Source organism: Pan troglodytes, chromosome 1 (assembly GCF_028858775.2).
Source record: "Pan troglodytes isolate AG18354 chromosome 1, NHGRI_mPanTro3-v2.0_pri, whole genome shotgun sequence".
Lineage (NCBI taxonomy): Eukaryota > Metazoa > Chordata > Mammalia > Primates > Hominidae > Pan > Pan troglodytes.
Genome location: NC_072398.2, coordinates 99619376 through 99735508, shown reverse-complemented (window position 1 = coordinate 99735508; position 116133 = coordinate 99619376). Strand labels below are relative to the sequence as shown.

The 116133-nt window shown below is 43.1% G+C and overlaps 1 long non-coding RNA gene, 3 other non-coding genes and 2 pseudogenes across 4 annotated transcripts; 2 read left to right on the top strand and 4 right to left on the bottom strand.

The window, feature by feature from the left end:
• Window positions 1-19653: 19653 nt before the first annotated feature.
• LOC457256 (neuroblastoma breakpoint family member 3-like) lies at window positions 19654-35929 on the bottom strand (annotated as a pseudogene).
• A 109-nt stretch (window positions 35930-36038) lies between these two features.
• On the top strand, window positions 36039-45022 carry LOC101058025 (profilin-1-like; annotated as a pseudogene).
• Window positions 45023-48642: 3620 nt separating this feature from the next.
• On the bottom strand, window positions 48643-76965 carry LOC134808797 (uncharacterized). The gene is made up of 4 exons (XR_010152576.1): window positions 75288-76965; window positions 59916-60187; window positions 55216-55314; window positions 48643-50689 (listed from the first exon to the last, which is right to left on the bottom strand). It is a non-coding gene; the product is annotated as an uncharacterized LOC134808797 (long non-coding RNA).
• A 5875-nt stretch (window positions 76966-82840) lies between these two features.
• On the bottom strand, window positions 82841-82912 carry TRNAH-GUG (transfer RNA histidin (anticodon GUG)). Its single transcript has one exon. It is a non-coding gene; the product is annotated as a tRNA-His (tRNA).
• A 5711-nt stretch (window positions 82913-88623) lies between these two features.
• Window positions 88624-88695, bottom strand: TRNAE-UUC (transfer RNA glutamic acid (anticodon UUC)). Its single transcript has one exon. It is a non-coding gene; the product is annotated as a tRNA-Glu (tRNA).
• Window positions 88696-113142: 24447 nt separating this feature from the next.
• Window positions 113143-113214, top strand: TRNAQ-CUG (transfer RNA glutamine (anticodon CUG)). The gene has a single exon. It is a non-coding gene; the product is annotated as a tRNA-Gln (tRNA).
• The last annotated feature ends 2919 nt before the right edge of the window (window positions 113215-116133 follow it).

Here is a 116133-nt window from a genome sequence, read left to right as displayed (position 1 = left end):
GCACGGCGTAGGACTGGCAGGCAGCTCCACCTGCGGCCCTGGTGCGAGATCCACTGGGCGAAGCCAGCTGGGCTCCTGAGTCTAGTGGGGACTTGGGAGAACCTTTATGTCTAGCTAAGGGATTATGAATACACCAGTCAGCACTCTGTATCTAGCTCAAGGTTTGTAAATGCACCAATCAGCATCCTGTGTCTAGTTCAGGGTTTGTGGATGCACTCTGTATCTAGCTAATCTGGTGGGGACTTGGAGAATCTTTATGTCTAGCTAAGGGATTGTGAATGCACCAACTGGCACTCTGTATCTAGCTCAAGGTTTGTAAATGCACCAATCAGCACTCTGTGTCTAGCTCAGGGTTTGCAAATACACCAATCGACACTCTGTATCTAGCTTATCTAGTGGGGACGTGGATAACTTTTGTGTCTAGCTCAGGGATTGTAAAGGCACCAGTCAGCACCCTGTCAAAACGAACCAATCAGCTCTCTGTAAAACAGACCAATCGGCTCTCTGTAAAATGGACCAATCAGCAGGATGTGGGTGGGGCCAGATAAGGGACTAAAAGCAGGCTGCCCAGCCAGAAGCGGCAACCAGCTCGGGTCCCCTTCCACGCTGTGGAAAGTTTGTTCTTTTGCTCTTTGCAATAAATCTAGCTGCTGCTCACTCTTTCGGTCCACACTGCCTTTATGAGCTGTGACACTCACTGTGAAGGTCTGCAGCTTCACTTCTGAGCCAGCGAGACCACCAACCCACGAGAAGGAAGAAACCCCGAACACATCCGAACATCAGAAGGAAAAAACTCTGGACACGCCACCTTTAAGAACTGTAATACCCACCGTGAGGGTCCATGGCTTCATTCTTGAAGTCAGTGAGACCAAGAACCCACCAATTCCAGACACATAGTGACTGCAGTCCTTGGGCAAGCCCTGATGCTGCATAGGTCTGGAAGACCCTAGACTTGAAGTGTAAGCCAGTATGACAGCAGCAGGGCAGCAGCTATGGGAATGTCTGTATCACCCCTCCTCACACTCCAGGCAGTGCAACCTGAAGAGAGATTCCTTTTGCTTGGGGGAAAGAAAGGGAAGTAAGCTAGAGGCTTTACCTGGGAATGTAGAGAACAATCCCTGAACTTCCCCAAGTCCACAGGGCTGGGGACCTAGGAATCTATAAGAATTGCAGTGTACCTGGGCTTTGAATGCCCTGTAGTACAAGAATGGCTGCAGTGATCACTGGCTTAGGGAACTCGTCAGCCCACTTTGAATTCCTGGAAGGTCCTCTGAAGGACAGGTACAAACAAGACCTGACTGCAAAGGCTGGAATAAATACCATATTCTCCAATGCCCAGATATTGACCAACATCTACAGTATCAATAACATTTAAGTCAATATGACCTCAACAAATGGACCAAGTAAGGCACCCAGTGACCAACCCTGGAGAGGTGGAGATGTGTAACCTCTCAGGGAATTCAGAATAGCTATTTTGAGAAAGCTCAATGAACTTCAGGGAAACACAGAGAAGCAATTCAGAAATATATCAGAAATTTAACAAGGATACTGAAGTAATAGAAAAAAATCAAACAAATCCTGGAGCTGGAAAATGCATTAGTGGGTCTCAGTAGAACTGATCAAGCAGCAGAAAGAATTAGTGAGCATGAAAACAAGCTATTTGAAAATACAGTCAGAGGAGAAAAAAGAAAAGAAGAATGAGAAGGAACACAGAATGCTTAAGAGATCTAGAAGAGGGCCTCAAAAGAGAAAATCAAAGATTCATTGGCCTTAAAGAGACGGTTGAGAAGGAGCAAAGAGTAGAACCCTTATTCAAAGAAATAATCTTTTTTAAAAAAATACTTTAAGTTCTAGGGTACATGTGCACAACGTGCAGGTTTGTTACATAGGTATACATGTGCCATGTTGGTTTGCTGCACACATCAACTCGTCATTTACATTAGGTATTTCTGCTAACGCTATCCCTCCCCCAGCCCCCCACCCCACAACAGGCCCCAGTGTGTGATGTTCCCCTCCCTGTGTCCATGTGTTCTCATTGGTCAATTCCCACTTAAGAGTGAGAACATGCGGAGTTTGGTTTTCTGCCCTTGTGATATTTTGCTGAGAGTGATGGTTTCCAGCTTCATCCATGTCCCTGGGAAGGACACGAACTCATCCTTTTTATTGCTGCATAGTATTCCTTGGTGTACATGTGCCACATTTTCTTTATCTAGTCTATTACTGATGGACATTTGGGTTGGTTCCAAGTCTTTGCTATTATGAATAGTGCCACAATGAACATAGGTATCCATGTGTCTTTATAGTAGCATGATTTATAATCTTTAGGGTATGTACCCAGTAATGGGATTGCTGGGTCAAATGGTATTTCTAGTTCTAGGCCCTTGAGGAATCACCACACTGTCTTCCACACCGGTTGAACTAATTTATACTCCCACCAACAGTGTAAAAGCGTTCCTATTTCTCCACGTCCTCTCCAGCATCTGTTGTTTCCTGACTTTTTAATGATCGTCACTCTAACTGGCATGAGTGGTATCTCATTGTGGTTTTGATTTGCATTTCTTAAGTGACCAGTGATGATGAGCCTTTTTTCCTATGTCTGTTGGCTGCATAAGTGTCTTCTTTTGAGAAGTGTCTGTTCATATCCTTTGCCCACTTTTTGATGGGGTTGTTTTTTTCTTGTAAATTTGTTTAAGTTCTTTCTAGATTCTGGATATTAGCCCTTTGTCAGATGGATAGATTGCAAAAATTTTCTCCCATTCTGTAGGTTGCCTGTTCACTCTGATGACAGTTTCTTTTGCTGTGCAGAATCTCTTTAGTTTAATTGGATCCCATTTGTCTATTTTGACTTTCGTTGCCATTGCTTTTGGTGTTTTAATCATGAAGTCTTTGCCCATGCCTGTGTCCTGAATGGTGTTGCCTAGGTTTTCTTCTAGGGTTTTTATGGTGTTACATCTTACATTTAAGTCTTTAATCCACCTTCAGTTAATTTTTGTGTAAGGTGTAAGGAAGGTATCCAGTTTCAGCTTTCTACATATGGCTAGCCAGTTTCCCCAGCACCATTCATTCAATAGGGAATCCTTTCCCCATTGCTTGTTTTTGTCAGGTTTGTCAAAGATCAGATGGTTGTAGATGTGTGGTGTTATTTCTGAGGGCTCTGTTCTGTTCCATTGGTTTATATCTCTGTTTTGGTACCAGTACCATGCTGTTTTGGTTACTGTAGCCTTGTAGTATAGTTTGAAGTCAGGTAGCATGATGCCTCCAGCTTTGTTCTTTTGGCTTAGGATTGTCTTGGCTATGGGAGCTCTTTTTTGGCTCCATATGAAGTTTAAAGTATTTTTTTCCAATTCTGTGAAGAAAGTCAGTGGTAGCTTGATGGGGATAGCAATGAATCTATAAATTACCTTGGGTAGTATGGCCATTTTCATGATATTGATTCTTCCTATCCATGAGCATGGAATGTTCTTCCATTTGTTTGTGTCTTCTTTTATTTCATTGAGCAGTGGTTTGTAGTTCTCCTTGAAGAGGTCCTTCACATCCTTTGTAAGTTGGATTCCTAGATATTTTATTCTCTTTGAAGCAATTGTGAATGGGAGTTCACTCATAATTTGGCTCTCTGTTTGTCTGTTCTTGGTGTATAGGAATGCTTGTAATTTTTGCACATTGATTTTGTATCCTGAGATTTTGCTGAAGTTGCTTATCAGCTTAAGGAGATTTTGGGCTGAGATGATGGGGTTTTCTAAATACACAATCATGTCATGTGCAAACAGAGACAATTTGACTTCCTCTTTTCCTAATTGAATACGCTTTATTTCTTTCTCTTGCCTGATTGGCCTGGCCAGAACTTCCAATGCTACATTGAATAGGAGTGGTGAGAGAGGGCATTGTTGTCTTGTGCTGGTTTTCAAAAGGAATGCATCCAGTTTTTGCCCTTTCAGTATGATATTGGCTGTGGGTTTGTCATAAATAGTGCTTATTATTTTCAGATATATTCAATCAATACCTAGTTTATTGAGAGTTTTTAGCATGAAAGGCTGTTGAATTTTGTTGAAGGCATTTTCTGTATCATTTGAGATAATCTCGTGGTTTTTGTCATTGGTTCTGTTTATGTGATGGATTACGTTTATTGATTTGTGTGTGTTGAACCAGCCTTGCATCCCAGGGATGAAGCCAACTTGATCATGGTGGATAAGCTTTTTGATGTGCTGCTGGATTCAGTTTGCCAGTATTTTATTGAGGATTTTCACATCCATGTTCATTAGGGATATTGGCCTAAAATTATCTTTTTTTGTTTTGTCTCTGCCAGGCTTTGGTATCAGGATGATGCTGCCCTCACAAAATGAGTTAGGGAGGATTCCTTCTTTTTCTATTGATTGGAATACTTTCAGAAGGAATGGTTCCAGCTCCTCTTTGTACCTCTGGCAGAATTTGGCTGTGAATCTATCTGGTCCTGGAATGTTTTTGCTTGGTAGGCTATTAATTATTGCCTCAATTACAGAACCTGTTATTGGTCTATTCCAGGATTTGAGTTCTTCCTGGTTTAGTCTTGTGAGGGTGTATGAGTCCAGGAATTTATCCATTTCTTCTAGGTTTTCTAGTTTTTTTGCACAGAGATGTTTATCCTCTGATGGTAGCTTGTATTTCTGTGGGATCAGTGGTGACATCCCCTTTTTCATTTTTTATTGCATCTATTTGATTCTTGTCTCTTTTCTCTTTTATGAGTCTTGCTAGGGGTCTATTTTGTTGATCTTTTCAAAAAACCAGCTCCTGGATTCATTGATTTTTTGAAGGGTTTTTTGTGTCTCTATCTCCTTCAGTTCTGCTCTGATCTTAGTTATTTCTGTTTTCTGCTAGCTTTTGAATGTGTTTGCTCTTGCTTCTCTAGTTCTTTTAATTGTGATGTTAGTGTGCTGATTTTAGATCTTTCCTGCTTTCTCTTGTGGGCATTTAGTGCTATAAATTTCCCTCTACACACTGCTTCAAATGTGTCCCAGAGATTCTGGTATGTTGTGTCTTTGTTCTCATTGGTTCCAAAAAAATCTTTATTTCTCCCTTCATTTCGCTATTTACCCAGTAGTCATTCAGGAGCAGGTTGTTCAGTTTCCATGTAGTTGTGCAGTTTTGAGTGAGTTTCTTAATCCTGAGTTCTAATTTGATTGTGCTGTGGTCTGAGAGACACATTGTTGTGATTTCTATTCTTTTACATTCACTGAGGAGTGTTTTACTTCCAATTATGTGGTCAATTTTAGAATAAGTGTGATGTGGTACTGAGAAGAATTTATATTCTGCTGATTAGGGGTGGAGAGTTCTGTAGATGTCTATTAGGTACACTTGGTCCAGAGCTGAGTTCAAGTCCTGGATATCCTTGTTAAGCTTCTGTCTCATTGATCTGTCTAACATTGTCAGTGGGGTGTTAAAATCTCCCATTATGATTGTGTGGGAGTCTAAGTCTCTTTTTAGGTCTCTAAGAACTTGCTTTATGAATCTGGGTGCTCCTGTATTGGGTGCATATATATTTAGGATAGTTAGCTCTCCTTGTTGAATTGATCCCTTTACCATTATGTAATGGCCTTCTTTGTCTCTTTTGATCTTTGTTTTTTAAAGTCTATTTTATCAGAGACCAGGATTGCAACCCCTGCTTTTCTTTTTGCTTTCCATTTGCTTGGTAGATCTTCCTCCATCCCTTTATTTTGAGGCTATGTGTGTCTTTGCACGTGAGATGGGTCTCCTGAATACAGCACACTGATGGGTCTTGACTCTTTATCCAATTTGCCAGTCTGTGCCTTTTAATTGGGGCATTTAGCCCATTTACATTTCAGGTTAATATTGTTATGGGTGAATTTGATCCTGTCATTATGATGCTAGCTGTTTATTTCACCCATTAGTTGATGCACTTTCTTCCTAGCATTGATGGTCTTTACAATTTGGCATGTTTTTGCAGTGGCTGGTACTGGTTGTTCCTTTCCATGTTTAGTGCTCCCTTCAGGAGCTCTTGTAAGGCAGGCCTGGTGGTGACAAAATCTCTTAGCATTTGCTTGTCTGTAAAGTATCTTATTTTTCCTTCATTTATGAAGCTTCGTTTGGCTGGATATGAAATTCTGGATTGAAAATTCTTTTCTTTAAGAATGTTGAATATTGGCCCCCACTTTCTTCTGGCTTGTACAGTTTCTGCTGAGAGATCCGCTGTTAGTCTGATGAGCTTCCCTTTGTGGGTAACCCTACATTTCTCTCTGGCTGCCCTTAACATTCTTTTTTTTGTTGTTCATTTCAACCTTGGTGAATCTGACAATTATGTGTCTTGGGGTTGCTTTTCTCAGTGAGTATCTTTGTGGTGTTCTCTGTATTTCCTGAATTTGAATGTTGGCCTGCCTTGCTAGGTTTGGGAAGTACTCCTGAATAATATCCTGAAGAGTGTTTTCTAACTTGGTTCCATTCTCCCGATCACTTTCAGGTACACCAATCAAATGTAGATTTGGTCTTTTCATATAGTCCCATATTTCTTGGAGGCTTTGTTCATTTCTTTGCACTCTTTTTCTTGAATCTTGTCTTCTGGCTTTATTTCATTAATTTGATCTTCAATCACTGATATCCTTTATTCTGCTTGATCGAATTGGCTATTGAAACTTGTGTATGCTTCACTAGGTTCTTGTACTGTGGTTTTCAGCTCCTTCAGGTCATTTAAGCTCTTCTCTACACTGTTTATTCTAGTTAGCCATTCATCTAACCTTTTTTCATGTTTTCAGCTTCCTTGCAATGGATTAGAACATGCTCCTTTAGCCCAGAGAAGTTTGTTAATACCGACCTTCTGAAGCCTACTTCTGTCACCTTGTCAAACTCATTCTCCATCCAGTTTTGCTCCCTTGCTGGTGAGGATTTGTGTTCCTTTGGAGGAGAAGAGGTATTCTGATTTTTGGAATTTTCAGCCTTTCTGCTCTGGTTTCTCCCCATCTTTATGGTTTTATCTACTACTTTGGTCTTTGATGTTGGTGACCTATCGATGGGGTTTTGGTGTGGATGTCCTTTTTGTTGATGTTGATGCTATTCCTTTCTATTGCTTAATTTTTCTTCTAACAGGCAGGCCCCTCAGCTGCAGGTCTGTTGGAGTTTGCTGGAGGTCCACTCCAGACCCTGTTTGCCTGGTCGTCACCAGCAGAGGCTGCAGAATAGCAAATATTGCTGCCTGATCCTTCCTCTAGAAGCTTCATCTCAGAGGGACACCCACCTGTGTGGGGTGTCTGTTGGCCCCTACTGGGAGGTGTCTCCCAGTCAGGCTATATGGTGGTCAGGGACTCACTTGAGGAAGCTGTCTGTCTGTTATCAGAGCTCGAATGTCATGCTGGGATAACCACTGCTCTCTTCAGAGCTGTCAGGCAAGGATGTTTACATCTGTAGAAGCTGTCTGCTACCTTTTATTCAGATATGCTTTGCCCCCAGAGGTGGAATCTAAAGAGGCAGTATGCCTTGCTGAGCTGTGGTGGGCTCCGCCCAGTTCAAGCTTCCCTACCACTTTGTTTACACTGTGACCATACAACCACTTACTCAAGCCTCAGCAGTGGCAGAACCCCTCCCCCTGCCATGCTTCAGTGTATCAGGTTGATCTCAGACTTCTGCACTAGCAGTAGGCAAGGCTCCATGGGTGCGGGACCCACCGAGCCAGGCATGGGAGGGAATCTCCTGGTCTGTCAGTTGTGAAGACAGTAGAAAATGTGCAGTATTTGGGCAGAAATGTACTGCTCCTCCAGGTACAGTCACTCACAGTTTCCTTTGGCTAGGAAGAAGAAATCTGCCAATCCCTTGTGCTTCCCAGGTGAGGCAATGCCCCACCCTACTTTGGTTTGTCCTCCATGGGCTGCACCCACTGTCCAACCAGTCCCAATGAGATGAACCTGGTACCTCAGTTGGAAATGCAGAAATCACCCATCTTCAGCGTCACTCTCACTGGAAGCTGTAGACTGGAGCTGTTCCTATTCCACCATCTTTGAAGCAACCATTTTTTTTTTTTTTTTGTATTTTTGGTAGTGACAGGGTTTCACCATATTGCCCAGGCTGCGTTTCAAACTCCTGAGGTCAAGACATTCATTAAAACAAACCTATATTTGTTTTATCTGAGTTCCTTCCTCAGGAAAGGACTCTCAGGCCTCTCAGAAAGCATCATAGACCTGAAACTCAGCTGATCACAGCCTCTAGACAACGAGAAGCCAGAACCCTCACTCATCATGAGTGCTTCCTCACCACTCCCTAGTTCCTCTTTTCCCACACACAGTTACATTTCTTCCCTGCTATATAAGCCCCTAACTTTAGTCAATCAGGGAGATAGATTTGAGACTAACCTCCCATCTCCGCAGCCACAGCACCGATTAAAGCCTTCTTCCTCAGCAATACTCAATGTCTCAATGATTGGCTTTCTGTGTGCTGAGCAGCAGGGCCTATACTGAACCCCTGGGGTTTTGGTAAAAATACATGTACCCTTTCAAAAACCGCAATTAATGGGTTGTGGCATATTGAGAAATTGGAATGGCGTCAACTTGGCCGATTCTGAGAAAACACACTGTGCTTAAGTGTCAGGGCCCTGCCTCCTGACCTTGGCAGTTTATGGTTGATTTTGAGGCACAGCAGGGGTGTGTGGCCTGGTTTGAGTGTTTTATAGAAATGTAAAATATGACTGATTTATTTGTATTTTAAATTCAACAAATCTCCATTTCTGGTGAGGAAATCTTGCCAAAACCAACTAAACAAAGGCATAGACGTATATGAAGAAGAAAATAAAAGACTCCTTGCCTCCCAATCCCACTTGCTTGGTGTCAGCCATTATTTATTACATGGAGGAAGGGGACAAGGCACCCAGGAAGTCCCAAGTCCTGTTCTGACAATCATCTGGCCTCACTGGACAAAGGGAAAAGAGGGAAGGCAAAAAGAATGTAACACTACAGTTTGCAGAAATTTCCCCTTGGTACAGGAAACACTGGTAAACTGAGAGAGTATGTTTTCCAGGAGGGAGGCCTCAAAGGGCTCTTCTGTGGCCCTAAGCCCAAACTGGATTTTGCCTCATTTTCTGAGGTGCAAATGAAATGATAAAAGTTGATCAAAGGAGAGGGCAGAGAGAAAGAAAGAGGACAACTCCTCTCTCGCAGGTCCACCTTCCTTGGTGCTGCTTGAGGGATCAGAAGAAATGCCTTAACATAGGTGCATGAGAACTATGGGTGCTAAATATGAACTTAGTTACCTCCAGTTACAAGCTAGTGTGAGGTTCCATGGTGTAATGATGAGGGCTTTGGACTCTGACTACAGTGATCAGAGTTCAAGTCTCAGTGGGACCTTTCTGTATAATTCCAGTGAGGTTCCTCTCTATTGCTCCCTAAGTGGAATGGGGGAAATTGCCCCAATCGTGGTCATGGACCCTCCAGGCCAGTGGCTATATGCAATTGGAGTCCTGGACCCAGTGACCCAGTAGGTCAGAGGTCTCCTCCACTAAAAAGGCTGCCTTCCCTCAATCCTAGACCCCGAGTTTTCTTTTACTCATGTCATCGGGCCACTGCCCTGTGTCTCTTTGGAAGAAATTACCTACGTGAAAAACTTTACTTTCAGGATTCCCTAATTCCTTCATCCCAAAGGATGGTGAAGTTTTTAATTCCTGATATTGGGTCAAGTTCTAATGCGCACATTGCTTTCTGTTTTCATGGGATCCCTTCCAACCAGCTACCAGTGGATTTCTGTCTTGGGGTCTCTGTGGATTGCAACTAGATGCTGCTCTTGTCTGAACTCCTGACACCTCTCTGCAGGGAATTGCCTCCCTTAGCCTCCTAAATCAGTCAACATTTAGATTTGAGCCTGGAATCCTAGCATCTGTGGAGAACAGAGTTTCCTGATCCCTGGCCAGCTCTCCCTCAGTGAAGGGGGGAGGAGGAGAGCAGCTGTAAGGTGCAAGTCTGGGGCCCTGGGAGACCCCCTTCTTCCTGCCCAGACTCTGCTCCAAGGAGACGTTGCCTTAGGACCAGATCAGATGGAAACTCTTTTGTTCTCTTCTCATCAATAGAAAAATTTAGACAAGAACTCTGGAGGACCTTCCTAGCTTATACAAATGGTGTGGCCAAATCTCTCCAGTTTTGGAAATGTCCAAGTTTACCAAGTGTTTTGAGGGCTCACTTTGGAGCCTCTGAAAAGGAGGGGTGAAGGCCCACAGAAGTACCTGAGGGATGCAGGGGAGAGAGGGGAAAAAGCAGACAGAAGGGAGGAGAGAAGGATGGAGGGGGAGAAAGGGTGTGTGAGGGCCAGGAGCCAGGATTCACCCTGACAGTTCAGTGACTGCTCCCTGCCCCCAAGGTTCCCACTGTGGCACCTTCCAGCAGGTGGTTTCCATCTCTTATTGATATCCTAAGAACTTGGTCCTACGGAACAGTCCCACCCTATTTGTCTGGCATGAGTCCTGGCAAAGTTTCTTTTCATCTTTTGGGGGATCAGATGGGGGTATATAGGTTTGCAAGTGACAAGGAGCTAAGTCAGGACCTTGTGAAGCTGCTCAGAGTTAACTGTCAAGTAGCCTCCTTTCCCCCTTCCCCTGCAGGATAATTGCCTGCAAGACAGGGCCTGGAGGAGGTCAGGGCACCCAAGGCCACAGAAATGCCCTGGGATGAGTCCCAGCAGGAGATGCCTTGGCTGAGCTGACTGTGCACTTCCAGGGCTCACAGGGGTCTGTCCAGGAGACTGAGCAAGGGGACCAGGGAGGTTATGCAGAGGCTTCTGCACAGCAAAGCAGACATTCTTCTTGGAGCCCCCAACCCAAATCAGGTCTTCCACCTCCTCTTCCTAAAGACCCTTTACTTCAGCTATTCTTTTACTAGAACTACAAGTTTATAGGACATAGATTTCAGTGCCCTCATCTGGCCAACTATCTTCAGCTGCCAATGCCCAGGGTAACCTCCCTCCCTACCAAGACCTGACTCAGGACCTTACCTTAAGGAGAAGATGTCCTGTTCTTTCTTTCCCACAAGAACTGCCCTAGCTCAGACCCCATTACTGTCTGGTGACCAGGACAGTCCCCTCACCAGTCTTGCAGGTTGGGGAGGGCAGATTCTCCTCAGCTCCCTGCCCCTGAGAGACCCCAAGAGTCTTGTGTGGCTCCAGCCCACAGAAGGATATCCATGGCCCATATCTCTCAAAACTCTCCCCTCCAACTCTGAATCAACCCTCTACTGCATGCTCCCCTCACAGAACAGACACTTTTTTTGTTGTTTTTTGTTTTTTGTGTTTTTTTTTTGGCCTGTCCTTGTTTTGCCTACCCGCATCCCAGATTGACTTTTCTGTCTTAGAACTAACTTTCCCTCTTTGGACAGTGTTTTTCTGGTACTACACATGAAGATGTCCCACTCTCCCCTGCTCAAGAAGAGAGTGCCTGACCTAAGCTGGGCCCATCAGATCCAGTACTTACCTGGAATAGGAAAAAGACGGGGAGGGTGACCAAAGATTACAAAAATCTCTGAAGCTTATCCACTTGAGAAAGAGTCCCTGAAGATACTGGCCTTTCATTCCTGCTATGTATATCCAATGTGACTGAACTCTGAATAAAATATACAAGTTATAACAATGTAGTAATTGACCCAGCAAACTAGGACATAAACATGTTAGAGGGTAAGGTAGTGAGAGGCATGTTTGGGGGTGGTGGTGATGAGCAAGTATCTGAAGGAGAGATAGTGCCTAAACTTGAAAATCAAAAAGTAATAATATATATTCAGACATAAGGAGATAAATAACTAATAATTGTTTCTATGTGATGAAACTCTGGGAGTATACAAAGGGACTGCTGTTGTACTAAACAAATTTTCTAGTATAAATAACTTTGACAAAGTATCCAAATAAAAAAAATCCTTTCTCATATATGTATGTGTATATATATATATACACACACACACACACACACACACATATATTTGCATTCTTTGCATTTTGAATATAAATTTTTATACAGTCATGTTAATCCCTCTTTTCATTTAAGGATTTGAGTTTGATGTCATGCATACAATGTGATCCCACTGTATGACTACAGAAATGTTGGCAAAGTAAGTTCAGAAGACATGGTAGGAAAATACTTCCCAGTTTTGGCCAGAAGATGGAGAAAAAAAGAATTCTCATAAAATGTTAAAAGTATGACTTGTTATATCTTCTTTTCACAGTAATTTAGACAGAAATTAGCAAAATCAGAAAGGTATACATACTTTGGTCTGACAGTTCCATCTCCAGGTGTCTACGGAGAAATAGACAAGCGATGCATGACAGATACATGTGTCAGTCTGGTCCCTGCAGTTGTATTTGTAATAATACACATTGGAGCAATTTCATGGCCATTGGTTACAGAATGTTTGAAGAATTATCCATTCATATCAAGAAGGATATTTCAAAGATCTAAGCCTGATGGAAATGCTGAAGGCCATGACACTGATAGGAGCTCATGCGTGTTGACCAATTACTACGTGACAGGCATTGGCTCCACGCTCATTTAAATTTTGGACAACCTACGTGTTCTGATTTAGCCTATTGGACAGCAAATTTGACAGAAATGGAGGCACAGAAAATTAATGTGTTTAACTTCAAACTCTGGCAGATTAGGTTTTTCACCCAGAGCCTGTGGCTTCACCATAGTTGTGATTCAGGTTCTGTCATTTTCCACTTCAGGAATTTCCAGTATTCCAAATATGAGAAGCTGAGAAAACAAACAAACCAACTCAAAACCCTAAAAACCAGGATAAGTAAGGGTAGATGTTTGTTGGGTGTGGATTAAAAATGGACTTTTTTTTCCTCAAGCAACAAAGAGGCACCTCGGAAAATAGACAGGAGACAAGAAGAAGAGATTTAAGAGATATTTGGTCCAAGGAAGAGACTCTTCAGATGGAAGGTCATGTCAGCTAGAAACATTAATGTGACTGGATGGGCTCAAACCACTGACTTTTCAGTCAACATCTGACAGCACTAACCTAATGTTTCAGAGACACTGCTTGTTAAAGAGTGAAAGCTGTTGCTCAATTGTGTCATCCATAATTGTCAAATATTGCCATTTAGTAGCATAAGGAAGTATTCTCTGTTGCCAGGCTAGAGTACCCGTAACTCTTCTGTTTTGTTGAACATTCTTCCCCACCACAAACCCTCTTTAGAAGACTGGGGGCTCCTAAAACATTGAGGCTAAGAGTCTTGTCCTTGTGCATGTTTGGGCATTGACCCAGGGCCAAATCAGTGGTAGACTCCTCCACGCATATGCCAGGTCCCCAGGTGACAACTGCAGTCTCTGGATCTGAGGTCATCCACTTTCCCATTCCTAGCTCACCTCGCCCATTGTGAAGCCTGGTTAGTATTGCCAGAGACCCGAGTGGACAGGTGCCCCCACCAAAGACAGAACCTGCCATGTGCCCATCTTGCTGATCCCTCCATCCTTCTAGACAAAGGCTTCATGAGCCAGGGACCTTGGGTTTGCTCACAAGACAGCCCCTCACCTAGTATGCATTAGCTCATTATGTGTATGTATGTGTATATGTATATGTATACGTATATGTATATATGTGTATGTGTGTATGTATATGTCCTCAGGTTGTATTCCTTAAATATATATATGTAATTCCTTAAATATATAATTTTAATATGAAATTTTAAAAAGAATCCTTTAATAAACATTTACAATAACATCAAGAAATATAAACTATATAGCAAAGATGTGAAAGCCAGCCAGGCTCTCAATAGCATCAAGAAATATAAACTACATAGGAAAGACGTGAAAGCCAGCCAGGCTTGGCTTCAAATCCCAACACTTTGGAAGGCTGTGGCAGGAGGGTCACTTGAGCTCAGAAGTTTGAAACTATCCTAGGCAACATAGTGAGAACTCATTTGTATTGAAAATCAGAAAAATTATCCCGGTGTGGTGGTGTGAGCCTGTAGTCCCAGGAACTCAGTGGATGAGGCCCTAGGATGTCATAGGCCTGAGAATTCCATGCTACAGTGAGCTGTGATCGTGCCACTGTACTCCAGCCTGAGTGAGTAAGATCGTGTCTAGAAACAAAAGAAGAAAAAAAAAAGATGTGAAAGCCTATATATTGAAGACTACCAAGTATTGCTGAGAGCAGTTAAAGACATTTGGAATAGAGAATGCTCCTTCTTACATTTCAAAATGTAAAGCAAGAGATTGCTTTTGTTTTGGGGGGACACTTGCTATTTTTTGAGAATATGAAGTTCTTCTTAGGCATTCCTGTAAAAAAGGCCACTTTTTGATAGGATTGTACTGAATCTGTGGATTGCTTTTAGTTGTATTTTTATCTTAACCATGTTACAACTTCCAACCCATGGACACAAGATATCTTTCCATTTATTTAGCTCTTCCTTAATCTCCATGAGCAGTGTTCTGTAGCTGTCTGTGTACAAGTACTGCACCTCCTTGATAAAAATTATTCCCAGGCTTATTATCCTTACAGGTGCTATTACAAATGAAATAATTGTGTCAATTTTCTTCTCAGATTGTTCATGGCTAACACAACTGATTGTTTGCTGAAAGTTTGCTGAATTCACTTACTAACTCTAGTAGTGTGTGTGTGTGTGTGTGTGTGGTCTCTGTGTGCATGTATGTGTGTTTACATTTGTATGTATTATTTGGGATTTTCTATATATAGGATCACACCATCTGCAAATTGAGATCATTTTGTTTTCTGTTCAAAAATATTTTTCTCATGTTTATTTTTGAAAGATAATTTGGCCAAGTGTAGAACTGTAGACTTCAGTTTTTCTTTTTTTAAGTACTTTATTGCAAACTTCTTGTTTGTAAAGTTTCCTATGAGAAATCTTATGCCATCCTTATATTTAGTGCTCTGTATGTAACATGTTCTTTCCCTTTTTATTCCTTTTAAGATTTCCTTTTTATCACTGGTTTTGATGGATTTGATTAAAGTGTTCCTTGGTGAAGTTTTCTTCATGTTTCTTCTTCTTAGAATAATTGTATTTCTGTAATATTTGAAGTTTATAGTTTCCATGGAGCTTCTAAATCTTTCATCGAGTATGTTTTAAATATCTTTGTTTCCCTTCTCCACTACACGCCCTTCAGGGCTTCCATTTATCCTTATACCAAGATGTTTAACGTTTTTATGCTGATGGTCTTTTTATGTGTTCAAGTCATTTGTTACAGTGTGTTTCACTTATGTTAGTTTCAACTTCTATTCCATCTAGTTCAATAATCTTCTCTTCTGCAATGTTTAATCCAGTGCCTTCTTCCATTTCAGACTGTAAATCATAGTTTTTATCTATAGAATTTAATATTTAAAAAATCTTCAACCTCTCCATTTAATTAAAATACAATTATACTAACTGCTCTAATGTCCTTTTCTTCTATTTCCAACGTTTGTCAATTTCAACTAGATTATTAGATTCTTCATTGTGTGTTAAGTTTTCCTGCTTCTTTGGCTGCTTGATATTCTTTTATTTTTGTTTATTTTTTTTGGGGGGGGGGATGGAGTTTCACTCTCATTGCCCAGGCTGGAGTGCAATGGTGTGATCTTGGCTCACAGCAACCTCTGCCTCCCAGGTACACAAGCGATTCTCCTGTCTCAGTCTCCCAAGTAGCTCAGATTACAGGCACGCACCACCATGCCCGGCTAATTTTTTTGATTTATTAGACATGGGGTTTCACCATGCTAGTAAGGCTGGTCGTGAATTCCTGACCTCAGGTGATCCACCTGGCTGCTTGATATTCTAAGATTTGATGCTGCAGCTTTGGTGTCAATGCTCAAAACTGCCCAAAGACACCACTCACTTGACCTCAGTGTCTATGCACACCCAAGCTTTTGCAACAGGACAGGTAGAGAGGGCAGAGATGAGTGTGCTACAACATGCTGGTAGAGGACACCTCAATTTTGCTTGGGGCTTTCCTATGCTTCATAGAAAAATGTGTTTTCCTTAATTTTTCCCATAAGAACCACCCTACTTCATGCCCTGTCTCTCTGTCCAAACACCAGGACAGTCCCCTCACCAGTCTCAACCACCCAATGGATTGACAAATGTCCAAATATGATTCAGTGGAGAAGGCATTCTCTTGTCAACAAATTGTGTAGAAACAACTGGACATGCATATCCCCAAAGGAAAAAAATTCACCTGAACCTCAATACTGACTCAAAAACTAACTCAAAAAGGATTATGCAACTAAATATAAACTAGAAAACTAGAAAAAGTATAGCAGAAAATGTAAGACAAAATCTTCATGACACAGAGTTAGGCAAAGTGTTCTTTGTTATCAATAAACACAAACCATTAAAGAAAACATTGATAACTTCAACTTTATAAAAATTAAAAGTTTTTGCTCAACACGAGACAGTAATAAGAGAACAAATATAAGCTGCAGATTGGGAGAAAAACAGTGGAAATCACAAATATGACAAATGGCATGTGTGATAGTTACTTGTACTTGTCACTGTGACCGAGCACCATGGTACTGGGACATTTGGCCAAACATGATTCTGGTTGTGTTCCAGAGAGTGTTTCGGATACAATTAACATTGGGATGGGCAGACTAAGTGAAGCAGATTGCCCTCCTTAATGGGGGTGGGACTCATACATACATATCAAATGCCAGGAGACAATTAAGAGGCCTAATGGAAAACAAATGCTTTCCTGGGTATCCAGCTTTCCTTCCATCTTCGGAATTTCAGCCTCTATAACCTCAGAAGCAAATTCATATATATATATATATATATATATATATATATATATATATATATATATACACACACACACACACACACACACATATACATTTCATAGTTATGTGGCTAAGATTGTATTTTTAAAAGTTCAGCCATGAGATGATTGGTGAAGCCAGTCAATGAATAAGGGTGTGTTCTATTATATGATTCAGTCTTCTTTGGACACGATTTAAGTTCTGCATTTGAAGTAGGAGGATGGGAGAGAGTAAGTCCACCTAGGATGATAACAGCTGAATTTCTCAACATACACTTCAAAGCCCTAGAGGTTAACTTAGAGAGTCAAAAATTCCACCCATGATCCTGCCCCTACACACTAGGGCTAGGGAACACTGTGGCTCTCAGGTGATTTTATTTAGCCAGGTCTGGGAGCCACACAACAGCAGACGGAGCAGGAAACACTATGCAAATAGAAGCCAGGACAGCAGGGAGGGCCTGTTAATGACAGAACACAGGTAAAACTATCCTCAGAAGCAAGTGTGGAGAAACACAGATGATGCCTGAGACCTGGTGGATTAAAGCACTGGCTACTGGGGAATTGAAAGGAAGGGGCTTCACCATGCAGAGGACCAGAAGTGCCAATCTTGGAAACGCAGAATTCCTGGGAGATGGGGAGGCGTGGACCATGGAAGTATCCTCTGGAGACTCGTGGTGAAGAGAACAAATGAATGAAGTAACTGGCAGAAATTAGAGTTCCTGGTAGAACAAAATACAATCCCACAATGAGAACATACACCATGTATGTCCCCCAAGGAAGACAATGTCTCCTAAAAACTCCAGAAAAATCATTTTGGGCAAGCACCTTATATCCAGTAATGCGATCCATGTTTTAAGACTGTGAGAAAAGATTATTAAACATGCTAAACTCAGTGAGATCCAATTCCCTCAGGAGGACTCTGTTAAGGATGAGTACCACTCAGCAAGTGATGACTGTGACATTCACTTTTGGACAGCTCATGAGCATTAATATATTTAATTGTGGATCTAAACTAAAAACCAAGGTGGGGACAAGATGACAATCACAGAATGTCACTGGTATATGTTTAGGTTCAAATACTATTATGAGAAGTAGCAGGTAAAGGAGGTGGGAAAAAGAAAACACATTATGTAACTGACTGTCATATGGAAATATTTGATGCTGAAAGTTATAATTTAAAACGTATAAACCAAATATTAGAAGTGTGTCTAGTTCAAAGGGGGGAAACTATCAAAAACATTTTTAGTGCAATATTAAACATGAGCTCTACAACCCTTTCTAAATGCCAGAGGCACACACAGGCACACACACACACACACACACACTCACAAAGAATACAAATAATTGGAACCAAGAAAAGTAGTAAATACATTCTGCTACATATGGTAAACATAGCCTACAATGTGGAAGAGATTAGAAAATAAACAGGGAAATGAAAATGTTTTTATTAATTCGCATCAGTACCCATGAAAAACAGTCAGCATAATAAAAGATTATAACACTGAATGTAAAAAACAATCCAGCAGTTCAGAGTGATAGGCAAAAGTTTTTAATTGTATAGATTCAAATTAACTTTGGACAAAAGTTAAAACTCAGGCAGAGAATTTTTTTTTTCAACAACAGACACTAACAAAAACAAAGGCACGGTAAAAATTGAGACAGAAAATTTGCAGTGTAGAGGTATGAATCTAATGATAGACACAGGCATGGATGATTAATAAATGATAAAATGTTTAGAGGATGATCATTAGAATACAGGACATTTATACTTTTAAAAACCACTTTCCCAAATACTTCATTATAAGTAAGGTGTCTCTAAAAGGGACAGATCTCCTAGACCCCTCCTTAACCAAGTAACTAGTCCTGATGTCATGATAATGGTGATGGACAAACTAGACCTTCTCTGCCCGCAGATGGGCTGAGGTTGGAAGCTCACAGCATTGACTCTGCAGTGTTCCTGGCAAAACGTTTAGGCTGAATTTAATCATGAAGACATTTTCAGGCAACTTCAGAATATAGATCATTGAACCAGACAGCTGACCTGTCCTCTACAAACAAGTCCATATCACCACAATCAATGACAACAACAAAAAGATGAGGAAATATTTGGGGTTCAAAATAACTAAAGAAATGTAGCTACATTATCTTTTTACGTTTTTTTGAACCCAAAATGTCTCTTCTCCTTTTTGTTGAGTGATTCGTGGTGACATGGACTGTGTGAAGGAGACAGGTCAGCTGTCCTGCTCAGTGCTCTACATTATGCAGTTGTCTGGTGATTAACCTCCTATGAAACTCAGGCCAAGCACTTTCTGCAAGAACATGGCATTATTCACATTCTGCACCGGCAGATTCCGAGGTGACATGCTGTCTCCTGCCAGTGGCTCCTGACTCCTGTTCTCTACAGGATAGGAATTGAGAGGAGCATGGCTACAGCCTCTCAATGCTGTTTGTCCATCTAGATGTGTCTTCCTAAGTATTGATATCAATTGGAGGCTGAAGGACTGTAGCTTCTGTCACCAAAGGAGCCTAGTGGGTTACAATTGTCAAGAGCAGTCAGTGGTTCTGAAATACAATTCTCAGCCAAGGATCCCTCCTGGGTTACAGATGGATCAGCTAAAACAAACCAACACTGAAGATACAAAGAATGGGGTTAGGTTCACTGAAACTAGGGTAACACCTTTGCATGAGCTAAACACAAAGATGACACTGACCTTGAGCAGGCATAGAAGGTCAGAGACATGCCTGCAAAATGAAATCCCTGCGGAACTTTGTAGCTACCCAGAGATATGTGGTTCAATTTAGAATGTCTGACAGATCACTCCTGGCATGTGCTGCATAGTTATGTGAATGTGTCACACCTAACTTTGGTCCAATGTCTTCAGACTTAGCACAGGTTGCCACTGGCATGGTCTGAGAATAGGAATAGAGCTATGCCCACTGACCCATCCTATGCCTGGGCTTCGAAATGGAACTGTAGTTTCATTCAAACCTACATGTGCCTATAGGTCCTGCCTGCAGCAATGACATCTCTCAGTTTATTAAGGGCTGCTTAGTGTGGGAATATGACTCCCATCTGGAAGACCAGGTGGAGACTTATCACCATCAAAGTAAAAAACCTATTGTCCACTTCAAGGGCCAAGCTGCTGTGCTGTTCCTTAAATGAGTAAAAGGCACTTCTGTAGTGCTGGAATGAGTCAGGCAGTTCAAAGTAAGTTGGAGGAGTCGAATAACATCTATCCAGTGAATCCTGCAAGACTTCAGGCTCTTCCACTTCCATCGGCACCCCGTTGAGCCTGGAAAAGGAGACTAAACTAAAGAAGCAGCCAGGGAAAATCAGACACCACAGAGCCCCAGCTAGATTTCCGGGGTAAAATAAGGAAGTGGTTAAAAAAGAAAAAGGATAGATCCATTAATGAGGTAAAAAATTATTGCCTTTATGTTGGGATAGAACAGGGCCAGGTAGAAAACAATGAAAGAGAAAGACAGAGAGAGAGAGAGACAGACAGAGAGAGAGAGAGGAGAGAAAGTGAGCTCAGTGAGTTGGCCAGGTGACACACTGATAAAGGAGTAAAAGGACATTCTGAGTTAGTGCCCTCATGACACACAGCAAAAGAGTGAGCTCTTCAGTTTTCCATAAAACGTGCTCAAAATTCGATGCAGTCACCATGAAAGTACAGCTTTTGAGGTACAGTCAACCCATGGTACATTAGTAAATGATAAGGGGAGGAAGAAATGAAAACCTAAATGTCTACTACAATGAAAACCAACAGCAATGTCAGTAGGAGTAATTCAGCCTTCGTTGAAAACATGAAATTAAACACACCCTGTTTTCCCTGGATCTGTCATCTCCAGGTGTTAACACAGAATTAAGCATCCACAATTGCTGAAAGTTACCTGGGGCACGGTGGGTTCTGATCTTCTTCCCCTTCTTGGTACTTTTCAATTTCTGAAATAAATTCAGACATGGACAGACACAATAAGCTGATTCCCCTACACACATAACAATCCACTGTCTAATCCTCACACAGGGACCTCAGGCTCCTCAGCATAAGAATAGGACACTGTGGGAGATATATTTCAGGAGGCCTGAAGGCTGCTCATGATAGAGATTCCTTGGTTTTTGTCCCAGAAACTAAGGGTAAAATGTCCCTATTATGGTAGATTGTTATCCCAATATCATTTGTCCCAAGTTCGTGCAAATGGTTATGCCATATTTTTCCGATCAATTTAAAGCAAATGCCCTCAAATGATTTCTAGGAGAAAAACTGCAATAATCAGCCCTGTTTCATCAAATACTCAGGTTGTTCATGGTTGTGAGGATTTTGACTGAAAAAGGAAAACTACAAACCCTTGAGTCAAAATCATAGTTCTCTGAATTTGTCACATCTACCCAGGTCCAATGTCTTAAGAGTAGAATCTGAGTGCCACAGGCATGGCCTGAGATGAGGAAGAGAGCCACGCTCACTGACCCATCCCATGTCTGGCCTTCCAGGTAGAACTAGAGTTTCATTCAACCTATGTGCCTATAGGTCCTCACTGCAGCAATGACATCTCTCAGCTCAGCAACGGCCACTTGGAGCAGGAATATGATCTCTATATGGAAGACTCAGTGGATCCTTATTGCCTTCATAGAAAGATACTCACCATCCACATCAAGAGAAAAGCCAACGTGTTGTTCCTCCAATGAGGAAAAGGAACTTCCATAGGGCTGGCGTGAGTCAGGCAGTTCAAGATAACTGGAAGGAATCAAATAACATCTATCCAGTGAGTCCTGCAAAACTTCAGACTCTACTACCTCCAGCAGCTCTCTGCTGAGCCTGCAAAAGTAGAAAAAGTAAAGAATAAGCCAGGGGAAATCAGACTCCACACAGCCCCAACTAGATGTCATGGGTTGCATAAGGAAGTGGTTAAAAAAGAAGAAGGATAGATCCATTAATGAGGTAACAAATTATTGCCTTCATAGTGGGTCAGAACAGGGCCAAATGGAAAAGAATGAAAGAGAAAGACAGACAGAGAGATAGACACAGAGAAAGAGAGAGAGAGAGCTCAGTGAATTGTCCAGGTGACACACTGATGAGGGAGTAACAGGACACTCTGAGTTAGTGCCCTCAGAACACACAGCGTACAGTGATCATGAAAAGACTGTGCTCAATAATTTTCCATAAAATGTGATCAAGATTCCATGCAGTTGCCATAAGAATACAACATTTGAAGTCTGGTCAACCTACAGTAGGTTAGTAAATGATAAGGGGAGGAAGAAGTGGAAACCTAAACATCTACTGTAATGAAAACCAACAGCAATGTCACTAGGAGTAATTCAACCTTCGTTGAAAACATGAAATCGAACACACTCTTGTTTTCCCTGGACCTGTCATCTCCAGGTGTTAACACAGAATTAAGCATCTATAATTGCTCAAAGTTACCTGGGGCATGATGGGTTTTGGTCTTCTTCTACTTCTTGGTACTTTTCAATTTCTGTAATAAGTTCAGATATGGACAGACACATTAAGCTGATTCCCCTACACACATAACAATCCACTGTCTAATCCTCACACAGGGACCTCAGGCTCCTCAGCATGAGAATAGGACACTGTGAGAGATATTCTTCAGGAGGTCCGAAGGCTGATCATGATAGAGATTCCTTGGTTTTTGTCCCAGAAACTGTGGGTAAAATGTCCCTATTCTGGTAGATTGTTATCCCAATGTCATTTGTCCCAAGTTTGTGCAAATGATTATGCCGTATTTTTCCAATCAATTTAAAGCAAATGCCCCCAACTGGTTTCTAGGAGACAAACTGCACTATTCAGCCCTGTCTCATCAAATATTCAGATTGTTCATGGTTGTGAGGATATTGGACACTGAAATTAGAGTGAAGGAGGAAATCTACAAAATCTACAAAACTGAGACAAAATCAGAGTTGTGTGAATTTGTCACATCTGCCCGAATCCAATGTATTGAGAGTAAGATCAGGGTGCCACAAGCATGGCCTGAGACTACAAAGAGAGCCACGCTCACTGATCCATCCCGTGTCTGGGCTTCCAAGTAGAACTAGAGTTTCATTTAAATCTACATGTGCTTATAGGTCCTCCCTGTGGCAATGATATCTCTCAGCTCAGTAATGGCCACTTGCAGCAGGAATATGACCCTATCCAGAAGACTCAGTGGATCCTTATCACCTTCATAGAAAGGTACTCACCACCCACGTCAAGAGCCAAGCTAACATGCTGTTGCTCCAATGAGTAAAATGCACTTCTGTAGGGCTGGCATGAGTCAGGCAGTTCAAGATAACTAGAAGGAGTCAAATATCTATCCAGTGAGTCCTGCAAGACTTCAGGCTCTTCCCCTTCCAGCAGCTCCCTGCTGAGCCTGGAAGAGTAGAAAAAGTAAAGAATAAGCCAGGGAAAATCAGAAACCTCAGAGCCCCAGCTAGATTTCATGGGTAGCATAAGGAAGTGGTTAACAAAGAAAAAGGATAGATCCATTAATGAGGTAACAAACTATTGCCTTCATGTTGGGACTGAACAGGGCCAAATGGAAAAGGATGAAAGAGAAAGACAGACAGAGAGACAGAGAGAGAGAGAGAGAGAGAGCTCAATGAATTGTCCAGGTGACACACTGATGAGGGAGTAACAGGACACTCTGAGTTAGTGTCCTCAGGACACACAGCATACATTGATCATGAAAAGAATGCGCTCAATAATTTTCCATAAAATGTACTCAACTTTCCATGCAGTCACCATGAGAATACAGCTTTTGAAATATGGTCGATGTACTGTAGGTTCATAAATGATAAGGGGAGGAAGAAATGGAAACCTAAATATCTACTGCAATGAAAACAAACAGCAATGTTAGTAGGAATAATTCAGGCTTGGTTGAAAAGATGTAATCGATATTGTCGGCCCACTCTGTTTTCCCTGAACCAAGAGTCTCCAGGTGTCAACACAGAAGTAGCTGTTCACAATTGTTCAAAGTTACCTAGGGCATGATGGGCCTTGGTCTTCTTCCTCTTCTTGGTCCTTTTTAATTCCTACAATAAATTCAGACAGGGACAGACAAAATAAGCCAATTCACCTACACCCATAACAGTCCACTGTCTAATCCCCACATGAGGACTTCAGGCTCCTCAGCATGAGAACAGGACAATGGGAGAGATATACTTCAGGAGGCCTGAAAGCCGGTCATGATAGAGATTCTTTAGTTGCATCTCAGAACCAAGGGTGAAATGCCACTATTCTGGTAGATCGTTATCCTAAAATCATTTATCCCAAGTTTGTGGAAATAGTTATGCCTTATTGTTCCCATCAATTCAAAGAAAATGCCCCAGATGATTTCTAGGAGGAAAACTGCAGTATTCAGCCCTGTTTCCTCAAATGCCCAGCTCGTTCATGGTTGCAAGATACTGAAACTAGAATGAAGGAGGAAATCTACAAACCCTTGAGTCCAAATAATAGTTCTGTGAATTTTTCACATCTGCCTGGGTCCAATGTGCTGAGAGTGGGCTGAGGTTGTCACAGGCATGGCTGGAGACTAGGAATAGAGCCATGCTCACTGACCCATTTCATGTCTGGGCTTCCAACTGAAACTACAGTCTCATTACAAGCTATATGCACCCATAGGTCCTGCCTGTGGCAATGACATCTCTCGGGTCAGTAAGGGCCACTTGGAACAGGAATATCATCACCCCTATCTGGAAGACCAGGTGGAGGCTTATCACTTTCATAGTAAGGTACTCACTATCCACATCAAGAGCCAAGCCAAGGTGCTGTTCCTCCAATGAGTAAAAGGCACTTATGTAGGGCTGGCATGAGTCAGACAGTTCAAGATAACCGGAAGGAGTTGAATAACATCTATCCAGTGAGTCCCGCAAGACTTCAGGCTCCTTCTTGTCCAGCAGCTCCCTGCTGAGCCTGGAAAAGTGGGAGAAAGTAAAGAATAAGGCAGGGGAAATCAGAAACCACACAACCCCAGCTAGATTTCATGGGTAACATAAGGAAGTGTTTTAAAAGAAAAAGAACAGATCCAGTAATGAGGTAACAAATTATTGCCTTTATGTTGGGATAGACCAGGGTCAGGTATAAACGGATGAAAGAGGAAGAGAGAGAGACACACACACGCACACACATGCACACACACACGCACACAGAGAGACAGAGAGATAGTGAGCTCAGTGAATTGGCCAGGTGACACACTGATGAGGGAATCAAAGGACACTCTGTATTTGTGCTGTCAGGACACACAGCAAACAGTGATCATGAAAAGAGTGGGCTTAATAACTTTGCGCAAAATGTGCTCAAGTTTCCCTGCAGTCACCATGAGAATACAGCTTTTGAGGTATGGTCAACCTTCACTAGGTTAGTAAATGATAAGGTAGGAAGAAATGAAAACCTAAACATTTAATGTAATGAGAACCAAAAGCAATGTTAGTAGGCATAATTCAGACTTGTCTGACAAGATGAAATCATTATTTTCAGCATGTACTCTTTTCCCTGGACTTGGCGTCTCCAGGTGTCAACACCAAATTAACTGTCCACAATTTCTCAGACTCACCTGGGATCTGTTGCCTCTTGGTCCTCCTTTTTCACTTGATCACATCAATGTCCTGCATGCAAATAAATTCAGATGGGGCCTCTTACATTAAGCAGTTCTTCCTTGCACACAGAAACCTTCCTCTGTCCAATCCGAACACAGGGACATCAGTCTTCTCAGTGTGAGAACAGGAGACTTTGAGAGAAATATACCAGGAGGCCTGAGGTTAAGTCTTGAGAGAACTGACTTGGTTCCTTTCTTGAGCTTTGGGCAAAATTCCCCTGTTTTGGAACGTTATCTTCCCAGTATGCTCTGTGCTAGGTTTGTGTACACAAATGAGCAATATTTCTCCCAATAGAGTTTAAGCAAATAGTTCTAACACCTTGTAGGAGAGATACTGCAATATTCAGGCTTCTTTCATCAAATACCCAGGATTTGATAGCTTACGAGATTGTGGACACTGAGATTTGGTGGAGGGGTGCAAAGTACCAGCTCTTGAGTCAAAATGAGACTTGGTTCTACACAGAAGCATCAGCTACTATGGCTTTTGTGGGTGAAAAGTCAGCCATTTATCTAGAAAACATGCCAGCAAGATGATGGACAGATGAGCTAAAACAAGCCAACTTAGAAGACACAGAAAATGGGGATAAATTCAGTGAAACCTGGGTCACATCTTCCACTGAGAGGTAGACAAGGGTGACACTGGCCTTAGGCAGGTAAAGAACTGCACAGACATGCTTTGGGAACAAAACTCATAATGAACTTCGTAGCTGGCAAGAGACATTTAATTCAGATGAGCTGATCTGACAGACAACTCCTGGGCATGTGCTGCATAGCTTGGTGTGAGTTTGCCACACCTGCCTTGAGTTCAATGTCCTGACAGTTGAACCAGCGTGTCATGGGCATGGCCTGAGACTAGGAAGAAAGCCAAGCTCACTGACCCACCCCATGCCTGTGCTTCAGACTCGACTCCAGAGTGATTGAAATCTCATTGATATATAGGTTCAGCCCACAGTGATGGCAACTCTCAGCCCAACCAGGGGCACAAGGCCCAAAGATTATGGGGTCTACCTGGGACATGAACTGGAGCTTTATCACCTTCACAATGGAGTATTCACTGCCTATGACAAGAGCCAAGCCGACTTGCTGTTCCTCTAATGAGTGAAAGGTGCTCCTGTAAGACTGGTACGAGGCTGACTTGTCAGGAGGAATTGAGAGAGTCGAATAACCTTCATCCCAGGACTCCTGAGGGGCTTCCTCCTCTTCAGACTCCTGCAAATTCCTGACGAGGCAGGCAGGACAGGGATGACAGAAGATTTAACCAACAGAGATTAGACAACAAAACCTCCCAGATGTTCTGATGGGAGACAGAATGGAGTGGTCACAGAAACCAAAGGCATTTTTCCTTCAAGAGAAATAAAATTATCCTTCTAAATGCAAGGTAGAGGGTGTCTGCTCTGGGGACAGAGCAAAAATGGGCAGCACGTGCTCAGTACATTTGCCACAGATGAGCCAATGTAGGGCACCAAGACTCTCCCTGTAAACTACCATCATGACTTGCAGCACAGAGAACTAACACTGGGCTTCAACTACTTTGCATAAATTAAATTGAATTTTACATGCAGCATTCAAGTGAACAGAGCTCTTGAGGCAGTGCAGACACAGATCTTGGGTATTAAGGGCCCCATTTTTCCAATATTTTGATATAATACGTTCATTTTTTCAATTTCTTTTCTTGCACAAATACTAGCAAACATACTAACAAAAAATGGGCAGAAAGCATATATACATCTCTCCCTGGATTTAAACACATGGGAGAGAACAGGCAACACCAAGAAATCCCTGTTTGAGGGTCTAGAGTGGACTCCCAGGAAACTCCAACAGACCTGCAGCTGAGGGACCTGACTGTTAGAAGGAAAACTAACAAACAGAAAGGAATAGTATCAACATCAACAAAAAGAACATCCACACCAAAACCCCATCTGTAGGTCAACATCATCAAAGACCAAAGGTAGATAAAATGACAAAGATCTGGAGAAACCAGAGCAGAAAAGCTGAAAATTCTAAAAACCAGAGTGCCACTTCTCCTCCAAAGGATTGCAGCTCCTTGCCAGCAATGGAACAAAGCAGGATGGAGAATGACTTTGACTAGTGACGGAAGTAGGATTCAAAAAGTCAGTAATAACAAACCTCTCTGAGCTAAAGGAGGATGTGCGAATGCATTGCAAGGTAGTTAAAACCTTGAAAAAAAATTAGACAGATGGCTAACTAGAATAAACAGTGTAGAGAAGACCTTAAATGGCCTGATGGAGCTGGTCATCAAACCATAGCAGGAGAACTACGTGATGCATGCACAGGATCGGTAGCCAATTCGATGAAGTGGAAGAAAGGGCATCAGTGATTGAAGATCAAATTAATGAAATGAAATGAGAAGAGAATTTTAGAGAAAAAAGGAGTAAAAAGAAATTAACAAAACCTCCAAGAAATATGGGACTATGTGAAAAGACCAAATCTATGTTTGATTGGTATACCTGAAAGTGACAGGGAGAATGGAACCAAGCTGGAAAACACTTTTCAGGATATTATCCAGGAGAACTTCTCCAACCTAGCAAGGCAGGCCAACATTCAAATTCAGGAAAAACAGAGAAAACCACAAAGATACTCCTCGAGAAAAGCAACTCCAAGACACATAATTGTCAGATTCACCAAAGTTGAAATGAAGGAAAAAATGTTAAGGGCAGCCAGAGAGAAAGGTCGGGTTACCCACAAAGGAAGCCCATCAGACTAACAGCAGATCTCTTGGCAGAAACCCTACATGCTAGAAGAGAGTAAGGGGCCAATATTCAACATTCTTAAAGAAAAGAATTTTCAACCCAGAATTTCATATCCAGCCAAAGGAAGCTTCATAAGTGAAGGAGAAATAAAATCCTTTACAGACAAGCAAATGCTGAGAGATTTTGTCACCACCAGGCCTGCCTTACAAGAGCTCCTGAAGGAAGTACTAAACATGGAAAAGAACAACCAGTACCAGCCACTGCAAAAACATGCCAAATTGTAAAGACCATCAATGCTAGGAAGAAAGTGCATCAACTAACAGGCAAAATAACCAGCTAACATCAAAATGACAGGATCAGATTCACACATAACAATATTAACCTGAAATGTAAATGGGCTAAATGCCCCAATTAAAAAACACAGACTGGCAAATTGGATAAAGAGTCAAGACCCATCAGTGTGCTGTATTCAGGAGACCCATCGCATGTGCAAAGACACACATAGGCTCAAAATAAAAGGATGGAGGAAGATCTACCAAGCAAATAGAAAGCAAAGAAAAGCAGGGGTTGCAATCCTAGTCTCTGATAAAACAGACTTTAAACCAACAAAGATCAAAAGAGACAAAGAAGGCCATTACATAATGGTAGAGGGATCAATTCAACAAGAAGAGCTAACTATCCTAAATACATATGTACCCAATACAGGAGCACCCAGATTCATAAAGCAAGTTCTTAGAGACCTAAAAAGAGACTTAGACTCCCATACAATCATAATGGGAGACTTTAACACCCCACTGTCAATATTAGACAGATCAATGAGACAGAAGCTTAAAAAAGATATCCAGGACTTGAACTCAGCTCTGCACCAAGCAGACCTAATTGACACCTACAGAATTCTCCACCCCACATCAACAGAATATACATTCTTCTCAGCACCACATCACACTTATTCCAAAATTGACCACATAGATGGAAGTAAAGCACTCCTCAGCAAATGTAAAAGACTAGAAATCACAATAAACTGTCTCTCAGACCACAGTGCAATCAAATTAGAACTCAGGATTAAGAAACTCACTCAAAACTGTGCAACTACATGGAAACTGAACTATCTGCTCCTGAATGACTACTGGGTAAATAACGAAATGAAGGTGGAAACAAAGATGTTCTTTGAAACCAATGAGAACAAAGACACAACGTATCAGAATCTCTGGGACACATTTAAAGCAGTGTGTAGAGGGAAATGTATCGCACTAAATACCCATAAGAGAAAGCAGGAAAGATCTAAAATTGACACCCTAACATCACAATTAAAAGAACTAGAGAAGCAAGAGCAAACAAATTCAAAAACTAGCAGAAGACAAGAAATAACTAAGATCAGAGCAGAACTGAAGGTGATAGAGATACAAAAAACCCTTCAAAAAATCAGTGAATCCAGGAGCTTGTTTTGTGAAAAGATCAGCAAGAAATCCCTGTTTAGCTAGTTCACCTGGCTCATCTGATTGCAAGTTCCTATCTTGACAGGACTACAAAATTAAAACCAATACAAGGGCCACAAATAACGCACAACATTGTTAATAAGGACAATTTGTAGTTGGGTGAAAAGAAGAAATAGTTCTATATATCACTTCCCCTTTTTCCCTAAATCTACAATCTCCCGGTGTCACTATTGAATTAACAGCCCACAATTCCACAGCATTACCTGGGAAACACTGGCCCTTTTTCTTCCTCTTCCTCTTCCTCATCATCACTTTCATTTTCTGTAAATAAATTCAGAGAAGCAGGTCACATTAAGCAATTCACACTTCACATATGACCAAATCAGTGTTCAGTCATAGCACAAGGACATAACTATTCTCAGTACAAGAATATGGATTCTGATAGGAATATCCTAGGGTGCCCTAGATTAAGTCTGTTGAGAAGTAGATGACCCTGCTTTCCAGACCCACAGGCCAAAATCTCCCTCTATGGGTAGACCATAATGCCATATTCCCTGCCTGAGTCTATGCAAAGTTAAACAAAATTTTTCCCCAAAAAGTCTCCAAAAATTGCTCAAACAATTTTCCAGGAGTGTTGCTGCAATACTGACTTATATCCCCAGGTAACACGGACATTAAATGTTTAGAGGCATCTATACATGAAACTTGACTGATAGATAAATTTGAACAGCTCTTGCTTTAAAAAGGATCTGTGATTTGGGAGGCTGAGGCAGGTGAATCATTTGAGGTCATGAGTTCAAGACCAGCCTGGCCAATATGGGAAAACCCCATCCCTACTAAAAATACAAAAACTAGCCATATGTGGTGGTGTGCACCTGCGGTCCCAGCTACTCAGGAGGCTGAGGCAGGAGAATCACTTGAATCTGGGAGGCGGAGTTTGCACCAAGCCAAGATGGTGCCACTGCACTCCAGCCTGGGTGACAGAGCAAGACTTCAATGCAAAAAAAAAAAAAAAAAAAAAAAAAAAGAATCTATGATGCTACAAAGAAACATTGGATCAGCCATTGCATTGATGGGGTGGAGAACCAGGGTCCAGCCTTGCTTTATGGAAATATATCAGCAAAGTAAAGAAGAAAGTTTCCTTCCCGATTTCAAGGTGACTGTGCAAAGTAGCTAGGTAAGCTGACTTAAAGGAGATCGAGATTAAAGCTGAGAGCAGTGAAGCCTGGGGAACAATATTTCCAAATACACAGGAAAAGCTGCCAGCTTCCTTTAAAAGGCTTAGAAACTCCATGGACATTGTTTAGGGACAGATGACCTAATCACAGGGGACAAGAGATACTGAGTCAAAGCTAGGAGGCCTGACAGATACTTCCTGTGCACCTCCTGCACTCAGGTGACTATGAGATTGTCACACTTGCTTGGGGTCCAGTAACTTGATACTGCGGACTGGCAGACAAAGGCATGACATGAGATGAGAAGGACACAAAAACTCCCTGATATCTGTGTTTAGAATCCAATCGTAGTTTTTTATTCAAACCAATTTGTGTATATAGAGCCTGTCTTCAGAGTTTATCTTCCTCAGCCTAGAAAGAGGTATGAGACACAAGGAAAATAGAGGCTACCTGGGATAATGTGTACAGCATCCTCTCATTCATCATGAGAGGATGAGTCAATGAGAGCTGGATCGACTTTATCTTCCTCAAATGTGATTTTGGTGTTCCTGTGAGGCTGGTTGGAGTCACAAGGGCCGTGGCTATTTGAACAAGTGACGGCACATTCCTCCAGTGAGTCCTCAGGGACTTCCTTTTCTTCAGCCTTCTGCACCTCCCTGATGAGCCAGGTGGGATCGAGATGACAGAAGATTAAACACAGAGGGATTGGACCCCAGGGAGTCCTAGCTGGTTTTGACAGGAGGCATGAGAGTGGTCCCAGAAAGCAACCAGGAGGTTCCCTTTAAGAGGGAACAGGCAATCCTCTTCTCTCTGCAAGAGAACATGGCCGCCAAAGGAGCCAGAGAGGAAGAGAGCAGCTGGTGTTCATTGCACTGGACAGATAGGAGCTGAGGTGGATGAAGACTCAGCTATCCCTGTATGGTACAGACATGACACTTGGCACACATAGAGAAACACGACAGATGCCACACTCTGTGTCTCAGCTGGGTTGAATTTCACATACTGTGGCCAAAGGAATGCAGGCTTTTGGCCCACTGTAGATGCCAGAGAGGGTGTGCCTTTTAAACCTTTTTCATGTGTTAACACCCATTACTTACTCCTGAGTATTCAGTGTTACCTGGGGGCACATGATTCCTGTACTTTCTCAGCCTCCTCAACTTCAACATCTTTATCCTCATCTTCATCATTTTCTGTAAATACAGAAGTGTTTGTTCAGCTATTTCCCACTTCACACTCTGCAAAACAGTCAGCCCAATGTACACAGAGACATGAACATCTAGGCATGGGTTACCGTTAAACTGAAAGCTCTCATGTTTTGTCTTTAACGTAATGCCCTGGAACGGTTTTCTGATCCATCAGGCAATGCATTTCTGATCTGGAGGGCCACCATCAAGATGTGACCAAATATTGAAAAGACTTTTTACGCCCCATATCACTGGAGGATTGTGCAGCCTCTCTTTGGACTTTGGCAACTGTCTCCCCGATCCCACCACAGATCTGATTCCCAGGCACAGGCTTGGTGTCCTGTCACAGTTCACATTTTGAACCTAATTCTTTCTCTTAGGAGAGGACAAGCTTGTCCCACAGTGCTCTATGAATCAGGAGACTTCACAGGCCCTCCATGTGGCTTCTGCTGTGTGACATTCTCTCCATGGGGAGTGCTCCAGTCTGAAGCACTTCTTACCACCAAAAGCCCCTACATCAAGTGCCTTCTCCAATATGACAAGGCGAGGAGCTTCATCTCATTTTGAAAAGCAGTAGTAAGTGTTCCCACATTTGGATACTTCAGTCCCTTGCAAGAGATAATCTGTCTGCCTTTGCAGATGGTGAGAGACAAACTCAGGAAGGATAAATCACTCACTTACCGACAGTCACTAAGAACATTGCTGAAGAGACAGCATGGGAACCTTCATTCTTAGTCCAGAGCTCTTTTCACTCTAACAAGCACCCTCCAGTCACAGCCTCCTTCCTGTCCTTTAAAACTAGATAGATGCTGCCTCTTGCTCCAAAGATCACCTTCCATCAAGGAAGGAGGGACACTTGCAATACTGTGACCTCCAACCCCATGGGTTTCCCATCTCTGTTCTTACCCAGGAAGTCCTGGTCATGTCATGGCCACATATGTTTAGTGGAAAAAAACACCACCGATACAACTGTCATTGAAAGTATGGAGGTCTGGAGCCTCTCATAAGCCTGGGGTTTTGGGTCATCAGGGCCTACGGCCACCTTACCTGGGCTGAGCTTTTGGACAAGGTGCTGTGCCAGCCTACACCCCTCAGCCAGCTGTTCTTGGAGGTCCTGCCCCTGGGACTTGTCCCGCTCATCCAGAGTGAGGAGGGCCTGGAGATGCTGATTCAATGAGTGGGAGGCATCTCTCCCTTCCTGTAACTTCTCCTGTAACTGGGTCAGCTCTCATTCCTGAGAGTGGACTGGGACTTTATATCACCTAAGGTTAGATAGTAGAGAAAATTTAACAGTGGAACTGGATGAGTGATCAGTTCTAATATTATGACAGATTTCTGAGAGAATGTCCTCAAGGAGACCTCCAAGCAGAAGGTCAACATATGTTTAAAGAAATGTCTGTGGCCAAGAGAAAGAATAAAAAATGGTTTACAGGCTTCCTCTATATCAGAGAGGGCTCCTGTAAGATCCTCGATGATGTTCCATTCATCTTTCTCTTCTGTAAACAAAAGTAGGTGTCTTCCTAATTCAGTTTCAAAACAACATCCTTTCAGTTCCTCACTCTGACCAGGGAAATCTCCATGTGAAAATACACATAGTGTATCTTGCGGCGACTAGATACAAAGCCATGTACAGAAATGAGGCCAGGTGCAGATGGGGAGAATTGAAAAGACAAAAGAAGTAAAGAATGACAGGGTCGAGAAGGCAACATTGATTGAGTGAAAGAATGAGAAGCAGCAGTCAGGAGGTGATTCTCACTTAGGGTAAGTGGGGAGGTGATGGCACACCATTTTGAGTATACTGAATGCTGCTGGGTGGTTCCCACTCCTTTGGTTAATTTTGTGTTATTCAAATTTCACCTCAACAATTACTTGCTTGAAAAAGAGAAAACAAGGCTCTGAGAAACAACTGCAACCCATAATTTATTATTATCCTTGTTCTCTGTTTGATAAATATTTGTGTGTCAAGAGCCTACCATGGCAATTCCTGCCTTTCCCCTGGCCCAGCTTAGCTCTTACTTCTCCCCACCGAGCTGCTGTAGTTCAGAGCCTTCCTGCCCCAATGGGGCCTGCCTGCCCCCACTTGCCTGCCCCCACGGGGCCCCCTCACCTGAGCTCCTCAGCTTGCCTGAGCTGCTCTGCAAGCTTCTCCTTGAACTGCAGCTCATTCCTCAGCAAAGATTTTATGAGGTCTTTGCACTCTTCACACTCTGAGAAAAGACAGACACGCCTGCCTCAGTGGAAGGCTGGACATGCTGCTGTGGTCACTGCCTACAGGGCAGGAGCCAGGTCCATCCCAAGGACAAAACTGTCCCCAGTACCAGGCCCTAGGCAGGGATTTCCACATCTTTATTCTTCAGTCTCCTGACTTTCTGGCATCTGATCCTCCAAAATTTAGGGACGAAGAAAGAGAAACTCAAGGGCACATCAAGAAAGTTGACAAGATGATTCAACCACAATGAAGTGGAGTCAGAATTCACAGCCCCAGAGGTTTGACTCTGAAAGCGGGGCCACTTTCCCAAGCCTTGCAGCCTCTCCTCTAAAACACTGCACTGGGGCATGAAGTAGTGATTTCTTGTACAGTCAGGAAGGCCCCCCAGGACTATGGGAATGATGGTTTCCCTTTTACTGGGAATTTCAAGGACAAATATGTCAAAGATTTTTAAATCATATCTTCAGATATGATTTTAAGAATCATATCTGAAGCATAAAGTATGAGGCATAAGACCATAAGGCCATGAAGGGAATAAGCCCAAATGCTAATAAAGTTTGTGTTAATTTAGAAACAATAGAATGAAGAAGTAATTGATAGTGTTTACTCTGTGCCAATAAATGTTCTAGGAGATTGGCAAGAAATAGCTCATGTAATTCATTGCAGCAATTTACAGAGGTAGGTATTATTGTCGTACACTGTGAACAGATGAGGAAACTGAGGAACAGACTGAGGGACAGACAAGACAAGCAACTTGGATGGAGCCCAGGAGACAGGCCCAGGGTCCCTGCTCTGCACGCTGTACTTCTACTTCCACACATTCTCGGGTGCGACCTTTCTTCCTCTTTGGGAACAAGAGCCTGTGCCTCAGGAAGAAGGACTTCCCTCTCAACAGGGTACTCTCTACTTTTTTTTAATTATTTATTTATTTATTTCGACGAGTCTTGCCTTGTCACCCAGGCTCAAGTGCAATGGCGTGATCTTGGCTCATTGCAACCTCTGCCTCCTAGGTTCAAAGAATTCTCCTGCCTCAGCCTCCCGAGTAGCAGGGATTACAGGCGCCGCCACCACGCCCAGCTAATTTTTGAATTTTTAGTAGAGACGGGGTTTCTCCATCTTGCCTAGGCTAGTCTCAAACTCCTGACCTCGTGATCTGCCCAAGTCAGCCTCCGAAAATGCTGGGATTACAGGAGTGAGCCACAGTGCATGGCCCCTACTCCCTGCTCTTGATGCTGTCACTTATATATACCACATGTTCTATTAGGAGCAGACTGCTCTTGAAGCCCTTCAGAGCGGGTACTGGGCACTATCACCAAGTTTCCCTCAGGGTCACTAGAACAGAGCTTTGCCTATTGGGCCTCAACAGAAGCTTGAACTGAATAAAAATTCACTTGTCCAGACATTTAGAACAACAGACTAGATGTTATTTTTCTGCAGGATCTTATATAGTACAGAGAGGATTCTTGAAAACATGATTTAGCCTCTTGGAGAAAACAGGTCATTCTGTGCCTGTGTCAGAAATCAATAACTGGGATTTTAACTCTAGTCCTACCCCCAGCTGACTGCTAACATGGAAAGTTGCTAAATACTTTGGTACCTCTGTCTTCCAAATTTAACAAAATGTTAAAATACCCATTTCTATTTTCTTAGATGTACGGGAAGGATGAAATTATTTTTGTTGGAGACAGCATTTAGTTTCTCAGAGAGAAGATAGGGCATTATTCATCACTTTTGTGATGGTGAGCTTATAGAACTTATGGTATTTGTTCTGCCGGTTGGCCAGGAGTAGGCCACTTGAGTTACAAGAAATTTCTCTTTGATGATTCTGAACTGCTGTTTGTTCTCTGCCAGCTAGGGGCGCAATTTCTCATTGATTTCTAGAATGTTCTTTTCTGCCTTCTCACTGGATCAAGGGCTAGCAGACAACACCATGCTGACGTTTGTGGCAGAAGAGGTGGAGCCAGGGACTGGGGAGAAGAAACCCAAACACATGATGGGTTAAAAACTGGTGAAATCCAATAGGTTTAATCAGGACTGAGGGATGTCAGTAACTGAAATTGAGAAAAATGTGATCACTCCCCACAGCACTTTAGGATCCTTCACCACAAAAACAAGGTTTGAGGTGCCTGAACTCAGAGCTGAAGGCACTGCCAGTAGCTCAGACTCTGACAAAAGTAAGGAATATTGTGGCCAGCGTGCCAGGTAACCGTCTGCAGTTGCAATAACAGAATTAGAAGATAGGGGTGTCATGGAATCTTAGGAGCTCTGCGTTGCAATTGCCCAGGCTTTGCTGAAACTCAGGCACCCTGGTCTCACCTGAGGGTCACCACCAATGGGGATTATTCCTTCAGCATTCACTCTCAGTATTCGTGTACCCCTGTGACAATGCCACAGACCCATCTCTTTCCCAATACATCTAAGCATATTCCTCACTGTTTATCTCTTGTCTGTACAACATCATCAAGGCAGAAACAGTTTCCCAACAGGTTACATTTTCTTAATGGTAGTCACGAAGTCACCCCACCTGCTCTAAGTTAAAACAGAACTTAAGGCTTTTCCACAAGTCTAAGGTATCAAACTTTTAGCTTGCCCTGATGTCCTCTGGGTCTTCTGCAGTTTTTTCTGTATCCACTAGAAAGTGAATGAATAATTCATTTTTTAAAAATGTTTTCTTTCCTGTCTTGGTATTCTTCTTGCTGCATCCCATTGTTATGTTGATTCCTTTTTTTCTTACTGGGGCACCATCTTGGCTTTTCATTACACTCTAGACAAGTATGACATCCCTACATCCAAAACTCTTCCTCTGTGTGGGGTGATTTGTTTTTTAATGTCACTGAACACTACATTTTATACTTGTCACTTATGGATGTCATTCTAGTGCCACAAGAGCTCTTTTCAAGGTATCAAGTGATCAAAATCATTTACATAGGGATCTCCTGAAAACATGTGTGACCATCTATCTTGGGAATTTTTGTAAACTGATGCTATTTTGTTGTTTCCATTTTGTTTTCCCATATACTGAAAAGAACAGGGCCACGAGCAGTTCTTATGGAATATGGTTTGATATATTTTGTTGAGTTGGACTAATACCATTGATTTTTGGTTGCATTCCACTAACAGAACATGGCAAGATCAAGGTTATGGTCAGGGTTGCTTGCTGATCCTCACTGTTGCTGTGCAGTAGAAGGTGAGTTTGAGGTGAAAGGCCTGAGTAGGAAAGAGTGATCCCCTGAACCACCTCCTCACTTTCTCAGCTTTCATCCCACCTAGGTTTTGTGAGCCTGGAACTTGGGAGAATGTTCTGTAGCCCAGGTCTCCTAAGATTGGCTGCTGGACTTGCCTGAGTTGAGGATGCAGTGGGTGTGAACCTGGGCTGCCCAGCATTCATGTGGAAGTGAAGGAAGGAGGACTGGATCAATCCCATTTGAAAGCATCCCTCCCTGCAGCCCGCACCATCCTCCAATGACACTGTGAGGACACTGCTTTGAGATGTATCAAAGGCTTTAAGTCAATGTATTTTCTGGGGTCTGGGAGACCTGACATTCTGTTTCAGAATGAAAATCTGTCAGGTTTATTCATTTTACAAATGATAAAACTGCAAGTTCACAAAGTTACATGGCTTACATGAGGTCACACAAAGATGAGTTTTCAGCACTGCCAATAAAAGCAATCACAATAATTATTCAGTAATTATTCATAGAATCCATATAATTCGTAAACATTCACATAATTATTTAGTAATTATTCATTGACCAATTCATACAAGGCATTTTGCTCAAAACTGTGCTCATATTTGGACATTGTATCTTCATCATAATCCTTAAGGTAATGCTATTATCCGTAAGTAACAGGTAAGAAACCTGAAGAAGAGGAATAGCAAATCATGTATTTGGCTGTATTTCCATTTTTTGGTTTTTGTGATGCTGGAAGAATGACCAGAATGAGTCACGGGAAGAGTATTCATTCCTGTATTATTTTCCAGGACAGAGGTGTGCCCTCCTAGAGTACTGGGGCCAAAATTCAGAAGTGTCTGCAACCTTGCTTTAACAGTATGGGAAATAACCTCTATCACCTGGAATTTCCCTGGAACTTTGGAATATACAAGAGAAGTATGAGATTTGGGTCTTCCTTTGGCTGTGTTTAATTCACTCTTCTATGGAATACCAATGATTCTCACTAAGACTTCTGCCTTTTTATAACCACAATGTCTGTTATGGAGAAGATTTTATACTTTGCTCTATTTAGAAAGAATAAATATGAGCAATGGTTTAGGTTTTAGGTCCTGGACTTAATATTTTTCTGATTTCTGTTTTGAGATTAAATTCTCATGTAAATAGAAAAATACTTATTATTTCTTTTAAGGCCAAGTTTGTTATTAGTTCAAGTTTTCAAAAATGAAGCACAAACTTTTGATTTTATCTTTGTCTGTCCCCATCAGTGCCACTCATTGTCTATCAGTATGACCTGGACTTGCCCCTGCACTTAACCTCATCCTGCTGAGCCATCTCCAAGCACTGTCCAATTCCATCAGTGATTCTGGCTCCTCCCAAGGCTCCCTGAAATGGATGCAGGGATCAGGACATCAGACACATTCCAGACACAAAGGCAACCCAGACTGTAGAGCAGGCAGCTGTGTTCCCACTACCCTAATGTTCCAGTGATGTCCTAAAACTGAAAGGAACACTTTCCCTTTTTAGGGGTCTGTTCTTCATGTCTCAATGCCTCTGGTCTAGTGAACACAACTGTTCTGTAAGTGAAAAAACTTGCTAAATTTCTGGTTTCTTGTTAGGTGGCTAGAATAGGTTTATAAGACTTCCTTACTTACCCATGACTGCTGAAGTTTGAATTCTTAGCAGTATGATTCTTTTTCTTGTAAGATGAGCAGTTTAGGAAAGATAGGCCATGTTGCTGTGCAAAAAGAGGTAAACTTAATTTCTACTCAAAGCATGCTTGAATTTGAAGCTAGGGCTTCCATTCTTCCAAAGTTGGACTGTCACTGCCTCAGGCATGTGTCCCGAAGGGCTTGTGTCTCTGCTGTACTCAAAATAAAGTTTAAATGGAGCCCAGCAAGCCAGATCTCCTTTAGTTCTAGGTTCCCACAACAGTTTCTCCTCTGCTTTAGAGACTGCATTGAAAATATTCTTGTTCTGCTGTTGTGTTTTGGCTTTGGAATGATGTGATGCAGCTCAGTGGGTCCTACGTCCAAGTTGATCAGAGTAAGAAACACCTGGGAAAGTCAGTGCAAATACAAGTTCATTGTCCTCCTTGCAGGGATTTGGATTCAGAGGGCTCAGGTGAGGCCTGGAATGTGTCTGTTAACAGGACTCAGATGTGCAGTCAATTTGGGGACCCACTGATAGCATCGACCTTACAGTTTATGGGATGATTCTTTCTGTTTTGCTGATGAAAAAACTGAGGCACAGAGAGTCTGTAACTTTCCCAAGTTCCCCTTGCTGTAAGTCCTGGAGCCAGATCTCAGGTGGAGCAGCCTCTTCCCCATCACCTTCCCACATTTTCAGCTGGGTCAGTTCTTTCCAAGTACGTGTTTCTCTCCCCTATACCTCATTTCTGAAAAAAGGAAAACTTCTAGAATGTAACTTCTTTCATCTAATACATTTCCTCACAACTTGCTGCCAGCATCATATTCTGGCCACTTATTATTAAAGTGAGATGCCTTTTTTTTTTTTTTTTTTTTTTTTTGAGACAGGGTCTTGCTCTGTCATCCAGGTTGGAGTTGGTGATTATAGATCACTGCAACCTCGAACTCCTGGGCTCAAGCAATCCTCCTGCCTCAGCTTTCCAAGTAGTTGGAACTCTAGGCACACACCACCATTTCTGGCTAATTTTTTATTTTTCATAGAGACAAGGTCTTGCTGTGTTGCTCAGGCTGGTTTTGAACTTCTGGCCTCAAGTGATCCTCCCACCTAGGCCTCCAAAAGTGCTGGGATTACAGGAGTGAGTCACCAAGCCTGGCCCCTGAAATGCTTTTTTTTTTTATTTTTTTTTTTAATGAAAATACAGGACATGGAGATGTGGAAAGACACCTTGCTTTATTACTGTTGTTATTATTATTATTTCTACAGTATAATTCATATATCACAAAATTCACCATTTTTAAGCATACATTTCAGTGTCTTTTACCATATTTCAAAGTCTCACAACCATCACCACTACCTAATTCCAGAATATTTTCATAATGCCAAAAGCATGCCTGTATGGGCAGTCACTCTCCAATTCCCCCCTTCTTGCGGTCTCAGACAACCACTAATCTACTTTTTCAATATACAGATGCACTTGTTCTGGGCACTTCCTCTATATGGAATAACAAAGTGTGGCATTTTGCATCTGGTTCTTAGCATATTGTTCTCAAGCTTCATCCTGTTTAGCCTGTTTAACTTTTTTATGGCCAAATAATATTCCACTATATGGTTATACGACATTTTGTTTATTCATCAACTGATAGTGCTTTAAGATGTTTCCCCTTTTTAACTCTTATGAATAATGCTGCCATCAACACCTTTGTACATGTTTTTGAGGGAACACCTGTTTTTCATTTTCTTGGTTGTAAACCTAGGAGTGCAATTGCTACATCATATGTCACTTTATGTTTAACTTTTTTTATGTTTAACCTTTTGAGGAACTCACACACTGTTTACCAACTTCAGTAGCTATGCCATTTTACATTCCCAATAGTAATATATGAGAATTCCATATTCTCCATAACTTTCCAAACATGTGTTTTCTTTATTTTTTTCCTAAGTCATACTAGTGGGTGTGAAGTGGTATCTCATTTTGGTTTAAAATTACATTTTCCTAATGAAAAACATTGAACATCTTTGCACGTGCTTCTTGGCCATTTGTGTGTTTCCTTTAGAGAAACCTCTACTCACAGCTTTTTTCCCATTGTTAAATTTGGTTGTCATTTATTGCTCAGTTATATGAATTTCTTATATACTCTAGGTACTAGACCCGTGTTAAATACATAATTTGGAAATAGTTCTCCCATTGTGTGGATTATCTTTTCACTTCCTTGACAGTGTCCTTTGAAGCATATAAGATTTTTATTTTAATGAAGTCCATTCATCTATTTTTGGGTTGTTTGTGCCTACTTAAAAAATGTCTAATCCAAAGTCACAAAGATTTGTGCCTATGTTTTCTTACAAGACATCATTTTTAGAATGAGAAATTTCCTTGGTTTTAGTGGAGGGCAGACATTGTTTATGCCTCCTGTCCATTACCGATGTTTCTCCTGATTGTTATTCATATGCTCACCACCCCTCCATGGAGCATCCCACGGCCTGTAACAGAGCTCTGGGGACTGATATCCTTCCACTGACTTTGGAGCTGGTGAGAGCCCTGGTCATGTGATTCAGCTTAGCCTTAACCCGACCCAGTTGCACATATTCCTCAGGGCCTTCAGAGTTGAAGTCGAGAGGCTCTCTGAGAACGCTTGCCAGCCCTTGCTGTTTTAAGGCTGGAGCAAACTTCCTCCATCTATTCCAGACAGAGGGGACTGCAGGGGTAGGAGTCAGTCAAGACATCTCTGGTGTTAGAAAGTAGAGCTGTTTCAGGGTTTGGGGAAGATTGTTCAATTAAACTAGGTCCTCTTTGTTTTTACTGTATGTGTGACTTCTTTCTACAAACAAAGGAAGAATATTTATGTTAGAACATTTTATCTATTCTTTGTCAATTGTTTGTCTACAATTTTAATGTGGATAAAGGAGAGCTCAGTGTAAATATATTCTTAAAAACTAATTATGGTTCATGTCCACTACCATGCGATCATATTTAAATCTATGAACTATCCTGTTACTTAGGTATTATCCTGCTCCTGATGAGAAAACAAACTCAGAAAGATTGCAAAATTTCCCTAGGTCACAAAACCAGTGAGGAGAGGAATAAGAATTAGAAACCAGTTCCTTTTGGCCTTCAAAGCTAACCATATACCATTAGATCAAACTGATTTACATACTTTTGCTGGAATTAGTCTCAGAGTTCATGGTTCTCGCTTGATTTTCCAAAGGAAACTGTGCCACTTTAATATCATTTCAAACTTTGAAATTTAAACTCTTTTTTATTATACTTTTTTGTCTTTGTTCTGTTCCATTTCTTTTGATTTCTTCTCAACGGATCCCTCTTATTTATATGCTAAATATTTGTTACCTATTTTCTGTCAATTTTCACATTTTTGAATGTTTGTTTTCTCTCTGTTGTATGCTAACAGTTCTTCATTGAGATATAATTTGCATAGAGAATACTGCAAAAAACCTAAAGGTACAGCTTTATAAATTTTAATATAATTATACATTGTATAATAACACCCAGTTAAAGACAGAGAACATTTTCCCCCATGCCACAAGGCTCTTATGTGGTCCTTGCCAGTCAATACTCATCCCCCAAATGAAGAATATATTCTGAATGTTGTCACTGCCTTAGTCCCTTTGTGTTGCTGGAAAGGAACACCAGTGACTGGGTAATTTATAAAGAAAAGAGGTACATTTTGCTCATGGCTCTACAGGCTGCACAAGAAGCATGGCACCTGCATCTGCTCCTGATGAGGGCCTGAGGCTGCTTCCACTTGCAGCAGGTGAAAAGGAACCAGTGTGTGCAGAGATCATATGGTGAGAGAGGAAGCAAAAGAAAGTGAATAAGGTGAGAGGCACTTTTTAATAACCAGCTCCTACAGGAACTAAGAGAGTGAGAATTCACTCACTACCTTCTCCCAGGGTGGGGATTAATCTATTCATGAGGGATCCACTCCCGTGACCTAAACACCTCCCATTAACCCCCACCTCCAACACTGGGGACCACATTTAAACATGTGATTTGGAAGGGACCAATATTTAAACTATAGAAGCCGCCAGAGATTAATTTTGCTTATTCATGTGCTTCATGAAAATGAATCATTTTGGCCAGTCCTGGTGGTTCACGCCTGTAATTCCAAGACTGCGAGGCTGAGGCGGGCAGATCACCTGAGGTCAGGAGTTCAAGACCAGCATGGCCAACATGGCAAAACCCTGTCTCTACTGAAAATACAAAAATTAGCCAGGCGTGGTGGCAGGTATCTTTAATCCCTGCTACTTGGGAGGCTGAGGCAGGGAAAGTTTGTTGAACCTGGGAGGCGGAGCCAAGATCGTGACACTGCACTCCAGCCTGGGGGACAGAGTGAGACTCCATCTCAAAAAAATTAAAAAATGGAATCGTTTAGTATGTTCTCTTGTTTTGACTTCTCTTACTCAGGTGGTTATATATGCCACTAGTTTGTTTGATTGTTTTTCCCTCGTTTCATTTTGTTTTGGCCAAGTAATATCCTATTGATTGTATGATTGTCACACAATTTGATATCCATTTTTCTGATGGGAGACAGGTTTACTTGTTGGCTGCTGTGCATAAGTAACTATGAATATTCTCATACAATTATTTCTGTGAAGATACATACTTATTTTCCAGGGTATCTATAGCTAGGGATAGAGTTGCTTGGTGAATGTGTAGAAAATGGGCACAGAGTTTTGCAAAGTAATTGTATTATTTTACATTTCTATGAAAGATGTAGGCCATTTCCCGTTGCTCTACATTCCCACACACTTAATATTTTCAGCCTTTTATATATAGCCATTCTACAATTGTGTAGTGATATCCTGTTTTGGTTTTCTCAGGCCTAATGTTCATTTAGATATCTTCTTATGGAAAATATCTTCTCAAATTTTTATGTTCGTTGATATACTGGGGTGTTTGTCATTTTCTTTGTAATCTATAGCCATTCTTTATATATTTTGAATGAGTCCATTTATATATACTTTTTTTTGCTATATTACATTGCAAATAATTATTCCTGGTCTACAGATAGCTTTTAAGTTGTTAATCAACAACATAATAAGTAGAAGGTTTTTAAAAATGAAGTGCAATTCACTTGATTTCTTATTGTGGTGAGTGCTACAGTATCTAGTCTAAGAAATATTTTCCTATGTCAAGTTCATGAAACTATTTCCTATTTTTCCTTTACAGGATTTCTAATTTTAACTTTCACATCTTAAGTTAATTTCAATGTATGATGGAGAATGGTTGTTAATATTAACTTTTTAAAACAACAAATATTATTTCACTCAAAACCATTTTACTTAAAAGTCTTTCATTTCCCCAATGAAGGGCATTGGTGTCTTTGTTTTTAAAACATTTAGAAGTGGCAGTGCGAGCATGCTCTCACTCATGAGTGGGAATTGAACAATGAGAACACTCGGACACAGGGCGGGGAACATCACACACCAGGGCCTGTCATGGGATGTGGGGCTAGAGGAGGGATAGCATTAGCAGAAATATTTAATGTAAATGATGAGTTAATGGGTGCAGCAAACTAACAATGGCAAATGTACACCTATGTAACAAACCTGCACGTTGTGCACATGTACCCTAGAACTTAAAGTATAATAAATAAATGAATAAATATATATATATTTTTAAAAGAGTGGCAGTGCGAGGGCTGCTGCACAGCTAGCAGAGCCGTGGTGAGGACGGCAGGCGCCTGCCCCGAGCTCTCCGCCTCCGCTGCCCGCCAGCCCAGGCGGCCCCAGCAGCAGTGACCAGAGGAGCCCCTGCAGCAACGCAATGGCCAGGTGGATGCCTCCATCTACAGCCTTGTGGCGGATGGGACCTGTTAGGACATCACCATCATGGGCAACAAGGACTTGAACTGGGCTGCAGTCTCAGGGAAAACCTTCGCCAACATCACCCCAGCTGAGGTTGGTGTCCTGGTTGGCAAAGACTGGTCAAGCTTTTTCGTGAATGGGCTGACACTTGGGGGCCAGAAATATACTGTTGTCCCGGACTCACTGCTGCAGGATGGGGAATTGACCGTGGGTCTTCATATGAAGAGCATCAGTGGAGCCCCACCTTCAGTGTCACCATCACCATGACTGCCAAGACGCCAGGACTGCTGATGGGCAAAGAAGGAGTCCACGGTAGTTTCACCATTTCATAACAAAGAAATGTTATGAAATGGCCTCCCACCTTCAGCGTTCCCAATACTGACCTCCTTTGTTCCTTCCCCTCCACTGCTTCCCACAGCTTTGCCCCACTTTCCTTCTCATACATACACCATTTTAATTTCGGGGACCATTACCCCACACACCTTATTGCTGCCAAAACAACATGGGCTGGGGGCCAGGGATAGATGGGCAGACACCTTCCCCTACCTATATCCCTCTTGTGTGTGGTTGGAAAACTTTTTTCTTTTGAGGAATTTTTTAGGAATAAAAAAGATTCTACTAAAAAAATAAATAACTATACATATGTTTGAATGTATAGTTTGAATCTGTATTCTTTTACTTTGATATATTTATGAATACTTACAACAGTACTACCATTTTTAAATTACTTTAAAATCAGGTTTGAAATCTAGCAGAGAAAGTGCTCCAACTTATTGCTTCTTTAAGACCAACTTGCCTATTATAGGTTCTTTGATTTTCAAATACATTTTGAAATTAGCTTTTAAATTTCTCTAAAATCTCCTACTAGAAATATTAATCAGAATTGTGTTGATGTAATATGCTAACAAAACTGAGTCTTCCAATCAATGAACATGATATCCATTTCTCTATTTAGTCTTCTTTAATTTTTCTAACCAATTGCTTTTAGGGGCCTTGTGCCTGCTTCATTGCATGTATTCTTAAGCATGGAATGATTCCGGCTATTAATCTCTATTTAATGTTTTATTGAATTTCATTTTCTAGCTGCTAATTGCTAGTATGGAGAAATTAAGATGATGAAATCAACTTTATAAAGGTTTAATTTAGGTACAACAGACTGCACCACTTTAAAATGCATAATTCAATGCATGTTTACAAACGTATACACTAATGGAACTACTGCCACAACCAAGATAGAGGAATTTATGCCCCAAAGTTTCTTGTACCCCTCTGCAGTTCATCAGTCTTTCAACCCTCGTGCCCAAGGAACCGTTGTCACTTCAGGTCCGTTTCCATTTTTAACCATTTTCTATAAATGAAATAATACCTGCGTTCTTTTGTATCTGCCTTCTTTCATGCATCAATGTAATTTTAAAATCCATCCAGATGAGTATTTTCATCAATAGTTAATGCCTTGTAATTGCTGAGTAGTATTCCTTCATGTGGCTGTACCATGTTTGTTTATACTTTCACTTGTTATTGGACATTTCTATCATTCCATGTTTGGGCTATTATGAAGAAACTATCATGAGCATCCATACGTGACAGGCCAGGTCTCACTAACACAGGCCTCCCTAACAATTGTTTCCGTACCGACTGAGTGGTTCAGTTAAATATTAAGAGGAAGGAGAAAAAAAAAGCCAGTGCCCTTATACAAAGGCTGGAATGTAACAAAAGCCCACCAAGAGTTTTGCCTAGGCTTTTCCTGGACCTTAAAGCATGACAAAATAACGAAGGCATTCTTAACAGGAGTCGTTTAGTATGAAACAAGTTTTATTGGGGGTCTGAAGAAACTCCCCAGGCCTCCAGAAACAAGTTTATTGGAGGTCTGAAGAAACTCCCCAAACCTCTGTGATTTAGCAGGAGACAAGATAAGGGTCCCCAGCACCTAGACCCATTTAGATTAAGTGAATTTACTGAGGCTCCAGAGGAAGGTCTTCAGGACTCAGACCTTAGTTATAGATTAAAAGAAGTTAATCACTTATGTATTTACAGGAATGCACACTTCCACATACACATATAGCTTAGAAGGTATATGCTCAGGAAAACTTTGTAATTTTGAGTTGGTCTGGTGATAATTTCCAGGCCTTTTCCCTGTAACCAGTTGCAGAAGTAAAAATTCTCTTCCTCCCCAGTTCATCAGCATCTTGTTACTGGGACACAAGAAATAGCAGCCCGCCCCTCAGTTTGGTCTGGAAACAGACATACAGATCATTGTGCAGACACAGTGTGTAAATTCCTAGGAATGGAATGACTGTCCATCTCATTGGTATATGTTTAACCTTTAAGAAACTGTTAGATTTTCAGTCATACCATTTTTCATTCTTACAAGTATAAGACTTCCAAGTGCTTTAATCCTCACCAATATGTGCTATTTTCAGCATTTTTAATTTTAGCCATTCTCATGGATATGTACTGGTATCTCATTGTTGTATTGATTGATCTCCCTGATGACTAAACAGTAGAGCATCTTTTTCTATGTTAATTGACCATTCATGTATCTTCTTTTCTGAAGTATCTATTCAAGTCTTTTGAGAAATTGTTTCATTGTGCTGTTTATCTTATCAGACTGCAATATATATAGTATATATGTATAGCATATATAGTATATATATCGTGTATATATATACTATATATAGTGTATATAGTATATATATAGTGTATATATATAGTATACATATAGTGTATATATATAGTATATATATAGTATATATATAGTATATATATAGTGTATATATATAGTATATATATGTGTGTGTGTATATTATATATATACACTTTTAAAAAGACCTTTGTTGGAGATATATATATCTCCTATATTGTGGCTTCTTTTTATGTTCTCTTAATGTTCCCTATTAGGAGAACAATAGATAATCTTCAAAAAGGTGAATATATATATATATACACACATATATGTGTGAGTGTGTGTGGGTGGGTGGGTATGTACACATATATATATGTCCTAAGAATCATTAATTAGACATATATGTGAGTATCTATTTCTGGATTCTCTCTTCTCTTCCACTGGTATATATTGTATTTTTTTTTCAACAAAACACATGATCTTGATTTTCATAGCTGTAGAGTAATTCTGGAAATAGGTAGTGAATTCATTCACCATTATTCTTTTATAATATTGCTCTTTTATTACTCTTGATCATTGACATTACCATATAAATGCTAGAATCAGCTTGTAAATTTCTACCAAAATGCTGCTTGGAATTTTTACTAGAATTGCATTGGATCTGGAGATCAATTCATGAAGAACTGACTTTTTAAACATAACAACTCTTCTGATCCATGACAAGGTTTATCTCCCCACTAATTTAGTTCTTTCATAATTTCTCAAAGCAATTTTTTTGTAGTTTTTGGTGTACTGGCCTTACATAGATTTTGTTGACTTTCTTTTTTTTTTTTTTTTTTTTTTTTTTTTTTTGAGACAGAATCTCACTCTGTTACCCAAGCTGGAGTGCAGTGATGTGATCTTGGTTCACCGTAACCTCTGTCTCCCAGGTTCAAGTGATCCTCCTGCCTCAGCCTCCCAAGTAGCTGGGACTACAGGCACATGCCACCATGCCCAGCTAATTTTTTGTAGTTTTAGTAGAGACAGGGTTTCACTGTGTTAGGCAAGATGGTCTCAATCTCCTGACCTCATGATCTGCCCACCTCAGCTTCCCAAAGTGCTGAGATTACAGGTGTGAGCCACCACACCCAGCCTGTTGAATTTATTTATAACCACAACATGTATTTAGATGTTACTTTAAATGAAATTGTATTTTTATTTCATTTTCCAAATGCTCACTGCTAATATACAGAAATACAAAAGACTACTTATATTGAGCTTATATTTTGCAACACTACCAAACTCACTAATTAGTTTTGGTAGATTTTTGTAGATTTCTAGGATTGTTAACACATATAGACATTATCCGTGAATAAAGACAGCTTCAATTCTTTATTTTCAACCTTTTCAATACTTTTATTTATTTTTCTTACTTTATTGCATTGATTTAGAGCTCCAGTATAATGCTGAATTGAAAGAGTAACAATAGATATTCTACTTTTTTCTCTGATTTAATGGAAAAGCATTCAATCTTATGCCATTTAATATAATGTTACCTGTGGGTTTTTCAAATCTGCCCTTAATGGGGTTGGAAGTGTTGCCTTCTGTTCTTATCATGCTGAGAGTTTTCTGGGGTTTGTTTTTATAAATCATGAAAAAAGTTTTCAATTTTGCCAAATGCTTTTACTGTGTATGATGAGGCAATCATACAGTTTTTCTCTTTTGCCCTGATAATATATAAAATTATACTTTTTAAATATAAAAAAGATTTCTTGAATCAAGCTAGGACAGTTTTTTTAATTATAAACTTTTAACAAATATATTGAAATATAACTTACATGCAATTGAGATGCATTAAAGTGTATAATCACTAAAGTGTATAATTAAAGTGTATAATTTTAAGAGTTTGAGCACAGTATGCATGAGCCAAAAAGAAAGGACAGAAAATACTAAGTATGTCTCAGCATATGTGGTCTATCTTGGTGAATGTTCTATGTGAGTTTGAGAAGAGTTATTTGTTAGCTGTTCTTAGATGTATTTTGCTTAAATGTCGACTTGGCTAACTTGTGTCATTGATTGTGTGAATTAATTTTGTTCTAGTGGGCATTAAAATTACTGTCTGATCACATTGGACTTATGTGGACTTGGTTTATGTTTTATTACAGTGGATTCATGGAAAGCCAACAGCATTTCCCAAGACTCTCTAATTTGGTAGGACTCAATCACCAATCCATCCCTTTGTGGATGTTGTCAGGGTTTGGTTTTAGGCTTTACTAGGGCTGGTCTAGAATAGGCCTTATTGTAAAGTGTGACACTTATTCCTAAAGCACAGCCTTTCTAGTGTCTCAATTGGATACCTGGATGCTAATGAGGTGTGCATGAGTTCTTCCCACCCTGGATGGCAGGAACTCCATCATCCATTCCCCAACCCTCTTCCACCACAAGTACTTCTGGTCCAAACTCAACTTTATAGCAGCCACTCCTATGTTAAATCTGTTAGTCTTTTTCTTGTGCAGGTACAGTCCAGTCCTTGATAAGTATGCACATGGAACCCCACATGGACTTCGAGAGCTGCCCCTCTGAACAGCTGTCTCCTATTGGTGCCCTGCCCTGCAGATTGGAATTTCTTCAGTGGCCTTGAACTCTGATCTCTGCCTTCTCAGCTCAGTGGGGATGCCCTGCTCTGAGAGGACTCTAGCCTACTGTGCAGCTGCTGAGAAATTCTCCCCAGACAAAAACTAGGAAATCATGGGGCTTCCACCTTAAGTTTCCTGTTGTACTGCCTGTTGTTCACTGTCTGAAAACAATTTTATGTTTGTTTATGGAGGCAGTCTGATATGATTTATTCTAACAGATAGAAGTAGAAATCTGTTATAGTCTTTTAATTACTGTGTCTTTATAGTATTATGGTAGACAGAATCCTAAGATGAGCTGCAGTGATCTTTGCTCTTATATAATCACTTCTTCCTAAGTGTAGACAAAGCCAGCGATGAGATATCACTCCTGTGATTGTGTTACAATTTATGGCAAAAACGTTAGCAGATGTAATCGAGATCCCAAATCAGTCGAATCTAAGACAGGGAGATATCTTATGAGCTTGACCTAAAGAAGGTGAGTTCCTTGGAGGGACTGAGGTCTTCCTGGAGAAATGTGAAGTGCAGGAGGGTTTCCAGGCAGGGTGATTCTCCTCTGCTGGATGGAGAAAGCATGCAGTGGGAACGTGGGAGGCCTCTAGGAGCAGCAAGAGGTCCCTGGCTGACAGCCAGCAAGAAAACAGAGATCTCAGTCCTGCAGTCACAAGGAACTGAACTCAGCTGACAACCTGAGGAAACTTGAGAGGAAGTTCTTCCCCAGACCCTCCAGAAAGAAACCCAGCCTAATTTCAGCCTGTGAGGCCCTGAGAAGAAGACTCAGCTAATCCAGGCCTGAACTTCTGATCTGTGGACACTGCAAGAAAGTAAATCATTGTTATTGTAACCCTCTAAAGCTTGCAGTAATTTGGTATGCAGCAATAGAAAATTAATAAAATTAAAATGGAGAAGACTTTGGAGTGGGGACAAGAATGAAATGGTGGGAGAGGGATGCCTGTATGCTGAGATGGTTGATGCCTGTATGGTTGAATTGGGTCTACCATTCCTCATCTAATTAGCTATGGTCTATTAAGGTGCATAGCTATACATGAATATTGGTACTAGGTGAATCCAGAGGAATAAGATATTGCATTCTTGAGAGTAGATGAGAACACCCTGAATTGGTGGTCACCGTATCATATGTCATATATCAGGTCCCTCTGGGAAGACCAGAGGAAGATTTACAGGATACACTAGTGACAACATTGAAGGCTTCTTTCTTCCCCAAAGGGACCCAACCTCCCCTCAGTCAAGACGTTCCAAGTCTCTGAACTGGATGCCAGGTTATAAATTCCCACTATACCGACTCCATCAAGCTTCTGTCCTCAGAACTAGAGTTTATCAGTAAAAGATAGACTCATGGGAGTCTAGGCATTTATTCTCTTATTTTATATAAATCAGCTAATGTGCATGAACAAAACAGACTTTGAAGAAAGAAAGTCACAGTTACCACAGGAAAACAGCTTCGACATCCTCATGAGTCATCATGGGTGTTCCATTGGGAGGACTTGATATGAGGCTTTCCTCCTCATGGGTTAGTACAGATCTGGGGGAAATGTCATCAAGTACTCGATTCAGAGTGTAGCAGCTGGGGCTGTTGATTCGTTAGGCCTCCTGCAGCTGGAGATGCAAGTAGTGCATTTTCAGGGCCACCACAGGTGCCCTTAGGCTAGCATTCTTCAGAGCCAGAATCCAAAAAGCCACAGAAGCTCTGAGTATTTCCCTTTCCTCGATCACCCACATAAATGGCTTCAGGTCCTTCTGGGGAAGGCCTGGAGGAAGATTTACAGCATACACTTGTGGCAGCATTGAAGGCTTCACTCTTCCTCAAGGGATCCAATCTCCTCTCTGTCAAGAATCTCCAGGTATCTGAACTGGATGCCAGGTCATAAATTCCTACTATGGTCTCTGTCCTCAGAACTAGAGCTTTTCTAATTATTACATACATTGATTTCTTAGTAGATTTCCCATCCATTACATTCCCAGACACCTCACGATGATTAGTAATCACCACAGATCCCTGCCTCTCAAGGAAATTCCTCCCACCTTGTTTCTAGATGGCCGAGTACCACTGCCTGTCCTCTACTCTTCCAGAACCCTATTGTTCTCCCTGACAGCAGGGAGGGCAAATCCATGCAGCATCTCCCGCCATGACCTCCAGCCTGCAGAGGTGAGGTGCCATAGGACCTTTACACGCATGCCACTGTTCCCCTCACCTGTGCATTTCTTAATGCCTTGGCGAGGAGAATGTCCCTGGATCTTCATTGGTGGGAGCTAAAGGAACAAAGGTAAATAATGCTATGAGACCCACTGAGAATTGGGGCTGTGGAAAAGTGGCCACTGAAGTAAGACAGATGAAGCTATTGTCAGATACTCAGTGCCAGAGCAGGGAGGGAGAGGAAAGAAATACAGACCTCACCTGCCTCTCACTTCCAGGCTCCATCAGGTGCCCCTCATTGCTAAACCTAACTAGAAGTGTGCATGCAGGGGAGCCAGGGATGCATTTTAGAAGGGTAAGCCCTGAGTGGCATAAGACAGGATGGAAATGAGTGGAGAGTGGATCTGTGGGAAGGAGGAGGGGATGTTATTGGGAAACAAAAGGAGAATACTAGCTAATAATGCTAGGTGACACTAATATTCCAAAGTCTGTGCTCATATTCAGAAAAGAAAGTTCAGCAGAAAGCACTAAACTAGGAGTCAAGATATTATATTTTCAACTGTTGTTCCAACAGCCATATTATAAAGGACCAGTTTATTTCGTGCCTTTCTAATTTGACCTAAAGTGCCAGGTGGCATTGGGGCTGGCACAGCCTTGCTCAATTATGTGTTGAAGAGTACACAGAGACTGCCAGGCTGAGGGAAGATGAAAAAGAATAGAAGAGATGCTCTCAGGGAACAAGAGACCACACAGCCCCAGAGTCAGGGGCAGCATCAGCCACTGTTGGCTGCTCATTTCCCGGACAGAGCCCACAAGCCTCAGCCATGCTTTGCTTCTGCAAGATGCTTATTCACCTTTTCAATAAACCTGCCTGAATTTAAGCTGATAGGGGTTTATTTCTCCTTCATCATAAATGAAATTTTTCACCACAACAATCTCCAGTGAATTGTGGGCACAGCAGGCAATCCCTGCTTCTGTTCCACTATCTCCCCTGTAGGTTGAAAAGGAGGAGGTATTGAATTACCTCCAAATGTTCCTCTCGCTCTGATATTCTGTGATTCTGGTTTCTTTTCAGCTACTTTGTTTTTGGAAGCATGTATCCTAAGGCATCCAGCTGAACAACCTTTGTCTACTGTGTCCAGGCATTCCTGGTGGTATTTCAGACAAGACTCTCTGGGATTGCTGCACTCACAACCACTGAAACAATTCTATGACCATCCATTTCATGGCTACATGTTTGCTCATTTTGTGTGTTCATAAAGGGAGGGGACAGACAGCAAACATGCATGTTACAAATTGTATCATCTTAAAAAGGAAACAAGGCAACACTTTGCAATAAAACCTTAAGATGCATTAAATTTAAGCCTAATGCAATAAAGAATGCCCATAAAATTCTTATCTAAAGAATGCTTAGAAAATTGTTGAACAAGGGACATCATCATTTAAAGTGATATGAAGAAACCTTCTTAGCTAAGCATATGGGCTAGATTAGAGAGAAAATAAAGGACCCATCTCTTCCCTGGAAAAACTACTGATAGCATCTTTCAAAAAGCTCTCTGTGATTGAGGATGCACCTTGATCTATAGGCTCACATTTGGTCGCAACTGGCAGCTACTTCTTGGCATTGACATTGCATTCCCAACTAGTAAATCTTTCCAAGATCTGAGTTTCTGCAGATATGATATTATTTTTTTTGACCATCCTTATCCTCAAAGGCTACCAAAAAGGAACAAAGATTTTATTTACCTCTCCAAGGGAAAAGGTTTTACCAATGAGACACTTTCTTACCATGACCCCAGGGCCCCCTATGCCCTGTTCACTTGAGTGCCCTGTGTGGCCTGACAGAAGCTCATGCTGGTCACAGGATTTGTTACATAATTAACCTCCTTCCTGAATCCCAACTTCATGGTGGTGGTGATGACAGGTGTCCTGTATCCCAGGCTCATGTCCCTGAAGTCACCAGCCTGTCTCCAGTTAGAAAAAATTACATGTATATAGCGAGGTCTCTTTGGAAGTAGCAAAAGCTTTCTCACCTTCATACATTAATGGTTGGAATGTACAATAGTATAAACACTTTGGGAAAAAATGTCTGGCATATTCTTACAGAACTAAACAACTACCTATTCTATGACTCAGTAATTCCTAAGCATTTATCCAAGAGAAATTAAAACATATGCCCAGAAAATGATTTATACAAGAATGTTCATAGCAGTTTTATTCACAATAGGAAAAACTGGAAACATTCAAGTATCTGTCAATACAAGAATGGATCAATAAACTTTGACACATTCATTCCATGGAATGGCTAAAGGAACAAACTGTTGACACACAAAACAACATGGATGAATCTCAAAAACATTTTGAGTGCAACAGGAGCCACACACAAAAGAGTGTGAGAAAAAAGATAAACAATAATGGTTTCAAGAAATGCAGAGCAGAGAGCCCGGAGGCAAAGACCCACAGGATGGCAGGTCAGTCCCAGGCTGTGGATCCTAATTAAGAAACTCCTGCTGGATTTTGTCCAGCTCCATTTGCAAACTATTTTAGGTCAGTGACTTCCTTATCCCCTCCATGTTCCCTCATTTTGAACTAGAATCACTGTAGTTGTTATTCTATGTCTGTCCCATCATTTCAAATGAGGGGCAGATAAGCTGTTTGTTCAGTTTCACAGGTCAAAGGAGGTAAGGGAATTATGTCAAGGATCTGTACTCAGAGAAGGTAGGAGCTTGAGAAGGACTCCATGAGTTATTATTGGTTGATGATGGAAAAGAGAGGTAAGGAGGAAAGCAGGTGGCCTCTGGAGTCAGAGTGTCTCCCAGCTGACAGTCAGCAAAGACAAAGGGCCCTCAGTCCCCCAGAAACAAGAATAGGAAGGCCTTCAGTATCTGTAGTGAACTTGGAAAAATAGCTTGAGCTCTAGAAAAAAATACAGCCAGCCCATTCCTGGATTTTAGCTTCACATGACTCTCATCAGAGAATCCAGCTGCTTCATTCCAGACTTCTGTGGTTTCAAACCACTGGTTTGTGGTAATGTGATAATAGGCAGCAAGAGAAAACTAGTACAGGTGCCTGTCTCTCCTCTTGAATTTCAATTTTAGATACATGGATGCTAACCCCTCTAAGAGAAAAAAATTCAATCAATCAATCAATCAATGAAAGAACTACAGTAAAAATATTGCCCTCACCTTTATGTGGCTGTTCCAGAGCCCTTGCCACCTGAAGAAGACATTGAGGGCTATTTCAGGCATGCGAAGAGTGTGGCTTTACTGTTATCAGTCACATTTCTGAAAGAATAAAAATGGTTCAGTTCAAGCCATGGCTCATGTCTGTAATCCTAGCACTTTGGGAGGCCAAGGCAAGTGAATCACTTGAGGTCTAGAGTTAGAGACCAACTTGGCCAATTGGAGAAACCTTGTCTCTACAAAAATACAAAAATTGCCCAGGTGTGGTGGCAGGTGCCTGTAATCCCAGCTACTCAAGAGGCTGAGGCAGGAGAATCACTTGAACCCAGGAGGTGGAGGTTGCAGTGAGCTGAGATCGCGCCATTGTATTCCATCCTGAGGAACAGAGCAAAAACTCCATCTCAAAATAAATAAATGAATAAATAAAAAATAAAGATGGTTCATTACTTAACTCCACATATTATTATATGAAAATGTATCACCTCAATTTTAATAGCAGATTTTTTAAAATTCCTTTTCTTGTGCTCACCAGACAAGGTTTGGTAGCAAATACCAGTCACCAGCACAGATGAACCAATTCAAGGAGAGCCATAAACATGACTAATATTATGTTCCCCCAAAAATCATCCCTAGAATGCAATCTCCTCTCTACTTGTCCCAAAACGAACATAATAGTCCACTATATAAAGTCCCAAACACAGGAAAATGTAAATACAATGAAGTCTGTTTTCCAAATATTTATTCTATTCAGACCCAGTCATGGGTACCAGGGATTAGGAAATGACTACAAAGAGGTTCAAAGGAATTTGGGAAGTGACAAAATATGCTAAAGTAGAACTCTGCTGATGGCTGCACAATTCGATAAATCAACTTAAATCATTGAGTTGTACATTGACAATGGGTGACTTTTATAACAAGTAATTCTTTAAATGAACTTTTGGGTTTCTATTCCAACATGGAAAGAGCTAGGCAGTCATGACTTGTCCTCACAGCTAGAAAAAAGCTGAATGAACTGAAAGTCAACCCTTCTAGGGTGGACCAGAGAATTGAGGTCACAGGGAAAACTGCCACCTGAAAAATGAGAAAGACAGGCTAACACACAAGGAGTCACAGCTCACAGGGAAGAGAAGCTACTGGGGACAGCAAGTGGGAGGAGCACTTAAATGGTATTGACAGATTACTAGAAGCTCAGGGTGGCCTGGCTAGAGCACTGAAAACTCCTTGAAAACCAACTAAGGGGGAATATCACACATTTCCAAGTTTTACTACAATGATCTCAACTAGGTTCTCATCATGAAGTTCAGAAAAACTCCCTGAAGTTTGGCACTACCAACTTCAGGGCTTATATTAAGCTACAGTAGCCCAAATAGGGTGAAGTTGGTGAAAAGAGAAAACACACACAAATAGATCCATGGAAAAGAATACAGAGCCCAGAAACAGACCTACACACAGTCCACTGATCTTCCATGAAGGTTTAGAGACAATTTAAAACAGCAAAGATAGCCTTTCCAACTAGTGGTGCTAGAACAGCTGGACAACCACATGCAAATGTATATATATAGATAGATCCAGGTATGCATGTTCTACCCTTTATAAAATAAATCTTACATGTAAATGTAAGGTGCAAAACCATAAGAATCCTAGGAGATAACATAGGAGAAAAATCTCGGGGATCTTGGGTTTGATGATGGCTTCTTAGATACAAAACCAAAAGCACAATCTACTAATGAAAAAAAATTAAGTTGAGCCTCATTAAAATTAAAAACTTCTGCTCTGTGAAAGACACTGTTAAGAGAATGCAAAAAGCAAGTCACAGACTGGCAGAAAATATTTACAAAATAATCTGATGGAAAAACTGCTGTCCAAAATATATGAAGAATTCTGAGAACTAAACAACACAAAGCAAAAAAAAAAAAAAAGTAGGTGAAAGATCTGAACACCTCATTAATAAGATATACAGATGGCAAATAAGCATATGAAAAAGATGCTCAAAATCATTTGTCGTGAGGGAATTGCACATTAAAACAGCAATGAGATATCACTGTAAACCTATTAGAATGGCTAAAATGCAAAAAGGTGAACACACCAAATGCTGTCAAAGATGAGGAGCAACCAGAACTCTCCATAGCTAGTGGAAATCAAAAGAGTACAGTCACTCTGGAAAAGTTAAGTTCCCTCAAAATCCTGCACATAAGTACTTAGAGCAATTTTACTCATAATTGCCAAAACTTGGAAGTACCCAAGATGTCTTCCACCAAGTGAATTAATAAACAAACTGTGTTGTAGCCATACAATGAAATCTGATTCAGTGATTTTTAAAACACAAGCTATCAAGCCATGAAAAGACATGGAGGAACTTAAAGTACATAATGCTAGAAAGAAGTCAGTCTGGAAACCTGCATACTGTACGATTCCAACTCTAGGACAGTCTTGGAAAGTCAAAAAGATAGAAATAGTAAAATGATGAGTGGTTGTCAGGGATGGAGGAGAGGAGGAGGCATGAAATGGTGAAGCACAGGGAATTTTCAGCAGTGAAACTATTTTGCATGATGCTGTATTGGGGATTTAGGACATTACATAATTGCCAAAACCCATAATCTGTGAAACTCAAAGAATTAACTGTAACGTAAACTATGGACTTTAGTTGATAATGATGTATCAACAGTGGTTCATAAATTGTAACGAATGGGCTACACTAATACAACATACTAATAGGGGAAATTGTGTGCTGGAGGACAGGGGAGCCTAGGAGAACTCTCTGTACTATCCACTCCATCTTTCTGTAAACCTAGAACTGTTCTAAAAAATAATGTCTATTAATTTTTTTAATTAGGATGCAGCAGCCCCATATCAAGGTTTTGGTGGCATCCTGTTATTGTGTGGTTAGTACTTGGCATTGAAGTGCACCAACCTGGAGTCAGAGCAGTTGGAGATTTCAATGCCTGTGCCATTTACCTCTAACCCTGGGGAGCCCCCAGAATACAGCTAGCAGATCAGTTAGGTAGAAGCAGCCTCAGCAATCTAGACAGTGCAGGCTTCTGGTAAGGACAGGTACAAACCATCTGGGTGGGCAGAACTTGATGAAGACTAGGAACCACTGAGACTCAGCAGCTGCCCCAGTGGCACCCACAAATCAAAGGAGGGGGCTGGAAGGAGCTCAGGGCTACACAATGAGCTCCCTGCCTGCAAGACAGAAGCAGCTCCAGAGATTTTGGTAAATAATGTAGGTTTCAGTACAGTGTGGTCTATTCAAAAAAGTAGAACAAAAAGGAAAGAAAAAGAGACAGCATGAGAGAGAGAGAAAGAAAGAGGAAAGAAGAAAGGAAGAAAGGAAAGAATAGAGGGAGGGAGGAAAGGAAGAAGGAAGGAAGGGAGGGAGGGAGGGTGGGTGGGCAGGAGGGAGGGAAAGAATAAAGAGAGAGAGAGTTGGAGGGAAGTAGGGAAGGAAGGAAGGAAAGAAGGAAGGAAGGAAGGAAATTAACAAATTTACATGAAGATGAGAACATCCAGGGGAACTTACACCACCAATATTTTCCATTAACAGGAACACGCTAACTAGTTATTAGAGAGAGACACACTACTGTGAAACCATATACTGTTTCCATGGGGTACAACACCTTCCTCCTCCTCTGAAACACATACTGTCTCTGGCCCACTGTTGCCAGAGACACTGAGTCTTATCTTTGGATAAGTTCTGGTGCCCACAGGAATGAGATGAGATGGTGGACTCCAGAACACCAGGCCATGACCTTTCCTGCTGCTCCTTGTCCACTCCAGAAGCTATCCAGCTGCAGTTGGGGGCCTCAGCCCCTGGGTCTGACATAATCCATTTGCCATTCTCACTGGACTTCTCTCCTTGCACTGGTTCCCACTCCTCCAGGACCCAGTGGGTGACCACGTGAGAAGGACATAAACAGGCTATGTCCCTTTCTTTCTCCCCCTCTCAATGCCTGCAGTGGTGGGTTCCATTGGGTAGTGACCTGAGATTTACTCATTATGGGGCCTCTAGCCCAGACCAGGGCCTGGTACCTAATAGTCACCCCATGAATGCCCAGTGAAAGAAGGTGTCCACCACAAGGTCCTGGGGAACCAAGAATTCCACCGTGGCCCATAAATTCTAAGTCCTACAGGATTCTGGAATTGGAGATGGGAAAGGCCTTCAAAAGTGGCCACTCTTTTAACCTGTTATACTGGCAACTGAGCCATGTTTCCCCATCCTGGACACATCTAGAGGGCACTGCCTAAAACCAGACACATCTCCCCACCCAGGACAGAGCAGGGGCCTTAGTCTGGGGGATGTGGGTGGACAGGGAGGGGGTGAGCCACAAAAGCTGAAGAGGAGAAAGCAGGTGAAAGGGTACAGCAGGGTGGAAACACAGAGGAATGGAGGCAGAGAATGGGGGTTGAGAGGGGAAGAGACAGGAGAGGGATGCAGATCTAGCTACTAAGGAAAAGTCCTGGAGAGAACACTGTCCTCTCCTGAAGTAAAATCACTTTCACCTGACCACAGCACTGCAGGTTGAGGGCGGCACAGGCTGTGAATATTTGTTCATTCATTTAACAAATATTTATTTAATATCAGTTTCATGCCAGGCAAGGCCCTGAGATGTTTAGGGACCTTGGCATCTTCCCTTTACGTCTGAGTCATAATAGAAAGAGGGCCCTCTGACCCCATCAAGCTGGCAATGCCTCAGGATTTTTACCTGTTGGATCTAGCAGCTCTTCATGTCGGCCCACACCATGTGAGGCTGCTCTTGGTGCACTGAATGAGGAAGTTTCTACGTCAGTGCCTCGGAGAGTCCACTGGAAGCCCTGGACAGTGGGAGTCGGTGGCACCCCAAGGGTGGCGGCCAAGAGCACACAGCACTGAAGCTCCAGACACCCTCAGGAGGACGGTAAGGGACAATCAGCTGGTGAGAGCCTGGGTCACCAGGAACCTTTGCCTGGGTCTAAATAGGATTTGCCTTCAGATTGCCTATGAAATAAAAGAAAGAAATCAAGGTTAACATTGAGATTTGGGGCTTCAGCAACTTGAAGGATGGAGCTGCCATTTACAGAGACTGGGAAGACCCAGGGAGGAGCAGGTTGAAAGGTGATGGGGAACTAGAGTTGGTTGGGTTTCTGTCATATGTAATCAACAGTCTTGACCACCTGTAATCCTAGCACTTTGGGAAGCCAAGACGGGTGGATCATGAAGTCAGGAGATCGAGACCATCCTGCCTAACACAGTGAAACCCCGTCTCTACTAAAAATATAAAAAATTAGCCGGGTGTGTTGGCAGGTGCCTGTAGTCCCACCTACTTGGGAGGCTGAGGCAGGAGAATGGCATGAACCCAGGAGGCGGAGGTTGCAGTGAGCCGAGATCTCTTGTCACTGCACTCCAGGCTGGGTGACAGAGTGAGATTCCATCTCAAAAAAAAAAAAAAAAAAGTCCTGACCAGCCTGGGCAACATAGTAAGACCCCGTCTCTGAAAATAAAAAATGAAAAATTAGCCGAGCCTGGTGGTGCACACTTGTAGTCTCAGCTACTCCGGAGTCTGAGGCAGGAGGATTCCCTGAGCCTTGAGTTAGAGGTTACTGAGCTATGATGACACCACTGCACTCCAGCCTGCGGGGAAAAAATAGAGTCCTGACTAAATACTTGAGTAGCCAGGGAAGTTTTCACAAAGTATTTGAGGCAGATCTTAGTGAACAAGAATTTGATTATTTCTGTTAGGGAATTAAGAGAGTGTGGGTGTAGTTGCTTAATGCTTATTGAACTATCTTTGGAATCTCATCTATTGGTCTATCTGGTCTATCTGTACATGTATATTCTATACACTGTCTCACTGAGCTTTCACTAGGTTATGCTACAGTAACAAAAGCCCCAAAATCTTAGCAGCTACACATACAAAGGTTTATTTTTCATTGACATATACCTTTTTGGCAGGTTGACTATGATTCTGCTCTATACAAGCTATTTTATTTGTTAGACGGTGAAAACTGTCATACCTGGAGATTGTTGAATATGGTATTAGTATGTTATTCATTCATTCATTTAACAGATATTTATTCGATATCTGTTTCATGCCAGGCAAGGTCAAATACTGAGAATACAGTGGTGAATAAAAGAGACAAAATCTCTAATTTCCAGGAGCTTATGTTGAAAATGAGATTGAACACATACAAAATAATCATAATAACAATAATGAATACTATATTTACAAATAATAGCTGTAAGACATTTTAGCACCTGTTTTAAATTAGAAAAAATATAAAAATTATTAAAACTAAAATGGCCAGATATGATGGCTCACACCTGTAATCCCAACACTTTGGGATGCCAAGGTGGGAGAATCAACTGAGCCCAGGAGTTTGAATCTAGTCTGGGCACGATAGGAAGACCACGTCTACAAAAAATAAAAAATTAGCTGGGCACGGTTGTGCATGCCTATAATCCCAGCACTCTGGGAGGCTGAAGCAAGCAGACTACTTGAGCCCAAGAGTTCAAGACCAACCTGGGAAACATGTTGAATCCCCATCTCTACAAAAAATACAAAAATTAGCCAGGCATGACAGCACATGCCTATAGTCACAGCTACTCAGGAGGCTGAGGTGGGAGGATTGCTTAAGCCAGGAGGTGGAGGTTGCAGTGAGCTGAGATTATGCCACCACATTCCAGCCTGGGCAATAGAGTGAGACCCTGTCTCAAAAAAAAATGCAAAAACTAAAATAAAATTGCTACAAGATTAATATATAAAAATGAGTTCATATTCTTAGGCTGGGCATTGATTTCTTTTTTCTTTCTTTTTCTTTCTTTCTTTCTGTCTGTCTGTCTCTTTTTTTGTATAAGACAGAGTCTTGCTCTGTCAACCAGGCCAGAGTGCAGTAGCGCCATCTTGGCTCACTGCAAACTCCGCTTCCCGGGTTCAAGCAATTCTCCTGCCTCAGCCTCCTGAGTAGCTGGGATTACAGGTGCCCACCACCACACCCGGCTAATTATTGTATTTTTAGTAGAGACAGCGTTTCACCATGTTGGCCAGGCTGGTTTCATACTCCTGACCTCGTGATCCACCTGCCTAGGCCTCCCAAAGTGCTGGGATTACAGGTGTGAGCCACCACGCCTGGCCAGGCTTTGATTTCTTAAACAGGACACAATAAGCAGTAACCATAAAGGAAAAGATTAATAAGAGTATATTTCATTAAGCCTAACAGAAAAATGTGTTCATACTCTTAGACTAGGCACTGATTTCTTAAACAGGACACAAAAAGCAGTAACCGTAAAGGAAAATATTGATAAAGCATAATTTCATTAAAATTAAGAAACTCCGCCAGGTGCAGTGGCTCATGCCTGTAATCTCAACACTTTGGGAGGCCGAGCCAGGTGTATCACTTGAGCCCAGGAATTCCAGACCAGCCTATGCAACATGGCAAAACCCCATGTCTACTAAAAATACAAAAAACAGCTAAGCATGGTGGTGGTCTCCTGTAGGTCCCATCTACTTAGGGCCTGAGGCAGGAGGATCACCTGAGCCTTGGGAGGTCGAGGTTGCACTGAGCTGTGATTGTACCACTGCACTCCAGCCTGGGCAATAGAGTGAGATCTTGTCTCAAAAAGAAAAACAATTTAGAGAATCTCCATTCATGAAAAAACACCATTAAAAGAGTGAAAACACAAGCTGCAGTTTGAAAAAAGAGAAATGCAATTCATATATATCCTAGAAAGGAGGCATATCCAGAATAAAGTATTACAAATCAACAGAAAATCATATCAATGAAAACTGGATAAAAAGATTAAACAGTCACTTCATAAAAGAGGACATATAAATGGCAATAAAAGATACTCAATCTCAATACCAGGAAAATGGAAGTTGAACCCACATTGATATATTACTGTACCTCTACTAGAATAACAAAATAATTTTTAACTGACAAGCATCAGCAAGGATGTGGGGTAACTGGAATATTCCCTGCTAATTGGTAAAACCACTTTGGGAAAATGTTCGGCAATACGTAATACTAAAGTTTTATCATTCATATAGCTCTAAAACCAACAATGCCACTCCTACATATATACCCCAATACAGTAATGTTCTATTTCTTAATCTGTGGTGGTTCATTTAGTAAAAACTCATGACCTGTACTTTTTTTTTTTCTTTTTTTTTTTTTTTTTTTGAGACAGGGTGCACTGACGTGATCACCGCTCACTGCAATCTCAACCTCCCGGGCTCTTTTGACCACGCAGTTAATTTTTGTATATTTAGAAGAGATGGCATTTTGCCCAGGCTGGTCTGGAACTCCTGGGCTCAAGTCATCCGCCCACCTTGGCCTCCCGAAATGCTGGAATTACAGGTGTGATCTACCACACCCAGACCACCTGCACATTTAAAATTGTGAACTTCCTCTGTATTCTTCAGTAACTTTTCGAAGATTTCTTTGACACGAAGTTCTCAGAAATCTTAAAGCTAGGATTTTAGAATAGAAAAAAAAGCTTTTGGTTCACTGGTGAAATTTTACTAATTAAATTTAAAAACAAAAAGAAAGTTATTAATGCATATCACCTCAGAACAAAGATTAAAAACTACGAGCACATCAGTTTTCTTTAACTTCGTGAAGCAGTGGGATTCATTCTTTCGGCAAAGAAAGGATGAACAACACTGTAACTCAAAGAAAAGATACCACTGCAAGAAAAGGCCTTTTTTTTTTTCTTTTTTTTTTTTTTTTTTTTTTTTTTTTTAGAGGGAGTCTCGCTCTGTCGCCCAGGCTGGAGTGCAGTGACAAGATACCTCGGCTCACTGCAACCTCCGCCTCCCGGGTTCAAGCGATTCTTGTGCTTCAGCCTCCCGAGTAGCTGGGACTACACGCGCTCGCCACCACGCCTTGCTAATTTTTCGTATTTTTAGCAGAGACGGGTTTTCACTGTGTTAGCCAGGATGGTCTCAATCTCCTGACCTCATGATCCGCCACGTCAGCCTCTTAAAGTGCTTCTTTTCGAAAGCAGCTCCACCAGCAAAAGGTAGGAGGAAAGCGAGGAAACCATTCCAAAAGTCTTGGTTAACTCTTGGGTGAAAGGACGCCAAATCAGATGATCTAAGAAGCCTCAAGGAAAGAAAGACAGACAGACAGGCACAGGAAAATCACAGCAACTCTCTGGACTGCAAACACCAACACCTCAGTCCAACCTACCAGAAATCCTGCTGTGAATTTGAGGCTTGTCTCGCTAGTCATGAGGTGATTCAGTGATGGCTACAAACGCTCCTTACGTGCATCCTGGACCTGGTACACCTGGCTTGCCCATCACCAGCCTGGAGACACCGCCAGGAGCACAATCCCTGAGGCCAATAAAGACCCCAGCTTTGCAAGTCAGGGGCGCGAGCACTCTTGCCCCTCAGGTTCCCAGAAGAAACCGCCACGAGGGTGGGGTGCGGGGTCAGTGTGCTCCACAGGACTTCCGAGGACGTGCCCCCCAAGCTGCTCCGTTCCTCCACCCCCTGGGATGCCACAGAACACCCGCCAGCGAGTTTCTTCCCCAGCGCCCATGAGAGGAGGCTGCGGGCGGCAGCCGCAAGCGAGGAATCCAGCGCAGGGAAAGTAGCCCCGGTGGGGCCCGGTGCGTCAGCCCCACTCGCGTGGCAAAACTTGCGGGGGCCCCCGCGCGCCGCGCCTCAGCCCAGGTGTGCGCCCGCAGGTCCCAGACTCGCCGCCCGCCTGACCTGGCGCGGCGCCCTCACCTCGGAACGCTGGGTGGACTTCGCAGTAAACCTTAACTTCCCATCCAGGCGGCAGCGGCGCGGTGCCTCGGCCTCGCTCCTGGCACCGCAGGTCGCCCGTCCCGCGTTCCCAAAAGCATCAGGCTCACTTAGAAGCTCAGGCAGCCTCGCGACCCTCACCTACCCCTCCCAGCACCGCCGCTGTCTCTACCGCCGCCCAGCGCAGGCGTAGCAGAAAAGGACACGGCCGCCTCTACCGCACAACGGGTTGGAGCAGGTTAGGGGCCGCAGGGGCTGAGAAAACGAGTAACGGAGGACGGAGTGCAGCGGGAACGGGGAAATCCCTCTCCTCCGCCTCTTTTTCAAAGCACCAGCCCTTGACCCTGCAATTCGCTGATTTCCCCGGCCACTGGAACCGCCCCTGCCAGGTTAAAGAGGCGGGAGACACACCCCCTCCGGAGCCGGGAGCTACCGGGCGTTTAGGACTCCAGGCCTCGCCCTTCCGCACCGCCCCAAAGTCTGACTTGCAGGCTCGGGCCGCAGACCCGCAGGCTTCAGAAGGCAGCCCCAGCTCCCCCGAGAGGTGGCCTTAGGTCACTCGCAAAAACAGTAACCAACGTGTCGATGGCACTTGTATTTTCTAATTTAAATTTATAACACATTTCGCAGATGGGCTTCCACTGAAATAAGCCTTTGAGAAAAAGAAAAACTTTTTTTTTCAACAAGATTAGGAAATACCAAGACATACGAAGTAAAGCCATGCCGTCCACCCAGCTAAAAACTTTGAAAACTTGAAATTTTATCTAAGGCAAATGTTTGCATAACTTTAGGTCGTGCCATTATTTAAAGTAAATTTCAATTAACAATATCATTTGCAATTGAATCCATCTTCTATAAGAAAACTAAGATACATCCCTGATAATCTACCTCTCCCCTCCTGTATTCCATCCATCAGCAAATCCTACTGGTTTTTACCTTCCAAATTTTCCTTGAATCTGTCCTCTTCTGTCTCCTCCATCACCACCCTAGTCTAGGCTACCTTCACCTGGGGAGTGGGGGTGGAGGGACTACTGACCTAGTCTCCCTGTGGTTTACCCATATCCCCTTTATCGCCTCTCTAATCTCAACACAACAGGCAGAGTGGCTTTTTCAAAATATAATGTGAACCCTGTCACTTCCCAGCCCAAACCACTTAAACACCTTCCCATTCTCTTAGACAAAACCTCCTAACTAACCAAGCCCTGAATGGCCAGGCGCCTTGCCCACCTCTCCATCTCTTCTCACAGGTCAGACCAATTCCATTCTTTTCTCTCTGCTCCAGCCAAACTGGCCTCTTTTATTCCCTATTTACCCAGCTTCCTGGACTCCACAGAGCTTTTGCTCATGCTTTGCTCTGTGCCTGAAGGTTCTTCCAACCCTCATCATTCTGACAACAGCTGTAGTCTCCACCTCTGAGAGGCAACTTCTGACCTCCCTACGGTGGTCCCTTACTCTTATCACATTGCATAAAACTGTAATCGAGTGGTTATGTTGGGGAATTTTTTACCATCAGCTCCATAAGTCCAGGATTTGGTTTTGTTTGGCTCATGCTTGTATTTCCACATTTGTGAAATACATGTTTGTTCATAAATGAGAACGATAGATGTTAGAAGTTGAAGTAAATTTGGCATAAAGTCAGAGAAAGGTAAAATGTCACAATCTAATATTTAGAGTCAGAATCTAAAAACTTCAGTTATATTAAAACTGATTTTCTATCATTTTAGGCTGGGTTGTTGCAGGGATTCTTTGGGTAATCTTTAAAACTGAGTTCTCAGAGAGCATTGTATAAACACCTGAATTAATAATGATAGCCATGGGATGGTCCACATAAAACTAATAATATTGGTTGCTTCAAGAGAGGAAGACCAAGCCAGGAACAGTGGCTCATGCCTGTAATCCAAGCACTTTGGGAGGCCAAGGCCGACAGATCATTTGAGCTCAGGAGTTTGACATTAGCCTGGGCAACTTCGTGAGTCCCTGTCTCTACACAAAATATAAGCAAAATTAGCTGGGCTTGGTGGACACCTGTAGTCCCAGCTATTTGGGAGGTTGAGGTGGGAGGATTGCTTGAGCCCAGAAGGTTGAGAGGCTGCAGTGAGCCATGATCATGCCACTGCACTCCAGCCTGGATGACAGAGCAAGATCCTGTCAATAAAAAAAGAGAGAGAGGGAAAGAATCTTGACTGGTGGCTACTGGTGGGAAGGAGGTTTTTACTACATCCCCAATTGGACCTTTTTATTTTAAAGTATCTGAAGATAAATAAATGACACAAAAGAGTGCATACCATCCCATTTATTTGAAATTCCAGAAAAGGCAAAATTAATCTGTGGTGAAAAAATCATAACAGCAGTTCCTTCTAGCAGGGGATTCACTGGGAAGGTACACAAGAGAAATTTCTGGGTGCTAAAAATGGTCTGTCTTGATAGGGGTATGAATTACATAAGTGTATTCATTCATCAAAAACATTCAGTTAACATTCAATGAATGTAAATGTTACCTTAAAAACTATAAACATAATTAAAAATTTAAAATCTGGTCGCTAACACCTGGTTGAGCGCTCAGTGTGTATGGGGATTGGCCAAAGCTATAAATACACAATTTTGTTTAGTCCTCATACTGTCCTCTCAGGGTAAGTATTATTATCATAATCCCCTTGCATATGAAGAAGCCCAAATTTAGTAAATACTAAATAACTTGCCTTACTTTATGCCACCTGGAAAATGGGGAAAGAGCTTTGAAAACCATCAGTCAAATGCCAGAAGTTATTAAACATTAGACCCTATAACACTTCTCTGAAATTGTAATATTTTTGGCATATATATATGTATATATATATATAAAACTCATCTACTAGATCAAGAGCTTCAGAATGATTGAAATCATAGTTTGTGTTTTGTTTGAGGTTTATGTGTTTATTTTATGTCATTATTTTAAAGACTGGGTCTTGGCTGGGCATGGTGGCTCATGCCTGTAATCCCGGCACTTTGGGAGGCCAAAGTGGGTGGATCACTTGAGGTCAGGAGTTCGAGACCAGCCTGGCCAACATGGTGAAACCCCATCTCTACTAAAAATACGAAATCAGCTGAATGTGGTGGCGCATACCTGTAATCCTAGTTACTCAGGAGGATGAGGCAGGAGAATCATTTGAACCCAGGAGGTGGAGGTTGCAGTGAGGCAAGATTGTGCCACTGCCCTCCAGCCTGGGCCACAGAGTGAGACTCCATTTCAGAAAAAAAAAAAAAAAAGACTGAATCTCACTATGTTGCCCAGGCTGCACTTGGACTCTTGAATTCAAGCCATCCTCCTGCCTAGGCGTCTTGAGTAGCTGGGACTACAGGCACACACTATCACGCCCAGTATTTTGTCTTAAGTTTCTAAGAAGTCCCAACACTGCACAGTAGCTGTTCAATGTATTTTGAGTGAATGATTAAAAACAAGCTTGGTGTTGATTTTATTGCTACAATTTATATTTACATATGTAATATTTATATTATATGCTTTCTATATATTTATATGTGTGTATGTATATAATTGGCACCAACTTAGCATTGCTGTGCTTAAGTGCCTGAGATGTATCTCAAATGAATAGGCCTGAGGAGAGAAGCTTGTGTCATTAGCTCTGACCCTGCAGCACTAATCCTTATTTACCCCTTTCTTTCACTCACCCTGAGCACATAAATATTTATTTGGTGAAAGAGCTTACACTTTAACATCTCACTGAAATAGCTCATTCCAAAGAAAGAGCTAATTCTAACCTCTCACAAGTGCTTGAGCATTTGCATAAGTGAAATTTCACTGTGTGAGTTTCACCCAACACCACCTCTGCTCCAGCTCCTGCTACTCTACTGCTCATACCATGGAACTCCACAGGTGGAGTAGAAGATGGAGGATGCACGATGCAGTACGCAGCAGCATCCTCCTCAGAGAGAGTTTTATTTGCAGTAAATTCGATGTGCAATAGGCAAAGCAACGAAGAGTCAAGGTGAGGCAGGAGAGCAGCAGAGGGAAGTGGAAGTTGGATAAAGAGTGAACTGAGTAGGAGCAGAAGCAGGTTAAAAAGGTGGGTGAGCCTAGAAGAAAACCTAGGCAATACCATTCAGGACATAGGCATGGGCAAGGACTTCATGTCTAAAACACCAAAAGCAATGGCAACAAAAGCCAAAATAGACAACTGAGATCTAATGAAACCAAAGACTTTCTGCACAGCAAAAAAAAAAAAGTATCATCAGAGTGAACAGGCAACCTACAGAATGGGAGAAAATTTTTGCAATCTACTCATCTGACAAAGGGCTAATATCCAGAATCTAGAAAGAACTCAACAAACTTACAAGAAAAAAACAAACAACCCCATCAAAAACTGGGCAAAGGATATGAACAGACACTTCTCAAAAGAAGACATTTATGCAGCCAACAGACACATGAAAAAATGCTCATCATCACTTGTCATCAGAGAAACACAAATCAAAACCACAATGATACCATCTCACACCAGTTAGAATGGCAATCATTAAAAAGTCAGGAAACAAAAGGTGCCGGAGAGGATGTGGAGAAATAGGAATACTTTTACACTGTTGGTGGGACTGTAAACTAGTTCAACCATTGTGAAAGACAGTGTGGCAATTCCTCAAGGATCTAGAACTAGAAATACTATTTGACCCAGCCAACCCATTACTGGGTATATACCCAAAGGATTATAAATCATCCTGCTATAAAGACACATGCACACGTATGTTTATTGTGGTACTATTCACAATAGCAAAGACTTGGAACCAACCTAAATGTCCATCAATGATAGACTGGATTAAGAAAATGTGGCACATATACACCATGGAATACTATGCAGCCATAAAAAAGGATGATTTCATGTCCTTTGTAGGGACATGGATGAAGCTGGAAACCATCATTCTCACAAAAAACCAAACACCACATGTTCTCACTCACAGGTGGGAATTGAGCACTGAGAACCCTTGGACACAGGAAGGGGAACATCACACGCCGGGGCCTGTCGTGGGGTGGGGGGAGGGGGGAGGGATAGCATTAGGAGATATACCTAATGTAAATGACGAGTTAATGGGTGCAGCACACGAACATGGCACATGTATACATATGTGACAAACCTGTACATTGTGAACATGTACCCTAGAACTTCATTTAAAAAAAAAAGGTGGGTGAGCAAGAAGCAAGATAAGCAGAAGTTGAGCAGCGAAAACAAAAGTGAGATGGAGTAGTGAGTAAAAGCTTATGGCTGGCAGGATCCAGAGCAAACCAGTAAGAGGCAGCTCCTCAGAGATAGGCATGGGTATGGGAGAGAAAAAGTAGGCTTAAAATGACCCCGTATGATAATCAGCTCATTAAAGCTAATGCATATGGACTGCATATCATGGATGTACTTAAAATTATGGGATGGAGGTGACCGGGAAGCACACAGGGGCCAAATAACTAAGGAACCCACCTATCAATCAGAAGGCACATGCTGGGTAGAGATTAGGCAGCCCCAGGAAAAGGAGAAAAAAAAAAACATATAAAAAGACCCAAAGCCCAAAGTTCACCAAACTGATGCTGATCTCATTTTGCAGAAGTTAGCCAGTTCTCCCCTCTCTGAGAGTGTTACTGTGCTTAATAAGTCTTTTGCTGCTTTGCTACATGTGTGTTTGTGTGTCACATCCAATTCTTTGTTTGAGACACCAAGAAACTGGGACTTCACAACACCAGCCAGTAACAAAGATATGTAAGCTTGGGAGGGAGGAAAGAAAGAAGGGAGCAGAAGGAGATTCAGACATGAGATGCATTCACCCTATGAGTTGAACCCCAGTCTCCAGCGTGGGAGTTGGCAATTCTATTACTGAACCATCAATGCTCCATGTGGTATAACCTCTCATGTTTTTTGTTTGTTTGCTTTGTTTTGTTTTTTCAAAAAGAGAATCTCTGGTGGTATAGGCAGGCATGAGGGGGCAGGGAGGATGGAGGTGGGAAAGTTCTATAATAGGCTGACACAGATATTTTTGGGAAACAGAGCTAACAAAGCAACAGGCACTTGAAGCAAAGGCTTGCCCTAAACCTTCCACTGTTTGCCAAGGGAAGAAATTTTGGAGTCAAATTTTCACTTTCTCTCTTGTGTAGATCTCTGTAAGACACAAAAGTTTGGATGACAGTCATTTTGATTCTTGGACTTTACTAGAGACTCCAAAGACGCATCTGAGGAGAAAAGCTCTGGGTCCCTGGGATGACTGTGCCACTCGACATAGCCTCCTGGAGTGGCCAAAGAGAGTGTGGTTGAAAAAAGAAATATTGGAGTGAACTTTCACTCACTCCCACTTTTGTAGGTTTCTTAAAAACATGAGTTTAGAAACAAGATACTGGGCTTTTTCAAATGACTCAAAAGAGGTGTAGATGAAGAGAAGCTCGATCATCCCACAGATCTTTTGGAGTAACCTGGACACATCCCTAAGTCTCCAGCTCCTGGGTCTTTGAAAGCCAGTTTGTCTCAGGGTTGGGAGGCAAGTGTTTGGAAAGCACCAAGGCAGGAGTTGGCAAAAAGGTTACCTCATCGGTGAAGAAATGAAATTTCCAGAAGTTTTCACCAGATCTGGGACCAGAGACAAAGGCCTGGATGAATTTCCTATGCAAACCTTTTTTAGAACCTCCGCTTCAGAGTTCTTCCAGAGACTCTTCAAAATTAGATCTGGTGAAACCGCTGCTGGTGGTGGATTGGTAGTTCAGCAGCAGAATTTTTTTCTCCCACGCGGGAGACTCGGTCCGACTCGCGGCCATGCAGGCCTTCTTACCCTTCAGGCAGGAAGGGCTACTACCTTTCTACCCAACAAAGTTATTATATTACCCAGGCTGTACTGTATTTATGGACCTTGGTCGTGGCAGCTACAAGTTAACCTGAGGGGCGTGCCACCTCTGGAGCATTCTCTGTGCTCGAACTAATCCCGGGATTTACAGTTCCTGTGCTCGAAGCCTGTCCTTGAAAATGAGGAGTGTTTCCAGTAGGTTGCTGTAGTTTTGAATACTGGGAATTAAAACCTTTGCTACTTTCATCTAGTCTCCGGGGCAAACCCCTGGGTAACCCAAAGGCCATCAGACGGATTCGCGTGCTGGGCTTTCCACTACCTTAGGCCACGTGTCACTATGGAGCGAAGATCAAGAAGGTCCCGGAAGGAGAGAAGCTGCGGGGTCCAGGGAGACTTTTTGGTGGTTGGTCGGAGAGGCTTCAGCTGCCCAAGGAAAAGGGAAGCGTGTGGGGAGGTATCCGCATAGAGATGAGGGCCTCGGCGGAGACAGTCTCACGCAGAGGTATGCCACCTTGGCATCCGCGCCTTCCATGGGCCCGTGGGTCTTCCGGGAGGGATTCTGTGTCCCTGGTGTTGTGTATCAACAGGTGTTAGCCTGATATTTGTATTTTTAATGAGAAAACGAACTACAGAATTTGTGAGTTTTGCTTTTTTTCTGGTTTTGCTTTATACCTCTTGGACACTCCTTTCAAAGGATTCCGATCTGAGGGACATTGGGGTGTGACTATGGTAGACAAGGAGTGGTGAATTTTCATTCAAAAATCTTTGGCGGATTCCCTTGCTCTCCCGCTCCCCAGTCTAACAGTAGTTTAAAACAGAAGATCAGCAACATTTGGAGAGGTTTTTTTTTCTCTGCGTTCTGATGATAAACTTGATTTATTCAATTCCAAAAATTTCTTTATTCTGAGGTTGTCTTTCTATATTTTGAGTATAAAACCATGGCCATACAATGTTGGACCCACCAAGGTTCTTCTCTTCACTTGTTTATTTGTACAGTCTCCTTGTAATCTCAGAATTTCTTGAGTAAACTGGGAACTGTTATACATAATTCTGTGTTTTTGAGCATTCTTTGTAAACAGGAATCAGGATTCGGGGTGGGGAAGGAGGGAGGAGTGGGAGTGCTGATTTGTGTAACGGAAAAATCATAGATTACTTATGTGATGGGGCAAAGGTTTTAAAAACTCTTAGTGTCCTCAGATTTCCCCTTATACTATCTGCTGAAGAAAATTATGTCCTTGACTCCCTTCCTTACCCTCTCCTGGCAAGGGAAGGGGTCCCCTCCTGCCTCAGGGTCTCTGTCCTCCTGGGGTTAGGAGAAGCGCATCCAACTCCCTCTCCAAGTGCTGGAGAGGAGGCTAAGTCTTTCCCATGGGCCGGGGGCTTTGCTGTCCCAAGGACGGCTGGGGAGGAAGAGGAGGCAGAGGCGGAAGAGGAGGCAGAGGCGGAAGAGGAAGCCGGCTGAGATTTGTGAAGCAGCTCTTGCTACCGCGGGTAGGAGAGGGCGCGCGGGACCCAAGAGCCTCCGTGCGGAGCCAGGCCTCAGGAGCAGCCGCCTTGGTCCTGGAAGGGATGCCTCCATCCATCTTGTCTCCAAAGAATGTAGGGAGACCTTCTCACCCGGTGGGAAAGCGACGTCTCCCATGCTTTCCCACCACGGACGCCTTATGTCCCTTTTCCTGCTAGTGTCTGACCGCCAGCCTGCGGGGGCTGCGGCTGCAACGGTTCCAAGCTGGGTGGAGGCTGCCTGCCCGCGAGCCAAGAGCCGCGCTAGGAGGCAGGAGTCGGGAAGTCGTGTGCAGGCCCGGAGGAGACCCAAGCTACGGGTCAGGCTTTTTTGCCAATTGCCAAATTCAGCGTGTAAAACAGAGAGCTCACATCTGTCTGTTTGTAAGCTTCGGTGAAAACAACAAGGAAGGCCCTCAAGATCCCTAGGAGGGCGGCGAAGGGTCTCTGGCGGCGATATCCGCGTCGGCGGTGAGCCAAGGTATGTCAGGAGAGAGTGCGAACCCAGCCCCCGGGTAGCACGAACACCACCGCAGACAAGGGCCCCGCTTGTGGGGAAATCGCAGGGCCAGTGCAGCCGCAGTGCGGTGGACTAGCCTCATCCAGGGAGAACCCCCTTCCTGACCACGGTCTGTCCCCCGCCAGGTAAGAGGAGAGGAGGGACAGTACAGCCTCCTGTCCCGTAGCCGCAGGCTCAGGGTCACCACCTTCCCCTCTGCTTGTCCGGCGCCATTCTACCAAACCACTCTCCGCCAAAGATTCCACCGACAGTCACCCACAGGACAACCCAGCCGTCCTTTCCGTCCTTTCAGCAGCGGATCCCGCCCCGCAGCCACCGCGCCCTCTCACCCCAGCGCTTCTACCCACCGCCTCTGCCCAGTCTGTGCACTTCACCTCCCTCGCCCCGGCTCCCTTCTGAGCTTACAGTGGACAGGGGGTTCGTCCCCATCCCTTCTTGGGAATACTGAATAGAAAAGGGAGGAGCGTGCGCAGTTCCTTGGTAGTGTGTAGGCGGACATTGTGGAATTTGGCTGTGGTACCATCGCTTTGACGTCCTAGTGATTTTTACACCTGCCTTCTGCTTAGAACACCGGCCACAGTTTTCCATTTGTGTCTACTCCACCTGCTGTCTTTGTTGGATAAGCGAACATCGTCCCCCTCTACCACTCAATCAACAAAAGGGCGGTCCTGGAGGACCTCACCCGCCGCTCACCCGCCGCTCACCCGCCGCTCACCCCCCTCCCAACCTTGCGGACATCGCCTCCGGTCGCCTCTTCCGAAGGCCTAAGAAGCACGTTAGCTGCGAACGGAGGTGAGGAGGCTCAGCTGACCGCCTGTGTCAGCTGACAACGTGTGACACGCACAAACGCCAGGACTTGGCTTGGCCTCTCTCTTAGTTATTTGCAGCTCTGCCCAATCGGCGCCTCCGGGATGGCGGAGACGGCAAAGACGGTGGGCTTCTTGGGTGCAGCTCCACGAAGGCTGGCATCCCTGCACGGCGGTGAACACCTGAGGAAGACGCTCAGTCTCTCTCTAAAGCCACTTCTGCGGATGACACGGAGATAAATAAGAGCAGTGTGTCATGAGAGGCCGTTCACCAGGACTTGCCCTCCTTTGCCAGGGTTTGCACCTAGCAGAGAGACTGTTCTGCCTCTGGCCCTTGGAGCAGGCTGGCTGACAGCGGAGTAAAGAAAAATTACTGCGGGTGGGCAGTCAGTGCAAAACAATTCTCTGACCGATAATTGAACCCGGGATGCGGTGGTGAAAGAGCTGAATCATAGCCACTAGACCAGCACGGGGGCACGGGAGGGTCTTTCTCAACCTTCTTGCCATATAAGTGACTGTTTCCCTGTGCGCTGGGAGGACTTGGGCCTTGTGGGGGTCGTTGGTCGCTCCTGGAGTCGTCTCACAAGGCCTTTCCTTCCCTCCTTTCTCCAAAAGAGGAGCCCGGAGGCGACGCACCCAGTACTCTGCGAGGCCCACCAAGGCCACGAGTCCCGAGTCCTGGAGCGAGTTGCAGCGTCCAGGCTGCACCTGACCACTGACCTAGAAATGTGCCTTTGCGAAGCGGCAGCGCGTGGAGAAACAGTCGCTGGTGGCCGGGGCCAGAGTCGCGCACCGGGTAGCCAGAGCAGGCAGGAGCGAGGAGGCTCCCGGGGTGAGAACGGGGCACCCCGCACATCATAAAGGACTCAGACCTTGGCAACCCCGACATCATAAAGGACTCACACGGATGTGGAAACCGAGACGAGCTGGATGGAAAACTTTCCAGGGGGGCTCCGGGGCCCTCAACTGCTCTCTGACCTTCCCCTGCAACCTGCGACACCTGCCATTTTCCCATCTTAGGCGACGGCAACGCTACCCTTCCTTATGCTCCGGGCAAAACTCCTAGAGTTCCCTCTGACGCTGGAGTTTTTTCCTCAAATCCAAAATCCAATTGGTCACCAATTCGTGATTTCCCGTCGGCCAAGTGCGTGGGCATTGATCTACACGCGAATTTCTCCACCTCGGCGGAATGGCCACTTAGGGGTGGGGGAGGGGCCCTCCGGTGGATTGTAAGGTGTTTAGCAGCATCCCTCGCGTCCGCTGACTAGATGGATGCCAGGGGTTAACATTCTCCCTCCGGGCTTCCCCTAGTCTGGCCTAGTGTCCCAGCGGGGATGGGGGAGTAGTCTGAGGGTGAAGTTGCCGCCTATTGAGAACCACTGGTGCTCATAGTCCTGCCCTCTGAGCTTGTGCAGAGGACTCTCCAGATGAAGGCTCAGGGATCGATCCAGCTCGAGACCCCCTCGCTCCCCCGCACAGTCGGACCTTAAAATTGGAGGGTTTTAACATCTCGACATCATGAGATTCTACCTTTAGGTCTTTTCTTCCGTTCTGTCCGCCAAGTCGGCCTCTTCCGAGTTTGTTGACCAGGGCCAGCCAGGCAGAAGGCTGGTTTCGCTCAAAGAGGATCCCCTCGCCCTCCTGGAGCTTCAGGCCTGTTTCCGTTGGGTCTGCAGAGAAGCCTTAGGGGCCACTTCCTTCGGCATGGGGAGGGGGAGCAGGTGCGCGCTGCGCGGGGAAGAAGAGGGTTTGACTGCTGTTCTCGACCCCCGGCGCCAAACCTCCACCCCGGTGCGCGCCCCTCCAGGCTCCTGCTGGTCCCACTCGCCGGTAATTAGGTCTCCGGTCAGCCTCAGCTCCCGAGACACCCAGGCCCAGAAGGACACGTAGGGGAAAGCAGCTACTCACTTCGGTCCTGTCCGCAAGGGATCCCTTTCTGACGGGAAAGAAAGGTGGCGAGTCCCGTTCTGTTGAGTAAGCGGAAGAGAGATCAAAGGGAAGAGAAGAAAAATCCTGTGAGGTTTCAGGATCTAAAGTTACCATGAAGTCGACCTAACCTCGTCTGGAGGTCCTCCCGTGGCTGGCGAAGGTGAGTCGAGTCTCCGTCTTCAGTTTGTCAAAGTGGACAAAGCCTACGACAACTGCCAGTACCAGCTACTAGGCATCCGCAGTCTTTCCAGTTGGTGGTACCGGAGCCTCCCTACCCAGGATTTCCGTGGATTCCAAGGGTACAACTAAACAGCTTTTGTTGTTCCAACTGCTCTTATTTGAAGAAAGGGCCGATCTGTTGAGAAGCACATAGGAAAACCACTTCCATAAGAGTGTAGCTACTGTTGTTGAGACTGTCACATTCTCCCTCCTCCTCCTCCCTCTTCCTAGAAATGTGCAATGAAAATTAATCCCCATGATCGGCCTGTTGTACTTTCAATGTACAGTTGGCAGAACCTAAGGTAACTCTAGGAGGTTCCGGGATGAATATTTGAAGTATGACACAGTCATTTTTATTTGCACGTGCATTCCAAAAACACATTGGACAAACACATCCAGTTCACCTGTGCCACACTTACAAAGACGCGAAAAGAGGGACTACATACAAACAAGTGAAAGATGTAATCAAACGGCTTTTAAATGTCTGCTGTTTCCACTGAAGGTCTTCTTCTCTGGATACACCTACCAGTGTCTTCTCTTTCTCCAAAACCAGACATTCAAGTGCCAGACCCTGAAATCAGTTTTCTGGTTCCAACTTGTTCTTCCCCATTCTGTATCTCTGCCCCTCCACTCTCTTCTTTCATATGCAGGAAAGTTCAGCTCTCCCTCAGTTTCCAATTTGCAACATCCCATTCGAAGAATGCAATGACCAGCATCAAAAATTAGACACCTTCCATGGGACTCCGTCTGTCTCTTAGTTGGAGCTTCTATAACAATGTACCATAAATTGGGTGACTCATCCTAAACAGACATTTCTCACAGTTCTGGAGTTTGCAAGTCTAAGATCAAGGTGCCAGCATGGTAGGGTTATGGTGAGGAACCTCTTCCTGGTCATAGACTGCCATCTTCCCACTGTGTCTTCAGGTGGCTGAAAGAGGGGGAAAGAGCTCTCTAGTGTCCCTTTTATGGGGGCACTAATCCCACTCAGGAGGACTCCACTCTCTGGATCTAATTACCTCCCAAAGGCCCCTCCTAATAATTTTAACACATTTCCTGGGGTGGGCAGGGGAAGGTTAGGGTTCCAATCAAGGTATTTTGGGGGGACACAAACATTAGGTCTCCTGTGATCTTTCTAGAAGAAGAAATTATACATGACCCAAAGTTTTGTACATTTCACAGTTAGAAATAAAGAAAACTTTTTCTAAGATTTTGAAAGGCCTGAAACGTGAGGCCAACCAACCCCATCACTAAAATCTGGACTCTGTGCTGAGTGTTGTGGACTTTTTGCGTGTTCATCCTCCCTGCAGACAACTGAAGATTTATTCTCTCCAGAGGGTAGAAGAGAAGATGTATTGGGAGAACCCACCCCCAATATTTCAAAGTAGGTTCTTTCTATTTTCCATAAGTGTCAGCTGGCTGAAAAATAAAGAGACAGTACAAAGAGAGGAATTTTGCAGCTGGGCCACCAGGGGTGGCATCACATATCAGTAGGACCATGATGCCTGCCTGAGTCTCAGACCACCAAGTTTTCATTAAGGGTTTCAAAAGGGGAGGGGGTGTAAGAACAGAGAGTAGGTACAAAGATCACATGCTTCAAAGAGCAAAAAGCAGAACCACTGATAAGGGTCTAACAAAGATCACGTGCTTCTGAGGGAACAGGGCAAAGGGCAAAAGCAGAACCACTGATAAGGGTCTGTGTTCAGCAATGCACATATTGTCTTGATAAACATCTTAAACAACAGAAAAAAGGGTTCCAGAGCAGAGAACCGGTCTGACCACAAATTTACCAGAGCCGAGTTTTCCTAACCCTAGTAAGCCTGAGGGTTCTGCAGGAGACCAGGGCTTATCTCAGTCCTTATCTCACTGCACAAGACAGACATTCCCAGAGTGGCTGTTCATAGACCTTCCCCCAGGGATGCATTCTTTTCCCAGGGTATTAATATTAATATTCCTTGCTAGGAAAAGAATTTAGCAATAAGTTTCCTACTTGCACGTCCATTTATAGGCCCCCTGCAAGAAGAAAATTATGGCTCTTTTTGCCCGACCCCACAGGCAGTCAGACCTTATGGTTGTCTTCCCTTGTTCCATAAAAATTGTTATTATTCTGTTCTTTTTCAGGTGCACTGATTTCATATTGTTCAAACACACACGTTTTACAATCAATTTGTACAATTAACACAATTATCACAGTGGTCCTGATGTGACATACATCCTCAGCTTATGAAGATAACAGGATTAAGAGATTAAAGACAGGCATAAGAAATTATAAAAGTATTATTTGAGAACTGATAAATGTCTATATTAAGATGAAATCTTCACAATGTATGTTCCTCTGCTGCAGCTGCAGCTTGTCCCTCTGTTTGGGTTCCCTTACTTCCTGTAACAAGGATCCTTGGCCCCAAGGGGGCAATCAGCATAGATGAGCAAAGACTTGTGTCCCACACTGAAATGAGAGGGATGAAGTGACAGCATATCTTGATCTATGTGATGGTTACATAAGTTATGACCTATTTCAAAGCTTATTATGCTGTGTGAAAAAGAACAAAACCAGAGGACTTGCACAACCTGACATTCAGACTCACTCTAAGCTGTTATAAACAAGGCAGTGTGCAAGCGGCATTGGGAGACACAAATACATCAACAGACTGACTTGGGAGACCTGAAACTGACCACAGCTGTAAGGTCCATAGGTTTTTTGTTTGTTTGTTAATTTCTTTTTGTTTTCTGAGACAGGGTCTCACTCTGTCACCCAGGCTGGAGTGCAGTGGCCTAATCTCAGCTCACTGCAAACTCTGCTTCCCATGCTAATGCAATCCTCCTGCCTCAGCCTCCCAGGTAGTTCATACTACATGTGCATTTTAGTAGACATGAGGTTTCGCCATGTTGTCCAGACTGGTCTCCAACTCCTGGGCTCAAGTGATCCACCAGCCTCTGTCTCTCACAGTGCTGGGATTACAGGCATGAACCACCATGACTGGTCACAGGTTTTCAATAAAAGCAGTTCAATGGGGCAAAGGAAATAGTTTCAATTAATTGACTTTCACAAAGAAGAAAGGGGAGATGAACAAGGTTATTTCTCCCTCACACTACACTTGAAAGTAACTTGAGGCACATTATAGACCAAAACTTAAAAGCTAAAGATATAAAGCATTTCAAGGATACTTTGTGACTTGTTGGTAGACAGAGATTTATTAAACAAGGCACAGAAAAAAACATGTATAAAGGAAAGACTTGATAAATTAGACTTCATCAATATTAGCCACATCTTCTCATCAAAAGATGCCACAAAGAACTTGAAGAAATGAGTCAGCCTCAGACAGGGAGAAAATAGTCACAAAACCTATCTGACCCCCAAACCCTGTAACTATAATGTATGGTGAGATCTTCTTACCTGGTAATGAAAACAACAACAACAAAACAAAAACAAAAAATAATCAACCCAAGTATGCTAGAAGGGTAAAAGACTTGAACAGATACATAAGAATAAAAGGTACACACATGGTCAATAAAGCACATACAATATGTTTAGTTATCAGGAAAATGGAAATCAAGACCACACTGAGACACCACTATAACTCCCAGTAGCATGGCTAAATTTATAAGGAGAGGAAACACCCAATCTTGGAGAAGATGAAGAACAACCACAACTCTCACACGTCATTGGTGGAAATGTAAAATGACACAACTACTTTGGGACAAGTTTTGTCATTTTTTATGAACTTGCCCATATCCCACTCTTTGGTACCAGCAATTCGGCACCCAGGTTTTCCCAAGAGACACGAAAACAGATGCCCTCAAAATCTCTTGTGAGAAGAAAGTTCAAAGCAGGCTTATTCAGAATAGCCAATACCAGTTTATTCAGAATAGCCAATATCCAGACTCTCATTATCAGGGTGGGGGTGGGGCGGGAATGGCAAAAAAACTGTGCTGTTTCTTTGCAATGGAATACTACTCAGCAATGAAAGAGGAATGAACTTCTGCTACACTCAGCAATGGATAGAGCCAGAGACATTATGCAGAGAGAAAGAAGCATGTAGAACAGAGTAGATGCACCGTGATTCCATCTGCGTGAAGTTCTAGAAGCAAAGGTAAAGTGAAAACAATCTGGAGAGTGATTGTTCACAAATAAGGCAGAGGACAACGACAATGATTTTTATAATTCTGGTGATTACGTTGTTGATTGAGTAGTCACTAAATCCAGGCACATCTGACAACAACGGTGTAAGGCAGAGTTTGTGAAGTGGCCCAACCTTCCATAGAAAAATGTTGAGGCACATAAAATGTAAGATACTTAACCAAGGTCAGGCAAGGACTGACACAGATTTCCGACACAGAACCTGGGTTCTTGGACATAGATTAGACTGGACCTGTCCACTTCTCTGTTTCAGGTGTCTCTGGGATTCTCAGCTGCACCGGAGGAGAGAGAGAAGGACAGAGAAGGAGACAGAGGGAGAGAGGAGTAGGGAAGAAATGGAGGGAGGCACAGGGCCTGTAGCTGTTGAAGAGCAGAGAAGTAACTCTTGCCAGTGTATTTACAGTATAGAAAAGTTTTCTGGCAATCAGGACATTAGCAGATGCTAAGCTTGCTGTGGTCAGGAGATGAATTTGATATGCCATAGATTTAGAAATTAAAACGAAACCCTAAAGTTATTGGAGGAGAATGTAGCAGAATACATTTCTGCCTTAAGAGATAACAGGAAAAAATAAAGCAAAGTAGAATTTAACCAAAGTTATCAACTTCTGCTCATCAAGAATCACCATGAAAAGGGAGAAGGTGAGCCACAGACTGGGAGAAGATAATTGCCCCGTGTTTACCTGAAAAAAAAAAAACTCAAATCTTGAATATAGAGAGTACTTTTTACAAATCAGTAATAAAAAGCAAAGCCAATTCCCTATTGAATTAGGGAAAATGCTTCAATAGCCTCTCTTCTCAAAGGATTGCTAAATGGTGAAAACGCATTAGTAAATATGCTCAACAGCATTACTCATTAAAGGAAACACAAATTGAAGCCATGATGTGGTACCGTTTTACATCCACCAGAATGGGTTTATTTAAAAGACAGTAAACATCACGTGCTGTCAAGGATGTTCAGCCAGTGGAACTCTCCTTGCTGGTGAGAAAGCATTCTGGAAGAAACCATTTGGCCGTTTCTAATAAAGTTAACATTACACCTACCGTATGATTGAACAATTCCAGTACTTGGTATTCCTCAAAGGAAATGAATGCACGTGTCCACAAAAAGACCCCACACAAGAAGAATCTTCATTCGCCTTGTCCAGCTAGTGGAATCTGTTTCTTACCAGCAGGAGTAGAAGTCTGAACATTTCTGGCCCTAGCCTCTTGGTATCAGAGTCGCCAAGGAAAATACAACGCAGTCAAGCACTGGACGCAAAAACAACACATTATTCACACAGAGAGGAGACACAGCCGGGTGTGGGCTCCGCTTCAGTAGTGGGCGTTGGTCCCCCATGGCCATCTGGTCCCTCCATTTGGCCTGCACACACAGCCTCTTGAGAAGCAGAAGAAAGGGCCCCTCCCCCTCCCCTCAGCGGGGAGCAGATACAGCAGCTGGCCAGGTGCCAGTTGATGCACATGTTTAAGTGGAACAAAGGGGTACACAGTCTGATCGGGGGAAAGATACTCCCACACAAGGAGGTGAGTCCAGCACAGGCTCTGAGGACTCCTTATCTCTTGGGAAGGAAGTGCTCCAGGCCCAAGGCCCATTCCTACCCGGCAGAGTGGAGGTGGAAAGACCACTGGTACGAGATTGCCTTTCCCCACACTTTCCTGTTGGCATACAAACTTGGCGACGAGCTGGGAGACAAGCCATTGTAGGCCACAACAAACAGTTTGAAGTTTAAAGTCATTAAAAGCTTGTCGTTTCGTGTGTAACAGCCCCAGTGACTGGAAAACAGGTTCTGAGGGCACCATTGCCTTCGTGTAAGCCACCAACAGGGCTGACTGGGTTATTTGCTGTGTGAGGCTCGGAAACGGACGGAGCACGTCCAGGGCTTCCCTTGGATTCCTCGCCAGGTTAGTGGGCTGTGAGGTCTCTTTTCCTTTCCCTGAGGCGCCTGGTTGCAGGGAGCAAAAGTGGATAGCTGACGGCCTGGACAAACGACATTGCCGTGACTCGGATTCGAACCGAGGTTGCTGCGGCCACAGCGCAGAGTACTAACCACTATACCATCATGGCGAGCCACAGGCCAAGCGATGATACCTGAGCTTGCTCTAGTAATTTTGACATCAATAGATTTCGATTATTAGGCGGCTTTGTTCTCAGACAGCCACAGGGGGATCGCGCTATTCTTTCATACCCGCTCTGCTTTTCCCTCCCTTCCTCCCAATCCTCATGCGTGATGAGAAAAATTCTTATCTCCTCCACTCCAGCCTGGGCCTCTCTCGCGAGGTCTCTCTGTCCTCGTCCGCACCTCCTCTACTTCTCTCCCGCCTCTCCGTATTTCTGCTTTTCACCCTTCCTCTCTCCCGCCGGACCGACCGAAGCAGAGGTGAGCGAGGGTAGCGCAAGCAGCGTAGCGAGTCAGGTGAAGGCGGAGCCAAGAACTGCGAGAGCTATCACTAGAGCCCACGGGGCGTTCTGCTTGCTTCCCTTCGGACCCACGCGATTCAGGCTCAGGGAGTCGCGGACCCGGGCGTTTCCAGGATGCTGGGTCTGATGCCTGCGAGGGGCAGGACGAGGCGAAGGCCATTCCGCTGCCCTTCCAGCTTCGGAATCACCCAATGCACGGGTTTCAACCGTAGCCGGCAAGCTGCCCCTCTCCGGTTTTCCGAGGCTTTGGAGCCTGCACAATTGTTCTACAAAAGGCGGTGGCTCCGCCTAACGTTAGATGGACGCTTGCTCTGCGTGGTGATACCAGAGCGAGAGTCGACTGTTCCTGTGTCGCAGTCGGGTGGTGTGCTTGCTTCCAAGTCTGGAGGCGGGTGGTTCGAGCTCGTTCTATGGAACGTTTCCTGCATTTTAAAAATGCTTAAACCGCTGGCAACTTTCTTCTATCCAGCACATGCACTCATGGAAAGGCAGAGCGAGACCAACTTTACCCTCCTCTCATCCCTCTCCCTCTCCCTCTCCCCCTCCCCCTCCCCCTCCCTCTCCCTCTCGAGACGGAGTCTCGCTCTGTTGCCAGGATGGAGTGCAGTGGCGCGATCTCGGCTCACTGCAACCTCCGACTCTCTGGTTCAAGCAAGTCTCCTTCCTCAGCCTCCAGAGTAGCTGGGCTTATAGGCACAAGCCACCACGCCCAGCTAATTTTTGTATTTTTTAGTAGAGACGGGGTTTCACCATGTTGGCCAGGGTGGTGTGGATCTCCTGACCTGATGATCCGCCCGCTTAGCCTCCCAGAGTGCTGGGATTACAGGCGTGAACCACCGCGCCTGACACTCTCTGTCATTCATTTAGCCCTTTCCATACGCTTTTGAGGTTAAATTGGTTCTGTGATTTTACTATTACATATAATGCTCTAGTCATTCTTGTTTGGGCATTTTCAGCCACTGGTGTAAGTATTTCTATAGCGTAGAGGTGCAATTACTATGTGAAAAGCAATTACTCTATCATAGTGTTCACACGGTTTTTATATCATTCCATTCTCTCTCCTCTGTTTGCTTATTAGATATAACTCTTTCTTTTGTTATTTTAGTAATTGCCTTAGGGCTTATAGCAAACCATTTTAACTTATCACAGTCAACCTTCAAGTGATATGATACCTCGCCTTCTGGCCTTGATGCTGATGCTGTAGCTGACATGCACTTTGCTTTTACGCATGTTACAAACCCCACAACCCATTGTTATTGCTTTTGTTTAAATGGTCAAATTTTTACAAAAGAAATTTACAGAATAAAAAAAACTAGTATAGTTACCCATTTCTGGTGTTCTTCATTTCCTCGTGTAGATCTGGATTTTCATCTGGTATTGGATTCCTTCTGCCTGGAGGACTCCTTTGACGTTTCTTGTAGTGTGAGTCGGCTGGTAGTGAATTCGTTCAGCTTTTGTACATCTCTAAATGCCCTTATTTTACTTCCAGTTTTGAGAATTTATTTTTTCTGGTATAGTATTCTAGGTTAACTTCCCCTGCCCTCAGTACCTTAAAGATGTTGCTTCTATGTCTGCTCATGTGCATTGCTGCTCCTGGTAGAGGCCGGCAAGAGCAGAAAGGAAGCTGATGCAATCCTCATCTTTGTTCCTGTGTATGTACAATGTATTTTTCTTCTGGCTGGATTTGAGCAATATTATTATGAGGTATCTAGGAGTGGTTTTCTTCATGTTTCTTGTGCTTTGGTTTCCTCAGCTCCTTGGGTCACTGGATTTATAATTTTTGTTATGATTGGGGACTTTTCAGCTATTGTTTCTTCAAAAATTGGCCGGACACAGTGGCTCACAACTTTGGGAGGCCAAGTCGGGAGGTGTTGAGTGAGGCCTGAAATTCAAGACCAGCCTGGGCAATGTACTGAGACCCCATTCCTAATAAAAGTAACAAAGAAAGAAATAAATGTTTCCTTTCCCCCCTGCTCCTTCTCAGGGACTTCCATTACTCATAATTTAGACCTCTTAAGTCTGCCCTACAGTTCACTGATAATCTTTTATTTTAAAAAAATCTCTTTTGTCTGTGAGTTTCATTTTGCATATTTTCAATTATTCATGGTTCCATGTTCCCTGATCATTTCTTCTGCAACGTCTAATCTGCTGTTGATCCCATCCAGTGAATTTATCATCTCTGATATTGTGGTTTTGGCATGATATCGGCTCACTGCAACCTCCTCCTCCCAGGTTCAAGTGATCCTCCGGCTTCAGCCTCCCAAGTAGCTGGGACTACAGGCATGTACCACGATACCAGGCTAACTTTTTGTATTTTGAGTAGAGATGGAGGTTTCACCGTGTTAGCCAGGATCGTCTTCATCTCCTGACTTTGTGATCCACCTGACTCAGACTCCCAAAGTGCTGGGATTATAGTCGTAAGCCACCGCACCCGGCCCCCTCCCTTCCTTCCTTCCTTCCCTCCTTCCTTCCTTCCTTGAGACAGGGTCTCACCCTGTAGCCCAAGCTGGACTTCAGTGGTGTAATCTTGGCTCACTGCAACTTCTGCCTCCCAGGCTCAAACAATCCTCCCACTGCAACCTCCTGAGTAGCCGGGACTACAGGCACATACCACCATGCCTGGCTAATTATTTGAATTTTTTTGGTAGACATGAGGTTTCCTTATGTTGCCCAGTCTGGTCTGAAACTCCTGAGCTCAAGGGATCAGCCCACCTCAGCCTCCCAAACTGCTGGGATTACAGGTGCCTGTTTGTTTGCAGAGAGGAGCAGTGAGCAGATTTCAGGCAGGAGAGTAAATTGGGCATCCGTTACTCAAACTTTGCCGGGAGCCTAAGGCATCTCTTTACATGTTCTTAGTTTGACTTCAACAGGAGGTGTGTCAGTTTATCTTCCAACATATTTTTCCAACTCAATGAGAGAGACTTTTCCTTCGTGCTCTTGCCAGCACAGCAGTTTCCATATATCAGTCTGATGTACCAGTGAGGGGGTGGTGCCCTGCCTGACTTACCTAAGCAGGAGGTGCAGCAGAAAGACATGGTGGACAGTTCCCAGAGATACTCTCTGGCACGTGTTCCACAGCTAAACCTCCAAGATGTTTAGAAAGTCTTCCAATAATTGTAATTGTTTTCTCTGGTGATCTACCTAAGCCCAGAGAAAACTGGCTGGAGAGACCCTGAACTGCTTCCTGTCAAGAGGCTTATCAAATAGGAGGGGAAAGAATGGCTCCTTCTAGAAATTTGTTCCTTTTCTCTTTTCTTTATGAATTGCATTCTGCTTTCGTTGAATGCAAATGATCTACGGACTGTTCTCCCTCCTAGATAAGGGTGAATTGGCATGCTAATAACTACCTCTGTGTTATTCCTTCCTTGATGGTGTTTGTTTTGTTTTGTTTTTCTGTAAAACTCATCTCACTGGAGACAAATCTCTGGATCCTGCACCTGACCATGCTTCTTATGCAGACCTGGATCCTTGGAGTTATTGGCTCCCTTTGCCTTGTTTATTTTGTTGACTCTCTTCAGCAAAACTGAACTCCAAATTTTACACCCTAAATCTGGCTCTTGGACATATAGGTCCTTTTGCTTTCCGACTCCTCCTCGACCCAGCCCTGCCTTTCCAACCTCTCCATCTGTATCTGTGTGCCTGTGTCTGTCTGTCTGTCTCTCATACCCCAGGCTGCCCGCAGTATTACCCACTTTCTTCTCCTCCTCTTCAGTGTTCAGGGTTCACCTTCTTCTCTGCCTACAGAGTCCCACAGGCTGAGGGTGTGTCCCCTTACAGAGAGGGGAGCTCATTCCAGAAGGTGCCCTCTAGACTTGGAATTAACCTTACAAACAACACCCAGGTTTGAAAAGCTTTTTCTGTCTTCCCATTACCTGCATTATTCAAAGGACTAAAAGTGGGGAGTCCAGTAGAATTCTTGATGTCTCTCAGAAGCCTGCATTGGAATGCCTTCATTCACCGAGCATATGTTGGGTGCTCACAAGGTGTGAAGCCTTGCTCTAGGTGAGTAGCTGCATGGTGAGCAAGTCCTGCCCCACCGAGCCCACATCTGGAGGAATCAAAAGGGACCGGGCAGTGGGAACACAACCAGCTCGTGTCCTCCCCACAAGTGTTTCCCCATTCGGGCACAGGGAACACAAGCGGTAAGCATGACAGATAAAGCATAGCGAAGGATGGGGAAGTGGGTGACTTCAGACCAAGAGGCTACTGTGGTCATGTGCAATGGGGCCACTTCCGACAGGAGAAGTGCAGGGGGACAGTGTGGGCCAGGGAGAATATCGTGGATCTGGCATTCCTGCATCTTGCCCTCACTCACACGGCCTGGTGTCAACTCGGAAATGTGCCCAACCACACAACTTCTGGCCTCTGTGTCACCTAGAAGGTATCTAGAACCCGTGCAATAGCACAAAGAAGTGAGGATGTGCAGCCTGGGGATGGGGACATTTAATAACAGACAGGTGTCTGAGGCAGATGTCCTCAGATTTCCAGGCACCACTTGCCTCTTTGTGGAGCAATCAGGGCAATCATCGGCAAAAAACTAAAGACTACTCGTCCTGTTCCACGCAGAGGCGTAGTTAACCTTGTAACTATTCTTTTCTGACCTTCGTTCTTCCACGTCCAGATATATGGGGGTCTTTGTTGCCCATCTGCTTCAAGTTAGATGAAGAAAATCCTGCCTGAAGGCTTAAGGGTTTGTTAGAAAAATAAATGCTGTTCAGAAAAGGTGCATTTTAGGCAAAAGCTCAGTTCTGAAGCTCCAGAACCTACCTATCCCAAGCCCAATACACACCTCCTTTCTCTCCCTCCCTGCTCATCGCACCTGCCTTCACTGATTCTTCAGGCTGCACATCTCTGAGAAGATGACAATCCCTAGCAGAAGAACAAGAGAACCTTGGACACTTCTGTCCATGAAGCCATAGACGCGAGCAGATAGCCTCATTCCATGGCGGTGTGACTCTGAAGTCACTCAGGTTTTCTGTGCCTCCATTTCCACATTGTAAAATGGGCCCAATAGGAATGCGTTTCTGAATGGGTTGTTCCAAGTTTAAATAAGACACGGCAGTAAAACATTGAACGCACACCCTGATGCATAGTAAACGCTCCAAGAGCAGTAGCCATTATTACTATCATTATCATCGGTGGCCTCATGACGGCTATTATCGTTATCTACATCCATCTTTGAAATAATTGCATATCCTTTTAGGGTATGGAGGGATTGCAACATATAACAAATCCTAACTGATGAACATTTCTTATTACAAATATTGCTGCTGGGAACATATTTCTGTATTTTAATCATCACCTGTGTGTTTCTCTATCAAATCTTCGCACACAATTTGGGGATGTTGCAAAAGTCATTCCCTGACCGGGAATCGAACGCGGGCCGCGGCGGTGAAAGCGCCAAATCCTAGCCACTAGACCACCAGGGAAGCCAACAGACACAGAAATCTCCTTGTCAGAGGAAACAAGAGAAGGTAAAGATGAACTTTCTAAGAGGAGGAGAGCCCCACTGAAAGTGGCTCTCTGTGACCCAAGCGGGCTGCAGGACTGCAGGGCTCCAAGCAGTCACTGCCCAGCTGCTCAACACCTCTCACCTCTGCTAGCCTGGCCACTGCTTTGGGCTGTATTGAGGACAGGCCACAAGGAAACTGAGCGGTGTTCCATTCTAGCCTAGCTGTAGCATGGTGTGAGGCAGAGCCAGGCACTTGCTCTCTTTCCGAGCCTCAGTTTCCTTGCCACCAAAGTGTGGACGTGGCTCTCAGAGGGTGATGAGCCGAGTCCTTCTGGTTCCTGATCTCTGAACTGGCTCAAGGGGCTCTACCGATAAAGACATGTGTAGGGGTCCCCTTTCGCCCCCAACTAGCTCAATTAGTAGAGCATGAAACTCTGAATGGATGGGTCTTTGGCTTGAGCTCCAGGTGCAGATTTGGGTTCATTTTCTTTTGTTCCGCCACACAATTCGACCGGTTCCGCAACTGAGCTCGGGTCGCGAGGAAGCCAAGTGGGCTTCACAGGAAAGACCTCCTTGGTTTCAGAGACATTGTAGCTGTCAGCTTGAAATCTTCAGAAAGAAGATTTCGGCGATAGATGAGAAGACTGGAAATTTCTGGATCTAAAGCTAACATGAAGTCCCCCTCATCCGGCGCCCTCGTCTCCCGATCCAATTCACGGCGGGCAAACCAGGCCTGGTTCCTAATGCTCAGCGAAGGGTTTCAGGTAGTAATGGAACTCCTCCCGTGCTTCCAGAAGCTGCTGCAGCCGGCGGGGTTTGAGCGCCGGAGTTCCTGGCGGCAGTAGTGTGGACCCCGCCCCTCCAGGGCTGTGGGCCCCGCCTCGGGACCTTATCCCTGGTGTCCGGCCTTCAGGGCTCTTGGCTTTGACAGGGTACGGACTTTGGTGGTCCTTCCAGGAGCTGCAGGACCCTGCCTGCCCGCCCTTCACTCAAGTCAAGGGGCCTCATCCCTGCGCTCTTTCCTCGCTTTGGGCTCTCCACTCAGGGTGTCAACAGAGGTAGGTCAGGTGAGAAACCTGGATTTCCACACACACCTGGCTACAAGGAGATGGCACCACTCCCCTTCTCCTGCAGAAGCAGACTCAGAAAAAAGGTTATTAAAACAGAAGGTTTCAATAAAATCGAGAGTCTGATAACATAATACCCAAAAGTCCAAGTTTCTATTGAAAATCATTCATTACACTAAGAACCAGAAAATCTTATTCTGAATGAAAATAGACAGCAAATACACACCGGCAATAAGATGAGAGAGGGGTCGGGATTGTCTGACAAAGATTTTAAAGCAAGCAAGCCTGATGAAAATGATGTAGTAATTATGAGCACATTCGAAACAAATGGACAAATAGAAAGCCTTAGCAAATAAATACAAGACTTAAAGGAGAAACAAATGGAAGTATTAGAAGTGGAAAATACAACAACCAAAATAAAAAGTCCGGCACATAGGCTCAACAGCAGAATGGATGGTGCAGAGCAAAGAAATCCATCCACTGCAGATGAAAAAATAGAAATTACACAATCTTAACAAGCAAAAAATAGACTGGGTGAGAAAGTGAACAGAACCTCAGGGACTTGTGAAACTGCCTCACAAGGTCTCACTTTCATGTTGTTATCTATGTCTGGAAGGGGAAGAAGAAGAGGACAAGGCTGAAAACATAAAGAAGTCAATGACTAAAAGCTTGCCAGAGTTGGCAAGAGACAGAAACCTACAGGTTCAAGAAGCTGTGAAGACCCCAAATAGGAGAAAACCCAAAGACGTCTATGGCAAGATACATGAAAAAATAAAATGTAGGAAATGAAAGACAAAGAAAATATCTTGAAAGCAACAGAGAAAGGTGACACTTTACCTAGAAAGGAAAAATAATTCTGGTGATGATGGATTTCTCATCAGAAACCATGGAGGCAGAAAGAAGTTGTGCAGTGCTTTTCAAGCCATGAAAGAAAACAATTGTCAGCCCAGACTCCTCTGTCCAGCAGAAACATCTTTCAGGGATTAAGGGGAAGATCAAAACCGTTTCAGATTAAGAAGAGCTAAGGGAATCTCTGACCAGCAGTTCTACCTTAAAACAAAAGGCTAAAGGGAGTTCTCCAGACAGAAAGGAAGTGATTAAAGAAGGAACCTTGGGACATCAGGAAGAAAATTTAAAAAAAAAAAAAGTAAGCAAAATAGGCCTTCCTTCTTCTCTTGAGTTTTCTAAACTATGATTGACGGCTTCAGAAAAAAATCATAGCATCATTCAATGTGGTTCTAACTCTCCAAAAAGAAAATGTTTGAAACAATTATAAACTGGGAGGGTGAAGAGACCGGTAAGGAAGGTAACTCTTCTATCATTCACTCATACTGGTACAACAATGACACCAGTATACTGTGTGGTAAGACATAGATGCACAGACATATGAATATCTGGGAAAACCAAGAGGGCTATCCAAACAGATATACGCAAAAACACTATGGATAAGGCAAAACACCATTCTCAAAGACGTTCAAGTCACCACAGGAAGGTAAGAAAAAGAAAGCATATCCGGAAAACGACACCAGAGAGAACAAACACAAAAAGAAAAATATAATGGCAGACTTAAGCCCTAGCATATCAATCATCATATTAAATATAAATGGCCTAAGTACACCAATTACAACACAGAGATTGGCAGAGTAGGTTAATGGACATGACCCAACTACATCCTGGCTGCAAAGAGACTACCTTCAAATATGATGATACAGGAAAGTTGAAATCAAAAGGATGGAAAAAGATACATCATGCAAACCTTAGACAAAGGAAAGCAAGACTGGCTATATTAATGCCAGATATAGTATATTTCAGAACAAAGAAACTAATCAGAGACAGAGAGGGACATTATATAATGAGGAAACAACCAATCCACGAACTCCTCTCCTGACAAAAGTCATAAATGTCTATGCAACAACAACTGAAAGTACTGAACAGAGAACTAGGCAAATCCACAAATATAGCTATATGCTTCGAAGTTCCCCTTTCTTAACAATTTATACAAAAACCAGACAGAAAATCAACAAGAATATAGAAGAACCCAACAGCATGATCAACCAGCGGGGCTTAAATTGACAATTTTAGAACACCCAACCACGTCAGAATACACATTGTTAAGGGATGCATTGTGCCCAGCCCCCCCAAATTCATATGTTGAAATCAGAACATTAGTGGCAACTAGTAATATACTAGTTAAAATCACAATGAGAAATTGCTAATATACCTATCAGAATGGCCAAAAGAAAAGCATGACCACATCAAGTGCTGTCAAGGATTCAGAGAAAGCTGGATCACTCATACATTGCTGGTGGAAATGTAAAAAGTTACAGCCCACTCTGGAGAATATCTGTATAGTTTTTACTTTTTAAACTATATGTGCAACTACCACACCACCTAGGAATTGCATTCTCTGCATTTATCACAGAGAAATAGAATCTTATGTTCACACAAAATCCATGTACTTAAAGTTTATAGCAGCCTTGTTTTTAATAGCCAAAACTGGGGAAAAAATGTATAGACGACTTTCATGAGGTGAATGGTTAAACAAACTGTGACATATATCCATAGCACTGAAGAGTCCTCAATAATTTTTTAAAAAACAACAAACTATTGATACCCACAATAACCTGGATGAATCTCCACAGAATTATGCTGAGTGGACAAAGGGTAATCCCAAAGGTGACATGTAGGATTCCATTTATGCAACATTCTTGAAATAAATAAATTATAAAAATGGGGAATAGATTAGTAGTTGCCAGGGGTTAAGGAGGGAAGGAGGAGCAGCACTGAAGAGACAGGGTCATGGCTATAAAAAGGCAACATGATGAATCCTAGTGTTGATGGAAATGTTCTGTACCTTGCTTGTATCAATGTCAATCTCCTGGTACAGTGGCATTTGCAATACATTTGCAATATTTGCAAATATTACCATTTTGGAAATATTACCAAGATGTTACCATTGGAGGAAACTGAGTAAAGGATACAAGGGACCTCTCTTTTTCTCTCTGAGTTCCTAAGATTGTATGTGAATTATTAAAATGTAAAAATTAACTTAAGAAAACCTAAGTATATTTCTCCTTTACTGATCATGCCTTTGCTTAAAAACATTAAGGCAACAATATTTTTCCCAACACCCTTTATTTTCTTGAAGACAGTTTTAACAAAAGCTGTTCTTAGGGCTTTTCCTAAAAGTTTAAAACTTCCAGTAATCCTTACTGTTCTTCTTTGAGAACCCTCCAGGGTTTTGTTTTCCAAAAGAATAAAGACAAAAACTGGCAACTGGCATATAATACTATATTAGTCTTAGTTCTCCAGAGAAAGAAAATGAGCAGGATACACACACACACACACACACGCATGCACACACACACACACAGAAGCAGAGAAGCCCAAGTTCTACTCTGAGTAAGCTCTAGACCTAGGAGAGTCAAATATAGTTCAAGACAAAGTCCAAGGCTTAAGGCAGAAGACTGATGTCCCAGCTCAAAGACAGTGCAGCAGAAAAACTTCTTTCTTAACCCTTCATCCTATTCAAGCCGTCCATGGGTTGGATGAGGCCCACTCACACTCAGGAGGGAAATCTGCTTCAATCAGTTTACTGATTCAAATGTCAATCTCTTCCAGAAACACCCTCAGAGACACAGTGAGAAATCATGTCTAACCAAACATCTGGGCACTCCCTGGCCCAGTCAAATTGACACAAAAATTAACCTTCACAAATGCTCTCAATAGAAGTGACTAATAAATGTAGCATCATGTACTGCCTGTTTATCCCGTGACAATTAATATATTCCAGCATAACATTGGCTTCTGTTCCCTTACTGTAGGAACACATAGGAGTTTCATTTAAAGTGAGGATAATTTTTGCCTTATGGAGTCTCTCCCTACCCGTACCTACCATTGCCACTTGTGGATTGTCATTTTGCCATGGCTTTCTTATTCATAATATCAATAAGCTGTATACTTTGCTAATGTAAGTTTGAATTTCATCCTGGTTGCATAAGTCACTTTCCATTTTGACAAAGCCTAGAAATATTTTTGTTTATCTCCTGTATATTGGTAACACATACCTATTGTGGGGCCCACTCTCAATCTCATGGTTTTCTTTATTTTCATTCAGATCTCAATAGATATGCCTAGGCTACTTGAACATCACTGAAAATGGCCCGTGGCCTTGTCCATCTATCAGAGTCCAGTAAAATCCTGGCCATGGAATGGGGGGATGGAAAGTGAGAACCACCAAACTCAGCACACAAAGACTCAGTTTAAACCTCTGCGCTAAGAGATGACCAGACTCTATCATGGCTCCTAATAGCATAAGACCATGTCCCATGGATGACCCTAGGCTCCCATGACAATGCCTACCTAAGAAAGCTCAAGGCTACCAGGGGAACTTACTTTAGTTCTAGCCAATACCTGCTGATGATGGTAGGTTCTTTCTTATAGCATTTACTAAGAAGGGAATCCCTCCTCCATCCCTTTGAGATATGTATGTATCTCCTAGGGACTCCAGTGTGTCTTTCCACAGGATTTGAAAGCCGTTCCTTTTAGGTGTAGTCCTCAGGAAGGACAGAATCTCTGTCTTCCGGTCTCTGTGGGAGATTAGGATCCTAGCATCTAATATTGCCAGCTGGCAGAAACAGCTGTCCTGATGAGGCAGAAGCTTACAATGACCAATCTTTCGTAATGTTTCACTTGTGCCCTGACCCTGCCCTCTCCCCTGCCTCACTCTCTCATTAGAATGCCATCACCTCTGCACAAACGGGATGGAATTCAGCCCCCTCTGCTTTGGTCAGTAGTTACTGAATAAAATCTGTTTTCACAGCTTTGACTAATGTCTGACTTTATCTTTGACAAAATAAGTGCAAGCAATTGTTTTGAGCAACACAGCAGCCACAAAGAGAGGCACAGACGTGTCGGGAGAGGGAGGAATCATCTGACCCTTCTCATTTCACAGGCATCTATTCCTGCCTGGTGTTTATGAGCCTGAGACTTGGCTGGGCTGCCCTGGTGTATCACTCCATGGCTCTGGGGCAAGACTTGAGTAGGCTGGTGGTGACACTTGGTGTGACCACAGCCACCTTCAAAGATGCCATTAAGGGTTCACAAGAAAATGAAAGGAAACATAGAGAACCTGATTTTGAAAGTTGTGGCCTCTCCTGCTTCCTCATTAAGAGTGTGTATGATATTGCTGTGTGATGTTAGTTGGACTGCAATTTAGCACAACAGCTGTTCTAATAATTGGCAGTTTCTCATCGAGTTAAGCCTACCTGAAAAGGCAGCACACTTACCTTTATTGATTACCCCCATTAAATGAACAATACATCCAACAAGGCTTCTACCAAAAATGTTCTTATTAACCTCATTTGTATACTGAGGAAAAACTGGGAACAACACAAACCTTCATCAACAGAAGAATTTAATACGGACTGTTATATAGTCATAAAACGATCCCAGAAGTTCGCTGCATAACATCAAACCCAGGAACCCACACTGATGCCACTGATGGCAGAAAATCTTGATACAAAAATAAGAGAGACGAGAGACAGAAAATGTGCTATAACCATAGTAGTGGGTAAAAGCCAAAGAGCTCAGTTTCTATTCATGATATTCGATAGAAGAACAGAAGGAACATGAGCCAATAGCTCTAAGGGTCCAGGTCTGCACAAGGTGCCTGTTGGGTGCAGGGTTCTGTTGGCTCCAATGATGTATCTCAAATGGGCTAATTTTTATGGACATAGCCACTGCAGAAATCTATCAAAGAATAATAAAGGGATAGCTATTTGCATGTTAATTTACCATTGTATAGGAGGGAGAACGGGCCTTAGATTGGTTTGGTCAAATAAAAGCCAAATCAAGATTTATGAAGAAAAGAGGAAAGGGGAGAGGAAAAAAGTCATCTGGGAACTTTGTGATTTTGCTCCCCTTGGATAAGCGACTTGACAGAAAGCTGTCAAAGAGGTCATTGTGACCCATCTTCTCCAGACCCACATGACTTGGTCACCACAGAAAACAATTACAGATGTTGGAGGACTTTAAAACACCCTAGAAGTTTAGCAGCTCATCCTATGCCACAGAATATCTGTGAGTAATGTCCACCATTTCCTTCGGTTGTGCACCCCCTCAGTTAAGCCAGGAGGACGCCTCTTCCCTCAGTGGAATATCATACATCGATGTGTAGAAAGTTGGTTGTGCCAGCAAGTAAATGACAAAAGGGACATTGATAGAATTGGGAAACACATTGGAGTATGATTTGCTACTGCTCCCACGGAAGATAAATTTGCAGAATGTACTCAAATTAGAAGCATTAAATAAATGCTGCAATGTAAAAATGGCACATCCTGTTCTCTACACTATAGAAATATCTGCAGGAGTGACCAAAGATATGTGTACAAGAATGGTGGAGATTGCAGCATCATTTGTAATCCTAAAGTCATGAAACCCACCTCATTTCAAAAACATCTTGAAAAGGGTTAAATCATGCACAAACAGAGGAAGAAATGCTGTTTTCACAAACAATGGCGAGGATCACCATGAGGATGACTGATTCCACTGGTCACATTATTGATAGAGCAATCAGTAAACCCAGGAACATCCTGAGAATAGGATACTACTGTAATAGCTCTCCTATTATTAAACATGAAAAACTCGAGGCACTTTACTCCCACAAGCCTTCCATGGGAGCAAAGAACATTTTTATCACACTAGAAGTGAGTTCCTCTCTAAGGTCTCTGGGATTCCTGAGTTTGACAGATACAAGGCATCATGGGCCTTGCCAAGCCTCAGCCCTAAGAAGGTGGGGAGGAGGACATGTGTGTCTCCTGATTAGGCTGGAGTTGATTGTATATCAACAGAAACAACAAAAATCAAATCATGTACTATTTTTCTATGGGGAAGTTTTGTTTTGTTTTGTTTTGCGACAGGGTCTCACTTGGTCTCCCAGGCTGGAGTGTACTGGTGCAAACAAGGCTCACTGCAGCCTCGACCTCCCGGGGCCAAGTGATGTTCTTGCCTCAGCCCCCAAGTAGCTGAGACGACAGGCGCGCGCCACCACGCCCGGCTAATTTTTGTATTTTTTGTAGAGACAAGATTTCGACATGTTGCTGAGGCTCGTCGCGAAGGGGAAGTAAGTTCTTTTTAAAAAGCATTTATTCCGATTGATTTCTCCGCATCCTGTGGGGCGCGCAAGCGGCAAGGCCTCCCGTGGCCTCTCTTGCCACTCTGAACCAGGGAGCTGTGGGGGCTCAGCTGCGTTGTTTTTGGGTGCGTGTCTGGGGCAGGAGGCCGGGACCGGGCAAGGGGTGAATCCAACAGGGAACTGCGAGGAGGAGGGCAAGGAAGTCGGTAGAGGCGTGCACCAGGGAAACTTCCCAGTAGCTTTGTGCAGCGATAAGGACTGCACAAGGGAGAAATGAGAAGTGTTTTCTTATTGTATCAGAATGGGGAAGAAAGGGGGGAAAAACGGAGAGACACCAAGAAAGAACGAAATCTACGCGGACCCTTGGGTCTCCAAAAGGGAAGCAGTCCTGCATTAAGTTTAAAGAAGGAGCGCGGCGCGCTTCAGCTCCTGTGGCTTGCCGTGATCTTATTGTGGTTAGTACTTTACGCGGTGGCCGCAGCAGCCTGGGCTCGAATCCCAGTCGTGGCAACGTCCATTCTAGGGTGAAGCGCTCTTCTTTCCCTTTAGCCTCTAACCTCAGCCTAGGCTGCGCCGTTGACCTGCGGCTAGAGAGGTCACAACTTCCCTGTGACTTCGGAACTCTCTGTAGTGTCGAGAATAGAAGGAAACCCTACCCTGAATGCCTAGGGGTCCGGTTATCTTGAAAGACTTTTCCTCCTCTCTGAGCAAGTACAACACCCAAAAGATGAGGTGCCCCCTCTCAGTCAGCCTTATTGGAATCTTTAATGTTAACATGATGTGGCCGTACCCGTTTTTCTGGCTCAGATATTTCAAAAATCCGTGGGGCCTTTTTCAGGCCAAATCAGAAATGAACAAGAGAAGATGAGAGTTCGCACTCCAACTGGGTATTTTAAGTAAAACCTAAAGAATACAATAAAATCTAAAGTTTGTGACTTTCTCCAACCCCAATTTTTAATTTTGTTTTTATTTATTTATTTATTTACTTTGCTATCAGTAAATGATTGAAGTATAATCCACAGAGACCAAAGTGCACCAATCTTAAGTGTGTGAGCCAGTGCATTTTGACAAAAGAAACCATCACCTATGTCAAGTTATGGTACATTTTCAACAGACCAAGAAGTCATTAGAGCCCCTTTCCAGTCAATCCTCACCCCATCCCCATTTAGGCAATCACCATTCTGACTTCTGTCTCCGTGATTTACTCTTGCTTCTTGTAGAAATCACGTAAAGGACTACATTGATTTTATCTGTTTTCTTTTAATGCAACAATGGTATGTGATGCTTCCATTTTATGACATGTATCTCAGCTCTTTGGTGTTATTGATGAGTGTTATTCCAACATGTGAATATACTACAGTTGATGGACAATTGGGCTATTTCTAGTTTTGGCTATTGTGAATAAGGTGTTTACAAATATTCTACTATGGGCCTTTTTATGGACCTGTGCCTTCATTTCTATTGAGTATAAATCTAGTAATGGAATGGCTGGGTCATAAGTAGGTGTATTTTTAACTGTATTAGAAACTATCAGACAGTATTTTAGAATGGTGGCACTATTGTATTTTCTCTCTCTCTTTTTTTTCTTTTTTTTTTTTTTGAGACAGAGTCTCGCTTTGTCACCCAGGCTGGAGTGCAATTGCAGGATCTCCACTCACTACAACCTCCACCTCACGGGTTCAAGCAATTCTCCTGCCTCAGCCTCCTCCTGAGTACTTGGGATTACAGGAGTGCACCACCATGCCTGGCTAATTTTTGTATTTTTAGTAGAGACAGGGTTTCACCATGTTGGCCAGGCTGGTCTCGAAATCCTGACCTCATGACCTGCCCACCTCAGCCTACCAAAGTGCTGGGATTACAGACATGAGCCATCACACCTGGCCTATATGCAAACTTTTGTATCAGAATAGAAAAGTTGAGAAGATAGTACACAGAATGGAGTAAAGAGGATGGAATAGGTTTTTGGAAACCAATTCACAATTTAAAGTTGTTTTAACACCCCTAATCCCCAAAGAAAAATGTATATTCTCCAAAGACATCCCTTTCTTAAAATATGCAGAGAAAGTGTGGGATAAAAGAGCATGTAGTAAACTTCTCAGAACGTGTGTCTGGAAGTGGACAGGGGAATGGGAGAGGGATGAACAGAGAAAAGAAGGAAAGACAGTAAGGGCCTTGCTGAGAGCAGCCACCATAATGTGCCCTGAGCTAAGGTACATGATTACCTTCTTCCTGTGCACCTGAGATCTAACAGAATGTATTGACTTATCAGGGATATGGAATTTCAAAAACACTACAGGAAATCAAAAAATTTACCAAAACAGAACAGTCTAGTTAAGAAAGGCAGGAAGAGATTTTATAAACAAAGCAAAAACACAGAAATCATACAATGAGGTGGTGGGAATGAGACTATGCGCATCGTCTCCAATATAACACTAATTACTGCTAATTATAATGGATTTAAGTATCTCATATTGGATAGAAAAGGAAATGCCAGCTCTAATGGTTTAATGGCGGAAAAGGGTTAAATATTCAAAGCAGTGCACATTATTATTGTTAGTAGTAGTAGTAGTATTTTGAGATAGAGTCTCACTCTTGCCAGACTGGAGTGCAGTGGCTCGATCTCGGCTCACTGCAACCTCTACCTCCTGTGTTCAAGCGATTCTTCTGCCTCAGGCTCCCGAGTAGCTGGGACTATAGGTCGCGCGCCACTATGCCCAGCTAATTTTTGTATTTTTAGTAGAGACGGGGTTTCATATCGGCCAGGCTGGTCTCAAACTCCTGACCTGGTGACCCACCCGCCTCGACCTCCCAAAGTGCTGAGATTACAGATGTGAACCACCGCACCAGGTCAAAAGCAGTGCACATTATCATTAGCAAGCTAGCCCAGAAACAGAAAACCAAACACCGTGTGTTCTGACTTATAAGTTGGAGCCGAATATGAGAATGCTTGGATACATGGGGTTCGGGGGTGAGGACAACACACACTGGAGCCTGTTGGAAGGTGGGGGTTGGGAGGAGGGAGAGCATCAGGAAGAGTAGCTAATGGATGCTGGGCTTAGTACCTGGGTGATGGGAAGATCGGTGCAGCAAACCACCATGGCACACATTTAGCTATGAGACAAACCTGCACATACTGCACATGTACCCCTGAACTTAAAGTAAAAGTTGGAAATAAAAAAATTTTTTAAAGTCAAGAAAACAAACAACAAAAAGAGTAGTGCAAATCTGTACCACGCTCATTTGTACCATTCTTTTGTTTGTACCACCAAACAAAAGAATGAGAGTGAAAACATGAATATCTGACAAAAGTAAACAGCAAAAGAACACTTTATGTTAGGAGTAATACCCTAGCATCTACCTAGAATGAAATGAAACTGTTTTTCCCTGAACTGGCCTCCCAAGCTGAACTCTTGGGACTGTGCCTGGGATGCTCCAGGAGACCAGGGTGATAATTGAACTTCCCTCCTCCTACACCTCTATCGAGTTCCTGGAAAACGCCAGCGATCAGATCTTGCTTTTAACTTCTTATACTTTACAGAGACCTAAACAAGAGGGAAGAAATGGACATTTCATGCCAAGATTTCTTCCCTTCACCTCACACTCGAGTTCCTGGGTTCTGACGGCCTTTTTTGAGGAAAGTGCTGATGTTTGTGTCAAGGTTGGGAAGAAAGGGTTTGGGAGGTACCAAGCAATGGGGAGGCAAAGAGAAGACATCAACAAGCGAGGCAAGAACTTTCCACAGGCTCACACTGGATACAGGACCAGAGACAAAAAGCTGGGTGAATTTCTGATGTTTTCCTACAGAGGTTTTTAATCCAGTTGCACACAGCCTACTCAGAATAAGGCTTTTTCAAGTCAACTCTTTTAATGTGAAGCCATAACTTTGTGGTGTTGCCTGATGCAAATCTCCACTGTGAGCCTTTGCTCTGGGTGTCTTTTTTGTTAGTCACATCTTCCAAAGAGAACATGGTGAAAATCTTGACTCCTTTCCCCAAGTCTGTGTCTTAACTGTTTCCAAGGCTGCGGAGCTCGGGGGTCAGGAGGCATTGGCGGTACAGTGGCAGAATTCTCGCCTCCCACACGGGAGACCTGGATTCCATTTCCGGCAAATGCAGCGTCCTGTCTTTGTGCCCTGTGGTTTTCACATTTACTTACTGTGCCACGCTAATGAAGAAAAAAAAAGGAGCGGGGGGTCGGGGGAACCACTGTGTAGTCCTCAGGTTCTTTCCGTAGCGGAATTTATTTTTCTTTTATTTATTTATTTTTGTTTGTTTGTTTGTTTGTTTGAGACAGAGTCTCGGTCTGTGGCCCAGATTGGAGTGCACTTGCACTATCCTGGCTCACTGCAACCTCCACCTTCCGGGCTCAAGTGATTCTCATGCCTCAGCCTCCCAAGTAGCTGGGATTACAGGCACATGCCACCAATTCCTGCTAATTTTTGTATTTTTAGTAGAGACGGGGTTTCACCATGTTGGCTAGGCTGATCTTGAACTACTGACCTCACATGATCCATCAGCCTCGGCCTCCCAAAGTGCTGGGATTACAGGCGTGAACTCCGCCCCGGAGCGGAATTTACCTAAGCAGAGACTCTCTTTGAAGCAGCCTGTGGGTCTGGTTGGTCTCTGCGTTTCTACATATTTGGCCCTAAAACCGGCACGACTTTTATCGTCTCTGTTGTTGGATCTCTGCAGTACAAAGAGTCACCTGGTCACTGATTTTCTGCCTGGACCTTGGATCGACCATTGGGACACATCTTGCGATGGAGTGCGGCTCAAGCAATGACATTCCTGAAAGGAGAGAAGCTGTGGGGTTGGGCGGACACACGCAATGTTGGTGAACTGGGACCCAGGGAAAGGGGAGGCGTGTGAGAAGGAACCCACGTGCAGATGAGGGGAGCTGCAGAGAGGGGCCTCGGACCTTCCTGTCGAGGAAAGCCCAGTCTTTAGTGGTCTCGGCAAATTAAAGGATTGGCCCCGAGTGGAGAGCAGCATATCCCCAAAACTCATTTCTATCAGCCCTGTTTGTTTTACACTCCACCAGGCAAATCTTCTATCCACGGGATTCTTTTTAATGCTTCTCTTTAAGCAGCGTGGTGGGGAGGCCATGGCAATCATTAGCTCTGGAGGCCTGGGGAGGACACTCTGAAGAGGAAAGCCCTGCGATTATCCGGTTTCACCCTGTTTTCATCTACTCTTTGCCTCAGCGAAGTTTATACTGGGTCCTCTATGTTACATCACAGCTGCTGCACTGGCGGATTAAGAGCCGCTGACAAGTCTCTTTCGGGAAGGGGTAAGAAGCGCAGTTGGCCCAGAGCCATGGAGAGAGACGCAAGAGCAGAACCGAAAATACTTTCCTCCTTCTTGTTCTCTCTCTGCTATTGGTGAACATCAACCTTCCACACAAACCGGTTCAATACTGCCTTGGTCTCTACAGGAGGTTTACCAGTTTTTACAGTTCCCGTAAGCCATGTTTTCTTCTCGTTTCTACAGTTCTTCCAGGGTTGAGTTTCAGGAGCTGGTCAGCAGTCCAGACTAGTTCAACATCCTGGTTCAAAACCATTTGTCTCGTTTCGCTACTAGGGTAAAGCTTGCCTCCTAGACCAGAGTTAAGACGTGTTCCCTCGGCTTCTGTTTTCTAGAGAGAATTGGCATAGTTTCTTCCTTAAATGTTTGGTAGTGAAACCATCTAGACCTGGTGCTTTGTTCTGGAAGGTTGTTAATTGTTGCTTCAATTTCATTAATAGATAGAGACCTATCTAGGTTGTCTATTTCTCCTTGTATGAGTTTTGGTCAACTTTATCTTTCAAGGACTTGGTCTAATTCATTGAAGTTATCAAATTTGTGAGCAGAGAATTGTGCATAATAGTCCTCTACTATCCTTTTAATGTCCACGAGATCTGTAGTGAGGGTCATTGTTTTCTTTTTCATATTAGTAATTTGTACCTTTTCTCATTGTTTCTTGGCTCACCAGCTAAAGGTTTATCAATTTTATTGGTCCTTTCAAAGAACACTCTTTAGGTTTTGTTGACATTTTTCTAATGATTTCTGGTTTTCAATTTCCTTGATTTCTGCTTTAGTGTTTATTGTTTCTTGTCTTCTACTCACTTTGGACTTGATTTGCTCTTGTTTTCTTTGAGTTTCCTAAAGTGTAAGTTTGGATTATTGATTTTAGATTTTTATTTGTAATATTTAATCTTTTAAAATCCATTATTATTTTACTTTTTGTACAGTAATTCTTTTAGTGTAGCATAATTTTGTTCTGGTAAACATTTCAGTTTTATTTTATGTACCAAGTGTACATGTATAGGATTGTTACATGGATATATTAGACCCAGGTAGTTCACATAGTACCCAATAGCTAGTTTTTCAACCCACTCTCCCTCCCTCCCTCCCTACCTCATGGTAGTCCACAGTGTCTACGGTTCCCAGGTTTATGTCTGTGTGAACTCAATATTTAGGTTCCGCTCCTAAGTGAGAACATTCGGTATTTCATTTTCTGATTCTGCATTAGTTTCCTCCAGAGTATGGCCTCCTCCTCTCTCCATGTTATTGCAAAAGACATGATTTCATTCTGTTTTATGGGTGTATAGTATTCCATGTTGTATATATACCACATTTTCTTTATTTAATCCACCACTGATGGGCATCTAGTTTGATTCCATGTCTTCGCTATTGTGAATAGCCTGGTGATAATCATAGGAGTGCATGTGTCTTTTTCTTTTAATGATTTACATTTCTTTGAGTATATACCCAGTAACGAGATTACTGGTTGAATAGCAGCTCTGTTGTAGGTTCTTTGAGAAATCTCCAAACTGCTTTCCACATTGACTGAACTAATTTACATTCACTCCAAGGGTTTATAAACTTTCTCTCCAGAGCCTTATTAGCATCTGTTGGTTTTTGACTTTTTAATAATGGCCATTCTGAGTGATGTGAGATGGTATCTCATTGTAGCTTTGATTTGCATTTCTCTGATTATTAGTGATGATGAGCATTTATTCCTGTGTTTGCTGGCTGCTTGGATGTCTTCTTTTATGAAGTGTCTGTTCATGTCTCTTTGCCCACTTTTTAATGGGATTTTTTTTCTTGTTGATTTTTTTAAAGTTCCTTATAGATTTTGGACATTAGACCTTTGTCAGATTCACAGTTTGTGAATATTTTCTCCCATTCTGTCAGTGGTCTGTTGACTCTGTTGATGGTTTCTTTTGCTGTGCAGAAGCTCTTTCATTGAATTAGGTCTTACTTGTGAATTTTTGTCTTTGCTACAATTGCTTTTGTGGACTTGGCCATAAATTCTTTGCCACAGCTGATGTTGAGAATGATATTTCCTAGGTTTTCTTCTACGGTTTTTCTGCTTTGAGGTCCCAGTATATATTGTGTCATTGCAAATGACAACCAACCAGAAACTAATCATTGCAAGCCAAGAAAGGGAACTTATTGGTGACCAGGAAAAATGTCCAACAAATGAAAATTAGTAAAAGAGATTCCTGGGTGTCTTTTTCTGTAAAGCCTGGGGCATTGTTGTCTGCAGAGTTCACATTTTCTGTAAAGGACCAGGGAGATAGGAAGTATTGTAGGCTTCTGAGCCAAGAGGCAAAATTAAGGATATTATGTAGGTGCACATATAACCAGGAAGAAAAAAAAATTTCTATGCCATTTTCATTGATGAGATTCTAAACTAACAATAGCAACTGAGTAGAACTTCTCAGGTGGTAAATGTTCGCTGCATTGAGAGCCTAGGCTCAGCTTTACTAGAATCCCTGGTACAGCCCTCCCTTTCCACCCCTCAGGCTGTTTCCTCCCTGTTTTCCTCAGAAGAGTTCCATACAAAAGACCTACTACTCTGAGAAACAGTGAAGTACTCCTGGGGCCCACCAAAGCACACAAGTCAAGGAGTGGATGGCCTTGCCCCAGCTATGGCTCAGATCACCTTTGCAGGATGACATCTTGTTGGGAGATTGTCATCAGAGCCAGGGCCATGGAAGATGCTGTCAGAAGGATGAGAGGACTGGCGCCCAGGGGGAGAAATGGCCAAGCAACTCTGCATTCAGCCTCACAAAAATCTCAAGGGGATGTAGAAATGGGAACAGGGCGAATGGAAAACTCTTTCAAGCAGGGTTTTGGGGTCCTGAGCTGATCTCTATTTTTCCTCCTACAACCTGCCGCACAGGCTATTTTCTCACCTCTGTGGATGGAAACTGCATCCTTCCATATGCTCAGTCCAAAAATCTTTGAGTTTTCTTTGACTGCTGATCTTTCCTTCATACCCTATAGCTGTTTAGTCAAGAATTCACATTATGCTGAGCATCAGGTGTGCTCCTTAATCCACACCATCCTTTTCCCCCAGTTTATAAAACTTGTAAAGTCATTCTCCTGATAAAGACAATAGGATTTCCACGAAATTGCACAATTTTTATCCTTCCTGGATACATGAGTCATGTAAGAGCTCTGCTATTGTTTGCTACCATTTCCCCCTATTTTTATTTCATACCTGTTTGACCTGCATTCTTTCCCATAAGCCAGGCACTTCAGCTCAGGTGTGCTTTCCTAATCATAGAATTAGCAATAGCAGCCTTGCTAACAACTTCTTCCTGGCCCCACCACCAGGCAAATGTCACAGGATTTAATAGGTAAAGAATCGTAGGATCACTGAGCGTGGTGGCTCATGCCTGTAATCCAGGTCTTTGGGAGGCTGAGGTGGGTGGATCACTTGAGGTCGGAGTTTGAGACCAGCCTGACCAACATGGAGAAACCCCGTCTCTACTAAAAATACAAAATTAGCCAGGCATGGTGACGCATGCCTGTAATCCCAGCTACTTGAGAGGCTGAGGCAGGAATATTGCTTGAATCTGCGAGGCGGAGGTTGCAGTGAGCCTAGATTGCGCCACTGCACTCCAGCCTGGGCAACAAGAACTAAACTCCATTTCAAAAAAAAAAGAATCATAGGATCATCCCTATTACTCGGTTTTATAAAATGAATTGTTTTCCCCTGAATTCATATGTTGAAAGCTTAACCCCCAACTTGACTGTATTTAGAGATAGAGTCTTTAAGGAGGTAATTAAGGTTAATTAGGCCATACAATTGGGGTCCTAATCTGGTCAGAATGGTGTCCATATAAGAAGAGGAAGGGCATCAAAGAATCTCTCTCTTTCTCCACACAGGCACAGAGGAAAGGCTATGGGAGCACAAAGCAAGAAAGTGGACTTCTGCAAGCCAGGAAGAAAGGCCTCCCCAGAAACCAACTCTGTGAGCACATTGATCTTTGACTTTTGGCCTCCAGAATATTGAGAAAATAAAAGTCTGTTGTTAAACCACCCAACCTATGGTATCTTTCTATGGCAGCCTTAGCTGACTAATACCCTTGGTAGGTGGGTGGCAGTCACCTTACTGGGCTACATGATGTGAAGTTAAAGTAACTTTAGCAATAGGCACCATGTAATTTCATTGTATAGATATTATGTCTTTTGCACTGATAGTGCTTTTTTAGTTGTATGTATATTGATGCCTGGGCCTAGCATTACAAGACCAGTCAAAATGGGAAGAAAGAAAAGAAGGTGGGAAAGATACCAAGTTCCATAATTGCATCCTCTACCCACATCCAGTTCTTAGAATCTTTTCTGCTGGAGGCTGCACCTTGTGTACACTCAAATTCAATCTGAGCACACAATCATTTAAACAACCAAGGCAACTTTTCCAATTTTCAGCATCACGCGCTTGAGGAAACAAGTATTTCATCACTAATTTAATATTCATTGAGATAATTGTTCTCAGGTTGGTGAAAAATGTGGTGTATCCATTTACTGTTGTCTTCTTCTGGGTGAAGAATGTTGTCTTTACTCTCTAGCTCACATTTGACCAGAAACTGGAGTCCCAGCAAATCTTAGTAGCCGCTTAGGAAGCCTATTTTAAGATAGTCCCAATCTCAAACTTGTTCTAAGACTAGTATGCTTATTGAGGAGAAAGAGCTTCATGACAAAAATTCAACTAGAGCTGTGGGTGACAGTTGTGTGTTTCAGTGCTGGTCTGGGCCCAGGTTTCCCATGAGCACCTAATGAATAGGCTCATTTGCAGAGATCGTCAAGGTGCTCACTATGTCTCTCTCACAGCCTCAAAAGAAGTGATCGGCTAAAAGAATTTGTGTAGTATCCTGAAGGGAAATTAGTCCAGAAATAGAGGACAAGATAAGGATTTTATAAAACAGACATATGATTCAACAGTTGTTTAAGGTGTAGAAAGCTGCAAGAGACAGTTGTTCCCACTCTAATGACAAGAAAAAGCTGTATGGTCTGCAAAATCATATGTGTTTTGATCCCACCAGAGAGCTGAAGTTGCAAGGCCCCTGAGTCAGCTGAAGTCCAAAGCATGAGAAACCCCCCTACAGAAGGACAAACAGATGAAGCAGTTCATCTTTAACAGATAACGGAAGGAAAAGATGGAAGCCATAAATGTTGGTTGGAGAAAAATCACTGAAGTTTTCATCATTTCTTTAGTTTTGTTTTTTTTTTTTTTTTTTTGATATGGAGTCTCACTGTCGCCCAGGCTGGAGTGCAGTGGCGCGATCTCGGCTCACTGCAGGCTGCATCCCCCAGGGTTCACGCCATTCTCCTGCTTCAGCCTCCCTAGTAGCTGGGACTACAGGTACCCGCCACCCCGCCCGGCTAATTTTTTGTATTTTTAGTAGAGACGCGGTTTCACCGTGTTAGCCAGGATGGTCTCGATCTCCTGACCTCGTGATCCATCCACCTCAGCCTCCCAAAGTGCTGGGATTACAGGCTTCATCATTTCTTAAAGGCCAAGTGTGAACTATTGTGACAGCTTAGAATCTCTGAGAGTCCCAGACACATAGCCTGTTTTGCCCATTTACTGGGTCTTTCCTCCCACGTACTTAGTGCTGATAAGACACATGTAGCAGGGAAAGAGAATTTCTCGAGCTTGCCACAGTGGTGTAGGCATATAAGTCATGAATGCATGATAGAGCACCACCAGAGCACAGGCACAAAACGTGGTTGCTTCTCTCACATAAAACAAAAGGCATCTACCACTGATGTTGGAGCTAGAAACCTGTCCAACCCTTGCCCCCAGGTATAGGCCAGCTGCTGAGGCAGAGTTAGACACAAAAGCTGTCTATACTGGACAAGGGGAGGAGATCTGCTCTTGCCCAAGACTTCCCATCATTGAAAGGTAGAGTTCCACCACTCCCAGGGGATGTCATAGGAACACTAGGACTCAGGCACCCATGGCCTGAGGTTTAGTACACATTCAGTGCAATCAGTAATATGAGTTGGTTTCAATCGATCATTTGAGTTGGTTGCAGACCCTTTCCTTTAGTGAGGAAAAACTGTGATGTGGGTACAAAGTTTCCACGTTTAGGAAAGATTGGCCCGTCCTTCAGGATATTATGTTGATTGGATTTCTCTCAACCTCCTTTAGTTGTGTTTACCGTTATTAAAATTCAGTGACATTCACTTGGATGAAGTGGTAATAAAAACAAGTTGTGAGAATTTCTAGTGATTTTTGATCCCAAGCCTTGTATCACTGTTGGGCCTTCATGTGTGTACTTGAAAACAAAACATGTACAATTGTCGCACTGGTTTGAAGATTTTAATGGTGAAAGCAACCTAATCAGTAATCAGTACTGTATCTAGAAACCAATCTTGGAAATATGTGATTATGCTCTTTTAAAATAGCTGAAAAGAAGGCCGGGTGTTCTGGCTCATTCCTACAATCCCAGCACTTTGAGGGGCCAAGGTGGGCAGATCACTGAAGGCCAGGAGTTCAAGGCCAGAAGCCTGGCCAAGATGATGAAACCCTGTCTTTACTAAAAACACAAAAATCAGCTGGGGGTGGTGGTGCACACCTGTAATTCCAGTTACTCAGGAGGCTGAGGCAGGAGAATCCCTTGAACATGGGACTCGAAGGTGGAGGTTGCAGTCAGCTGAGATCCTGCTACTGTACCCCAACCTGGGTGACAGAGGGAGATTCTGTCTCAAAATAAATAAATAAATAAAATAGCTGAAAACAAATGACTCTGTGTTTATTCTCACTTTGTTCTTGTTTTGTTGTATAGTATTTAAATAAAAGCAGATTATTTATCCTCATACTGAATTTCCAAAACTGATATTTGCATTTAACATTTTGTTAAATGATGGAGAGAAAATTTAATTTTCTTACTTTGAAAAGTTTGGCATAGGTTCTGTCACATTTTTGATGCTTTCAATCACAGTCTGTCATTAGAATGCTGGCAACTAGTTACATGCAAGGAGTATCCTAACCACTTTAATACAATGGTTTGAAGTGCTGCAGGCAGTAACTACTGGACACCAAATCACAGTGTTTTTATTGGTGACATGTTAGAGAGAAATAGAACTTTCTGCAGTACAAATGTCCTATTAACAAATCCTTGTGCTATTAGCTTACAGGACTTTGACTCCTGGGTCTGAAAAAGGCACCTACTCCTGCTAAATCTTGAATATTGACACCATTCAATGCCTCATCTTCAGACCCTGAGGAAGACGACAATCCAAATAAACTGCTTTCATGAGAAACAGAACAAGAAATTGAAACAATTTAATCTCTCTAGACCCAACAATCCCACCTGTCTCCTTTTCCACCTCATGCCTCCTCTTACTCTGGACAGAAGAGATGGGCACATGACAATGGTAAGGCCGGAGTCTGAGGGATAAGTTTAGTTCAGAGACTTTCTTTTCTTTCTCTTTTCTTTTCTTTTCTTTCCTTCCTTCCTTCCTTTTTCCTTTCTTTCTTTTTTTTTTTTTTTTTTTTTGCATTTTTGGTAGACACAATGTTTCACCATATTGCCCAGGCTAGACTCAAACTCCTAAGTTCAAGTGATCCACCCACCTTGGCCTCTCAAATTCAGAGATTTTCTATAAATTAGACATTACACTCAGGAGCACACTGATGCAAGGCCAGCAACTGGCCCCGTGTATCAGAATAACAGGGTTTTCTAGAGCATTCATCTGCTTTTTCATAGAAAAGTATAAAAGGTCATGAAAGGTTTTTGAAACTCTTACCTTATGGTCAAACTAATTATAATTAAATTTGTGTATAAGGTTTTATTAAAATTATCTTTAACATTTTAATACACCACACAAAGGTAAAATTTAGTTTTCTCTTTTGATCAAAATGTTTGTGTAATATTAATAATAGATAAAATATTTTTGTTTACCTTTTGGCTAAATGATTGAGTATTCTAAGGTGACCTGTGATCCTATTTTGTGATATCAAGTGTCTCAAAACTTTGATATCTGGCAAACTTTCTAAGAGTAAAATTTCTAAATTCAGCCTTTTGGACCTCAAATTAACTTTTTGGATATTAGGTTCTTGAAGTCCAAGAGAGATATATTAGGCTTCTTAGGCTTATTTGTTATGTAGAATTATGCATGAAGCATTGTCAAATCTGAGGTGGTGTTTCACTTCCTTTGGGTTCTATTGACACAGATGTGTTGTTAATGTGTGTTCCAGGATTGTATGAGATTCCTAGAGTTCTGATATGCTGTCGGTAATAATGATGATTATTACGTTAAATTGTTGTGTGCCACAGAACCAACCAAATTCCCTTGTCAACTGTATCTTTAACTATGGCTGTCTTAAGGCTTTTGTCATCCACAATTGTTGTTTTGCTTTGATTCTTCTCAAAAAGTGACTTATAATCAGTTACAGTCCAGGCCTTGGTTTTTTGGGGAAGTCCATGAAAAGGACTCTTGGATGCAGGTTTCTGATAACTCTGGAGATCGTGCCATTAACTAAAGAGAAAATTTCCAGGGCACTAACAGAAAGGCTGATGTGTTCATAGAGATTGCTAGCCCAGTATGAAGCAGAGCAGGAGATGATTGCATGGATTAAACTAATGGAGGACTGAAATAAGTTTTTATGGCCTTTGTTTGTTTGTTTGAAACATGGTTTATTCTTCAGAGTCTGGAGAACTTTTTTCCTTTTGAGCTATTTATAGCCTGAAACAATTGAGTAGAATAGTCTTCTAAACAGAATTTGAGGCATATTTTTCTCTCTCTGCTGAATTTCTCCAGAATTTGTAAACTGAATATTCTTAATTCATGACAATGTGTTTATTTGCATAAGTTCAATAAGATTCTGTTTTCTTTTATAACCTGACACAGGTGGAGGAATTGGTAATTTTCCCAGGGCTTTGCCTGAAATGGCATTGTGAAATGTTCCAGCAAAGCCCATTTAGGAGAGCCTATGTGAACAATGATTCTTGCTGCACTTTGTGTGGGTAATCAGGCCAAGTATATGGGACTGAAGCTTCTTTTGCAAGTAGGTTGGTCCTGCTGTGTTTTATCTTTAGTGGAAATGGGGAACTGGAGAGAGGAAGGTTGTTTCAGGAGAAACCATGGTATTAGATGAATGTTTGATTCCTGGGTGGCCATGCGGTCACCCATGGTGTGGAGCTGCCCAGGATGCCCCTTCTCCACATGACACAGCCAGAAAGATGGATGACCAGATTCCCCATGATTGAGGAACTGACAAATAGAAAGTGGGGACTGAAATCGATGCAATAGTCCCACAGACAGTGTTTTTGGATAGATGTAGAAATGGACCCTTCTAGTCTTAAAGCTTGAAACTTACATTTGTTTTATCTGAGTTCATTCCTCAGGAAAGGACCCTCAGCCTCTCAAAAAGCATCATAGACCTGAAACTCAGCAGATCACAGCATCCAGACAATGAGATGCCAGACCCCTCACTCATCATGAGTGCTTCCTCACCCCCCCAGTTCCTCTTTTCCTACTCACAGTTACGTTTCTTCCCTGCTACATAAACCCCTCACTTTAGTTGATCAGGGAGATTGATTTGAGACTGATCTCCCGTCTTCTCAGCTGCAGCACACAGTTAAAGCCTTCTTCCTTGGCAATACTCAATGTCTCAATGATTGGCTTTCTGTGAGCTGAGCAGCGGGCCTAGACCAAACACCTGGGCTTTCAGTAACAATACATGTACACTTTCAAAGCCTGCAATTAAAGGGTCATGAGATATTGAGAAATTGGAATGACATCAACTTGGCCAATTCTGAGAAAATACACTGTGCTTAAATGTCAGGGCCCTGCCTCCTGACCTTGACAGTATATGGTTGATTTTGAGTCATAGCAGGTGAGTATGGCCTGGTTTGAGTGTTTTATAGAAATATATAATATGGCTGATTGCATTTATTTTAAATCCAAAAAATTTCCATTTCTGGTGAGCAAATTTTGTTAAAACCAACCAAACAAACAAACATAGAAGTATATGAACAAGACAATGAATGATTCCCTGCTTCCCAATCTCATTTGATTGCTGTCTTCTGTTATATACTACAGGGAGGAAGGGGGCAAGGCACCCAGGATGTCCCATGTCCTGTTTTGACAATCATCTGGCCTCCTTGGGCAAACAGAAAAGAAGGAAAGCATCAAGAAAATAACAGAAATTTTGCAGAAATTTCATCTCCGGTCTGGGCGCAGTGGCTCACACCTGTAATCCCAGCACTTTGGGAGGCCAAGGTGGGCAAATCACTTGAGGTCAAGAGTTCAAGACCAGCCTGGCCAACATGGCAAAACCTCATCTCTACTAAATATACAAAATTTAACCAGGCATGGTGGCCCACGCTTGTAATCCCAGCTACTGGGGATTACAATCACTGGAACCCAGCAGATGGAGGTTGCAGTGAGGGGAGATCACCCACTGCCACTGCACTGCACTCCAGCCTGAGCAACAGAAGGAAACTGTCTCAATGGAAAGAAAGAAAGAAAGAAAGAAAGAAAGAAAGAAAGAAAGAAAGAAAGAAAGAAAGAAAGAAAGAAAGAAAGAAAGAGAGAAAGGGAAGGGAAGGGAAGGAAGGAAGAAAAAGAAAGAAAGAAAGAAGGAAAGAAAGAAAGGGAGAGAGAGAGAGAAAAGAAAAGAAAAGAGGAAGAAACGAAGAAAGGAAGAAAGAAATTTCACCTAGGCACAGGAAACTCTATGACAGAGGCTTCAGGGGCTCTTCTCTGGCCCTAAACTCGCAGTGGATTTTTGCCTCATTTTCCGAGGTGCAAATGAAATGATAGAAGTCGATCAAAGGAGAGGGCAGAGAGAAAGCAAGAAGGATGGCTCCTTCCTGCAGGTCCACCTTCCTGGAGTGTTGCTTGTGGGATAATAGAAATGCCTTGACATGGGTGGGTGGGAACTATTGCTACTTATTAGGAATTCAGACGCTTCTGACAAATTCGTATTGTGAGGTTCCATGGTGTAATGGTGAGCACTCTGGACTCTGAATCCAGCTATCCGAGTTCGAGTCTCGGTGGAACCTTTCTGTTTAATTAGGACGGCAATGCCGTGTTTTACTCCCTAAATGGAATGGGGATTCTGCTGACGTTCGGAAGCTCTGCGCTGCGGGCCTCCGTGTCCCTTCTGCTCCTGCTGTCTGAGCCTCGCGATGCACGCCGCTCTCCTCATCCCCTCTTCGGTGTTCGGGGTCCCAGAAACCGGGTTCTCACAGTGGCCCGGACCACACGGAAATCGCCGAATCATCCATTCGGGGTCAAAGAGCCTGGAGGATCCCCTTTCAGGGCCAGCCTCCTGGCACCCAGCAATCGGAGGCCCGGACTCCCCCCGCCAGGGACCCAGCGACCCAGCAAGTCCTCACCCCCTCTCAGGGCGACCCTAGGCCTCGGGGTGAGAGGTCTCCACTAAAAAGGCTGCCACCTCTCGATCCTAGACCCCGAGATTCCTTTCACCCGGGAAATCTCGTAATCGCATCCTTTGTCATTTTGGTAAGTAAACGGTGGCGTGAGAAATTTTTATGGGGTTAGCTCAGTCACTGGAGATTGTGTCTCAGTTTAGGATCGGTGGTTGGAGACCTAACTTGGGAGTAGCACTGCTTTATTCGCATGGCCCATCCAATTCCGAATGTTAATTTATTCTGTTCTTCATATTCAGATTTTTATGCCGAATTTCTAGCTCCTACGTCTCTATTGCGGGCCCTAAAAGTCGCTGTTTCACTAAGCTTTGGAAACTGACTCCGGGAAATTTCATTCTTTCCTCCCAAGATCTCAGCCGGAAAGAGAGATCCGCGCGGGCTGGGAGCGCGGGCTGGGAGCGCGGGCTGGGAGCGCGGGCTGGGAGCGCGGGCTGGGAGCGGGGGCTGGGAGCGCGGGCTGGGAGCGCGGGCTGGGAGCGCGGGCTGGGAGCGCGGGCTGGGAGCGCGGGCTGGGAGCGCGGGCTGGGAGCGCGGGCTGGGAGCGCGGGCTGGGAGCGCGGGTTCTGTTCCTCGGCCGCCCCGGCTGAACTCCCGCAGGACCACGGGGAAGAGGAGCCTGAGCAGCTCTGAGGGGCCAGTCTCTGACGGTGGGGCTCCCCCTCGTCCCGTCAGGACCCTGCCCCAAGGAGAAGACGCCTTAGGACGCTACCAGAGTTAAAAATGTTTTCTCCTGCGCTTCAGAGCACTCGGGATGAGGTTCCTGATGGGTCTTGGGAGCGAACTAAGATGTCACTCCAGGCGCTCAGGACCATCGCTCTGATTTTCATATTTTGGGGCTGAGAGCGGTTACGAAGGACTGAAAAACACCGCAGTCTTTGAGGGGCTCAGTTTGGAGGACGAGCTGGGGGAGGGGGACGGTGAGAAGACGCCTTCTTGGCTCCTTGGAGTGGACTGGCAGGTAAGGAAAAATCAACTCCGTTTCCCCTTGCAGGCTGCACTGCAGGGCCTGGGATGGAAAATTGGACAGTCAAAGAGTAACAATATTTATGTAGAGGTTGGCTGCATGCATTAAAAATTGTTATCCCTACAGATAAGTGTAGGAAGGGACCAGGGCACTGCTGTTCACCACCTGCTTTGCAGCATATGTAACTAAGAAAACAGTGTATAGTGCATAAAAAATTCATTCCTGTTCACAAATAATTGATCACAACCAGTTACAGGTTTCTTTGTTCCTTCTCCACTTCCACTGCTTCACTTGACTAGCCTTACAGGAAAAAAAAATCATTTGTAAATATGATATTGTTTCAGTTGATCCTCAGCCCACTCGTTCTCCACCCCCTGAAAGTAGCTGGAATAACAGGTGTGCTAATTTTTGTATTTTTAGTAGAGACAGGGTTTTGCCATTTTGGCCAGGCAGCTCTCGAACTTAAGAACTCAGGTGATCCGCCTGCCTGGGCCTCCCTGAACCTCTCTGCTGGGATTACAGGCATGAGCCACCCCACTTGGCCATCATTTGTATTTTGAATTTAAATATTTTGTAGTCATCACTCTTCAAAGATTCTGGGTATTGTTGCATGTGCATGATGGGATTCAGGACATGCTACTCCAAAATATAACATCTTGGGGTATTGAATATTTTATGCTAAAGGAATTTGAGTAAACAACAGAAGCAGGAAGGTCACTGTCACCCTCCGCCTGCCCTTCTTCCCTGAAGTCGATTGTAAGACTCTTATGTGAGAGGTGCCCTCTCTGTACCCAGAGGAAAGGTGCATCCTGGAGTGTGAAGACACAGGGACACAGAGAAGAGCCTGAACACAGAGGCCTGGCCACGTTTTCCCCAGTTTGTTACTGTTAGATCATACTTTTATTGTCTTATCATACTTCTCCATGACTATCCATTCTTCAATAAAACTACTGTTAAAAAACAAATAAACAAAAAACTGAGGTTTAGCTGTTTCCATGGGCCTTCATTTTCTTTGGAAGGCGCTCCTGTCACATAAAACTTACATTAAACAAATACATATGTTCTTCTCTTATTAGTCTGTGTTTTGCTGTAAGGGTCTCAGCAGTGAACCTAGGCTGGGTGAGGAAAAGTCATATTTCCTCCCCGACATGTACAAATGTCTTCCACTGTAAAGCTATAAAAATTTTATTGGGGCAGATGTGAAGCAAAAAATTGAATCATTATTCCCCTTTGGATGAGCTGAACAGATGAGCTAATAAACTCCCAGTTCTCCCCAGATAGAAATACTTCTCTAGCTCATTCCCCGAAGCTCCTTGAGGGTCAAACTTGCTGGAGATTGAGGGGCCTTCCTGGGATCTCCCAGCCCAGGAGGTTGCTGCTGGTGAGAGGATTGCTGCAGTCTCCCTGGGAGGGTGCATGGTCACTGGAAAGTATCACTGCTATGACTTCAATGCAACCGGTTTTCATCACATCTGCTCTTTGTGCAGTGTTACAGGCAAAATACAAGAGCTAACACGCACATGAGTAACACATGCACATCATCAACTGTGCCTGCAACCCAAAGT